Here is a 144,179-nt window from a genome sequence, read left to right on the forward strand (position 1 = left end):
GAAGGCAGTATAGAATAGAGAAGACGATTCTACAACATCTTACTACACTGATAGTGACTGCAATAGAGGGAGTAAGGATTTGATAGTATGGGTGAATGTTGAAACCACTGTGTTGTTTATGTAAAACCATCATAAAATTGTGCATCAATGATCATTTAATTAAAAAGTTAAAAATAAAATGAATTATCCTCAAAAACAAGTAATAAAATTACAAAATATGGTGGTTACTATATGCCAAGTGCTTGGCTGGTTACTTTTACATACACGTCTCATTTAATCCTTACACAATTCCTGTCCCCATTTTCGCTTGTGAGGATGCTCAAGCTTGGAGTGCATAAATACTATGAGAGGTGCCTATTTAGCTAGCCTGAGGTCAGGAGCAGGGCTCTCACCGCTCCTGAGGTCCCCATCAGAGACCGCAGAGGAGAGCCTATCCAGCAGTTGTCTCAGGCATTGTCTAGGACCTCAACAAGGCAACAATCCCATTAATGAATAAGAAAGCCTGTTCAGGCTCAAGGATGCTTGCTCATGAGAGGTCTGATCTCAAACTCTGCAAGACTGAATTTTTAGGGCCAACAACATACAATGCAAAATGCCATTTGGATGACTGCCAGGAAAGAATCTGAACTTAAGGTTATCTTCATACCAATGAGGTCAGCCAACAGCTTCCAATCTTGTTATTCTGCTAAGGTTTACAAATATCTCTGCTTTTCAAATTTATTGAAGTACATTTTACAAGCTATGAAATGCATGAACTTGACAAATGTAAACCCTTATGTAAGCATCCCATATTCAATATATAGAAAACGTCCATCACCTCAGAAAGATTTTTCATGTCCCTTTTCAGCTAATTCTAACACACACTCATATCCAACATCCCCTCCCCACCATCCTAGGTAGCCATTGTTCTGATTTCTATTACAATAGATTAGTTCATCTGTTCCAGAATTTCATGTGAATAGAATCATACAGTATGTACTATTTTATGTCTGGTGTCATTCATTTAGGGTCATATTCTTGAGATCCATCCATCTTGTATGTACAAGCAGTTTATTTCTTCATATTTCTGAATAGTGTTCCATTGGAATATAACACATATGATTTATTTACCTGCTGATAGACATTTGTGATGTTTCCAGTGGAATTATTATGAATAAAGGTCTTAGGCATATTCTTATAAGTCTTCATGTGAACAAACATATTCACTTCTCTTGAAATTATTGGATCACAAGTATATATTTAACCCCATAAGAAACTTCTAAACAGTTCTACAAAGAGGTATACTATTTGACACTCACCAATAATGTATGAGAGTTCTGGTTATTCCACATCCTCATCAACATCACAACATTAGTCTTATTTTTAACTAAGCATAATGATGTAGAGTGCTATTAAACTGTGATTTTTGCTTTGCATTTTCCTGGTGAAGAACAAAGATGCTATTGGCCATTTGTGTATACCTTCTTTTGTGAAACATTGGTTAAATTCTTTGGTCTGTTTTTTAAATTGGGTTTTCTCCTTATGTAAGAACTCTTTATATATTCTGGACACAAGTCTTTTGACAGGTATGTGTATTAGGAATATTTTCTCCCAGGTTGTGGCTTGCCTTTTTAGTTTCATAGAGGTGTCATTTGAAGAGCAAACAGTTTTTACTTGTGATGAAATCCAACTTGTCCATTTTTGCTTCTATGGTTTCTGCTTTTTGTGTTCCATTAAGCAATCTTTACCTACTTGCAGGTCACAAAGATTTATCTCCTACACTTGATTAGTAAAGTTTTATAATAGGTCTTGAAATCAGGTAGCATAAGTTCTCTTTTTTCCCAAAATGATTTTAGAAATTCTAGATTCTTTGCTTTCCACATATATTGTACAATCACCTCTTCATTTTCTACAAAAGGTCTACTTGGAGTATAACAAGAATTGCATCAAATATGACATCTTAACAATACTCAATCATGAATATATGTCTCTATTTAGGTCTACTTTAATAATTCTCAAAAAACATTTTGTATTTTTGTACATTTTGTACATTTGAAGTGTAGAGGTATTAAAATTCTTCCTAAATTTATCATGCAATATTTTCTATGGTACTCTTGTAAATGGTACTTATTTATTTTCTATTGTTTGTTAGTATTTTTTAATGTTCCTCAGAATATTCTATATAGACAGTCATGATACTTATTTACTTTCCTCTCCCTCAGTATTCATGGTTTTTATTTTTCTTGTCTTATTGCACTGGCTAGGACTTCCAGTACAATACTGAATGGGCATGAGAAGAGCAGATGCCTTGCTTTGTTCCCAATCTTAAGTGGAAAGGAGTCAATATTTCTCCATTAAGTATGGTCTTACTTGTATGTTTCCTAGCTGCCTTTAGTAAAATTAAGGAAGTTTTGGACTATTCCTAGTTTGGTGAGAGTTTTTAATCATGAATGGGGGTTGATATTATCAAATATTTTTTCTTCTTCTATCAACATAATATGTGATTCTTCTCCTTTATTCTGTTAATGTGGTGAATTGCATAAGTGAATTTTCAAATGTTAAACCAATCTTGGATTTCTGAGATAAATTCTACTTGGTCATGATATATTTTCCATTATTGCACATTTTCTGGATTTGTTTAGCTAATATTTTGTTAAGGAACTGTTCTCTGTATGCACGAGGGACATTAGTCTGTCGCAAATTTGGTTTCAAAGTTATGCTAGCTTCATAAATGAATTGAGAAGAATTTCCTCCTCTATTTCCTAAAAGAGTTTGTATAAGCTTGGTATTACTTCTTTCCTAAATATTTGATAACTGTTTCATAGAATTCACCAGGGAACCCATCTGGGTATACACTTACCTTTGTGGGAAGGATTTTTTAGATTACAAAATAGATTTTTTAAAAAATACATACATATATATTTATATGTATGGCCATTTAAACTATTTTTCCTGTGTTAACTTTGGCAAGTTATGTTTTTCAAGAATTTTTCTATTTCATCTCAGTCATTGAATTTATAAACACAAATTTGTTCAAAATATTTACTTATCCTTTTCAAAGCTATAGGATATGAAGTGATATGCCCTCATTTATTTCTCATATTGGTAATCTGGATTTCTATTTAAATTAGTCTAACTAGAGCTTTACCAATTTTATTAATTTTTACAAAGAATCCACTTTCGGCTTTTTAAACTTTCTGTAATGTTTATCTATTCTCTATTTTATTGACTTATATCCCTTATTATTTCTTCCATTTACATTTATTCTGCATTTGTTGGGAACATATTTCGGTCATGTTGGTGCATAGCGTTGTTCAGATAATCTATATACTAACTGTCTATTTCTGCTGTCAATGAGAAGGCATGTTAGAAATGCCCAATTGTGATTATTGACTTATTTCTCTTTTTAGTTTTATCAGTTTTTGTTTAATGTATTCTAAAGCTTTGTTGCTGGTATACAAACATTTAGAATTGTCTTCCTGATAAGTGTGCCTTTTATCATTGTGAAATGTCCAATTGCTGTGACTGTCTATAGTAATAGTCTTTGTCTTGACATCTACTTGGGTATTGATATAATCATACTCATTTTATGCTTATTGTTTGCATAATAAATCTTTTCCATCCTTTTACTGCTAATCCATCTGTGTCATTATATTGACTATATATCTCCTATAGGCAGCAAATAATACTATTGAGCTATCATTTTGAAAATGAAAGATGTCACATGGAAATCTGAATCTCTGGCTTCTCTTGAGAAATAGATAATCTGGCAATAATAGGCTTGATTTCCACACAGCAATATATGGTTGAGCAGCTGCTGCTCTATAGACTTGGCATGTTCTCTCCAGCTCGCCACTGTTCCCACTTTTTTCTATTATTTCCAGGCCCTAGGACTGAATCGCTATTTTTCAGTGGGCTTTTGTTGTTGTTCTTGTCATAGATATTTCTTTTGCTAAATATCTCCAGTAAAATATAGATAAGAAGCCTGTGCATTTAAAGACAAAAAAGAGATGGCCCATTTTATTCATTATAAATGTCTGGCCCCCATAAGCATTTGAGGTTTCAATTCCTGTTGTAGTAAATACTCAAGTTATGTTTGAAATTATCTAACTTTGAGAGTTAGAATTCACAAAGGAAGGATGATTTTAGCCTGCGCACAGGCATTTTCTTTCACAAATGGCTGTTCTTAATAAATGCATTTAAAAAACAATATCAAGTCTATGCCGGTGTTTGCAGAATGACTATATGCTCACAAATGAAAAGATAACTTTATTCTTTACTGAGATAGCTCCAAAATTAATTTAATTTATTAATTACTCCAACACAGAACACTCCAATCTTCCAGAACAATGTTCTGATTATTAAAACATGTCTCGCTAAGTAAAATGAAATGGCTGAGTCAATAGTTAGATCCCATCTCTAATGTCTTGGCTTTTGAAGGAAATAGGCCAATGAGAGATAAACTTCAGTTTCTGATGTAGCAGTTTTGTGGAGAAAGACCAGTGTTTAAAGCTTCTTATGCTATGATGGACAGAAGCTGGGAGAGATGTTTGAAAAGTGTGTGTTGCTCACTGGGGCTGCCAGCAGCTCCTATTATTTCCCCGCTGTGAGGAGGGATGCGCTAAGACCCCACCTCATTCCTTCTGTTCTCTCCAGGGAAAGGAAGATGGTGGCCTGCACAGCTGGTTCAGGGCCCAGAAGCACACTGAGGAGGTTGACTGCTTTATGTGATAGCTCTAAAATTAATTTGATTTACTAAATGCTCCAACACAGAACACCCCAGTCTTCCAGATCCTGCTGCCCCTGGGAGAGGCCTTGCTGGGTGATGGCGGTTTGGAGGCAGTGGTGGGAGCTGCAGCCCACTCCATTGGAGACCCTCACTGGAGGAGCACCAGAACTGCACAAGATCCATTTTCTGAGTGGAACACAGGGTTGCTTCCCTATTTTCTTCCTTTAGCCTTTAATCTGAGGCTTTTTGAATCCCATCAGCATTCAAACTTCCTAATTCCTTTCTAAAACAGAGGCTGAGCCTGTGGACCTCTTTCCTCCCTAGTTCCTTCCAGCAACAATTTCCAGCCTGAGGAGCAAAAAATGTTCTTTCACCTCTGTCCCTAGATTCTGTTCTCTACATGTGGTGACGTTAGTGCATTTTGCATAAGCTCCCTGGGGTTTTGCTGCTTATCTTCTCTGCTAGTTTGGTCATTCTAGGGGTGCACAGGAAAGGAACTGGGCCAAGCTGGCTTATCAGAGCAGGGAATGTGGCTCCCTCACGGTGAGGTTGCAGGGTGTGTGTGTGAGGGGGTCAGAAGGGGAAAGATGAAGAGATAGTTAATGGAGCTTCAGAACTGGTAATGTGGAAGGTCACCAGCCTGAAGGCTCAGTGATCTAGGCTCAAGTCTTTCCTCTGCACCTAACAGATGTGACACTGGACAAATCACTTAATTACTAGAGGGCTCAGTTTCCTCACCTGTAAAATATGGGAGTGACATTGCGGAAAAATCTATGGTCTCTCATTTATAGGTCTCTCCAAATAGACTATGAGCTGCTTGTAGTAAGGCTATGATTTTTATATCTTCATAGTCATGATGCTCACTGCCGGGTCCAGCACAATATTGTATCAGGTAAGCATGAACTTGGCTGCAAGTAATAGACTCACTATAACAATGGAACACATAGTTTATTTTCTTCTCTACAAGAACACCAGAGCTGTGCAATTGTTGGCTAACATACTCAATGAGGCACTTTTCTTCCCTTCAGTTTTTATTTATTATTTTTTCAGTGAGGTTTTTGGGGACTTATTTTTCCATCTTTCCCCTCCCCCACCCTGTACATGCTGGCTTTTGTTCTCATTCTTGCCAACTAAGTCCCAAGGTAACTCCCATAGTGCTAGGTGTCAAACCCACTTTCAAGGCCAAAGGAAGGAGAAAGAGGTGCCACCAACAATTTCAGTCCCTTTTATAATGAAAGTGAAAGCTTTCTGCAAAAACACATCAGGTCAGAAATTAAAGGGGACACTAACAGATGGAAACTCATCCCATGCTCGTGGCTAGGAAGAATTAATATCGTTAAAATGGCCATCCTGCCCAAAGCAATATACAGATTTGATGCAATCCCTATGAAACTACCAGCAACATTCTTCAATGAACTGGAACAAATAATTCAAAAATTCATATGGAAACACCAAAGACCCCGAATAGCCAAAGCAATCCTGAGAAAGAAGAATAAAGTAGGGGGGATCTCACTCCCCAACTTCAAGCTCTACTATATAGCCATAGTAATCAAGACAATTTGGTACTGGCACAAGAGCAGAGCCACAGACCAATGGAACAGACTAGAGAATCCAGACATTAACCCAGACATATATGGTCAATTAATATTTGATAAAGGAGCCATGGACATACAATGGGGAAATGACAGTCTCTTCAACAGATGGTGCTGGCAAAACTGGACAGCTACATGTAGGAGAATGAAACTGGACCATTGTCTAACCCCATATACAAAAGTAAACTCAAAATGGATCAAAGACCTGAATGTAAGCCATGAAACCATTAAACTCTTGGAAGAAAACATAGGTAAAAACCTCTTAGACATAAACATGAGTGACCTCTTCTTGAACATATCTCCCCGGGCAAGGAAAACAACAGCAAAAATGAGTAAGTGGGACTATATTAAGCTGAAAAGCTTCTGTACAGCAAAAGACACCATCAATAGAACAAGAAGGATCCCTACAGTATGGGAGAATATATTTGAAAATGACACATCCGATAAAGGCTTGACATCCAGAATATATAAGGAGCTCACACGCCTCAACAAACAAAAAACAAATAACCCAATTAAAAAATGGGCAAAGGAACTGAACAGACGGTTCTCCAAAAAAGAAATACAGATGGCCAACAGACACATGAAAAGATGCTCCACATCGCTAATTATCAGAGAAATGCAAATTAAAACTACAATGAGGTATCACCTCACACCAGTAAGGATGGCTGCCATCCAAAAGACAAACAACAACAAATGTTGGCGAGGCTGTGGAGAAAGGGGAACCCTCCTACACTGCTGGTGGGAATGTAAGTTAGTTCAACCATTGTGGAAAGCAGTATGGAGGTACATCAAAATGCTCAAAACAGTCTTACCATTTGACCCAGGAATTGCACTCCTTGGAATTTACCCTAAGAATGCAGCAATCAAGTTTGAGAAAGACCAATGCACCCCTATGTTTATCGCAGCACTATTTACAATAACCAAGAATTGGAAGCAACCTAAATGTCCATCGATAGATGAATGGATAAAGAAGATGTGGTACATATACACAATGGAATACTACTCAGCCATAAGAAAAGGGCAAATCCAATCATTTGCAGCAACATGGATGGAGCTGGAGGGTATTATGCTCAGTGAAACAAGCCAAGCGGAGAAAGAGAAATACCAAATGATTTCACTTATCTGTGGAGTATAAGAACAAAGGAAAAACTGAAGGAACAAAACAGCAGCAGAATCACAGAACTCAAGAATGGACTAACAGGTACCAAAGGGAAAGGGACTGGGGAGGATGGGTGGGTAGGGAGGGATAAGGGGGGGAGAAGTAGAGGGGTATTAAGATTAACATGCATGGGGGGGGTAGGAGAAAAGGGAGGGCTGTACAACACAGAGAAGGCAAGTAGTGATTCTACAACATTTTGCTATGCTGATGGACAGTGACTGTAAAGGGGTTTATAGGGGAGACCTGGTATAGGGGAGAGCCTAGTAAACATAATATTCGTCATGTAAGTGTAGATTAGTGATACCAAAAACAAAGCAAAAAAAAAAAAAAAAGGGCAGTTCCTGTGTGGTAACCTCCAACAAGTTCTACACAAGGGCATAAAGGGCATATAAAAGTGTAGGCAAAGGGTCTGTTTGTGTTTATACAGAGGATCAAAGCCTAATTGGGCTACCCCGAAAATGAACTAAGATACGATATGAAAAAGAACTTCCAACATCTGCACTCTCTGGAAGACTCATGCCAGAAGATGATCATCAAAAAACCCCAACAACGATCCACGCACTGCTACAGCTGTAGATGCACTCATCCCACCAATTCCTGGACTTGCCATGGGAATGAGGAAGGAGATATCTAAGCTGGCCTGTGCATACAGTAAAACAACAAATTTGACTGGATCTATACTGTTGGAACTCAACCAAGAATTTGGAGAAGTGCAAATTGTAGCGCTCCAAAGTCTTACAACTACAGACTATTTACTGTTAAAAGAACATATGGCATGTGAACAGTCCCCAGGAATGGGTTGTTTTAATTTGTCTGATTTCTCTCAGACTGTTCAAGTTCAGTTGGACAATATCCACCATATCATAGATAAGTTTTCACAAATGCCTAAGGTGCCTAACTGGTTTTCTTGGTTTCACTGGAGATGGCTGGTAATTATAGATATGCCTTGGTTATGTAACTATACTCCTATTATGTTAATGTGTGTGTGCAATTTAAGTAGTAGCTTAAAACCTATATATGCTGAAGTTACTCTACAAGAAGATATGTCAAAGAAATAATCAATCTTCCCATGTTTTCTTCCGCCTGCTACCTCTATAGCTTTTCTTCTTCCTTCCTAATTACAACCCTTAAATAGAATTCGTGCCTCATATCAAATTTACCGAGTATCATAATTCTTCCAAGTAGTAAAGATACCTCAAGACAAATGCTGGGCATAGAAGCCACAGGGCATAAATATGCAAAGAAGTAAAAAGCTAACCTTTTCAAACAATAAGGCTTCCCTCTCACTTACCAACTTCACATTTCCCTGTATTGCCCCGGAAGATGACTGGTTAGCCAGAGACGGGTAAGATTCCTCAAGGGAGGAACAACCTAAGACAGGCACAGTCGCAGGGGGGCCATCAGGTGAGAAATTGGGGATCAACAGAGGTGAGGCTTAGAACCTCACCCCCCCTGTTCTGAGAGAAATCTTCTGCATACGTGGATGTTTTATTGCCCTGGTCTAGCTTGGATTAACACATAGTCTACAGGCACACACCTGATCATCTACATTTGCTCTCTTACAACACTAAACTATGTTTTCTTCCTTTATCTCGTATCTACCTACCACTTCAGCATTTTATTAAAAATAATAATAATAAAGAGAGAAATGTAGTATCCACATATAAATCAAGTATAAAAACCAAATTAGTATTCATATTTGAACTGACTGTTTAGAGTTCATAATGCATGAGCAAAACTGAAAGTTTCTGTGATGACTGCCCTTGTACTGTTCACTATGTAACTTATTCATTATGTAAGAATTTGTTCTACATGTAAGAACTTGTTTGTTATGCCTCAGAAGATTGGAGACTGACGAAAATTAGGCTTGGGGTGGATTAATGATTGTGCATTGAGCATTGACTCCCCTATACAGAATTTTATTGTCATTAACAACCATTTGATCAATAAATATGAGAGATGCCCTCACAAAAAAAAAAAAAAAAAAAAAAAAGGACACACTTCCAATGGTAAAATAAATAAGTAACCGGGATGTAATGTATAGCATAAGGAATATAGTCAAGATATTGTAACAGCTTGGTAGGGTGATAGCTGGAACCTAGAATTATGTATATAAATGTTCTACCACTGTGTTGTACACTTGAAACTAATGTAATGTAATACTGTGCGTCAACTACCCTTCAATAAAAAATAATTATTTAAAAAAAAAAACACATCAGGTCATGTCTCAATGGCTATAGCTGGGTTGCATGATCACCACTAGCTGAAAGGGATGCTGGGAAAGCAAGTGTTTAGCTTCCCAGCTTCTATGGTGGGAGGCAGCCAGAAGAGGGGTAAATGAGGCTGTTGGGTTCAATGAATATTTTTAAATAAATATGACTGAAAAGTAAGCTGAAAAATACTTCTCTTTTCCCAAGTTGAATGTACTATGCAATTATTTTGAGGAAATAAGTACTACATAGGATATGCTTTTAAGTTATTCATACTGTTATCTTGGTTTTTTTTTATGGTAAAGCAGGAATGATACAACTTTTCTCTCACAGGTATGGACAGGAAGTGGAACTGGAGACAGGGTCAGAGTCCATGGGGAACTTAACTTGGAAGGATTTTACTCTGGTGTTTTTCTGAGAAAAACTCAACTTCTGGTCAGAAAAGGCATTGTTTTCATGTTCTACCATTGGTCATGCTCCTCATATGGGCAGCCAAGTATAACTAGTTGAGAAGTTCTGACTGACTTTCATTACCTTCTCACTCACACATGCATCTGACATGTGGATGAAAGGATGACATGCTTGCAGTGAAAAAGAAACTTGCCAGAATGTGGCATGGACACAGAATGCAATGTCTCTGCATTCTTCACTGAGGAGCAATGCTATTAACAGGACTGAAAAAGTGCATGTAAATAGATTAAATGTCCCTGGCACACAAGAGCACTTAATAAATATTACATGTTATTATTTGGTTACTATTAATAAGAATGATGCTTCTTTTCCTCCTTCCTACCTTGCTAACAAAGATCTCCTTTTTCCAGATCACCCAGATGTGTCTGGACATCAAGATTGAACTAAGAAGTTCCCTGGTTCCATTTACAGTCCCCAGGGGGTTTCTGGGAGAACCTCAGGCAGGCAAGACACACTTGACGTTTCCTGAGTATGCCTGAAGTATTCTGGTTGGGTAAACTGGCACCACACAGAATGTGGCCTATTAGGGAGACAACTTGAAATCCTAGTTGCTGCTTTAAAATTTTTTCTCCTCATTGCTTTATATCCTGGTGGAATTTAATCCAATCAGGTTTCTGAACACAATGGAAAGGAAATTATTTACAACTGCATAAAAGAAGTACAAAGTTCTCTTTTCTACATAGATAGGACTACTTTGAATGCATCTCCTAATACTGCTGCTTTAAGACACTCTTGATTTTCTATTGTATTATACATTAACAGATGTGAAAAGATGAGAGGTCAATGGTTCAGTGTCTCACTTGCAAGGCAGTTCTGATGTTACAGAGATTAACTGCCAGGTGTAGACTCACCTCTTGAGTCGAACTTTTCTTTCATTTCTCTTTTACGTTGGGAAGTAGTAAAGTGTAATGATTAAAGGGCCAAGCTTAGGAATCAGAGAATCTTGAGGTTAAATCTTGACTTGGCCATTTTCTAGCTCTTCAACCTCGGGCCCTTTACTTATTCATTCTGAACCTCATTTTCTTATCTACAAAGGGAGTAAATTCATACCCATCCTATAAAATTAATGCAAGCATTAAATAAAACACTATATGAGAAAATGTTTTGCAAAGTGATCCATTGCAAGTTCAGAAACCCAACCTAAACAACTTAAGCCAAATGAGAATGTAGTGACTAACACAATGAGAATAGTCAGAGCTTCAGGTATGGCTAGATCCAGCGGCTCGAACTCTGCCACTGGGTCTAGAACTCACTCTACTTTTATTTCACTTTCCTCTCTCCACATTGGCCCTATCCTCAGACAGGTTTCTCCCTCAGTGGGGCAAAGGGGCTTCAGTAATTCCAGTCTTTCTCCTCTAGTTTCAAATCCAGTGGAGAAGAGATGATACCTTTCTTTCAACAGTCCCAGTTAAAGCGTCACAGCATCTCATTGGCTCTGAATGGGTTATCCCAAAACCAATGCAACATTATGATTGGTCCTGAGCCCACCTCTAGAGTGAGGAGTAGAATCAATACCAACTGCATGAACTGGAAATGCAGTGGTTTCCAAGCAGAAAGTTGGGGTGCTGTTGCCAAAGGAAAGGGGAATAGATGTTCCCAAACTTGGTGGCCCATCAGAATGGCCAGCTTTTAAAAATGATTCCAGGAAAGCCTGCTGGCAATTGAGTCACTCATCCTGGAAGTAGGGCCCAGAAGTCTAGATTTTTAGCAAACTTTCCTGCTGCCAGGACTAGTGATGGGGTCTCTGGGGCCCTGTCCAGCCCTCCCCAGCTGCCTCCCCACTCCGCACTGGGTGGCTCTGTTGCCATGGCTATTCCCTCCCTAGAGTGTGAACCCCCAGCAGGCAGGAGCTCACATAGCTTTGGGCACTTGGCATCCAGCACAGATCCTGGCGGGGTGAGAGCACCCACTAAACATTTGTTGAAGGAAGGCCGGAGGACAGACAAGCAGGCGGGCCAGCTGCCTTTTCCCATGTGGGCTTTTCTGGGAAAGAAAAGCTTCTATTTCTGGAAAGAGCTGCTGTGATTGAGAAAAGATCATGGCAGCACAGGAAGAAAATCCTCACCCCCACCCACGGATGGAAAAGGCTCACATCCCCCCAGGCCACACACTCTTTTGAAAGACTCCTCCATAATTTTAATAATGAAGTGACAATGACAGCGATGAGTACTTATGAGTGTGACTCTATGCCAAGACTGGGTAAGCATCATATCCCCATTTTACAGATGATGAAAGGGAGGCACGGGGTGCTGGTCCAGGAGCACACTGGGAGGAAGTGACACAGCTGGCTCTCTGCAGCCGGAGTGTGTAACGGGTTACCCCACCTGCCTCTCGCCTCCCAGAAGTTCTGGAGAAAACATCACGCATGTTTTTGCAAGATGCCCATTTCCATCTCAGTAGCATCCAGCAAAACTAAGTCAATAGCTGAGGAAATCAGGGAAGAGCAAAAGGCCTCTGAAGAAAGAGACCATTGTACACCTCTCCAACAGGCTATTTTCTGTCTATTTTTTATTCCCCTGCTGCGTGCTGAAGGTCACTGGTTATGTCTGCACAAACCAGTGATTTCAGGAGGAGGAATACTTGGCCAGGGAGCCCAGGGCTGGGAGGGGGCAGAGGAGGTGGTGAGGCAATTCAGCAAGGGACACTGGCTGCTTTCCCTCCCCAAACCGGCCCAATGACCTTCTTTCCTTACGGTGACCACTCCCCTGGGCTGGTTTCCCACACGCCCACAGACCGCCCAGCGTAAGGAGTCGGCCTGCAGAAGCATTTCTGCCACCCGTTTGCTGCCGTTCCCCACATTGCGCAGGAAGGAAAGCTCTCTCGGAAGAGCTGGAAAGGTGGGTGCCAAGTTGGAGTTCATTTCATCCTTCGCAGAGCGTGCTTTTATGAAGAGTTTGAAACCAGGGGTGGGGGATCTGGCCTCTTCTTGGAAAAGTATTTGATCACCTTCTTGAGAGAGAAACATGCTTAATGACAGAGCCTGGCTGCTCTGAAGGGGATGCATGGGGAGGCAGGGAGAAAGCTGAGGAAAGTGACGGGGAGGAAGTCCCACAGTTGACCCTAGACCTGCAAAGGCCAGTTGCAGAGGCCTTCAGCGTTAGAACAGAGAACTCTGGAGGCAGGCTGGCTGCCTTTCTGGATGCTGCATGGCTTGGGTGGTGGGAGCTACTAAGGAAAAGCAAGCCCCTGGGAAAGTCACCTGCATAGGGAGGCACAAAGGTGAGGGCCTGACCTCCTTCTAGGACTGAGCCAAGGAATTAGGACACAGGGAAGGTGTCAGGAGGCTGTGGTCTTTCCAGGTTCAGACCCAGGAGGCACTGGCTGGGTGGCTACCTTTGTCCCCTTTCTCGATAAACCTGCCCTCCCCTCCAGACCAGGCCCTCAGCAGGCCCCCCAACCACCTGGTCATTCACAGCTCTAACTCAGGGGGAGGCTATGTGAGAGGGAGAGTCCTTCTGTGGGCTGGCCTCAAGGGACAGAGGTCAGAGGCTTAAAAAACAAGGAGTCAGGGCTTAGGAGTTAGGAGAAAAGCATCTCCTAAAATGTTCATTATTACCCAAGCATTCTTGCAAAAGAAAGCTTCATTGCCATGCCCAAAGCAATCTGGTTTTGCTCTGTGTTTTTAAGGAGGAGCTTTCCAATCAGCATAGCCCTCCTGAGGGGCAGGAGTGCCAGGGGTTGGCCATGGTGATGGGTCGCCCAAGGCAGAGGCCTGGCAGGGATGGTCCCCCACTCCCACGTGGGTTCCCGCACCAGGCCATGTCAGAGGTGGTTCCCTTGATGTCACTTTCTGGGTTCCTTCCAGCCATTTCTCCCTGGTGCCTTTCCTGGCCACCTCCTTCTCCCAAGGCTTCAAAAGCATTTCTTAGCTGACTGTTCCAAAATCTCTATTGGTGGTTTCTCTTTGGTGGCTCAGAGCTGCCATTCACTTAGAACTTTCTACTTATCAGGCTCTGTGCTAAGACCCGGGGATGAGAGCTGTTCAGTGTGATGTCCTGGGCTTGAAGCAGACCTTTCAAACCTTGCTCTCAGCTACTCACTGAATGTGTGACCTTTACCTCTCTGTGCCTGTTTCCCACACTTTAGAATGGGGAGAACAATAAAACCTGCCCCATAGAGTTCTTGTGAGATTTCCATGAATTAGCACATGCAAAGTGCTTTGAACAGTGCCTGCATGTGTGTTCAATCAATGTTAGCAACTCTGTCCATTGTAAGCCTCACAGTAAGCCTCTAAGTAATTATTATTGTTATCTCTATGCGCAGATCAGAAAACTGAGGCTCAGAAAAGAGGTGGAGCCTGATTAGAGTTTGTAGCCCAGCATTTTCTCTGCTGCTGTGCAAAAAAATAACAAAACAGTTACAGCTAACCCTCAGAGGGTTAGTGGCAGAGTCAGGCTTCAGGTCCAGACAAGGAGTTTCAGAATCCATTCTTTTAATCACCATACTAGATTGACTTTTTGTAATGGTTATGAAGAGAATAAATACTCAGCCTTGAGTTTATTACTAAAATGGCACCTATTTCGTATTTGGAGACGTCCTTTAAAAGTCCAGTGAACCCTCAAACCAATTCTGTGGAGGCAGCTGCACAGACTGAAAAATGTGAAAATAGCCTGACATATACTGTCTCATCTACTCCTCACCGTGATCTTCAGCGGCATTACTGGCCTTACGTTACAGGTGGCTAAGAGTCAGGAACTTCCCCAGGACGTCACACTTGGTATATGTTGGAATTAGGATTTGAATCTATGTCTGACTCTAAAATTCTGGCTAGGTCCCAGGATCTTTGATGGATAAAGAAAAAAAAAATCATGCTCATTGAATCAGAATTGCTTAAGGTGAGGCCTGGGCACCAGAATCTGATGTCCAGCCAGCACCCAGACCCCTCCCAGCTACACTGACTCCCAAGTGCCTGCTGAACATCCCACCTGAGGACGCACCAGCACCTCGCTCTCACTGGTACCACCATCCACCCACCCAATCTCCCCTGCTGGGAGCTCACCCATCATCAACATCCCTTCTCCCTCCAAGCTGCCAGTGCCCACCCAGATGCCTCCCAAACCCATGCCCTCCTCTACCTTTGCTCCCTCCGCCTTAATAAAGCCTTCATCATTTCTGGACCAGGTCGCTGCAACTGCCTCCTAACTCATCTGCCTCTGCCTGTCTCTGTGTCTCCATCTCTCCCCAGGCTATTCCTATTCCTTCTCTCTTGTCCTCCATTCCAGAAGTCCAGCTCACATCCTTTCTCCTTCTAGATTTAGTGACTAATAACTACCTTATAACCCACTCTCTGCTTAAAAACTTCCACCAGCACCGGTCCCACCCCCTACCCCAACACACACAATATTCACACTCCTTAGTAGAGCAAACCCAGCCCCTCAGTATCTGGCCCAAAGTTCCCTCTTGAGCCTCAACTGCTCCCTGGTGGCACAAGCCATGTTCCAGCCACAGTGAATTTTCTCCTATCCCCAAAACAAACCGTGTCCAAAACATGCCATAATAGTGCCTCCTGCCTGAAATGGGCTTCTGAACTGGCTCAGCTGGAAAACTCTTAGTTGTCTCTCGGGACTCAGCTCAAAGTTAGCTCCTCTGGGAAACTTTCCTGGAGTCCCCCAGGGAGATGGCCACTACTTTCTCTGTCCTTCCCCAGCAAAGGCTCCTCCGTTTTCAGTCACAGGATGGAGTTGCAATGATTTGATGATGTTTGTTCCTCAGTGAACTAATTCAATGAGCAAATATTAAATGTCTCCTACTGCCAGGTGTGGGTGCAGATGCTGGGGGTATTGGCTAATAAGACTTGAGTTTCTGCTTTCAAGTCTGCTGAGCGTGGCAGAGAAGAGGGAACAGGGCACTTCAGAGAGAGGGCACAGCTTGTGCAGAGACCGAGGGCAGGAGCAGCAAGTCTCCTGCGTGCCTGTCGGAGGCTGATTAAAGAGAGCGCTTGGATGAGGGAAGGGGGGGCTCTGGAGGGCTGTGAGAATCCTGCTCATGAGCCCTGGGGCTCCCTCACGCAATGGAGATAGGACGTCCAAGGACCACGGTCACACATATGCCTCAAAAAGATCCCTGTGAGTTTCTTGAGATTGTGTCTCATCCGTGTCTACAACCGCAGCACCTAAAACAACAGTTCTTGGAACACACAGGCGGAAGGAACGAAACACTCTAGGCAAGGGAGCCCCTTGGGGCTTGGGGTTGGCACTGACGACGTTAGAGACCTTAATATTCCATTTTCAATAGACTAAGCCTCACCCCTCCCCACCCCCCGGGGGTGCCCTTAGGTGCCGACCCCCACCATGCTGGCGCTGCTGTGTGCCTACCTGCTGCTGGTGGCCCGCGCCTCGTATGCCTGGACCGGCCCGAACGTGGAAGAGCCCGGCTCCAACATGGCGGAGCAGATCCACGACATGCACGCCAAAGTGACGGAGATCTGGCAGGAGCTGACGCGGCGACGCGCGGCGGGTGAGGGCCCGGACGCCGCGCTCCACGCCGCCTGCTGGGTGCAGCCCTCCGCCTCCCTGGACGACACGCAGCCGCGGGTGTCCGGCCTGGTGCTCTTCCGGCAGCTGGCGCCCGGCGCCAAGCTCGAGGCCTTCTTCGACCTGGAGGGCTTCCCGGCCGAGGTCAACAGCTCCAGCCGCGCCATCCACGTGCACCAGGTCGGGGACCTGAGCCAGGGCTGCGAGTCCACCGGGGCGCACTACAACCCGCTGGGCGTGCCGCATCCGCAGCACCCGGGCGACTTCGGCAACTTCGCTGTGCGCGACGGCCGCCTCTGGAAGTACCGCGCCAACCTCGCCGCCTCGCTCACCGGCCCGCACTCGATCGTGGGCCGCGCCGTGGTGGTCCACGCGGGCGAGGACGACCTGGGCCGCGGCGGCAACCTGGCCAGCGTGGAGAACGGCAACGCGGGCCGCCGGCTGGCCTGCTGCGTGGTGGGTGTGAGCGGGCCGGAGCCCTGGGCGCGCCAGGCGCAGCAGCACGCCGAGCGCAAGAAGCGGCGGCGCGAGAGCGAGTGCAAGGCCGCCTGAGCGCCCCCAGCCGGCGGGGCGCCCTGACACCCTCCACGCACCCCGGCACCAGCCCCCTTTCGACCTTGAGTCTCCCTTTGCTCCCAGAGACACCCTCTATCTTGAGGTCCCACTTCTGCCAAGGCTGAGATCTCCCTGAAAATCTGCTCCACCCTGAGGTCCCAACCATGTGTCCTGAGACATCCCCCGCCATCCACTGGGCAGCCCAGCCCTTCTGACGGGCCCCCCACCTTGACCTCTGAGGACCACCAGAGGTACTGAAATACCCCACCTATCCTGAGGGGCCCCCAGACTTCCTGAGGCCTCTTTCTACTCTGACACTCCCACCCTCACCCCAGAGTCCTGAGATCCATCTATGCCCCCAAGGGCTCAACTCCCCCTACCCCTCTGATTCCTTCCGGGGGCTCAGAAGCCTCTCCTAAGGCTGTCTGGGGTTCCCGGCTCCACACCCACTACCATTTGTGTGCCTGCTAGCAGTTAGGAGCCCCTACCTGGTGTCTGCAGCTGTTTCCCACCACCCCCTACCCTGCAAAGAGCTGCTCCTCTGGGGGCTATTTGGCAATCTTTGTGTTGCACATTAAAAACTCAGTATTTAGTACTGCACTGGGGCCTCTAGTTAACTTTGTTTGAGGCTTATCTCCTGGGCTCAGCTACGAGGTGGAAATTCCAAAGATATATCCCAAATCCCTGCAGAACTTCTCCTTATCCTCCTCTTGCCGACTTTGCTGGCCACAATGTTCAGTCACGAATTTCCATGCCCTTGGATGTGGCTGCCAAGAAGGAGGGCACCCTGATTATGCAGGGAAGTGAGAAAAAAGTACAGCTTCCTGGGCTACATCCCAGAGTCGTGGAATCCAAAGGGAGAGAAGGAAGTCTGTTTGCAACAAGCTTCCCTGTGATTCTGATGCTGGAGCCACTGGCCTGGCAGGAGGTGAGTGTCAGCTCAGCAGGACCGGGGGCTCCTCACATCTGCCTCTGAGCGCAGGCCGAGGACCATTACCCAGAGGGTGGAGACGGGCTCGTGGAGCAGTGTCACTGAGGAAGTTACAGGGAGAGTGGTGCTGTCAGCCTTCGCTGCAACCAGGATAATGCTCTTCTTCACTTTTTGACCCAAAGGTAGTTAGAAGCAGCGCAGTCCAAAGGCAGGCTAATTTTGGTTAAGGTATATTGGGAGTCTCATCTCTCTCTTTAAAATAATAATCTATACATAGACTAGGTTGGTCTCGCATATCTACCTTCATTTACTGAATAAAAGTGCTCATAATTTTCAACCTCCTGGGATAGACCCACTTCCTAGCTGCAGCTTCTCTACTCTGGTTGCTCAGAGGCACCTTCCATTTCTCCCAGACTCTTCAGGCAGTGACTCAAACGAAACCTTAACCAGAAACTCATCTCCAACGGTTATTTTCACCTCTTACGAGGACTAACTTGTTATTTAAAAACCTTTCCTTGAACCCAAAGACAACTGGAGAGAAAGGCTATTGCCTGGTGACTTTTCTCCACCAACTGGTTCTCACTGGTTTGGAATATTAACTCGAACTGTACAGGTCAGCAGCTGAGAGGGAATTAGCAAACTGAGTCTAAATATCCTGACAACAGAGGTGTTTCCCTATACTTAAAATTAAAAGTTGTGAAAATGAGGCAGCAATGCCACAGGAATACACAACGGAGAGGAATAAAATGCAAAATACCCCATCTTCAATTCTGCCGCCCAGATCCTAGGTTAACTGGGGATCATCAAGGGAGGTCTGGACTTAACTTTTTGGAAGGAGACCCGTGCTTCTCATCACTTACCTTCCGTCTTAGTCCGTGTGGGATGCTGTTACAAAATACCACAGACTGCGTAGCTTATAGGCAGCAGAAATTCGTTTCTCAGTCTGGAGACTGGAAGCCCAAGATCATGGCACCAGCACGGTCTGGTGAGAGCCTTCTCTGGGGTTCACAGCCAGTGCCTCTTCCCTGTGTCCTCACATGGTGGATGGGGTGAGGGAGCTCGTTGGAGCCTCTTTTATAGGGCACTGATCCCACCCATGGGGGCTCCACCCTCATGACTGCAGGAATTCCCAAAGGCCCCACCTCCTAGTACCATCACCTTTGAGGGCTAGGCTTTCAATAAATGAGCTTTGGGGGAGACAAACATTCAAACCATAGCACCTTCTGTTCTTAGTTTCTCTTTTCACTACCCTTGGCCCCCCAGACTGAAGAGACACCCTAGCAGACCTACTCCATTTCTGTCTTGTCCATTAATGGGATTGATAAATCATTCTATGAGGCTCAGAGTCAAGAAACAAAGAAAGAAAATAAGAGAAGGGCAAATTACAGTTCACTGTAAGGGCAAAGGAATGCTTCTAGCATAGTGGAAGACAGCTCAGCCCGTTTGGAACTCCAACTGTGCTATACTTGTAAGCTGTGTGACCTGAGCAAGTTACTTCTCCTCTCTGGGCCCGGGTTTTCTCATCTGTAAAATAAGACTATCACAACGGACTGTTGGAGGATTAAGTCAAATGTTATTCATGAGAGGTATATAGCATACCATGAAGACCTAAAGATCTAATAAATGTCTAATGAATAAGAATTAATAATAAGATCAGGAAAATAGCTACTTACTAATGGATTGGACTACTGTGTAAGGTAGTGAGTGTCATGCAACTAGAAAGATTCAAGTAAAGGAGAGGTTGCTACCCCTTAGTTTGCAAGCCGGATTTCTGTATCTATTAAGAGGCTGGCCTGAGATGAGCTCTGTGGTCCCAGCTCTTGGTGGGAGGGGATCTAAGATGAAAGGAAGACTGTGGCCATAAAGACAGGCATCTGGTTCTTGGCATAGAACCTGATGTGTGCCACCAAACCCGCCCATTGGACCCCACTTGGCCCCTGGAGGCTATTTTTACCCCTCTCAACTTAAGGATCTATTTTGTTAATCTCCTTATATTTGCTGTTTTGACTTTTCAGCCAGCTTGCTAATCAGTTTGCCTATTTGACTCACAGGGTTTGCATTTGTCACTGAGACTTAAACACACACTTGTTTTGATTTCTTTTTGTAAAATTAGAATCATTTCATGTAATGACTCTACCTAGACACAGCTGGTAAAGTGAGAATAATGCTCAAGTTTGCTCAGTTTAAACACAATGTAGACAATAATTAGAAATGCTATCTTTAGATGTTTAGGATAAGCTTTTTCTCAGAATTGCAGTGAATTTTTTCTGAGTGGGGCTTTTCAGTGCATACATACACGGAAGTACTAAAAATGTAAAAAAAAAAAGAGCAAATCACTGAGTGGTTTGGTCAACTTGAAAGACTGCAGGAAATAAACCAACTGATTTTAGATCTGGTATCTTTGACTAAATGCATAAAATCTTTACATTCTCCATAATTTTCATGACTACCATATTATCTAATAATTTTAGGTGACAGAATGCAACTGATAAGCATGCTCGAAGCAATGCTCAGCCTATGTTTGGTCTGCAGCAAGGGTGGGGAGGGAGAATGACACAAATAATAAAGATAATGAATCATCTATATCAGGAAAATTACCACACTTTATTTCAGGTAACAAAAAAGATATAGTTATATGATGACCATAAAATCCAATAAATAAGATCTGAAAATGAATGGAAGTTAGTTTTTACTTTAAACTACAAAATAACAGCTGTTTTTTTTGTTTTTTTTTTCTAAAGGCGATTGTTTTAAATTTAATAGGCTATCACTTGGCTAAGATCCCAAAAATGTATTCCTGGGCTCACATTGATTCCAGAGAGTCAAACTTGTCAGTACTATGCAAACTTTCCCTATAGAAAAATTCAGTGAAGAGGTGATAAAAAGTGTAAGACAGCACATCTGTATCTATCATTTTAAATTGCCTTTGTGCTATATCAACATGTTTTGTTTTTGTGAGTAATCGTAATATTGAGAGATGGGTCCTTCTTGTTTTTTCTGCTTCTCATTTCTAATTAGGTTGACTACTGAGCTCTCTATTGCATCTCTCTGATCTTCAAATTTTTCTCTGTTTAGAAAGATGTCTGGAAAAAAGGGCTATATTAAAAGTAGTAAGTTGAAGGGAATCATTTGGCTTTTTGACATGCTAACAGCCATGTGAAGGGAGCTTTAATATTATTGAGAGCAAGATTGTTCCAAATGGTGGCCTCCAGAATGAAAGCAGAGAGCAGAGGGAGAAGACGCTCAAATAGAGACCTTTTCCAAAGAGAAGTAGGGTACCAAGCCATCCACAGGAGTGAAAGAAAAGATTGAGACAGGATAGAGCCCTATTTTTTTGAAGAGCAGAAAACCAAGAGGGACAAAGGCATGCTGCAATTTCAAAGAGACAGGGAAGATAACCCCAGTGAGCGAATATCCGGCCTTTGAAATTCCGTAAGGAGGAGATGGAGCCATTTATGTCACATGGTGAATTGGGGTACAAATGCTGTAGTAGGAATAACACATCCAAAAATTCAGTCCAACACATGAACGACTGCTGCCAGAAACTTGTTTTTAGAACTTCACATCATGATGGTGGTGTGTGTTTGGGAGTGAGGGCACAAAAGAGGAACAATAGTGGGAAAACAAATTTAGCTTACTTAAGATTGTCAACTGGGAGGCGGTTCCAGGAAAGATGGGGCTGAATGCCATCAGGAGCCTCCTAGCTAGAGAGGCTCTGGAATAGCTCTAAGGGGGAGAGGAAGGTGGGCAGAGGAGGCATGGAAAGAGGAGTCAGGGATGAGAAATTCCTGGTTTACTAAAACCAATCCATTTCCACGGGCCTTAATTAAAAGAATGACAAACACTCATATGTAAAAATCCACACCTAAAGGCTCTCAGGTACAGAGCGATCACAAGAAATGCAGTGTGTGCAAACACGCTTTCATTAAGAGACCTGTCAGCTCTGTTTCATTTATTCAGACTGTTCTGCATTCTCCTGGCAACTGAGCTGGAAAAATAATGGAAGGACATACATACTTGAAGAGATAAACAAAGGTGGGAGTGTTCCAGCTTCAAAATAGGACAGATGATAAGCCAGGGAAGAGGAGACATGAGATGGCAATTTTCTTAAAAAACCAACACACAGACAACAACCACTGTCACTCCTTCTAACTTTAAACTCATCAATAACATAATATTGTGCTTTTTAAGGGGAAAAAAATGAAACAGACATGTGGGGTTCAGAGACAATGCTGTCAGTAGCCTGCCCAAATCTATTCCCAATTCTCCTATGCCTCTCAAGATCTGATTTTGTTTTGGTGTTTGCCTTTTTAGAGTCCACATGTCCAGGGACAGGGTCCTTCCCCAGTTTACAGAGTGATCTCGATGAACCTAAACCCATCAGAGTAATTCCATCTCTCATGCCAGGGATTGGCTTAGGCATAAGCATGTGAAAGTTCTGACCAAGGAAACATGATAGGAACTATGTTTCTTGCTCTTACACACACACACACACACACACACACACACACACACACACACACACACACAAAACTTCCTTCTGCCTTTGAATGCAGATGTGAGAACAGGTGACGCCTGGAGCTGTTGCAGCCACCCTGTTAGCTTGAGGGACTAGCTGACACTGAGGCAGGCAGTGGGAAAGAGCAAGAAGAAGGAGACCCAAATCCTTGATGACTTTCTTCAATGAACCCATCATGGAATGCCCTACTTCTGCAGTTCTTGTTATGCGGTATAATTAACTCCCCTATTGTTTAAGTTTCTTAAAGTATGAATCACAGCCGAGAGTACCCTGATGTGGAGTTATCTGGTGGAGTGGGGGACAGAATGTTGCACACTTTCACAATGACGCTCAAAAAGGCAAATGACAACCATCAGAAATTGCTGAAACTCTTGAATGCCTGTAGAACACAAGAACCATGTCGGGTTGGGCCAGCAGAGGTGGGCCAGCATCACATGTGCGTCTGGCGCACTGTCAAGGTTACACATGTGACAGCATCAACTCAGTGGTTCCTTCCCACCTAATAACATAAACCCTCCCACTCCAATTGCATACACAGAGTTTAGGTTATCACTCCCTATGACCTTCCACCCTGAACCCTGACCCTCGGACTCACGGCAGCTTTCCTACCTATGACAGAACATGCTGAAGTTTATTATAAGCCCTGCTCTCCAGAAGGTGATAAATGGGCCTTAAAGATGTGCACCTGGCTGACTGTGTGTCAAAACCAGAGCTTCTGTGGGGAGAGACCTTTCTTTTTATTATTATTATATTAAATCTGGCTGTATTTTCCTTTGGCGGCTCTGGCATCCTATGCACAGTGCTGCACGGCTGCAGACAGTTAAGACCCAGGGCAGCAGGGAAATTATTTCTGTGGCTGCTGGCCTGTGCAGGCTCTGCACCTGCAGAAGCAACTTCCCTGGAGGGGGAGTTGAGGGGCTGAGTGGGGATAGGCTGGGGCACAGAGGGATGAGTAGCACTGGGGCCTGGCAGGCAGGGTGGATGGTATATCCAGTTCCCCGGAAACAATGGTGCACTGACTCTGGCGTGCCCCCTTCCACTAGCGTGGGTGGCCTCTGGTGAGTGGGAAGACAGTAGCTGGAGGTCTATCCAGACAAAAGACTGGGCCCACTTGTCTGCTCTTTGCCCTCCTTCACAGCATACACCCTGACAGAGCTCCTACTCTGCTAGCAAAGTGATGCCAGGAAATGCAACATGGCAGAGAAGTATCAGGGTGGTCTGGCCACCCATGTGGAGCTTTCACACCTGGGATCACAAGCCCTGTATAAACATCTGATTTTTAGGATGAATTTTCAACCTTTATTACCTCTGGAGCCTTTTGTTTTCCTGCAGGAGAGTCTCTCAAAGGAGTGATTCTGGTTCCCAGGGGTGTTTCGCGCTTTGGGATCTGCTCTGCGGCCTCCTGGGGAAATCAACTGAGTTCAGCTCAAAGAAAGGTCTATTGTTTGATGAGCCTAAAATTCTCTGCAGTCCCAGACGCCACCTAGAAACGCTCATTTTCTCCCTGAGGAAATAATCAGATGGGGCTGCCCACTCCTTCCTTTCCCACCCTTGGAGCTTGTACTTGCCTCCAGAGGCCCCCTGACCAGGCTGAAGTTATTTTGTTTTCCTCTCTCTCTCCACTGCAGGGCCATGAGCTCTGTGTCTTATCTTCAAAATCCTGGTACCTGGAGGCACAGAGGAGGCAGCCTTACCATTCTGTTGCAGGATTGAGGGGTTCAAGGTGTCAGGTGAATTGGCCCTAAGGAGCTGTATCTTGCCCCAAGCCTACACGGCCAGAAAACGCTATACGCAGCACCAGCTGGATGGAGAGAGCCAGTATTTCCAGGCTCTGAGTCTCATCTCATCTCAGAAACAAAAAAAATCAAACCCATCAGCGTCCCCTTCCTCCCTTCTTATATTTCCCATCACTCCAGGTCAATTAATCCTCCAGAATTACAGGCTGGAAAACTCAGCTCTAGCAGTCAGCAGACATCTCAGTAGGGGCTGCGGATTTCAACCTGGAAGTCTAACATCCTGAGCCTGCCTAAGCCCCTTTCCACCTGCCAGTCGGTGCCATGACAGACAGAGCTAAGGGCAGGATGCCAAGAACACCTATGCTGGGAGGTGCGCCCAGGCCCTGATGTGGTGAAGTAGAGCAGTGGGCCGTCCGGACCCACTATGCTCAGTTACACCTTCTCGCTGGCTGCCTAACCGCTACAAGGACAGGGACCTGATTAAAAACCCATCCATTTGTAGCTCTAACCATAATTTTGATGGACAACATTAAACGCTAATAGAAAAACAGCTTATCTCTAACAAAACAAATGCTGACAGAAAGACGGATGCTGAAAACCAGCCATATGGCGGACACGATTCCGTGCCCGGCCATGTTCACAGCAGTGCGTCTTCGGCAGGGGGAGATGACACTGAGAAGCTTGAGGACCCACATTTAATAAATCAAACTGTGCTGGCATCATCAGAATATTCACAGTTTGAAACCGGATCTGAGTCTTTTCTCACTTGCAGACTTGGAGGTGTTTTGGGAGAAAGCGACTTTGGTGAGCTGTTGGAAGGCTTAATTCTTTACCGTCCCCACCACCACCACCCAGTGCCTTTGATGTGTCACCATACCCCAAACCTTTCCCCTTCATGTTTTCGTGGCACACCTTGTGCCTCCGCCCTCTGGGGTCTCCTTGCCATCTTCCAGAGTGGAAGCTTTGGCTGCTGGGGGGCTGGCCTCCAGAGAGTCCTGGCCAGCGCCGGGGCACTCGCCCTTGGCGTTCCTCTGGCCCTCCGCAGGGCGCCCTCTTCTGACCCCTTCTGGTTCTGCAGCTGCCTGCTCCTCTGTCAGCTGCACGATTTCCCTTCCGAGCCTGTTTACTACTTCTTCCTCAGAAGGTAACCAGGGTAATGAAGGATGAAAGTGCTTGCGTTGGTTCCCGTGGCTCCGATTTGCTGGGGAGTTGACAGCAGGCCTCCCGACATTCTCCGGCGCTGTCAACGCTTGGGCAACAGCATGACTTTCATCTCCTTCTTGCTTCTGAGCTTCTCCTGAAACAGCGAGAACAGTGTCAAACCTCTGGCGGGGAGCCGGCCCTCTTTCCCCCACTCCCCTCAACATGCGGCCTGCTGCCACAGGCCCTCTGAGATAGAAAATGCTGCTGAAGGGGAACACAGGATCCACATGAAAAAAGAAGGCAGCCACTCTGATAATGACTGTGTCACCAACAGCCGGCAAGGGAGCCCCCGGGCCATATTCATGATCCATCCTCTCCAGGCTCCTGGGTGTCCCCTGCTTCACTCTTAACTGTGGCTCCTTGTGTCCATCATGTATTTAAATTGATAAAGATTTTGCAGGTTCTGTAGCTCAGGGAACACCTGGGTCTTTAGTACTGAGAAGAGGTACTAGCTACTTTCAGGGTGGGACACAGAGGGGACAGGTTTGGAGGGAATTAATTCCCCCACTCCCCATTCTCCATCAGCTCCTTATTCTCTGATGCAGATGCTTCCTTGATTCCAGTAAAACGCTATATGCAAAAGCAGGCTCAATCTCCCTACGCCTCCTAACTGCATTGCTCTCCCTAAACCCCTTCTCTCTATCATAAGTGAGCTTTCTGGGGGCAGATGGGAGAGCTCAAAGCTGTAAATGCTGGGGGCTCATTTTCCCACTCACCTGCTTTGGGATGAGGAGGACCTTTCTGGCCTCCTTTTCTCAGATACAAAATGAGGAGCAGAACTCTCTGATGTCACTTCCAGAGCTAATAAGCCACAGTGGTGCTGCAAGATTGGGAAGCACTTGGGGGGTGAGCTTTTGGCAGCTGGGCACTCGATCCCAGGCTCTGAGGTTCCCAGAAGTTCAGATTTTCTTAGTCCTTAGGCCCAACAGTGATGATTTCAGTCTGGGTGGAGGCCCCCAGGGGTGAGAGACCTAGGGAACACTTCCTGGCACCCCCAGTGGAACCAGAATAGAACCCTGCTGCCATCAGGCTTGCATGAGATATACACAGTTGTGTTTGCAGGCTGAAAACTGGAACTTGGGGCCAGGAGAGGACTGTGGAGGGTTAGAAAGGAAGTTGGCCTGTTCTGACCATGCCTTTCCTGCTTAAAACCTGCTGGAGTCTTGTTCCTTTCAGGATGAATTTCAGTTCTTTTCACTTAGGTCCCTCTCAAGGTTCCACCTGGTCTGCTCCTGCTGCACCCTGCCTCATTTCTTATGGTTCTCTCACAGACATGCATCGCTGGCCATTCTACGGCACCTTTCAGTCTCTGCATGCACCAATTGGTTTCTCCCCTCTCTAAGGTGAACCATCCCAGCTAATGCTTATTAGGTGCTTTTCTGTGCTAGGCTTGGTGCCCAGCATTTTACATGTTTATCTTATTTTAGAATATAAGCAGGGGCCTCCCCTGACTTGTTCACAGTGCTTAGCACATGCTAAGCATTCAAGAATGTTAAATAAAAAAAGTTCCTCACTTCTTTTATGGAAGTATGAAATACATGGGATCACGCAAATTTTTAATCTACAATTCAATGAACTTTCACAGACTGACACACCCGAATAACCATGATGAGAAACAAAATACCACCAACCCCCTACAAACACTTCCCAGTCTAATTTAAGCCTTTCTTCTTAGTCACTTATCTTCTGCGAAGAGTGACCACTCTCTGTACGTCAGAAACCAAAGATGAGTTTTGCCTGGTTTTTCAAATTCATATACTGGAATGGCACAGTATATGCAGGTTGTGTCTGTACTGGACCGTGTCTGTGAGATGATCCAGGTTATTGTGTGTGGAATTAGTTCATGTGTATGGAATGAGTTCATTTGAATGCATCACAATTACCCACAAATATTTAAGTATTGAATGAAAACAGGCAATTCATAGACAAAGAAATACAAATGGAAGGCAAACACATGAAATGATTCATAAGATCGCTCATAATTAAAGAAATCTAAAATCGCAATGAGATGTAATTTTTCATCTATCAGACTGGCAATAATTAAAAGGTTTGCTAAAGCTCAGTGTTGCTAAGGATGTGGAGAAACAGGTATAATCAAATGTTACTGAAGAAAATAAAAATTAGCAAAACTCATTGATAGGGCATTTGGGCAGTATCTATCACAGTCCTAAATGCATTACCCTCTGACCCAGTAATTCCACTACTAGAAATCTACCTATAGATATTAGCCCAAATATTTCAGACATATGTACCTAGATGCTCACTACAATACTGCTTTTAATAGCAGAAACCTGGAAAGAATCTGAGTGCCCATCAGCAGAGGATTCTGTATAAACTTGCCAAGCTATTGTTTTTTTTCTGGAGGTCTACACCAAAAATTGTAGGTTACCTCTGGGTAGCAGGCTGAGGGTCAGAGCAGGAAGTAAGGGTGGAGGAAGGCTTTAAATTTAGTTTTATATCTTTGGGGGCCACTTACATAATATGTATGTCACCTCCAAGATTTTACCACCAGTTATGACCTTGTCTTTTCTCTTCTGCACTAATTTGAAGACCTAGGAGCCTCTGTCCATTGCTCCATTTCCGGACGCTGATTCATCCCTTAGATCCTTCCATCTGCCTTGCACCCTCCTGTCCAGTGAGCTCTCAGTCAGCAGATGCAGTGTTCTGTTCTCAGACCCCTCATCTGTCTCCTCTACAGCATGTCTTTCCATTGGCCGCATCCTTCCTTCAAGCTGTCTCTTCCTTTAGTTTCCAGAACAATTCCTCTGTTTCTCCTCCAGTCTAGTCTGTGAGCATGCTGTATTAGTTTCCTATTGCTGCTGTAACAAATGACCCCAACTTTAGTGGCTCAAAAGAACATACATTTCTTACACTTCTGGAGGTCAGAAGTCCAAAATGGGCTTCACTGGGCCAAAACCAAGACCACACTCCTTTGGAGGCTCTAGGGGAGAATCTGTTCCTTACCCCTTCCAGCTTCTGGTGGCTGCCAGCATCCCTTGGCTTGTGGCTGCATCCTTGCAGTCTCTGCCTTCTCTCCTTCTGCGTGTATCAAATGTCCTTTGCTTCCCTCTTATAAGGTATGTGCTTTTGCATTTTGGGCTCCCCAGGATAAAGCAGGACAATCTCCCTGTCTCTGCACTAATTTGGGTAAACCAATAACATCTGCGAAGTCCCTCTGCCATATAGTCTCCTTGCCATTTATATGTCAAGGAATTAGGGTCTGAAGTCTGTGGGAGCCATTATTCAGCCTACTGTGCACGCCTTCTAGTTTCCTTGGTTCTGCTGCCATCTCCTCCCAGCCCCTCTGAGTGAACCTCACTGATGCCTCATCTGTTTCCCTTCTCTTCATTCATTCTCACTCAGTGGCCATCTCTTGATATTAACTCTTGCTCATAAGCACAACTCCCAAGTCTGTATCTCTGGTTCTGACTCCTTCCTGTCAGGCATACAGACTCAGGTTTCCAGCTGAATCCCCCACATGAATGATGTGGCATTTTCCCATCAGAAACTGCCCCCATAGATGTCCTCCTATCTGCCATGTCAGTACTGCTTCCTGGTACTGTGGGCTGCTGACCTTGAGGCCACATTGCTGCATTTCCTTTTCCTTCCCATCCATCAATTGTCAAGTACTACTTCTGTCCTGGAGTGCTACGAAGAGAATGTTTATGTCCGACTCCACCCCCATCCCCCACCAAATGTATATGGTGAAGCCCTAATCCTCAAGGTGATGGTATTTGGAGGTGGGGTCTCTGGGAGGTGATTAGGCTTAGATAAGGTGCTGAGAGTGGACCCCCATGATGGGATTAATGCCTTTATAAGAAGTGGAAGAGGCCAGAGCTCTTTTGCCCTCTTTCAGCCACGTGAGACACAGCGAGAGGATGGCCATCCGCAAACCAGGGAGACAGCCCTCACCAGACACTGACAGCACCCTGGTCTTGGACTTCCCAGCCTCCAGAACTGAGAGAAATAATTAGTTGCTGTTTAAGCCCCTTAATTTATGATATTTTGTTACAGCAGCCTGAGCTGACGAAGACACACAAATATTTCCTGCCTCTGACAACTCTTCTCCTTTCCCAATGCAGACTTTCCCCAAATACGGCTTGGATTTCTAAAGCCTCTTTGTATAAATCATTTAGGCATATTTCTCCAAGGTTCAGCTGGAGAACAGGTGCTTCAGAAAGCAAGTGGAAGCCACTCCTCATGTTTCAAAAATCCAGACCCTGGCAGGTGAGAGGTATGTAGTGACTGTTTACAAGAATTCTATGAATTTTTGAGGCTTATTTATATAATTTAGAAAGAGTATGTATTTAGAAGAAGAGAAATCTAAGTAGATATAGCCTAAAAAGTTGATATAATCTAAAAAGTTTGAATTAAAACACAGCTTAGAATTTTTGCAACATGGAACAATATTAGATGTGCAATCCATTTTTATTTTAATACATGCATAAATGTATTTATTAATAAGAAAACTATGTGCTTTAGAGTATCTATTTATTTAACTAAAAAACTGTATGTGTTCCTGAGCATTTACCTAACCATGTCTAACTTTTAAAGAGATTTAGAAGTGGCTGAACCCTGGTAAAAATGCTGAGAAACTCTAGAGGAAATGAAGTATTGGTGAGATTAGATGGACCGTAAGACCGAAATGAAGCTATTAGGAGGAAGAAAGGGGGACATAATGAGAGAAGAGAAGAGGGCTGTAGACAGAAGTGGAGGGTGTGAGCACGAACAGCATGGAGTCCCTGGGGAATTCCAGGACTGTGGGTCTAACTCAGCCAGGCACTTGACCTATGTCCCCACATCTCATACCTTGAGTTCTTCTGATACAAGTTTGTTTCTCACATTCAAAGGAAGCCATTTTCTTTCTTTTTAGCCTTTTTGATGTCTATAGGCAAAATCCCAGGGACAGAAGTTCAACCAAGTCTTTAATTTATACTTTTCTAAAGCCTGTATTTCGTCCTGGACAGCTTATGCATTACTCTCCTAAGAACTCGTTGACCTCAGTAAGTATTTCCTGAAAATGAGACCATTATTTGTCCTTACAGGGAAATTCATGAATGTATAAATGAGTGAACAAAGGAAGCCTTAATTTAAAAACAAAATTATTCATATTTGCTCAGCCAGGATAATGGATGTTCGTTCCTGACAGGCTTCTCTGCTCCTAGCCTCCTCCTGCTCTAATCCAACCTACCAGGAGAGGGACCTTCCCTAAAGCTTTGCTACTCAAAGTGGGGTTCATAATGCGGCAGTGGCACTGTCACCTGAGAGTCTGTTAGGCAGGATCTCGGGCCCTACCCCAGCCCTACTGCTTCAGAATCTGCATTTTAACAAGATCCCAGGCAATTTGGGTGCACATTACAGTAAGTAGCACCACAAAATTGAAACACAAATCTGACAATGCCTTTCGCCAGCTATAAAACCTTCAAAGGTTGCCACTGCCTTGGGAACAAAACCGAAGCTCCTAGCCTGACCTTCAAAGCCTTTGATGACACAATATCCATCTACCTTTCTACCTGACACCCTGACTCTTCTCCCTGTATCCCTGCACTCCAGCCACACCAAACCCTTCTGCCATCCCAGCCCTGCCCACTATGGCTTCGGGAAGCTGATTCTTCCATGACTATAACTCCTTTATGTATCTAGATGACCAATTTCAAAAGTCAGCTCTACCTCAACTTCCTCCAGGAAGCCTATTTGATTAAATCTGCCTGGAGGTAATCTCCCCAGTGTCCTAATACCCACCAGGCTGTGTCTAGACCTCCAAGGTACTCTGTACTTAGTGATTTTTACTTTTTTACCCTTAAATTGTTACTGATACAGAGTCAGCTTTTAAAAACCACCTGAAGTATAAAATCTTCCCTGATTAATTTTTTAACTTTGCCAATGTTCTATAGTGGGGACTCAATATACAGCTTTATTAAGTATTTGAATCTGGGGGCATGTACAGAATATTTACTGAATAAATAAATATGTTGGTATATACTTTTAAATACCATACATTAATAAATGAAGGCAGTTCTTGAATTTATGGTATTTGTTCCTAGTTGTATTCAGGTTGCTTCCTTAAAAATTCTCAAAATGGCACTTCCAGAAAAAAAGAGATTTCTAACAGGCACACACACTGAGCTACATCCGAGATGGCTCAGGGAAGCAATCACATAATTTTCATACTAAATGAAAATTTTTATAGTGGTTGTACAGGGAAACACTGAGTCAAAATGAGCAAGTTTCCCACACAGCGTGAGCAGCTTTATTCAAAAGGAGCAAATTATGGACCTTTCTGCAGCTAGATTTTTCACCCATGTGAGATGAATAAACTCCTCCTAGAAATGACTTTTATGAAATTACTTCTTCCAGGATACTTAATAGTATATTCTGGTGCCCCTGAAAAATTAATTAACCTTCCTGGTAACAACCTAACCCCTAAACCATTTGCAGTGTTTGTACTGTGGGTCAGGCTAATCTTCCCTACCTTAATTCACATCTAAGTGAGGGTGGTCTAAGTTACACTGGGGCCTCTTGGTTGCTGGCACTTTGTCTTGTGCCATTTCGTTAGATGACATCCCACTTAAGCCCAAATGTATGAACCTTTTTAAAATGGCAAACCTCTGAGATTACCAGAGAGAACTTTTTAACTTTTGGGGAGTGTTGGGAGGGAAGTAATACTCCTGCCATCATTACAGGTCAAAATACTGCTGCAGTAATGGGATGGACAAAGCTGCAGTTCTATTTTTTAGCCCTATCAGGGATAATTTTTCTGAGAGAGCCTAGAGTTTCAGAGCTTCAGGACCATACAGATATAGGGGGCCAGGCTCTGGGACTGGATTATGGGTCAATTGCAAGATCTACTAATCCTCTGGAACAAAAGTTATCTAAAAAAGTATCCTCAAGTCATCCTCATGAGACAAAGGAAAGTTACTGAAAATGCCACAACTGTTGAGCCATAACTAGGCCCTCTGGCCACTTGCTGTGGGAGCAAAATCTTCCTTTAACTCTGTGATTCTGGAACATTGGCTATTAAGCTGTGGGAGTTTTATTTTTCCTTTGAGGACAGATAAATAGCATTGCCATGTCTATAATAGAAAGCTGTCTGAACTGGCTCAGAACAGGAAAATAGTATTACAAATAATAGTAATTATTCTGTGCTGTTTAAGCAAATAGAATTAATATCATTAATACTTATTAATAATACACATATCAATAATGATGAGGTAATCAACTGATACAACTTTCTGTTGACATAAATAGTGTGCAAAGAAGAAAACATTTTCTCCAAAAGATGAAGAAATAGTAGTTCGTTGTAGGAAATATTGATAATCCCCTAAAAACGTGTTTCCCCTACATCGGCCCAAAGGGGTATATTTGTCTTCTTTTGTTAACTGGTCTCTGATGGGCTTTGTCCTCCCAAGTGTCAGCTGCTTTCAGCTGGAACCAGTCAGAGATGCAGCAGTGATGAGGCCATCCCAGGCACTGACAGTGCTACATAAATGTTTCCTTGTCCCCCCCACACTGGCGAAAGACAGGGCTGGAACAATAAGAGCTAATGATGGAACTCTGAAAGCTATCATTTTGAATCAGGCCATTACTTATGCCACCCTTATGAAAATCAAGTCAGGCTCATGCTCCGTTTCAGTTTCACTCGGCAGCTCAGCGAGCTCAGAGCAAACAAGGGGCTTCAGCTCTCCAAGGGGACGCTGGATGCCAGCATGGAATGACCACCAGCTGAGTCATGTTTCACACTTCACGGCTGGCCATGGTGTGTTACAGGCCAGCCTTCCAAACAGCCACATGCTGCTGTCTAGACAGACCCGGCTTTGCCTTCTGGCCAGTGTGGAATTCACCTGAGTCAGGGGATCTCTAGGAATTCTCCCCTCTTGTGCTTGGGGAACCTCTCTGTTGAATACCAGACCCATCCTGGCTTCTATTCTTACCATTCCATGTACTATTATGAGTAATTTAGACAGGCTTCAAGACACAGCTGTACAGATGCATGGGTGAGGCTTGCTGAGCCCAGCTTAGATTAGCAGCTCTGCCCATCTGACTCAAAGACTCACGATAAATAATATAGAGTTGTTGTTCTAAGTTCTAAGTTTTGGGGTGGTTTGTTACACAGTAGTAGCTAACTGATTCAACTCATCAGTACAGATTGATAAAAGCACAGTTTTTATGTTGGATCATCATAAGGTTAGAAAGGTAGGCTAGGCCAAGCTGCAGAGTCGTGAGTTAAAGTGGAAGACAGTTGGGAGCCATTCAAGACTTCTGAGCAGGGCACCAACATGAAGGAAAGCAGTTCTCCAGAGGCTCTACTCCACAGCAACAAGATGAAGAACAGAATGAAGTACAGAGAGTGGGGGACGGAGGGGTGATGGATGGCTAAAGAAACCAGAATGGAAGCCCTGCCCAGGCAGCAAAGAGCACCCGAACTAAGCCGGAGGCAGTAGGAACGGAGGTGTGGGAAACTCCAAAGACCAGACATGGAGGGAAGGAAAGTTGACTCTAAGGGTAGGTAGGTAGCTGAGAGGGTGACACAAAAGGGAGGAAGAAGGAAGAGTTGGTGATGTCATAGTTGAGAGGTCTATGGAAATTTAGATGGGAAAGTTTGTGCTTTAGGAAACATGGGACTATAACTCTGTAGATAGGACCCAGTAGGAAAAAATATTTCAAGGATATTTTCATAGAGGTGATGGTTGAAGGCATGGCTCTGAGCAAGAAAACACAGAAAGGAAATTAGCAATCAAGGAAAGAACCTTAATACCCATGTGCTAAATATGTTAGTTACCTACTACTGTATAACAAATTATCTCAAAATTTAGCAGCTTAAGACTTAGGAGGCTGGGAGCAATTTATCTGGGTGGTTCTCACTAATGGTCTCTTATAAGGTTGTCATCAAAATGTAAACCAGGGCTGTCATCATCTGAAAGCCTGACTGAGGCTGGAGAACCTGCTTACAAGGTGGTTCACTCATATGGCTGATGGTTGGAGGCCTCAGTTCCAGGTCATATGAACAGCATGTAGGGCTGCTTGAGGGTCCTCATGACATGGTAGCCAGATTCCTCCCAAATGAGTGATCCAACAGAGAGAGCAAGGCAGACTGCACACGTCATTTATGACCTAGCCTCAAAAGTCACATACCAGTACTTCTGTTGTGTTCGGTCAGTCACACAGACCAACCCTGATATGGTGTCACAGAGGACTCCACAAAGGCACGGGCGCCAGGAAGTGGGATCATTTGGGGCCATCTTGGAAGATGGCAAACACACTGAGGGTCAAGGAAGATGAGTAGAACTTAGAAGGATGTGAACGATAATCTAGCTGGGGAAGCAGGACTGCTACATGTGAACAGATCTGGCCTCCTACATGGGCCTTTGATCCCCTCCAAACACACAACCTCTAAAAAGTGTGCCTAGGAGAGAAGTTTTTGTCTTCCATTCAACTGGTTCCCAGAACACTTACCACATACCAGACAATGTGTCAAGGGTTCCCTGAGGATGGCACCATCATCTCACCATTTCACAGGTAAGGAAACTGATGCTGACATTACTAACCCAAGTTCCCACAGCTGATATGACATGGGGCTGGCATATGAGCCCAAGCTGTTCAACTCTGGAGCCCTCACTCTGCCCTTCTGTGCCACCATGCCAAGAGTGCAGGAGCCTGTGTGCTTTGGCCAGAAGCCCCAAACAAGACAAACCCAACAAGAGGAAACACAAGGAATGTGCCACTGAAGCTCCAGGAAGGGGAAGGACTGATGTCCACTGAGCCCTTCCTCTGTGCCAGGCACAGGCCAGACAGAGACAGAGAAATCAAGGCATGCTTACCATCCTTAGGGTCCAGTTTGCTCTCAGTGGGCTGCTCAATGAACTTCAGCAGTGGGGATCTCGACCTCTGTATGGTGGGAAGAGTAGGGTCACTGAACAGTATGGTGTCCTTGCCCCCTGTCATGAAAAAGGGGAAAATGGACATCTTATGTCACGAGTGGAGCTGTGGTTACATTGACCCCCCTCATGATGGACTGGCTATGTGGGTGAACAAGGCACCTTCATCAGTTGTAGGTAGGGGTTGAAGGAAGGGAAATGGCCATCAGGCCCATTCTGTAGTGTGAGGTCCAGGGCCAGAGTCCTGAAAGTCTGCTCAGGACATGGCTGCCCACAAATGCCACCATTAAGGAACAGCCTGTTACGTTGGACAAAAACTGAGTAGCTTTGATCTGGGTAAGACAATAACAATAATAACCACAGCAGAGTGCTTACAATTGTGGCTGTGGAGTTTTTATTTGAAAAGTGAGGAAAAATAACAGCACCCACTTCATTGGGTAATTGTGCTGAAATGAAACTGATTCATGAAAGCACTTAGACATTTTGTCAGCACTCAATAAATGTCATGTGTTGAAATTATTACTTTATAGTGGAGATAGCACTACCATATACACTATATCTGATTCAGTTCAGTTTGGTCATTAAGATTGAATAATAACTCTGTCATAAAGCAGGTAGTATCAGGTTCCCAAAATAATCACAGCTAAACTTTTACTTAGAACATACAGTCCCATACCAGACAAACCCTTTTATTTATCCGCATGGACTCCCTAAGTGGCCAGAGAAAGTTGAAGGCAAAGGAAGAAAGGAAAACCATCACAATGCTATTTTTGAAGTCATGGCAGGTTGTGGAGGTGAGGAGGAGGGAAGGGTGGCCTTGAAACTGAACCTGGTGGACAGACACAGAAGCAGACATGGAACACAGGGACATGGAATGCTGCTGCCCTAGTGGCCAGGAGAGCCCAGTAAGCAGGATTGGATCCCCAACTTCTGTCCAGGAGGCTGTAGGATTCTCTTGGTGGGAACCGTTGGCCAAAAATGAAAACCCCCGGGGCCGTGAGCCCAGACTATGCTCTCCAACCTTAGCTGCCTGACATTGAGCAGGACCTTTTCTAAAGCCAAGTCACTGAGCATTTCTGGTTCTCCGACTAGAGTCTCTAAAGTTGTATGATTTTACAGGGTTTCAAGTTCACCAAAGCACAGAATGGTATAAATGGAAAGACATCCATTCCTTTGGAGAACCAGGTGAACTTTGGCCTGTATCTCTGAGCCCTCAATTTGTTTGTAATAGTGTCTTTCCATTAGGCACATCTTATTAACTTGATTTCCAAGACTACAGCAGAGAGTTTGGCATATGGTAGGTACTTAATAAATAGCTGGTAAATGTCTGAAACAAATGACTGATGCCTTCTTGGGCCAACCGACGTCTTGGTGGGCATGGGTGCTCGCTGCTGCCTCAGGCAGACAGAGTAGGCTGTTAGCAGCCAGCACTCTGGTTTCTGCTCTCTGATGGTCACCCCAGAAGAACAGAAGTATGATAGGAGGAACCCACCTTGAGGTTCTTCACCACTGTTGTCTCATATGGGAAAAACCCAGAAATCTCCAGGGCCACAGTCTGGAGAGGTTTCCCAAAGAGAACTGTTAATCTGTAGCTTGGGATATTAAGAGGCTGCCAGAATAAAGTCAATGTACTCAGGTCACCCATTGTGCTGTAAAGATACCATCTGGAAACACCTTGTGGGATGAATGGTTCCCATGAATGGAGAACACATGCCTCAGGGTGGGCTTCTGTTTCTCTCCACCAAGGCAATAGTTACTGTCCTTAAGTCAGGGGCAGCACCACACTTCTTGACCCATCATGCCCTAGCAGGTAGGTGGGCAGTTCTCCATCCTTAAGGGGACTCGGTTAGAGATACACTCTGCCCCTCTCCCTCTGTGTCCCAACCAGCCTTCCAAGACCCCTCTACCCTGCCGGCTGAAGAATCAGGGTCCTGGGCAGAGCTGGGAGCAGCTGCAGCCACGTGAGCAAGGCAGACTGGGGAGATCTCAGCCTTCCTGACGTGAGGAATTCTCTAGAATGGAATGTCTCCGTGGCCCTCTCTAACATAGGGAGGGTGTCATCTATTTCACAATGGCTCCTTAAAAACGCTGGTGCCAGCAGCATTAATTCTCTTCAAGAATCTGAGCAATAAGCATGTAGAGAAGGGAAATAGAAGCCACTGTTCACCCATGTCCAACTGAGGTGGGGGTTGGGGAGAATATAAATGCCTCCCCAAATTCCTGCCTGGAAAGTTCATTTATAAAATATTTTAAGGATTCAGACCGTCCTTAGAAGGCTCTTAGTTCTATCATTTCTGAGTCCAGATTGCATCCATGTGGACTGAATTGCTCTCTAATCTGATGGTCTGCTGTCTCGTGGTTTCATTTTGGTTCTTGTGCTGGGAGTATGAGGAGTGGGGCAAAGGGGATCCACAGGCTAGAGCTAAACCATAACTCATGTGGAAGGTCAAACAGACCCTTCCCTTCAACTGGTGTCTGCGTGTCTGGAAGCCATCTCAACTCCTTACAACACAACATCTCTTATCCCCTTCTCCAAAACCTAGCAAGGACTTCCAAAATGCACATTTTCCAACTCAGGCTGATGCTTAGCAGGGGGAAGAAAGACTTAAAATGAAAAGCTCCAGGAGCCTGGCTATACTCTTGCCAAAATTTTTTTCTGGATTTCAGTGTTTCCTTTTAAAGCATGAGCACGTCCAGGAAAATGTCCCTCAGAGCCTAGCAAAGGTTCTGGGGAGAATAAACCTGATGGAAAGGGCTGGTGGCGGGGGGAGGTTGTTCCTTCCTGAGGAGCATAGTCAATTGCAATCCCAGCTTCCTTGCTGCAGACCCAGACCTTTTCCACTTCAAAGGGACTGGTTAAACAGTTCTGGATGTGCTTGCTATCCAGATGATTTCTCCTTGCAGGCTGTGACATCTGACACTGTGAAACTTGTCAGCTTCTCAGCAAGATCATAACTTTGCCACAACTCTATCAAACAGCATCAAGAGCTATAGAGTGCTGGCTGAGAGAGTAAGGAGGGAGGGAGAAGAGAGTCAAAGAAAAAAATCAGAGCATGCTCCAAGTCCAACAGTAATTCTGCCCTGTAGTAATGAGGGGTAGGTTCCTTCACCATCATCTAGAAGAAATTATTCACAAGTCCAGAAAAGATTGTTCTGGCTTCTGAATTCCTCTTCTCCAATCCAATTTGCTTTGAGAACAAGTTCCCTGCTCATCTGGCCAACCCCGTTCCTCTCATCTCTGAATTATAGTTCTCCAGTATGGTCGAGCACTGAAATGAAGACCTGAACACCTCCTGAGTTCCAGTACCAGCCTCTGTGGCCTTACGTATCATCTAACTTCCTAAGCCTGTTTCCCTATGTAAAACGAGGGGATCAGACTAGATCATGAAAGGGGAAAATGTTTTCTCTCACATGTCAACTCTGACCAGGAGGTGCTTCCTGGAAAGCCAATGTGGAAAACTGTTCTGAGGGCCACGTGGGAGATCAGCAAGGAAGAGCAAGGTGATTGATTAGCAATGTCTGCCAGTGGCATGGGAAAGGCTGTTGTGTAACATACACAGCAAGCGTCTGCTGTCCTTGAACTTTCTGGTCTCAGCTGTCCTTCCAGATCTGGCACTCGATGACTCTTCATATTATTCCCCCACGCACTACCATCTTTACTGCTCAGTTGCTCTGAATTATGTAGCATTTTGTGCTTTCCTCTCACTGCTTGATGTGTATTCATCTTGCTTCCCTAGTGGAACTAGGGATTTTTGAGGGGCCAAGGGGCATGTCTACAATGCATATAGAATTTTATTCACAAAGTTTATCAAAAAGATAGCAGCATATTGATGAATTAATTTATTAGAGGAGATACTAATCCTTTCAAGATGCTGGTAACTAAGAGAGAACCACAGTTCTCTGAAATCACTGGGACGCGGTCCCCTCCAGCTAGCCAGAACACTATGATTTGACTTCTACTTGGGGAGAGAGAAAGAAGAGGAGGAGGAGGAAAAAAAAATGGAAGAAGAGGAAGAGGAAGAGGAGAGGGGAATAAGGGAGGCAGAAAAGAACATGCTGATCCTTGTTTCACTATTCAGGAGGTTAAATGGAGACCATAACACAATGAGCAGACTAAAGGGACTGATGAGATTTACACTGGAAGAGGCCATTCCCCACACTCTGACCATGGTTTGAAAATAGTCATTAATTTAGGCAAATCTCACTGTATCATCCCTCATCCTTGCACCAGGGCAATGCTATTGCTATTACATAAACTCTTTCAGATCTGCGGAATTGCCACTCTTTTTCCTGTCCTTCCACTTTGTATTTATGTGGAGGCCAGAGGTTAAAACAAGCACGGCCATGGCATAAAATCCATTCAGCTGGGTCCTTCAAAGCTAATTTTACCATTTAACATTTGCTTTATACTAATTGAATTCTCTATTTCAATTGACTGCTCTAATCAGAAAAGAGCAAGGATACATACAGAATGAATTTCTATTTATTTACATGCAGGGGTGATATTAATTCACTGTGAATATTAGCCACAAACACAGATATTTCAAATAGAACATACTCCCAAATCCTACTGAAACATTGTAGCTCAGGCCTTCAGGCAGCAAAAAGAAGGAAAGAAACAATTATTATTGCATAATAGCCATTCCAACGAGACCAACCACCACGGGAGATACGGAATTCTCAGCATTCCTTTCCTATTCAACTTCTATCTTTTTACATAAGTTGTAGAAATAAAACATTGTGCAATTTCACCAAGTCGTTTGAAGAGAAAAAAAATTAGAAACTCCAGTACATGCACAGAAATAGCAATCTGACTGCACAAATAAATGATAACTTTGCCTGTGTTGAAATTCAATGCAGTGAAAGTTAGGCTTTCAAAGAAGATAAGGTTTTAACTGCCTCGAAAGGTTCTTGTGCAAAATGGATCACTCAAATCCCTTAGGATGGCACTCACCACTAATTAGTTCTATTAGGTCTTTTGACATCAAATTCAAGGAATCTTTGCTAAAAATTACAGTTCGTGAAACACTTCCAGGAAACCTAAAGCAGTGGTTCAGATTTACACTAAGAAAATGTATTTTGTTGTCCACGGCCCTGTGGCAACATTTATTTCTCATACATTACCGGGAAGCAACAGATACAATTCAAGGGGGAGAGGAGCCTGGTTTGTGCAGAAAGGTTAAGTAACTAAAAATATATGTACAACGTTGCTTCCAGGGAAAGAGGAGGTGGTGGAAAATGATAAATACAAGTTTCAGGAGTGTGTAAAGAAAAAGGGGAATAGTTGAAGGGCAGGGGTCTCATGAAGGGGATGTTTTACCAAGACAAACGGGATAAATATAGCTAATTAAAGTGAAACACCAGTCTCCTCACACCATGGACAACTGAAAAAAATCTCCAAAGGAAATTTTGACTTTCAAGCTATGTAGAAAATGGGGTGGGGAAGAGAAGAGGCTGTAAAGTGCTTTTCAGTTAGACAATTATCGGCTCCTCTATTCATTTTTAGGACTGATGATTAAATTGAACAAGTCTTCGTAAGTTCTTACATTCATTTTTAGAACTGATGATTAAATTGAGAAAATCTCTGTATATTCTTACATTCATTTTTAGGGGTGGTAATTAAATTGAATAAAGTTTTATAAGATACCTATGGGTAAAGAAATGAAACAGTTTTCTACATTCACAAAAGTTAAAAATTGAACATATACAGACATAACAATAACAATTTCAGAATGTAGGCTCGCAAAACTTCAGAGTTTCACAGATGAGAATTTGCTTATTTATTTAATTTTTATGATTTCCTCCAAAATGATGGTTTTTAAGTTTAAAACACTTGTACATTTCTCAGCAATGATCTTCAAATGAAAGGACACTGAAAAGATAGGACCTTCTTTGTAAATGAGGTGACAGCATCCTTTGTTAAAAAACCAGAAAACAATTTTTATGAAGTTCTGTTTACCTGGAAGACTCCACAAACCAGAAACTTCCAGAGTTCTTAATTTTTTCTCCAGTTCAGCCACGCGATTCCCTAGGATTCTGGAAAAGGGGAGAAAATAACAACCGATTAATGAGCATCTCATTAGCTTTCAGGGCTATTAGCAGGTTCCTTGGAAAATCCACTAGTACCCTAGTAAAAAATGTTTTGAGATTTAAGATATGTGTGAGTGTACATTTGTTGAATATACCTATATATTCAATTATACTCCCACCCACTGACACATATACTCTATTGAAAGCACATATGAAAATATAAAGTAAATGATTTAAAATATACTAAATTCTTGCCATTCAAGTGAGTTCCCTCCCACAAAGGTAGTTCCCCTGGGAAGCTAAATAATTATTCCACCATTGCCCGAATGTCTTACAGGATTTCTATTTGGGAATTGCCCATTGTTAAAGATGACAATTAATTTTGAATTCCCTTACTAATATCACAACCTGATTCTTTGAGGATGATCTGAGTTTTGGAAACAATCAAGTCTAACAAATAAGATGAGTAAACATGCTTGGTAATGAATTTTTTGAGTCAATAAAATAATAAAATTTGCCTTCTTAAACCTAACCTATAGCTGATTGGTGTCCATATCCTTGATAGCTAGCATAATGCCTGGTATATGGTAGGTGTTCAATAAATATAGTTGATTAAATAAATGCTTTCCTTTCTTCATGGCTTGTAGTTATCTATGGAGAGAATTAAAAAACAGGCTTTTCAAAAGAACTGTCAGTAACTGCAGAATAACTAGACTAATTATGTTGCTTTCCAAAATGACCATTCTGACTCGCTGTCACATATAAGTTCTGGAATGTATATTTGAAAATATACTGTTTATTTGGAAGCCAAATTCTGTATGGGAAGACATAGGTAGGCAAATATTTCACCTCCTTCACTCTACACAAAATTAAATACAGTTGGGAAATGATTTCATAGTCATCTAAAACTTCAATCACCTTCCATTGGCCTGGAAATTGAAAAACTAGTCTTTATATTATTTGGAGGACTGCCATTGCTGTGTTAAAATGATGTGGAAATCACTTTCATAACAAAGTTTCAATTTCTTTCAGCAGGAGAAATCAGAATTGTTCTCCTACCTCTCTTTCTATTCCAGAGATAGCTGCACACACCCACATACATGCGGAGACATGAATATGTATATATCTGCACATATATATGGCTTTGGAGTCATCTTTATTTTACCTGAATTGACTTGCAGCACATTAATTAATATTCTCTTTGAGTTCACAGAAAACGTGGTTTTCTTCACTGAGATTCTTAGAGCTTTTCTTTTCTTCTTTTCTTTAAGTCTTAAATTCTGCATAGTGTTTATCAATTACTTTCCATTTTCACTCCATTTGTTGGGTCTATTCTGCTTTCATGTCTCTGACCCTTCAATAAACACCATTCTTCGTAATCTCGTTTTCAATATTTTGCTCAGACCCTCTGATCCAAGCTCCCTTTTCACCAGCTGATGGGTTTGAGATGCAATCACAGCCCTGTTCAAGTTGATGCCTGTGTCTTAACGAGATCAGATCACCTGTACGTGGCTGCCTCTTGGAAACAAAAGATAAGGCTTAACACTTCTGTGTATGCTGAAGGGTGCCCCTCAGGACAACGTTCAAAGGCATGGTAAAGAGATATCTGGTTGTATTTTTTTTTAATGTTCCTGGATAACACAGCCCTCTCTCCCAGAAATGGACCAAGGTGAATTTGCTGGTGTCCCCAACAATCTACTCTGAAAGAGCCTGCCTAATTTTGTCAGTGGTGACTACTTTTTTCTTTGGCCTGACACAGGCATCTGTCACAGGGCTGCAGGTACTAAACTGGACCCAGCAGAAGTCATGGTAGTAGTGATAATTCCATCAACATCAGATACACTGTTGTTAACACAAGCAGCACAACGAATCTTACCCAACTTGCATGATCACATGTGACCTGACAAGAACCCTGCAGTGTATTATTGTGTAACTATATTGAATAACTAAAATTAACTGTATTATTGTATAAATAGAATTGTATTATCTATCCTCCCTTTACATATCTGGACCCAAAGGAACAGAGGGTTTAAGCAACTTGCCCAAGGACACACAGTTCATCTCAAAGCTGTGTCTTTTCCCAACTCCCAGGGCTCTCATCCCCCATACTCAACTTCTGCCATTAGGAAACAGAGGCACGGAAGTTAGTTAATTTGACCAAAACCACATACAGGACTCAGATGGTGATGAGTCTGGATTAGAACCTATGCCTCAGTTTGTCTCCAAAGTGCATGCTCTTAACCAATGACCCATAATGGCACCTAAAAACAAGCATTCCCATGCCTGGAGCAAGTACTTTTGAAAAACCATTTACAATAGAAATACAGTTGCAACCACAGGTGACTTGCAAAATACAATCCAAGATATTTCAAATGACAAAGGTTCCTCGTGGTAAGCTTCACACTGAACAAATGTGGCAGGTGGTTCCCTGGACGTGGTGTGATACAGCCCAGGGACAGGACAGCTCTGTGGGTGTTAGCAGTCTATGGTAATCACAGGTGGAGACGGAGGAACAGGAACAGGGTCTGTTCAATTTAGTTTGACCAATCAACTAACAATTACTGAGACTGTAGAAGATAATGAAGAGAAGCAGACCCTGTCCCTGTATTTAAGGGACTAAAGTCTGGTGGGAAACAGGTAGACAGCCACATATACACAGACATACACACATGGACAGGGCCATTGGCAGGTCTGAATAACAGTTGATCCTTGTTAATCAGTTGTTCTGTACCAGGTGTTCCTCTAAGCACTGTGCAGAGATTATGTCCTTAGTCCCTGCACCGACCAGTGAGGCAGCTCTTACTATGCTTAGTTTGCAGATGAGGGAACTGAGACTCAGAGAGATCAACCAACTTGCCCAGGGTGACACAGCTGCAAAGTGGGGGACCCAGAATCAGCACCTGGGCCTAGAAATACATAAGCCTTTCAATAAAACTGTAGCATGGAAGTGAAGAGTAAAGGAAAGGTGAATCCACTGGGCCTTCTCCGAGGGGGAACTGTCAGGCAGTGGGGAACCAGAGGGCGGAGCACACACTAGCAGAACAGAATACCTGTAGTCCTACTTCGAATGCTCCGCCAAAACAAAGCTACATTATCTTAGTCACAAGCAGCAAGCAGACCAAAGTCACATTCTACTCTTAGACCCCACTCCGTTTGTCATATAATTAGTTACCTTTGCATGCCCTCAAATAAAACATTCATTGACAGTATGAAACTTAAGGCCTTCTAAGTATTAAAAATGGCGCATTAGGTAATTCACATACTGATAGGAAGCAATCTTCAAGATCTATTGTTATGGGGAAAAAAGGCAAGGTGTACAACAGTGAGAAAAACTTTTTTGGGTGAATGCTACCTACTGTTTGTTAAACAAGAGTAAGTACGAAAGAAAAGAATGTCTATATCTACATAAATATATTTGAGTATTTATGTGTGTCTATATGAATGTATTACGTACTTCCTTACATATTGTATCCTTGGGAAGGATATATAAGGACTGAGGAATGATGGTTTTTTTCAGGAAGGAGAATTGGTTGGCTGAGAGAAAGCAGCAGAGAGATACAGTGTTTAATGTTTCAAAATTTGAACCAGGAGATGGTTCAAGATTTTTGGAGAAGAGTTGAAAAAAACTGTAAAGGTACATTAAAATTAAAATAAACCTGGCAATATGAACATGTGTGTTTCCCAAGAGAGGGCAAGAGCCCATGGAACCTGCCACGTGTGTGGCTGGAAGGAGCTGTGGTAGGAACGCATCAGGAAATCAGTCTGTCACGAGGTGTGGCAGAGCAGGCCCACAGCTTGGGGACACTGAGCTTGGCTGGCAGTGGCACGAAGCCTAGGCTTCACTGGGGGCTTGCAATGTGATCAGAACTGTAGCTGGCAAGTGGCTGGTAGGCCTCGGCGGAGGCAGGGCTGGAGTCTGAGGGTGGAGGATGGACAGGAGGGTCTTCTCAAGAAAGAGGTGACGGTCTGGTGGGAAGAAAGCCGAGGGGGCAGGTAGGAGATGGACACTGAAGGCCCACGGTAAGCACTCAGGAAACGTGTGTGGAGTAAATGGATGCATGGAGACCATGTAGCCCAATGACCATTTGGATGTACTAAGGGAACAGGAACAAAGGATTAGAAGAAGATGTAATCATCTGTTTGTCAAATAATCATGACCATGTGCTGTGGGTCCAGCACTGTCCTGTGTACTCAGAGGGAGAAGTGACCGAAACAAACCTTCTGGCCTTGGGACAGCTTTAACCCGAGTGATGTGGAGGTTTGTGGGACCTGGGTATTAAGATGTGTGTGAAGCCCATTAAATATTCTTCAAATCATGCTTTACACAGCTGCATAAAATTCTACCTTATAGCTTTACTATAACCTCAATGATTCTCCCATTTAAAAACATTTGTATTGTTTCCTTTTTTTTTTTTTTTTTTACTTTTAAAAATGAGTCCATAGTGAACAACCTTATGTATATATCCTTGAGGGTCATTCTGGTTTTTTTCCTTTAGGATAAATTCCTAGAGGCAGACCACCTGAGTTTTTGAGGCAGGCCATAAGCATTTGAAAGTGTCTTAAAACATACTAAGGAATGGATGGTCCAGCCCCTAGACCTGTCGAATTTGAGGAGCAGAAAGGATATCGGGGAAACTGTCAACCTGGCAGTTGGAAATAGGGGGTCTTGCTCTTGATGGTGAGGTGGGGACAGGACTTCTGGGAAGAGTCTGTAGAGAACAAGAGGTAAAAGAGAGGGGGAATGAGGTCCCCAGGCCCCAGGAAGAAGAGGAGGAGGGGGTGCAAGGGAGGGGGAAGAAGAGCAGAGGAAGACAGGAATGAGCAGCAGAGGAAGCTGGAGGAATCCAAGAAGATGGGTTTCAACATGGTAATTGGGATGTAGAAAAATCACAGAAGAGACTCAGAAAGGGGGTACGGGGATACTGGTGACCTGCAAAGGATGATTGTTATGAAAAATTTTAGAAGAGGTCTTGGGAAGTAGTAAAGCTGAGAAGGTCTTTCTTTGTGGTGCAAGGCATCACCAGGGGTTTACTGAAATTCAGAATCCTGACATTCCCTCTGGCAAATACCCCTGAATCTTTATTTCAAAGCAAGCACCCCTACCCAAGTAGTTCCAACATAGGTGCCCCCTCAGACACACTTGGAGGGACTGGCTGTTGAAGTTGAGGTGGCCCCCATGTTCACAAAGACTGCAGGTGAGCAGAAGTGACGGGGAGCCACAGGGCTGAGGAAAGGCTCTGGGGATTGAGGAAGATCTGCAAGGTTTCTGGATAAAGGGGCAGAATCCAGCCCAGGGGCAGCAGCTGAGCTGGAAAGAGGAGATCCCAGGAGAGCCAGGCCCCAGGAGAGATGGTGTGGGCAGGCTGGCAGGCCACTGTGTTTCCCAGAAACAAGAGGAAGATGGGGGGCAGGGGGGACACTGGTTTCAGGGGAGCTGGTAGTCTTGGGGCTCATGATGAATAGCCCGTTTTCTCAGAAAGAGAGGAACTGAGGTCACCTGCTGATAAAAAAAGTGAGGGCTTAGAAGCCCTGAGAAGTTTTGAAAGAGTGAGTGCTTTATAGGGGGTCCATGAGGACAAAGGAGGCTCCTGTGGACTGTGAGCTGCAGGGGATTCTGCTGCTTAAAAGAGACCTCAGACCTATTCTGGGGAGATTCCCATTTCTTCTCCCTCCCCTGAGAAGTATCTGTGTTTTAGTATCTGGCTGCTTCATTCCTTCGCTAAGATTTCTTTTAAAAGAAATTTTAAATCTTCTTCTGTCAATAAATCACCCTTGTCATCCCTTTGAGATTGGCCGGACTCCCTCCTCTGCTCTCTGCCTTCCTTTATATATATCGTGGTCTCCTGCCTGATGTTCCCTGCACTCCCGGCTCCTCTTTTTCCTCTTACGTTTTTACAGTACTCTCAATCATTTTCCAGTTCTCCCTGTGCACCGCCTCCCCAGGCCCCAATTCCCTGATCCCTCCCCTTCTTGCTGGAAACGCAGCCTTCCGGAGCCTGTCACTTTCTTCCACACTTTCATTTTGGGTACACATGGTCTTAAAAGCAGGTCCAGCTACATAATTTGCAAGGCCAAGTGCAAAATGAAAGAGCAGGGCTACCTGGTTAAAAAATGATTATGAATTTCAAGAAGACACCACTGGACCATGCACAGGACCCTTCTGAGCCCGGGATCCTGTGCCACTGGCCAGGTCACTCACCCTTGAAGCTGGCCCTGTCTGCAGTGCTTGTTGCTTTAATTCATTGTTTATTCACCATTCTCTGAACACTTTCCAATTTGCTTCTGTCATCTACAAGTGCTACATTAAGTTGCTTGATTTTGCCCAACTTTGTCAATGTTTATGAAAACCAAATAAAACTTTCTGTTTCAGTTGTTTCTTCCCACCATCTCTTTTGCTGATCTGCAGAAGTGCTATGAGATTCCCTTCTCAGCCCACATGCCTGTGGAAGTTGGTGCTTGGGTATTTCTGCCATTCAGAACCCCTCAAAATCATGCTGTAGATTAAAATGGCACTGAGGAGGTACCACCCCTAAAGAGGGCCCGGAGGAGAGGTAGGTACAGTACCTAGGCCATCGTATCAAGATCACCCATGTAATATGCATTACTCAGGGAATGGCTCAGAGTAAGCCTTCAATGAGCAATGACCAGTATTATTTCCTTGCTTTTCTCAGCCGATAACTAAGATACTGTCATAATGCAGACTCACAGTAATAGTTTAATAACTTTTCTTCCAGATTGGAAGGCTCTCACCTTTTCCTCCCGGAGGCCTGTAGTCCCAGCTGGTTACCACCCACCGCTGGCAGCCATTGTCCCACATCTCTGCGGCCCACCCCCCACCTAAAGGTATGGCCACCTACTTGTTGGTCTGCCTCTGGTGCTGGATGACCATGTTTTTCTCATGGATTGTCTCCAACAGGGCCGTTGCCAGAGATTTCAGATCAGAAATGGACTGTGGAGTAGCTGGGAGACTGCAGCCATGATCCTCAGATAATAAGTCCTGAACTAGGTGGGACATAAAATTTACAACTCAGCCTTAAATCCTTCCGGAATGTTGGAATGCAAATCAATGTCAACTCTTCCCCAATAATGAAGCTTGAAGAGGTTCCCAGCTTCTGAATGCTATGTTGTATTGAAGAGTTCACTTCAAGTGTCAAAAGCAAAAGAAAACCAAATTCAGTGTGAAGGTGAGACAGAAAGGAGGATGTTCTCATGGACTACTTTCAACAATTTTAAAAGGATAATAATCTATTGCACGTGTCCGGTATCTTACACTTTCAAAACACTTTCATACAGACTCACTAATTTGATACTTAAAAAAAAACCCACGTGGGCAGTATTATTTATTCCCATTTCATAGACAGGAAAGCAAGTTACTGATGGGTTAAAAACATTTGCTTAAGGTCATCCAGCCATGCAATGACAATGACCCGAGTCCTGAGCAACTTGCTTGGATCACTTTCTCATGGTGGGCTATCTTTGGTGAGTGGCAAAACCAGGCAGGAGATTACTTAAAATACAAAATATATTTTGTGTAGGCATGCTTTTAGAAACAAAGAGATAACACAAAACACAACAACCACTTGTACTCCTACCAGACAGAAAAAAAGAAACAGTATAAAATTTTCACTGTGTCTTTGAACACCATTTTCCTATATGCCTATATGTAGATATATAAACTCATACATTTTTTTCTTCAAAAATGGAGAAAGCTCTTTTTTTCTACTTGACCCTAGTCTCCATCATTAATAGCTCCTAAAACATGAAGTGTAATGGCTAAAATATAATGTAATGGCTCACACAGTCCATGTATAAATATATAACTTACTTAACTACTGCTGAATATTGATAAAGTTTCCTATGTTTTTTATTGTAATGAATATATGAAGAACTTTCTTGAGGCAAAATTTTTCATATGTCTGTAATTATTTCTTGCTGGCTCAGTGGGGATCGATTTAAAGCTTTTCATAATAGGTTGCCAAGTGGTTATATAGAAAGATTGGGCTGGGTTTACTGCTCTGCCACAGCGTTTGAATGTGGCTGGCCTTCCCCATGTCAGGGATAATGTCTTAACGTTCAAAGATATTTGGCTATCAAGAGTATCCAGAGCTAACTTAGACGGGCTACATCACATTTATGTAGAGTATTACAGTTTTCTTCTTAAAAACAATTCTAGGGTGTCCTTGTTTAGTTGAGTGAAAAAAGGGAGTTGCCTGGAAAAGTGCCTTCGTTATCAGGTAGGCTAGAGATTCAGCACTTTTTTTTAAGCCAGCCTAGCTCTAATTAAGACTGCCACCTGATCGTTGCTGGTCTGCACTGCCAACAACTCAAAAGTGGGCCAGTCGAGCTTGTTCAACTTGAGGCTCATGTTTAGAACTGAATTCCCAAATATTAAGTGTCAGAAGTGAGCACTCTGCTATTTATTCCCCTGGACTGTTCCTGGAAGATCATTATTTTTCATCAGAATTGACAAGAAGGTGGAAGAAAATTGCAATCAATAAAAGCTTCTTTGAAAAAGGCATATGTTCCATGATAAAATGATTTCAGCAGCTATGAGACTTTTCTATTCTGCTCATAGAGGCCAGGAAAAGGAGAAACTTGATGGGGTTGGAGAATATACCTGGAAATGCTAAACTGGTGATCAGAGAAGGGAAAACACTCCTGAAAGAAGAGCACAATGCGGGAAATAGATGCAAATGGGGTTCAATCATTAGAGATAATCTCTAATGCTGTGGTTCTCAAAGCAGGGTCCCCATACCATTATCAGCATCATCTAAGAACTTTTTAGAAATGCATATTCTAAATGGGTCCAGCCCAGACCTACTACATCAGAAACTCTGAGAGAGGGCCCAGTGACCTGCATTTTAACAAGCTCCCAAGCAATGCTTATGGAGGCAGAAGTTTGGGAACTGTTCTAAGAATCACCTTAGTTCCCTGTTCACAAAACAAGATATGGACTCACAGCTCTAGCTTTCCATGACCGGGACCATGCGTGGCTCCTCCCAGAGAGCAAACCCTACCTTGCTTTGCAGACAGGACTCCAGTCAGAGCGCTGCTGCTGGATTTACCCTGGCCTTTTGAGTTTTTCCGTCTCTCGAGAGCATTCTAAAGTGGGAGAAAATTAAAACTTCTGTCAGAAAAGCCAATCATGGAAAAGTACCTACGTACAGTAGATGAATCCTCCCATCCAGCACACAAGAACACTTTGAGAACTCCAAATGCTGGTCCAACTTTCAGAATTCTGAATCCTTGCCAAAGAGTTATGATTTTTATGGACTGGGTAAAGAGTTTTTTTTAAAGTTGGTGCCTGGTGAAATGACTGAAATTATATTCTCCTATATATAAAAGACACTCAGTGCATATTTGTTTAATTAAATCAAGTCTCAGCAAGAACTCAGACTAATGTGTGAAGTCACTGTATGAAAGCCTCTTCTGAACAGACATGAGAAGGAGAACATGTTTACTTTCCTGTACAAATGCCAAAGACTGTTAGCGGGATCTGGAAGGATTCTGTGGCTGGACTGAAACAAAAGTCATGATGGAATAGTGACATCTGCCCTGGACACAAGATTAAGGAAATATATGTGTGCCACCTAAGTGTCATTCCTAGGACAGACTCTTACATTAAAATTGGTATTTCCTATATAGTACTATATATATGTACTTCTATGCTTGGCAGAGAGAACTGAATAAATGTTTAATGAATGCATACACACATTTTTAAAACTTACATATTAATTATACAACTTTAAAAGCTGTATTCTTCTTTGGCTGCATGTGTATATATAGACTGGTGTGATCTAAAGTATGGCCCCCAAAGAATGGAAACTAAGAACAGCATGGAGAATTCTGAGAAAAAGCTAACATTAAAGGCCAGGAAAACGAGAAGTTTCTCTCAAGCATCTAGCCTGCTGTAAAGCTTCCCTCTCAGGAAGAGAAATCAATCTATTTTCAAAGCAGAGAAACCCAAGAGATTTTTCTAATTATAACACTTACAACTGACATCTGCAGAAATAGATATTATCAAACTAATGGTGCTGGAATCAGACTAAGTAACAGTGGGGAGAATTTAAACATTCTGTCCTTTCAGTGTGATACGAACATGGTCGTTCAGAGTGTGATTTCCCAATCTTTGTTTCTTTATCACTCAGAAACTATTTTCTTACGGATGATGATGAGACTAATAGCATCTGATGACAGAACATTTTACAGAAAAGCCAGATGAGAAACCTAATTTCTTCAGGACCCGAGGCTGTAAGGCGGCCACCTCCAGGTTCTAGTGGCTCCTGTGTGTCCTGTCCAGATCATAGCAACAGAAGGAGCTCTTGGAAAGGCTGTTTCTGTTGTTTTGGGGGGTTAATTATTAACAGTTACCTCAGAGCTCTTATTGGACTCTACCTGGGAGGGCAGGCAAGCACTAAAATATCTTTGGCACATAGAAGAGAATTAAAATAGAATGACATTTAGATGCACGATAGTGAATCACCACCACCATCATCATGACTTTCTACCTTGTATTTGGCGATGTTAGACTTCAAGAGGTTGACCTCTTCGTGAAGTTGCTTTAATCTCTCTTGAAGGTACCTGGAAAAAAATTATAAGCATTCAGAGGCAAAATAACAAAACATACACTCATGCAGGAGAGGAAAAAAAAAGAAAACCATGTGCCTGAAGACCCATCTTTTACATAAATTCCTTTTTACCAGTGGAAAGGGGAAGTACAAGTGCATTGCTGTTCCCTCTTCTTAAATGGATGCGATCAAGGTCAAATATGCCCAAATGATAGCAACCCCACTTTAGAACAGCCCTCTGCAGAGATCCCCTAAGGGGTAGCAGCACAGTTTTCACATAATTCTCATTAAGATGATTCCACTGGGAAGGGAGGCAGGAAGAGGCGACACCAGACATAACATTAAGTTAGACATATATACACACTGAAGTTTGCCTCGGGGAAAAGAAACAGCTAAGGGAATTTCTCAATTTATTTTCTTATTCTTTCCCCTCTCCTTGATAGCAGTAACAAGCTGCTGTCACTGGCTCCCTACCCTTCCCACCCAATGGGGAGGGTAGTGGGGAAGGGAGAGAGGGGTATGTATCTGGGTGTGGAGGTGTGCAGTATTTCTTTTCTGACTCTACGACTAATATATGATATTAATATCATCGTTGTGGGGTTGTGACTCTCCTTTCACTGTGAGGCAGTTTTCTCAAACATAAATAGGGCTGCAAATAATTCCCAGCCTGCAGGCCCGTGGACAGCCAGCATTCTACCTGTGTAGGCCTGGGTTTCGCCACTTGCCTGTTCTCCATACACAGGGCGTCCACATCAATGATACGGTTCTCGTGCCCACCCAGGATGTGGTTTAGCTCCTGGTTGAGCCTCTCCACTTTGTCCTGGTAGGAAGACCGCTCTTCTTTGACATCCTGAAGCTCATCTACAGAGGCCTGCAGGTCATGCTCCAGAGACTCAATCTGAAACCAAAGGGAGAGCCCTTACTCAAGATGTTCTTCAGTTGTTGGCTTTATGGCCAGAGATGGAGCCTTCTGCTCCGTTGGCTGACTTTTAGAGCTTATTAATACCACCTGCATGCTATAAAGACCATAAGTGCCATGCACCGGAATACAGTAAAAGCTAAAATGAAGGGGATGACTTCCTGACAGACACTTACAATATCTAGTATAGGATGGGGCAGCAGCTTGGAAACGCAGAACTCATTCTGTACCAACTGCAGCATGGCCCTAAAGCCTGAGGCTTGGAGAAGGCAAATCCGGACATGGGGAAGAGCAGCTAGCATCTTACACATATATACTTTTTCAAAATCCACCAGACCCAGAAGTCATCTTCTGCTCTTCAAAACCAATTAGTAAGAGGAGGAAGACGAAGTCCAGGCTCTCATGGCTAGTTCCTAACTAGGACTCAGTACCCATTGAGATTTTGCCTAAAGAGCATCTCTCGGCATTTCAGTGGAAACTTGCAACTTAAGACCAGCTATGTCTGGTGTTGGGTGGGTGGGTAGTGTCTTGTTGTCTTCAGAACAATGGCACCCAGAGTAAGAGAGCAGACCTCCTGCAAGCCAGAAATGCACGCGGCAACTTGGGAACCTCGCATAGTCCTGGGGAAGTACCTGTGTTCTCCTTCCTCCCCTGACTCACAGCCCAAACACGCCACACTCGCTAAGGGACATTCCCCACTCCCAGTGGATGTTAGCAATGACCTGCTCCTTGGCTTTCTCCAGCTGCTGAACCAAGTCTTCACGTTCATGGGCTGCAAAGTGCCGCACGCCGATTTCTTCATCTCCGAGCCTCTGTTTGGCAATTGTCATCCTCAAGAGCTGCATTTGCCAGGAGTAGAAAAAGAAAAAAGAGAGAGAGAGAAATGTGTATGGTAAGATGAACAGATCCAAATAAAAACCCAAGATTACTAGGCAGAAAGTTTTGGGAGAGAAGTTTTTTTTTAAATACTAGGGAAAGGCATAAGACAAAGAAATTTCTTGCCAATATCATGAATTAAAAAAATATGTAATATATAGTATTTTGTACACACATGCACACACAGACATGTACATGCATAAAGAAAGAGCCTGGGCATTTGAAGGTGGATATCCTGCATCCCACAGTTACATTGAGGAAAAAAGCCCTGGGTGTCTTTTAAGTTTAGCAAAGACTGATAAATACACGAACACAATGTTGCGAAGGATCTGCTGAGATGGGAAGTATCCGATACTCTTAACAATTAGGCTATGTTATCAAGAGCCTTAAAAAAGTCCCTACCCAATGATCCAGTAACTATTTCTGACAATCTGGGCTAAGAATAATCTCACACATACACTAGCTTTAGGAAAACAGAAAAAGTAGATTACACTGTCATTTATAGAAAAAGTTAAAAAAAAAAAAACTAGAAACAATGTCTAGCAATAGTGGAATGACTAGCTAACCACAGTCCACAATCAATGAATGGGCTAGTTTGCAGCTCTTTGTGTGATGTGAACTACGTAATACCACAGAACATGCTTATGATGTTGTGTTGACTGGGGAGAAAAGCAGACTCCCTTTCATATGCAGTATGATTGAAATTATGCTAAGAACCCATACACAAAAGAAAAAAATTACCAAATACTCCGAAAACTTAAAATGTGTGTTTAGGCAATGGCAAAACTATGTATGTTCTGCTGTTTTCTTTATTTTAAAATAAGCATACATGACCTTCATAACAGACTTTTATTTGTATGTTTAAAAATCCCCAGGGATAAAAGTCCACAGTCTTCAAAATGTAATTTTCCATAAGTTCCCCAAACTCTGGAGCCAAGCTCCATGCATAGCCCCAAACCTTCTTGTAGAACCATGACAGCAACTATGGGAGAGATGCCAGGAAGGTCCGAGGGTCCCAGAGCATCCCTTCCATGCCGATCACAGTGCCAAGTTTTTTAAAGTTTGGCACTGCTTCCTAAAACTTCTTCTGAAGAGGTTGTCAGCCTGATTCCCCACCTTCCTGTGTGCAGATGGGCTCCATACATAGATGAGATCCTGGGACAGTTTTTGTCACACAGATCTGACCCAGCCAGCTGTGCCTGAGTGGGGCATGCTCTTCCTTGTTTGGGGAAGAATTGTAAGTTCATTGCCAGTAGAGTAAATGGCTTTATTTTCAAGTCTCTAAAGGATTTAGGGTCAGGTGAGAAATAGAAAGTCAAAAGCCAAGGTAAAACATTAAGCAGACTGAAACAACAAATAACAGCAATGAACTTTGAAAGACATACTGATGGAAGAAAAGAGCATTTTCAAATGACATCTATTTTGGATCCTTATTTGAAAACTACTCAATTGAATTAGATGAATATTTGTTGTGTACCTACTATGAGCTAAAGCACCACTGTGATTGGGAAGACGATGTTCTCGGCAGGCAGAATGGCTTGAACAATAGCCTGGCAGGGGATGGACAACACTTAGGTGTACAGATGGCTGTCCTTAAAGGCACCTGATCAAGTCGCTTCTTATTCCTCAAGGATTCTGTAATTGTGAGTTTGCCTACCTGCAAACTTATTTGTAATCTCAAAATCAACATTTTGGTGCTTTCACTTCATGGGCGAATACTAGCAGATAAGCCCAGAGTTGTGAAAAATGTGAATCATCCTACCAGAATGCTCCCAGCTAAGGTAGAACAAGGCAATAGCAATACTCTACTTTCTTGTTTCAGCTCTCCTACTGTAAACAAGTGTCCTTTTTATGGTCTTTTTAGTGTTTTCACATTTTTAAGCTTTTTGGCATGTTGCTGTTTATAATGGCCCCTGCACAGTGCTGAAGTACTGTCTGGTGTTCATAAGGGTGGGCTCCCGTCTGTGACATGCCTGACAGAGAATATATGGGCGTTAGATAAACTTTGCTCAGGAACGAATTACAGTGCTATTAGCCTAGAGTTCAAAGTTACATAAACAACAATATAAATTTTAAAAGGTTCCTGTAAACAGAAACACACAGAAAGCAAAGTTATGTAGTGATCAGTTGACATAAATATTGTGACCAGAGGCTCAGAGGAACCTAATCTTGCATTTCCCCTAGGAGCAATGATTATTTGCTGATCAGTGCTGGCAGTGAATTTAGAGACTTATTTACAGCAAATAATGGGAATCAACTGTATTAGGGCAACATGGGGTTTATGGCAGAACTGGGTAATTCAACTGAAAGTTGATATGTGAAAACAACTTTTATGTCACACAATCTCTTGGCTCAGGACTTGCAGAATCCCAAGTGGTTCTACAGAAACACAGGCAGCTAACCAAATAAACATTTCTCAGATAAAAGGGTCTAAGAACAAGAAGGCTTGTGCCTTCTTTGGCATGAGGCAACAGGAGGCCTGAGACGTGGCTTTGAAAGTAGGGCACTTTTCTTAGTAATGTGAAAAGCCAGACTGACAGCCTGAACTTTAAGTAATAAAACACCACTGTGGTTTTCCATTCACGGTACGCTTCACTGAACAGTTAATTTAGAAACACACAATGATGTTTGCTTAATGTCAATTAATTATTAAACATGTTTATTGAGGTCTGACAGCCATATAAGAGAGTCATCTTTTATATACTAGATGCCTGTTAAGCTTCAATAAATATGTTAACAATCGTTTGGTGTTTAATGTGCATACAATATCGCTTATTAAATCTCAGGGCTGCATTGGTCGAAACACTTATTTTTAAAACTAAGGCCCAAGCTGGTAATAGGTGAATCATCAGTTCATCTGAAACTCAAGTATAATCAGCTGAAGGAGTCCAAGGAGGCCACTGCAATAAGGGTGGCATCATCCAGAGAGTTATCCTGCCTTCCCAGCTGCCCTCGCAGGCCCTGGAGTCTGTCTTTGCTGGGGTTTGTGTCCTGGCTCCAGTCTGCAAGCTGTGCAACCTTGGGCTCATGTCTGAACTTCTCTAAGTTGCAGTATCTTCCACGGTAAAAATACAACAGTAATATATAGCTTCCTTGGATGGTTGCTATGAGCACGAAGTGGGAGAGAGGGTGGAGCTGCCTTAAATGAGCATTTGACTTAGGGGAATTAATAAGGGGGAAAATGAGGAGGAAAGAGAGATGGAAGACAAAATGAGAGAGAAATTGGAATTTTAAAAATTGGATGACTCTGTCCACCTTTGCTTTCAGTGTCCCAGACTGAGTGTGAGCGGGAAGGGGAACCAGTGATACATTTAGGCAAAATCACACTGTTGGTGTTTTATACAGAGTGCCGCTGTTCAGGAGCATAAATGACCACGTACCCTGAACTTTATGGACAACTTAAAGGACCGTCAAAGGGAATTTTGGCTAAACACAAGTTTTTGCCTCTCACTTGCTGACTTCAGGGCCTAACCCTAAAAGAGAATGTGATTTCTTACAATACTTAGCACAGCCCCTGGATTATAAAAATTGCTCAATAAATGTTAGCTGCTATTATGATTACTGTTATGATTATCATCACTTCACCCTCTGCATGAGTTTCCCCATACACACGCCCACTGGGGAAGTCTGATCTTTCTTCTAAGCTGGAGGAGGCAGAGCTCTGGAGCCAACTTTATCTTTAGACTGCAGACAATGATGTTGATTTCCCACCCTGGAAATGGCTATGAAGCAACTGCTTGAAGCCTTTAATTCTCTCAAACAGGGCCATCAAAACTCTAAGGCCAACCTCCCTGTGCCAACCGATGAGGTGGATCATTGCCCTGCAAGGTGCATGTACTGCCACCAAGAGATGCATTCATTTGTTGATTTAGGTGGAAATAAACATTTATGAATGAATTATGGGTGTGAGTCGTCAGCGTATGGATGAGACACAGCTGCAGCTGGGACAGGGCCATGAAACAGTGTGGCAAATGGCTCTTGGGCACCCTTCCCCTACCCTGCTGGTGGAGCCCGAATCCTCCGCCAAGGCCCCGCTCAAACCCTGGTCCCCACAGGGCCCCCCAGTGGGAATGACTTGTTCCTTCCTTGATCTCTTCTGGGGCTTCATCCCTCAGAACCCTCCACATTTTCTCCCTCATCCTATTGCATTTGCCTCAAGCCAGTGGACACTGAGAGCAGCCGGTAGGACCAGCTATTATTCCCTAGGTGTTCTTTGTGCTCAGACCCTGCTCTGCTGATCCTAGTCATGGGTCCTTGGCAGGTCTTCTAACCTGGTTGGGCCCCCAGGGACATCAATTTCTTTTGAAAATGGGGATCATCTTAGTCCATTCAGGTTGCTGTAACAGACTATCATAGGCCAGGTGGCTTATACACAATAAGCATTTATTTCTCATAGTTCTAGAGGCTGGGAAGTCTAGCAAATTCTGTGTCTGGTGAAGGCCTGCTTCCTGGTTCTTAGATGGCAGTCTCTTTGCCGTGGCCTCACATCGGGGAGAGAGAAGAACTATCTTGGGCTACTTTGTTCGCTGATGCTGTGCCTTTGGGCCCACATCCTTAGTATTCTCATTTTTTGCAATATCGATAGGATCAGAATTTTCCAAATCCTGAAGTTATGGTTCCTTTTTGCTGAAAAATTCCATCTTCAAATCATTTCTCTCTTTCTGCATTTTATAAGCAGTCAGGAGAAACCAACCTGCTCCTTCAAACTCTGCTTAAAACCTCCTTAGCTTAATACCTAGTTTCATGTCTAGGAATTTCTACCTTACATAAAACAATAGAACTTGAACACAGTTTGGCCAAGTTCTTGGCCACTTTATAAGAAGGATGGCCTTTCCCCTAGTTTCCAATAATATGGTCCCCATTTCTATCTAAGATCTCATCAGAATCATCTTTGCTGTTCAAATTTCTACCAATGGTCTGTTCAGCATTACTTAGGCATTCTCTAAGAAGCCTGAGGCCTTCCCTATAGTGCTCCTCTCTTTTTCCTGGGCCCTTATCAGAATTGCCCTATATGGCCTGTTCTCAACAATGTGGACTTTCATAGCAGGCACCTCAAAAGGCACCTATCCTAGTCCATGAGGGCTGCTATAACAGAAGACCATAGAGTGGGTAGCTTATAAACAACAAAAATGTATTGCCTATAGTTTTGAAGGCAAGTAAATCCAAGATCGAGGCACCAGCAGATTTGGCGTCCAGTGAAAGCCTGCTTCGCAGTTCACAGCCAGCCATCTTCTCATATGTCCTCATGTGGCACAAGGGGAAAAATCTCAGTAAGGCTGCTTTTATGAGGGCACTAATCCCATTCATGAGAATTCACCATCATAACTAATCACCTCCCAAAGGCCCCATCTCCAAATACCATCACTTTTGGGGTTAGGTTTCAATGTATGAATTTTGGGAGACACCTTCAATCTTTAGTAAGGATAAAAGTTATCTTGCAGACAGGATAGTTATGTACAGCTGTCCAGGCTGTGCACTGCATAACACCAAGTCTGTGGGTCTCTATCCCTACAGTGTAAAGACGTAATGCAATAATCACTGTTGATGTGACTCTTTGATGAGCTTTGAAAGTGCAACCCCCAGTCATAGTTGGTATGGTTTTGATGCTTGTACAGTGATTCTCTATTTGCCAGGGTTAATGGGAAGATCAGAAGAAAGAATTGTTAACAGGAAGTGGATGCTATTCCTTCCTCACTCCCAGTCCTTGTGCACTGCTACAAATAGGACCCCTCGGGAGAGGTCAGCCTCAAAAGGCATTTATTAAACATTCATCTGGCATGGTGCTGTGCTGGGTGGCTTAATAAACAAGGCTCTGCCTATCTTTTTTTTTCTTTTCCTGTTGGTTTTCTCCACATCCTCTCCAACTGCCCACTGACTTTCGGAAATGTCCTAGAATAAATTAGACACAAAAGCTTAAAAAGGCTCCAAATGGGCAACTCTGTTGTACATAACACAGTCCAAATTCCTAGACCTATATGACAATCCAGTCCTAGCTTTAAACAAAAGGATCTGTCACTTAAGGGAAAACAACAACAACAAGTTTTCATTCTATTCCTCCCAAGGGTCTGGAGATCATACCACACACACTCACTAGTGTGTGTTTTAATGTCTCGCAGCTAATGAGCACCCAGTTTAGGCCAAACAATGTGTAAGAAGCTTTTCTTATACATCATACCTCCAGTGGATTTTCACTGTCCTCAAATAAATGCCAAGGCCCTTAGTCAGCCTTACAAGGTACAACAGAGGTCGTGAACTGCTCCCTGCCTGCCTCCTGACCCCACCACCAACCATTTTCCTTATTCTCTGTTCTCTAGCTACATCAGCTTCCTTTCAGTCTGAAAGATATAAGCTTGGATCTGCCTCTGGGCCTTTGCACATCCTCTGCCCTTGGTCTGTCCAGAACCAGCTTCTTTCGTTTCTTTCAGGTCTCAAATCAAATGTTACCTCCTCTAAGACATCCTCCCTGGACACCATCACTGAAGCCATTCACCTCCAAGTGGCTCACCCTCACACCACCCTGCCCGACTGTCTTCACCCTACTTACAGAAATGACCTCCTCCATCTGCTCATGTCTCCCCACCATCAGCTCCAATAGAGCAGGCTCCTGACCTATCATATGCACTGACTGCCCCAGCACCTGTAACAGGACCTGGCTAACCATCGAGAGTCCCTAAATGCTTCTTAAATGTCAGAATCCTCTCATTTGATGCTCCCCACAACTCCAGGAGGCAGACACTGTCATGACCTCTTTAGAAGAGAGAACCCCCAGAAAGGCTGACACACAGCTGCAGCTAGGTCTCCTCTCCCTGGGGCCCACACTCAGCTCAGCAGGCACAGTGTCCCCTCACCTGACCTTCTAGTCTCAACACTTACAACAAACACAGCGCTTCCCATGCCAGGCCCTGCCTTAGGTGCTCACTCACATCAGACCATTTACACCCAACAAGCACACTCAGAGGTACCATTACTGTCCACATTTCCTGATGAGAAACCGGGACACAGAGAGGTGACATAAGCTGCCCACATGACAAACCTTATAAAAGGTAGGGCAGAAGTTCAGTCCTGGCTGCCTAAGGTTCTGGAGTTATTGCTGGGCTGCTTCTCTCCCCAGCTCCACAGCCACAGCCCAGCTGCTCTCAGCCGAGTGTGTTCTGGGTTAACTCTTCATGTTTAATTCTCATAAAAGGCTCTCTGGGCCCCCTGCCATGCCTCCAGCCTCTCAAGCTTGTCTCGGCACCTCATCCCTAGGCCATCTGACCACCTACCACCATGCTTCCTTCAGGTTTCTGTGCAAAAGGAACATGAACACAGGCAGCCTTCCCTGACCATGCAACATAAACAGTGGCCCTGCCCTGCCCTGCCCGGGCTGCCCTCTACAGCACTCTACGTCATTTCTCCACTTAGCACCCTCTCACCTATTATACTGTATTTCATCAACTATAAGCCTCCATCAACTTTGAGACCCACTATTATGCACCTCTAAAAAAGAATAAAAAGTGCTAATCATCACTACCTGAGACCACACTGACTGTATCAGAAATGTTCAAATGTGAAAAACTGTGCATCTCAGAATCGGCAAAATATAATCCACATATTTGTGTATTTGCTTATGTCCTTTTGTCTCTGCTAGAATGGGAGCCCCATGAAGGCAGGGCCTCACTGTTTACTGCCCTGTCCCTAGGCCATGTGGTCGGATCCTCAGTAAAAAGGCATTGAAATATACCACCCAGCACAAGGCAAGTGCCACTGTTATCTCCAGAGCATACATGAGAGCAACTGACGCACACAGAAGCAGAGCAACTGGCCCGAGATCACACAGCTAGAAGCCCCTGAATTACTTCCAGACAGTTCAGTACACATTGCTCTCAGTGCCACAATCTTTATAGCACCCCATCAAACAGTTCTAAAGCTGCTTCAGCTTGTCAGTTTATTGTAAGTTGGATATGTTATATTATAAAATAAGTCTTGGGCAGAGGTATCTTTCAGAATCAGTTCTCTACTTAGAAGTGTAATTATGGCTCATGGTCTATGGGATGAATATCCAAAACCATGCTGTGTCGGTCTCATGGGCCACCCAAGCTATGAGCTCATGTAAGACAGGACAGACTCACATATGGTCTCTGACACCAAATGTGTCTAATTTATTTGATAGTAAAACATTAGGGAATACTGAACTAATCGGGCCTCTTGCTCAACTCGCTGAGCATTGTCTACAGTTCACAATTAAGATCCCAGTTAGAGCAAGATATGATGGGCTAGAGTGGTAAAGGGCACTTATCACTCATTGTAATTCTTTGTAGTTAATTTCTATAATGTCCCAAGGTGATGGCTTTTCATTAGAGTGCCCTCTTCATTTGGGTTTCCTACAGGCTAGGATTTCTCTGTGCTTCTTTGAAGCATAAAGAGGAATACTTAATAAAGAGCTCTCTGATCCTCACCCAGGACCATTAAAAACATCCACAGCTGAGCACTCTTTTTTTAAAGAAAGTATTTTTTCTTTCTTTGTACTTTAATTAGTCTCCTGCATGCTCATTGGTCTGCCTTTATTGGCTCGTGGCTTGACTTAATTGATTTGCTCATCAAATCATCCAAAAGTCCTATAGTCAATACAGGTATGTTCACAGAAGGACTCTATCGCTTTATGGTGCCAACACCAGATACAACAGAGGTATTTAGAGACTTTCAGCTGCTATAACTTAAAGCTCATTATTAAGGGCAAAACCTGTGTTCAGCTACATTTACATTGGCCAGGGGGGCCCGGGAAATGGGAAGGTATGACACCGGTAGGAGCAGTTGTCCACCTGAACATCCTCGCCTTTGAGTACCTCACATTGCATTATCGTCCTATAAAAATAGTCATGAGACTATTTTCTTACTGTCTGTCTCCCCAGTTGGAATATAAGCTCTATGAGAAAGGGCACCTTTCTTATTCCTTGATGTAGCCACAGCTCCTAGAGCATTATTCAGCATATAATAAGGCCCAAATAATGTGTTGAGGAATAAATGATGAAACCTGACAACAATTCTATAAGTAACATTACTCCCATTTTACAAATGAGGCAACTGAGGCCTGGAGGGACTATTAACTTGCTCAAAGCCACAAACACAATAACTGGCAGAGCTAGCTATAAACCTGGGTCTAACATTTTCCAGAGATGGACCTCTTAGGTGACATTGCTCTACACCAGCTGGCGGTGGCAGGCTGAAGCTCTTTTCTGGAGTGCTAATCTTTCCAACTCCTAGTTCAGCGACTCCACTTTGGTAGCCTGATATTTGTCATGACATCAGTAATTACACCACCAAAATGAGCAAAGTGCTACCATCCAGGCTTCCTCTTTTGGAGAGCTGGTCTACCAGCACACCGCTGGCTATCTGTGATTCAAATGTGCTCTGCTGGGTTCACTCACTCTTACTCATCCTTAATTTCCAGAGGCCTCCTTCTTCCTCCTGGTCTTTCCCTGGACCCACTCTTTCCTTGCTGCCCAGAAGAAGAAGCAGGCAGATGTCTGGGGCAGGAAGGGGTGCTGCCATCCTCTCAGTGGGCTGCTTTTCAGACCGGAGGCCCCAGCATTGTCTGCGTCTTTCCACTTCATTGGTCCTTATTCCTCACCGAGTGCCATGGCGAGAGCCCTGGGCAATCCCCCATCCATGATAAGCTTTTCCCAGGGTGATACGTAGAGGAGAAAGTCTTCACTTCTCCCACATGCCTCCTCTTTCCTCGTTAACCTCTCAGGTCTATAATTATCAAGGAAGGGAAGGGAGTAGAACAGGTTTTCCATCTCACACCTTTCATCTGGTTTGAAATGGGGGTTTGTGTCTGCCCAGGAGCCCTGAGAACTTCTTGGCAGGTGGTGTTACATCACAGGACCCCCACACTCCATCACAGAAACCCCAGCCACCAAACCCCACGGAGGCACTAAGCTGCTTGTAAGTCAGCATGGCAACAAATCTTTCAAGAGGCGGTTTGAAAATGCTTTATGGCATGTAGGGTTACCAGGCTCTAGCTGAACAAATGGAAAAATTAGTCTACCTTAAAATATCCAAGGCAAGTCATTTCCTATCACCTTGTTTCTTACATGTACTTAACATCTAGAATCTGGGCTTCCCAAAATGTGGCCAAGGGTCATCAGTTAAAATGGCAGCTCGGAGATAAAAATCCTCCACTTTAATAGGCACTCGTAAAATGATGCCACTGGCCCTTCTGTTTGGAAAGGGAGCAATTAGGAGCTTAACAACAATTATTAAGTATTCTTGAATTTAATGGGCTTGAGCCAGCCCCTTACCCCATGTGCACCAGGGCTCAGCAGCAGACTCTGTTCTCCTGACGGGGCCTCCCCAGGGCGTCACACCTTGAGTTTGGTTTGGTTCCTTTCTGGGATGGAGCCTCTTGCTCTTCTACTGCTTTCCTGTCCCCATATTTATAAACTACTCTTCATCCCAGGAAGAGAGCTCATGATGATGGCCAGAGTGCAGTCAGCCCATTTGTTTTCTTATATTCTTTTTCCTTACTTTCTTGAACCTGTTTGCTCTTCTTTTCATTCCTTTTGTTCATGCATTTTATTCATTCGCTCATTCATGTATCCATGTCATTGCTTCAATAAATATTTATTAAATAATATCTATGTATCAGGAACTAAGAATGTTGATTCCTAGGGATTAAGCAGTATACCCGCCAGGAATTCAGCCTGCAAAGATCTCACCCTTGGCGGGGAGAGTGCCACACAGGTGTAAGCAGAGGAGAAAAAGCAGAGCACTGTGGGTGTGCATAGAATCTGCTCCTAAGAGTTGGACAAGGCTACATTTGACCCATGACCTGCAAGATGAGCAGTAGTTTGTAGGGGCACTCCAGACAAAACAGACAGCAGGTGCAAAGGCCCTGAGGCACAGGGCAATATAGCTCAGCAAAGGGGCTGAGATTAGTGCTGCAGAGCTGAAAGGTGAGGTCACTACTGGCAAGAGATGTGACTGGAGAATCAGGAGAGGCCAGATAATGGAGGGCCTAGAACACCATGGCTGGGAGATGGGATTGGATTTGGAAGGCAAGGATGGAACAGCAAGTGGCATGATAAATAAAAAAATAAATGAAGGATTAACCCGTTCTCCACTGCAAAGTCATAGCCACCTTTGAACAGGGGCCTCTGAGTTTCTCAAGATGTCTGGTATCATTACGGAATGAGTAATCTGGCCTTAATGTTGATGACTGGGGGTGGGGGTAAGGCGGAGGATGACCGTGACTCATAGGGCCCTGAAAATAAACCAGCCCTATAACTTTAGATGCAGATGAGAATAAACGGAATCTGGGGCTTTATGCAGTCGATTTTTTTTTTAGGGGAAGAGGCTGGATACTGAGATATGGGGTCTGTGGAACATTTTAACATCTTCCCTACACATTTTGGCAGGTAAATTACTTAACAGACCATGAATATGAGTCACTAAATTTCAAACCTTGGGTGAGAAAACCAAGTTTGATAAATGTGTCCAGCTACTAGAATAAAGACCCAGAGTACAAGCAAATCATCAAGTTCAGACTGTGCCAATGCAAAAGGAGCCCCAGGCCTGTGCTTAGTGTTTTACAAACACACACACACAAAGTATATATACACACACTGACATTCTTATACAGCATATTCACATACACACACACTCACACACATGCCCTCCCTTTCTTTCCTTAAAATATCAGTTGCAAACATCAATTCCTAAATTATCTCATGCCTAAAAGGTGATAAAATTAGCAGTGACCAAAAGATGAAGCAGAAATATATTTAGGAAATTTGGGGTAGAGAGGTAGTTCATTAAAAAAAAAAGAAATCAGTCAATTGAGAAGAACGATAAATCCAAAAGTCACATCTTCAAAATGTTTCAGTATTCTGTGGGTTTACAATGTCTCAAAAATTCCTGTAGTATTTTTATGAGTTGAAAGGAAACCACTGCACATGTTTCATTGTATTCTCTAGAAAACCTTGTCCTGCTGTTATCACTTGAGGAAGTGACTAAGAAGATCTGGCTTCTAATTAGTGACCAAACTCCTAGGTTATAGAACTTAAATCCTTTTAATGATGCTTAAAACCATACCAGAGGTTAACTTGTCCAGTGTTATTTAGAACCCTGCTTAGGCATTCTCTCCCAACCCCTATTTCATGACTGGGAACAGTAAAGCTTAATTTTTCAATATATATTAATCCAAGAGGTCAAAAAAAATGTTTTTAAGGAATTAAGTGGAGAAAAGGCCCCGTAAGGAAGGCTTCCTAAATATGCCCTCAGATCCAGCTTCTCAAGTCAGTAGGCACAAAATCCTCTCTGACCTTTTGCTATGGAAGAGTTCATTGGATAACCCACACCTTTCCATGCATTTTTTAAAGAGCCAGCATCTTTCAAAATGGTGCCTTTCAATAGCCAACAACTCCCAGAAACAATGAAACTCACCACCATTTGTCAAGGAATTTGGTAACGTTTAAAAAGGCATTTCCCAAGAAAGCACCACCTCCCTGCCATGCAGTTTTCTGTAGTCTAACTCCAGTGGCCATCTCTGCTGTGAAAGCTGCCTTTGGCTTCTATCTTGGCAAAACAGGAAATTATTTGGGGGGACAGAATTAAACTTTGATAGTTTTTCTTTCTTTTCTCTATCGTACTTTTGTTCATAGCTTCAGCTGGGAGAGAGCACACACATTTAGTTTGGAGTTTATGAGTTCATATTTTATAATTAACGTTGCCAACAGGGGAGTTTGATTAATACCAAGCAGTGGATTTTGAGCAATGTTCCATACAAATTGCCAAATTTAGCAATAAAATAAATTGGTTATGTGAACATAATTAGTAGGATGACTACTTAAAATTCAAAACTGAATGTGAATAATTTCAAATCATCTGAGCCACAAATCCATTATTTGTATAGAGGGGAAGAGTATAGCATTTGGGTTTTATTTTGCCCTCAACCACAATGTTATTCACCACCAAGTCGAACATAATGAAACTTCTACAATGGGTTGTGACAATATTTTAGAGCAATCCAGAAATACATACAAACCCATGTGTGCGCATGCACAAAAGGGAATATAATAACAATAAGAAATGCTAAAGTGTGGATTTTCACTGCAAATGTAAAAACTGTAACAAAATTTTCAGCAAATGCTGGATTACATTGTTCTGATGTGCTGTATAGAAATCCCCAGCACACAATTGTGCAGGAGAGCTTTTTCCCTTTAAATATTCACTGTACCTTATTGTCACCCTGGACTTCTCCAAGCCTTTGCTGAAGTTCTTTAATTTCTTCTCCCAGATGTTTATTTCGGTCCTGAGAATCTCTCAATAATTGTGCAAGATTAGCCTGGAAATATCAAGACATTGTGAAATACGATCAGAAACAAAGGAGTGGATAAATGTGGGGCTTTATCAGGCTAACTGAGGCTGGTGTCCAAGCCCAGCTGAACAGCACAAAGCCCATTAGAGTAAAAGCATATATGAACGCAGCAAGTGTGCGAATTATGGCACAACAGCTGCATGCAGGGAAGTGTATTGGCTGTGAACCTCAGTTGGGGGATGTTCTTTGTTTCCAGAATGGTTCACAGAAGAGTAATGTAGGAGTCAGTCACATTCAACTTAAAAATATATATATTTTGAGGCTTCTCACTAACAATCTTGCAAGTAGACATGGAATTCAATTCTAAAATGTGGGCCAACAATATAGGAAATGCCTTCTTTTCCTTGTTTAGATAGGTTTTTTTTTGTCTTCAGATGTATCTTGCTTAATGAGCTTTCCTTTGATACCTCAATGCCCAGAATTTTGATCACAAAATAAGGCAGCCAGAGATGAGACAAGTGATACATGGTTTCAGAAATTAGGATCCAGAGGTAGCTCAACAGTCTCCAGGGCTGGTTTTCTCACCTCCTTACTCCCTGTTCATGTTCCCATAGTACCAAACAGCGAGGAGGATCACCTGCCAGGCCTGTCTTCATGTCGTCATCCCTTCCTTGAGATTTGCCTCCTGCTCAGACCCAGATCCCCCCAGCCCCTGTGGGTGGCTCCTCATCACCCAGCCTCCCCGTCTCAATCCAGCTCCATCTCACACCGTCACTGGCCCTGCTTCTGGAGCATGTGAGCGCCTCCAACTACGCTTCCACCCCTTGTTCAAGGTCCCCGAACCTGGGATTGCTGACTCTCCCCAACTACGTACATGCCTTCCTCTACTCCAGCCTTAAGCATACTGCTCTGACTGCATTCTCTCTCTCCAGAATACCTCTTGGCTCCCTCCCTCACGTTTTTCAGGCCTTTATTCAAAGGCCACCATCCCAACGGGGCCACTGCATTACCTGATCTAGTATTACAACCTGCCCACCCCCACCCTAAACTCTCAAGCCCTTTCCCCTACACTATTTTTTTTCCACAGCACTAGCCCTTTCTTAACATACCATGCAATTTACTTCATTGTTTATTGCTTACTATTTATTTCCCATGTCCCTCTCTATTAAAATAGAAGTTCCACGAAGGGAGACTGGAACTTTGTTCTCTCTGCTGATCTCCCCAAACACTCAGTAGATGTTCTGTAAATACTTTTTAAATGAGAAATACTACACTGGGCCTGGAGGTTGTGGCCTCAGCCAAGGCACCTGGAATAAAAACAATATGGACCAACACGGAAACCAGTGACTGGCATGAAGTCTTGCATTAAAAAATCCTACTCATCCATGCTTGCTGGATTTAACCAAGTCCTGAGTTCTTCTCACTTACTTGTGAACATTAGTCAATAATGCCATCTAATCTTCAACTCTCTATTGGCAGAGTTCATATCTTAAAATAGCTACATTCTAATTTCCCCAGATTTCCATTCCCTCAGGTAAAAATTTGGTAAAAGATGAGGAAAATTCCCATTTTAGAGTAAGAAAGCAATGAAACAAGAGATATTGTCACTAACTGCTTTTGGAAATTTTTCCCAGTGGAATTAGATAGTTGTAGCCCAATGCTGCCACTTATTGGGCTGGTTCTTGAACCTCCTGAATTTCCCCATCTGTAAATGAGGCTGACCATACATACTTAATATGGTGGTTTGATGTTTCAGCTGAATAATGAACAGAGGACACCTACCACAGTGCCTGGCATACAGTAGGTGCTGGTTAAAGGCTGGTCACCTCCCTCTCAGTGGCTCCAATTCGACACTCAGTAAACAGTTGGGCCGATGTGACCGAATGCCTCCTTGGACACAGCTGGCTCCTTTGTGACCCTGCCCCTTCACTGTTCCTTATTCATCCACTCATTTACATAAGAAACATGTTTTTGAGCACCTACCACGTGCCAGACACTGTTTTAGACTCCAGAGACATACAGCAGTGAACACTACAGACAAAACCCCTGGCCCTTGTAAACTTACATTTTAATAGATGGCATTACATTAATTACATTACAGTAAAATAATGACCCAGTAGTTGAATGATGAGTGCTATGGAGAAAAACTAAGCAGGCAAAGGGAATAGAGTGTGCCAGGGGAAAGTGACACAGAAGAACTCACTGAGAAGGCCACATTTAAACCAGGACTTAAAAAGGGACAGAGAATGGGTGTGAGGCTTGTGGATCCACCAGGGGGAAGTTCCACGTTAGGGAAAACGCAACTGGCTCCTGCTCCCTGCCCCCCATCCACTCAGAAGACTTCCATCTTGGAGAGCAGCTCAAGGCCACAAGGGCAGGCTGACCCCACAGACTGCAGCGAAGTAGAGGGGTGATTCCCTTCTTGATTTTCCTGTCCTGGTCCCTCCCCTCCATCCCATTGCTCTCCTGCATTAGCACAAGGTATCGCCAGTGGGTGGCCTCTGCTTTTCCTCCAAAGAACTCCAGAACACTTCCCAGACATCAGCTCAGCAAGCATAATCCCTGCCCAACAGATGCAGGGACAGGCCCCCCAGGCCGGGGTGACGGGCTCAGAGGGGGGTGAGGGGTGCAGGAGCAGCCACCGCCTACACACCATCAGCATCTGTAGGAGACATAGCAAGATTCACCTTCACGGGACCTGCCTTTTCTTAAACGGTGGAAGAGATGCTTGGAAAAAAAAATGCTTGTAGGAGTAACAGTGAAAATTTAACAAAAGAAAAAAAAACAACCCTGGAGTGCCCCTAACCTTCCCATTTTAAGTCAGTAATGGCTTGAGCCCCTCAGGTGGGTGGTGTAACTGCAGTAGCTAGAGAAGTGCAACCCCATCTATCAGTGATGAAAGGCCATTCTCCACCTCCACCCTGTCAGCGCCCAGGACATTTGCAAAATATAATAAAAATCAATTACTAGGAAAATGAATTTAAGAAGACATCAAAATAAAACTCTAAGTCTGTTAGATTGCACAGACATAAAATCATGCTGTCAAATTGCTATAAAAGTTTTGGAACAACCTTCTCAATTTCTGTACTCCTCTTGTCATGGACCTGCGCTGATCTTTGGGACTCACTTTGAATAGCACTGAGCTCAGCACTGCTCCCAGGTATCTGGATATTGGCACAGGGCAGGCACCAGGTATATACATCAAGGTTTCCAGTAATATATGAAGCAGAGGACAAGGCTGCTTCCAGAAACTGATTTAGAGACCCAGCGATGTGATCACCAAATAGTATTTACTCTGAAGCCTGACTGAAAAGAAATCTACCAAAATAAAGTGAGGCATTTCTACAGCACCTGCAAAACAATGGTCAATTAGATTCATGTCACCTCCAAACGGTTCACAGCAAATCTACCCAGGCTTTGAAATGGACCTTTGGGATAGGGTGGGGTGGGGGAGGCACCCCACTTAAAAGCAGGTGAACTGTAATTTTCTTTTATATTTCACAAGCTGGATTACTTGTCAACACACAATTCTTTTCTATTCAGTCCTTCCACCTCCTCACCTCCAAAACAATCACTCTGAAAACTAGAAAATGACTATTCTGATATGGTACCTAATTCCTTGACATACACCTTAAAGAACAAAAAAAAAGAGAGAAAGAAAGAAAAGTAGTATATTTCAAAGCACTCAAAATAGAGGAGAAAAGTTCACACAATTCTTTCAACCAAAAATAACACCCATGACTCACATACATTCACTATAACAATCCATCAAGCTAACACACGGCTCCTGCTTATAATTTATCAGCTATGCAGAGCATTTTGTCTTCGTGTTATTGAGAAGGACTCTGTGACCATCAGTTTAGAATAGCAGCACTGTGTAAAGGAAATGTCAGGGAAAAAGTGGCAGACCGTCTAACACTGGGAAGGATTTCACAGGGAAGGAAAACAAGACCAAGAGATTATTTCCTCTAAATCTCTGGGGTAGGGGGTAGCATAAATAGCAAAATATGAAAAGGTTTAAAAAGAAGCCTCTTTTAAATATTCAGATCTAGCCAGGGCTGCTGTTAAAGGTTGACATTTTTAGCTCTGATAATAGCAGAATGCTGAATACAGTGGAATATATTGTAGAATCTTATATTTAAGCTACTCTTTCAAGCTAGGAGTTTATCTATAAAAATTTGTGATGGGGAAGGGAGGGAGGAGAGATGTGATGAAAATATAGCAAGGACACCGAGACGGAAAGCATATCACTTTCTCCATTCCGACACACCTCGCTTTGTCAGGGAACACCGCAACCCCCAATCACACTGATGCCCGCAGAAGTGTTCCGCCAAGCCAGGGCTTGGTGTGGGAACTACGATGCTCACGGAAATTCTCTCTACACAGAGATGAAGGCCACAAGCCCTGACAGCTGTTGTGAAGGCAGAGACTGGAGAGCTGAGGGAGCAGTATGGACGTTGGTCCAACCTGTCCACCTTTTTGCAGAAATTCTCACTGAGGCCAATGAGTCACGTGGGCAAAGGGGGCTGTTCCTCTACCTTTGTTCAAGTCCTACTGCTTCCTAAACTCTAGCTCTTGCTTCTACCACGGTGTTTCATTTCCCCTACAAATGCCACAAAATACGTCAGAATAGTTTACACTACAGAGACATTTTTTAAACTTATAAGAAATGATGGGAGATTTAAAAAAAAAAGGATATGTCACATTTGACACTGACAATCACTGTTAAGGACTCCTTTCAAGATTAAGTAATCAACACTGTTCATGAGCAAGGAATTTCAGGATACTAGTTGCAAGAAACAGCCCTAAGTCTTTTAAATGGGGAGCAAAGGATCCACGATATACTACTTCTCTCCCTGAAATGAAATGAAAGCATGGATATGAGGGGATCATATATGCCACTCCAAAATATGTCCCTTTGTCACCAGATTATTTTGAGCTGAAGGCAATTGAGAACCAGCAGAGAGAGCATTCTCTTCCCTTCCCTTTTCTGCCTAAAAGTAGGGCATAAATTGCCATTTGTGAAGGTGTCCCATCCTCTGCCGTACCATGAAGAAGAGTGGAATAAGCAAGTAAGGAACAACCTTACTGAAATAACTCCTATCTTCATTAGCTTCCCCATATATTTTCAAGTCACTTTCCCACAATTTACCTTCACTTGAACCCCAAAACCCCTTTCTTTTGTTAAAATGGCACCAAAGACTAGAAGGCTAACCACTGCTTTGAGTCTCACTTATTTTCTGTGAAGTCCTGAGCATGTAAAATATTTGTATTTTTTTGTATGCTTTTTTCTCCTGTTAATCTGTCTTTTGCCAGTTAAAGTTGCAGGCCCCCATTCACTGAACAGAAGAAGTTAGAGGAGAAGTTTTCCTTCTCTGAAAGATAAAAACAAAAGGAAAGTGATGAAAAGTTTAAGATGAAATAAAGTGAACCTCTTCACCTTGTGCTAGCCCAGACACTGGGAAAATCAGTACGAGGGGCAGGCTACATGTTTTTACCTAAGTCTAAATAGTTGAGACCAGTGACCAGGAGGCGAAAGGGGTAACATTCTAGGAACAATCCCTCCAGTCATCCTGAATCTTTGTAATTTACTAGATACACATCAATGCAGTAACCTAGCCATGGAAAAGTTACTGTCCATCATCAGGTGAACCTGAGGGACACCAGAGAGAGTTCTGTAACTCACTCCTCAACATATCAAAACAGGAATTCAAAACTGGGAAGGAAAAGAAACAAGAGAGAGACAGGGAGTCACATAAAGGCTTAACCAAGACACTTCCTCAAAAAGAGTAAGGAAAAGAGAGCGAGCACAATAGAGACTGAGACAAGATTTAGAAGACGCTGCTAACCACATGTTAAAAATACTCTGGATCTCTTAAACCCACACCTTCAATAGGGGAAAGTTCTAGATCAAGCAAGAATATGTAAAACAAACGAAAAAGTGTTGGGTGAACCATCAAGTGTGCCTGATGCATGTGATTGACAGCAAATTTAATCGCAATTCTACCCTGCTGCTTTGGTCTCCGCAACTCCTGTGTTGATGGTAATAGAGTGAACTTGCTTTGCTGAGAAAGAGCCCCCTAGTCATTTCAGCTGCCAAAGTGATGACCTCTGCTACTGCGACCGCTTGCTTATGGACAAAAAACAACCACCAGGAGCTTATTTTCCACACAAATTTTTTGGCTCCTGTGAGGATCCCTCAGCAGCCTACTCCCACTTCATAATCTCAAAACACACACTTGCAACTGAATGCATTTCCAGGCCCACAGGCAAACACTCTTCAATAGGTTTAGGAGGTTGCTATTTAAATAACTGTTTGCTTAATCTTGGCTATTATGACTCTGCATCTGCCACTTAGTGGCTCCTTTAATAGCTCCAAGTTCTTCAGGCTCTTTGAGCCTAAATTTCCTCATCTGTAAATTGGGGGGTGCTCTCACCTGCTTTACAAAATCATTGCAAGGATTCAAACGGCTCCTATACCGTGATGCACTAGTGTTCAGAATACAGTTCCTGCTGTTAAGATTTGGGAGGGCTCCCACAGGCTGGACCCTGGATGGCTTCGGAGTTTCCTTCGTGTAACAGTGAAGTACTATTCAAAGAGTTGGGAAACAAACATCTCAAAGCACTCCAGATCTCTGAAGGAAGTTTTAGGTTCTGAGCATCAAACCAGGATGCATACAAAGCTGCTCTGATTCGCAGTCACGGGGAGACTGTAATAAGATCCACCAGGAAAATTTTTCTACTGAAGTAAAAGCCTCCTACCATCCCACAAAGGGCCACTCTGTGTCCTGATTTCTCCAGGGTTGTCATCCTGGCACATGTCACCACCTAAATAAGCCATCACTTTTTAAGGGAAGAAAACAAAGGCTCCCCCCTGGACCACAAGGAACAACTCCTCTGATATGTCTGCTTAGAAATGAGAACAGGAAAAGACAAAGATGTGTTTGACTGTCCATTCAAGGAGGAATTCGAAAGGGGAACATGGGCTGCTGCCATGACCCCAAAGAATCCCATCTTATAAGAAGATTAACCCAAGATAATTTAAATTCCCCTTTCTCTCCTTTGGAGGAACTGCTCATTTAGCAGAAGAAAATATTTAAAGGGTCATTTGAGAGCTTTTGGTGATCGCTAGCTGCAAGTGCAAAGAGGTGCTCTGTGTACAGTTCTGCCTGGAGTATCAAGAAGAAATTTTCATTTCAATATCCCACGAGAAGCTATTAGTGCAATCACTGCTGTCACGACTTCTTCCCAGCTTCTTTAACGGATGATTTGCCATTGGCAATTGAGTTGTTTTAAAAAGGATTGTAAGTTCTAAAAGAAAGCCTCAACCGACTGTATTTCTAGAACAAACATGAAAGTTCTGGTCTGTCCTCTGAGCAGGAGACAAAAATGCAAGAAAATATTATAGCCAGATACAGGTTGCCACAGGAAAGAACACTGGCTTCACAGCGACAGTTTCTAGCTCCCAGCTCAGTTTCTGGTTCTCCACCGCTCCTAAGCAGAGGGCTTCAAATAAAGCACCTCATCTCTGGCTTCCAAAGGAGGACTATGATTCCTCCTCATGCAGTCAGTCAAGAGTCGATTATGGAACAAAAAAACCTGAACTAGAGCACTGAACTACAAGTTAGCAGATCTGAATTTGCTTTCCACTCTATTAACTTGTGTGATCTTGGACAAGTCACAGGAGAAACAGTAAACAGCCGACATCCACTGAGTGCTCCCCAAGTACAAGGCAATGAACATTAGAGCATTATCATACCAATCCTTGTGAGAACTTTATGAATCCATCTCATTATTACCTTCATTTTGGAGGGGAGGAAATTGAGTCTCAGAAAGGTTACATAACTTGCCCAAGATCACCCAGCCAAGTGAAAGGGCTAAATCTGAATCCATACAATTGGATGCCAGAACGTTTTTTGTCATCTACTGCCACTCCGACACTGCCTTGTGACTTTATGAATGACCTAACTTGCAGGTGTGACCTCAGAAGATAGTGGGGAGGTTACATACATACATGTGTACATGATCTCCGGAAGGCACAAATCACTAAAAAGTCTGAGAGTAGGGTATTGTTTCTGCCTATATTTAAGAAAAATCCTCAATACATTTATAGTCAGCCCAAGCTGCTATAAAAAAGACACTACAAACTGGGCAGCTTATAAACAAGACAAAGTATTTCTCATAGTTCTAAAGGCTGGAAATCCAAAATCAGGGTAAGGGCCCTTTTCCAGGTTGTAGCTTTCTCTTTCTAACCTCACATGGTAGAGAGCAGAGCAGAGGAAGCAAGCTCTCTGTGGTTCCCAGAAGGGCACTAATCCCATTCATGAGCTCCACCTCATGACCTCGTCAACCCCTAACTAACTCCCAGAGGCTCCACCTACTAATAGTACCACACTGGGGAGGAGAGTTTCACCATGTGAATTTTGGGGGACACAAACATTCAGTCCATAATAGGGTGATCTTAACAATCTCTCCCCCAAATCGAGAACTGAACAGAGGAAAAGTCCAGTGAAGAGAGATCATAGAAATTCCTCCTTTCAAATCAAGAAACAAAAGCCACAGCTTCAAGGCCGATGGGCAACAAGATGCTCAATGCAGTCTCCTTTTCCAATATGTGGATCTTTTGGCCTCCACGTCCCATCTGTTAACCTGGCAGCTGGTTCTTGTTTCGGCACCTTCTGCTTACACAGGTGCATTTGCCTTGCGGCTGGGGGGGTAAACACATCACCCACAGTTTTGCCTTTGGGATAAACATGTAACACAGGTGACACTGGGTCAGGCTGCATGCTTCTAACTCCTTCCTGCTGATGAAAAGTTACGAAAAATACTTGTGGCTCTTGCTTCCAATACTGGCACAAGAATGGCAAAGCTGAATGCTTCGGACTAAATGCAAACTTTCATTGTAGCCAATGCCTAAAATGTAATGGTGTATTTTCTTCCTACACTGACCTAATGAAGAGGGTGTCTTACCTTCTTTTGCTCAAAAATCAATCACCTGCTTTTGTAAATAAAATTTTTAAAAATACATTTTAAAGAGTTAAGATTCTCTATTTTTCCAAGTGCTGAAACTATGTCTCCCCACTATTTATCAAGAAGACATTACTTCCATTACTAAGCCAGAATTCTCTCCCTTGCTTTGGGCTATATTTTTCTCTCCATAGCACTGATTATACCATTTAACATCCTATATATTATAGTTATTATGTTTATTGTCTGCTCATAGCATCCCTGCTAGACTGAAGGTGACTATGTTATTTATCATCCAAATCAAGATACTTTGGTGAGTGAAAAGCATGAATACAAATTATGCCAGAACAAGAACTGTAAATAGAGACAGTCCCAGGAAACCAGAGGTATGGTCACCCTAACTACACTGCAAGCTCTATAAGCTCAGGATTTGGGTCTGGCTTTTTCAATGTAGGCTGTATCCCTATTGCCTAAATCAGCACAAGACTCCCATAACATGCTCAATAAATACTCTGAATCACTGTGGCTCCAAGCATGAACTCTGAGTAGACTGCAAGGGTTCAGACTCTAGCTCCATCACCAATTAATTACATCATTTCCCTTGGGTGATTTCCTTGACAGCCACGTGCCTCCATCTCATTTGTCAGATGGCAATATAGTAATAGACCTGACCACGTGGTTGTGTGAGAACTAACTGAGATCATCTACAGTGCAAGGCTGGGCACAAGGTCCGGCACACCACAACAGGGAGCACTCAAAACCATGGGCTGTCATCATCATCATTTGTCATTCTGAGTCTGTCTTGAGAAGGCATGTGGAACAAATAGTCATGACCCTGTCTACCCAGCACCCTTTCAACATGACAATAGTAGAAGCTGCTTTGTATTTATAGGATGCCTGGCTGACCCTGAAATGGGCCTTTGGTGTGAGCCTGGCCTAGGGAAGCTGAGGGCACCTGAGTCCTGGCAGTAGCTGATCCTGAGACCCGGCTACATTTCTGCCTCTTATGGTAGCTATTCAAACACAGTGCTTCTGAGCCAGGAAGCTCCTCTTTGGCCCAAGCTACTTTAAGCTGCCAAGTGCAACCAAAAGGGTCCCGACAGGGGCAGTGGTGGGGAGAATCAACACGCTGGTATGAAATTGATCCTTTTAAAAGGGGATGGTGATGAGGAGTAGAGGAAAATAAAAATTTATTGTGGCTCACTCTGTGCGTGGCACTGGGCTGAAGACTCTACTTGCATTACCTCATTTGTTCCTTATAACCACACTATGTGATAGACCATATAGTTATCCTCATTTCACAGGTGAGAGAGCTGAGACTCAGACACCCAGAGGAACCTTCCCAAGCCCACACAGTTAGTTTGGTGGTTGTCAATGCTGGCTCCCTCACAGTCCTTCCATCCTAGGTGACTAATCTAAGCCAGTTAATGTACAGTACTTTCCTGGTGACAATATACCAGGAATGGGAGTGTGTCCTACGCTAGGGTGAAAGAAAGGACTTTTATTCCATGGCTGGGTTTTCTGCCTCTCCTACTTAGGGGAACCAGCCTTAGAAGAAAGCTGATGCTAAATCCAAGAGGAAGCTGATGTTAAAATTGGCACAGTGGTAGAGCTGTCAGATAAAATATAGGATGCCCAGTTCAGTTTGAACTTCAAGTGAACAATGAATCATGCTTTAGCATAAGTAACCCCAAATATTGCATGAGGCCTATTTTTATACCAAAAAAGTATTAACTGTCTATCTGAAATTCAAATTGAGCTGGGCATCCTGTATTTGTATCTGCATTTGCTAAGAGTGGCCAAGTGGAGAGAATGAGGACATGACGGCCGTGCAGCATCTGAAGCCCACACGAGCTCTAAACCTCAGGGTCGCATCTGTAAGGTCAATTACTTCACTGCTTATGGAAGGGTTAGAACTTCTGTCACTGGCTCCCCAGTGTAACCTGTACCAGGAAGCAAGTCGGTGGTTCCGACCCAGGCAGGAAGGGTGCAGAGCCCAGGCTCTTACCACCATCTAAACTGTAAAGGGACAGAAACTGAACGCCATATTAAAAGCTACATAGCCAGTGTTTAGGACATTGAACTTGATTTCTTAGAGCTGTAAGAATGCAGCTTGACAGACTTTCTGGAATTCATCAGATTCTCCTCAGTCAATGTAAATTTTTTATTATACAGTCATGGAATGTGAATTCACTTACACTGTAAAACTCCTTCATGAATACTAACAAACCCTAAAATCACAGCAAAGATCGACTGATCATAGCCATCAAAAGCCCCAAGACAAAAAAGCATCTAACAATTCTAAATTAAGTATCCCAGTTTTTAGACATTAATGATAAATTTCCATATAATTTTTTTAGAAAAAAATCAGTTAGTGCCATAGAAAAATTTGATTTTAGATCAAAGCTGAAGCATTGCAAAAATAATAAAAATAGGAAGGGTGTTATGGGAGTGAGCAGAATTGAATGAATTAATGAGTAATCAAAGGACTGAATTGCTATTTAAAAGTAAATATCCTGTGTGTGTGTGCTGTATGTGTGCATGTGCTTTGAGCATACCATTTACTCAACATCAAAAATCTCAAGGTAACGAACCTAAGGAGATTATATGTTATGCCAGGTGTATGATCAATGAACAGAAACCAGAGGTTGTTAGCCATTACAGGTATGAAAACACCAGTCAGTTCCTATGTCCTCCTTAGCATCTACCAGTTTTCAAGTCCCGCGCCAGTGCAGTCTTCCCCGTAACATGGAACATGTAACATTAACATCATCATTACGCAAGCTGCCTTCAAGTCCACAAATGGCTATAATTCAGGGCATGTCAGTATAGAACAATTCTGAAGTTCATCAAAGTTCTAACAAAAATAACTTTGGTTGGGGGGGAAAGAAATATATATATATATATATATGGAGAGAGAGAGAGAGAGAGCACAGGTGGATTAAAATAAATTTGCTTTAAAAAATCCCTGGATATGATGTTATGAAAATGTTAACTGTCTCTAAATATATATATATATATATATATTATTTTAAATTTAACAAAACTCCAATCAAAAATGCCAAGTTTTGTTTGTTTGTTTTCTTTGTTTTGGTGAGATCAGAGGAGGATGTGATAAAATGTTGTAAGTTTTACCTGGAAAAAGTAACAAATAAGAAATATGTGAATAAAAAGAGCCAAAGGAAGGAAATGAGTCCAAACAGATGTTAAAAGTCTTATAAAGCAAAGCCAGTGAGAATGTGGTCCAACACACAATTACACAGGAAGCTCAATGGGACAGAACAGAAAGTGCAGACACAGATCCACATATATATAAGGATTTGTTCAATGACAGAAGTGGGCATCCAAAATTTATGAGAAAGAGAATGGAGTCATCAATAAACAGCATTGGCTATCATTTAGGAAGAAAGAAAATGGCTTGTGAGTTTTGCTGGTAAGATGGCTTTTAAAAGCCTTAAGTAGTAGAAGCTAAACAGCGAAACAGGATCCATCCATGGAACAGTAAGCCGAAGTGCTGGAGCCACGATCCCACAGCACAGGGGGTCCCAGCAGGACCTCCGATAAGAGAGGGAAGCAGTGAGCCGGGGTGCCTTTTCCACCCTGTGGGCCTCCCCTGGGTCTCCTTCACCCCACCCCTAACACCTCTCTGCAGTGAGTATTTCTCCACCACCCACTCATCTCAGCAATTCCAGAGAATTAAAGTAAATTCTCTATGCATTCCAGGATCCCCTGAGCCCCCCAGTCATTGTAAGGCACCCATAGGAACAATCTGAGAGTGATCAAAGGTCACAAATAAGCCTTACCTGTTTCCTCTTCTCAGGGGGAAGTGACGGGTCTCCATCCTAAAAAGAAAGAAAGGTTACATTTTACTTAAAAAAAAAAAATGTGCTTGGATTCCAGGAATCGAACTCAACTATGAACTAAATTCAGACCCTCCCCACTCCTGCCCCTGCAACCAATGATGAGATGAACCAAACTGAAATATTCTCTTTAAAAAATTAACTATAAACTGAACCAGAGTTATTTTGGGAAAACCTTTAGGGAACAAGTTCCAAACTGGACAAAACCTATATATTTTTCTAAGACTACGTGAACCAAATAAATAATTTTAATGGATTTATCAAAATTATTTTTGAGTATAACTGAAGCTGAAATAAAATACCCTTTGGTTGGAATTGAATTTCTCTTTTAAATAGTTAGACCCAAAGGCAAACACATACACACACACACACACACACACACACACACACTTGAGTTTTTTCTGTGGGAAGAACAATTTGGAGAGCTGGGATAGGATATACTAAAAATAAAAGAAAATTAAATGAGAAAGTCCAGCCCTATCAGAATTTTTGTCTTAAAAAGATTTAATTCCTCTCCCTTTTGTGCCATCTGGGAATACAAATATTTCAGGTGACTGAGAAGATGCTCAGTAACAGGTACTCATCTATCTGATGCTCTCCATGTATAAGTCAACACGATTTTAACCTGAGGAACCTTCAGTGATCCTAGCACAGATGGTTAAATGTTAGCAACAGTGTCAGCACTTAAAAAAGAGATTGCATCAGTGAGAACAAAAGAGGAAGGCAAAAATAGCACTACAGGGTTGGTATACTCCATTTTGGTATAATTTGCATCCTTAAAAAATCATGTCATATGAAAACCTAGAGAAAATCTAAATGCCCAGAATAAGGGAAAGGTTAAAAGAAGTATGGAAATATTACTAGGCAACTGTTTTTAAACGTGAATTAAATTCATATATATGGCCTGGAGAGATGTCCAAAATAAAGTACTGAGTGAAAGAGCAAGTTTTAGAACACTTATACAATGCTGTAGAACAGAACTCTCTGCAAGGATGGAAATGTCCTATATCTAACTGTCCAATGTAATAGCTACCATGCAAATATTCTCTATCAACACAATCCAAGGCAGTAACTGTCAGCCACTTATGGTGATTAAGTGCATGAAATATGGTGAGACCGGAAAACTGCATTTTCAATTCTACTTGCTTCTAATTAATTTAAAAGGAAATTCAAATAAGCACAAGCAGTTAGTGGCTTCTGTATTAGACAGTGCAGATTTTTAATATGAAACCTCTTTGCTAAAAACTCCATGTAAGTAAATTAGTAAGAAACAGGCACACAGAAACACGTGTGTATGTGCACATTTCCAAGCTGCCAGAGCAAGCAGTCTGCAAGCACATACGGATCCACCAGCAGGATGGAGGAGGGACCACTTGCACTTCTTAATTTTTCCACTTTGGAACTGTTTACATTCAACCCTGTTTTGAAGAAACAGCATGTTAAAATCCCCTCTTTCTGTTTTAATGAGGAAATGAGAATGTCACAGTGATGCAAAACATACGATGAGCTCTCGGTATTTCTTCTTCAGGGACTGGTGGCGTTCTCGAAGCTGATTGGCCATGAGTTTGTACTGGTCTCTTTCCTGCTGGCATGTGTCCAGCTCCTTGGAAAGGATCAGCAGGGCTTCCTTTTTACTCTCCAGCTTCCTTTTACACACCAGGTACTGCAAAACAAACACATCCCACGGACTGGTCAGAAACGTCAACAGGCCTCCAATTAACACACACTGTGTTTAACACCCCCTGCAGGATTGACTTTGTTTTGTTATGTTGCCTTTTTCATAGTATCTGACCGCAGTCCCCTCATGACAGAACCCAAACCTTGGACATTCCTGAACTTTGGCAAACTAGGACAGATAAAATAGTTTAACTGACAAATAGTAAAACAGCAGAATACTTTTTAACAATTACATAGATAGATAGGTAGCTGGGTCCTAATTTTGTTGTAAAAAGATCTATATATCCAAATAAGATAATGTAAAATTTTATTAAAATTTTGTGGAATGATATACACAGAAAAATATTCAATAAAATTTTTATAAAAATATTATTAACTTTTGACAGTGGAATTACCTGCATGTATTTTTAAAATTTTTATCTTGACTCTTTTCTGTGTTCTCTAAAATAAACCCATATGGCTTCTGTGATGAACAAAATACAAGAAGTGTTATTAAAATAATTTAATTGAACTATAAATCATTCCAATAGATTACACTTTCCCTAACAACCCGGCAGACACATTCTTCCTTGAGAATTTTGGTTCACTAACTCGGCCAAAATACGCACAGCTTCTGTGATTCCAGAGTAGACACCCACTAACAAGAGACCAATTTTGTGAGCCAAGTATTTTAGCCACACTTTGAACTACCCCATAACAGGTGGGTGTACCTAGCTGGAACACTTCCTCAGAGTTATGGGGTGTTTTTGTCCCTCCTTCTCCATATTCCCCCACCGGGAACCACCCTCATCTGACCATTACCCACCACATGGGCCAGGGTGAGTCCGACTGGGACTCTTTCACTTTTATTGGATATATTGCACCGTCTGGTGTTATTCACATATGTGAAATGTGGCACTAAATAAATACCTTTTGAATTTGCCCCGTAAAAGACCAAATTCAGAGCATTCATGAAAACAATTTATAGTTTCATTATACACTCTGACATGAGCACTTTGTCATCGTGGACGCTCACACAAAGCAGGGAGAATCAGACCCCCTGCGCCATTGAGTCAATGCCCTTTTATGGACAAAAAGCATTACTCATATATAGTGCCTGCTTGGAACTGACTTTGTTAAGTTCAATTTCAAATAAATGAAAGGAGAAAAAGAGTTTTGTGCATTAGCACAATTTTTTTTTTCCTTAAAAAAAAAAGTAATTGCTTGGCTTCAAAAACAAAGGGGGAAGAAAAGCCATTCTGAGACGGATTTGAGTTCTAAGAAGGGACACTTCCCCCTTGGATGAATCTTATTCCAGGCAGTAATGAGGTTGGAATCCTGCCTTTAAACGTCCTGGATTTTAAGACTTTGACATCGTCTTCGTGGAGGCGAAACCATTCTGTCGCCACCATGATTTCTCAGGAGTAAAATCCCCAAGCAAATATCAGAGGATAGTGGCTCAGAAACATAAACTGCAATGTCCTAAGGGAGGTATTGAGATTTCACAGGAAAAAAGTACCATTTACACACAATTGAACAGATTTGCCCTCGTGCCTTCAGTTTTTTGCCTGTTACCAGCAGCCTTGGTTGTCGGGAGTCTTAGTATTGGGGACACAGAGGCAGCCACCTTTGTTCCTTCCATTTATCAGATCCAAATCTGAGGCCCCAGAGATACTGAGTGTCTTCCAACTTTGGGAAGAAAAATCCCAGACATGTGGAGACACCGTTAAGGCGCAGTAGGCAGCATCAGCTGTCACACCCAGTCTACTGAAAGGAAACAGGTAAGGGCCACCAGCTCTCGGCAAAGTGGAAATTCAAGTTCCCTGACCTTGAACTGCAATCTGTTAGGATCCAGGAGAAAAGCAGTTTCCCTCCCATGGCATGGTCCAAAAGGGACCTTTGGAAGCTGCGAAGGGCAGTAATAGGACTCCCTTCCCTTTGGTCTAAGATACTTGGCAGAAAACAGGCCAAGTGGCCTGTGCTAAGACCTCAGGGATTTGAGGAGCAGGATGACTGCAGTTCGGCTCCTCTCTGGGTGTGGAAAACAGGATGATCATAACTCCAGCCAAGGGCAAATTAGCAAATGCAAATATAGACAATGAAGCACACCAACCAAAGCTGCTCTTTCTTCTGCTTAGTATGATCTAGAACAGTGAATTTCACGAATTTTATTGCATGTCATTTTTTTTTTTTTAATCAGAAAAACAAACCTTAGGCTTGAGCTTAATTTCTAAAACTACTCAAAGCGGCACTGCCCTGGCCAAGGGTGGGATGCCTGCCCTGCAGTCCCTCAGCTTGGCTTGGCGCCATCCACAAGGGACCCTGGAAAGCATTGCCCTACATCACCCTGGGAGGCTGGTGAAAGTGCAGGTTCCTGGACCCAGCTCAGCCTCAACCAGCAGACATTTTCTTCCTTCAGGATTCTGGTCCACTGAATCGGAGTCACTGGTGGCTGGCTCAGGAATCTGCTTGGTTGATTCTTCCTCCACCTACACTTTGAAAAGACAGGTTCTGGAGGCCTCCAGTTTCATGGTGTCTCAAAAGTTAAAACTGTCAGGAATGTTAGGTAGAAAGATAGACAGAAGCAGCTGGGGAAGGGGAAGATAAAGTTCAAAGAAAAAACTGCCCAAACTCCGCCCAGGTAGGGGTCCCATGTGGAGACAACAAAGGCTTTGCAGAGAGACAACTTCCTTGCCTGCAGGGACCAGGCCAAACCAGTCCCAGCCAGATCCCAACATGGGCACAAGCAGACAGAATTAAGAACTGCCCAAACCACACGTCATCATGGGAAAGGACATGTGTGCTGAGAGGGATGTCTACATAGATGCCCTGTCAATCAAATAACCCCACCTTGTCAGCCAAAGAGGTGCCTTCTAACCAGAAAGCAATATAAAGGTCTCCCGCCTAACGGATCAGCACCTTTGTCTATGTTGACTCTGGTAGTCAAAATAAAATAAAACTTTTCTTATTAAAAAAAATAAAATAAAACTTCTGCTCTGCTTCACTACTGTCTCTCTGCCTTCCAATTCTTTGTTATGGCAGGGACAAGAACTGAAGAGAACAAATACAAGCCAGTAACAGAACCAATTATGATAGTCTGCAGGGACAGAGAGGCCAGTGGCAGCCCACAAGTTCATGGGCAAGTCTCAGAACCATTCCGGGGGTGTCTGTGCCACTTCTGTAGCACAGAGGGGTCCTAAACAAGTATAAGCATGGAAAATATTTTACTCCATCTGGTCAAAAATCCTATATATGCAGCCTTATTAAAATAACAGTAGGAAACTCAAAGAGGTATGTGGGGGGAGGCAGTTGAGGAATTGGATGGAATTTCTCATTCATTCTACAATGGTGAGAGTTCAGTCTCTGTGATGGCAGCTGTTCGAATGTCCCATTTCTTATCCCCTGGAAGCAAACAAAAAAAAAAAACTGGAAGGAAAGAAAAAGGTCCCACAGATCTTCCTTGTTGGCAGCTTGGAACAACCTAGAAAAGACCAAAATAGAAGAGAAAGCTAAATGAGCCAAGTTTCTGTGCTTGGGATGTTTTGGCTCCTACAGGGGGGTGAATGAGCATAGATGATGGAGCAGGTGGGCAGCAGAAATCACCAGGCAGAGCCAGGGTGCCTCCATCCAGATACAGAACTAGCGATGGGCTCGTGAACTGCTGGGACCCTGGGAAAGCCACAGGACACAAGGAACAAAGCAAACACACACTGCCTGGGTTCTCTGGTGCCCTGCAACATGAACTCATGATTTTACCACCACCAGCCAATAGCTTTGGAAGTGAAGGGTGCCAGGAAACACAATGGGGGTGAGCTGCTCCAGTCCAGCAGCTATGACTCCCTTAAGCACCCAGAAATTGCTTCCTCTGCCTTGTGTAGGACAGAACCAGCTCAATGATTTCCAAAGATCATCTACAACAATGGCAATTCCAGAGTCTGCAGAGCCAGAGCTTCAGGACAGCCACCTAATTGGAAAGGGTGCTGAGGCTGAAGCTCTGTTTGCAATAGCAATTTACGATGGAGTGAGACAAGGCTAATTGTCTATGTAATTGTCGTAAGTGCCCCTCTCCAGTATTTCCCATTCTCTTCTCCTTCCAGACACATGGTGAGACTGTCCTTCTTCATTGCTTTAGAGTAAGGCAGAGCCTTGTAACTTTCTTTATCCAATAAAATGGGACTAGAAGGGACATGAGTCACCACCAGGGTAGAAGCACTTAAGGGTCAAGATAAGAATCACCAAGCTCTCTCCTCCCCTACTCAACAATTGTGGAAGCATTTGATGCTATGGAGTGCAGAGCCAACCTAGCAGACAACTGCCCTAGAGTGTAATTTGGGTCTACAGAGAAATTTACATGATTTATTTACAGAAATAAACTTTTGTGGTGTTGAGGCTCAGAGATTTGGGAGAGGTGTTTGTTACTAAGCATAACTTAGCCCATACTGACTGATACAGTCCACATCAGAGAATTTGAGGATAGGGAGACTGGTAGAAATTATATTTTCCCTGCTCTGTGTTTCTGCTGAGGCACCACAATGATAAAGAGGATTAACATAGTCACCATTATTATCACTATTAACAATAAAAAATAGTTTTCTGACAATTGCTTTCCATGTAAGACTGCCTTCATGCCTCACAATAGCACAATGAGGTTACTATGTTATTATCATGTACATTTTCTAAATGAGAAAGTGAAGCTTAAATGAAAGAGTTTATGTAATGTGCCAAGGGATCAGCAAAGCCAGAATTTGAACCCAGATCTTTGTAAGGTCAAGCCTGAGAAACCCCAATTCCTGATAAAGTAAGCATTCTGTGCAAAAATAATCAGAATATTCATGAAGTTGGTTACTATGTGGAGTTGATATGCCCAGCAGAAGCAAGCTAAGAAAGGGAAATTTTGAAGTTGGCCACATTTTAGACCTGGGTAAAAACTTTATCACTTCATCTAACCCCTTCTAAGACTAGTGAGCCTGCTTCTTCTTTTCTCAGATGCAAGGCCTGAAGGAAAAAGGGAAAAAAAAAAAAGAATCCATAAGTATCTTTCATTTTTACCTTGTGTGAGGCAGCCAGGTGGAAGCAATAAGGTTTCCATCCCAATAAGAAATGGGATAAAACTAGAGGACCTCAGAAAAGAACAAGAAGGCCATTTTCTCAAAAGTGGCTTTGAGTTTTCTATAAGCTATAGTTGATCTCCATCATTCATTCAACAAATATTTCCTGGGTACCTTCTACATGTTACACATTGAACCAAACATTGGTCTCCTAAAGGGATAAACGGTCCTGTTGATTTAAAAAATGAAAAACATGATACCTGGAAAACAAATCTTATTTCCACAATCCCCTATGGGTTTCTCTGAAACCCCAGAAGTCTGAAAACTGAAAATGTGTTCATATGCTATTAGTGACCTCAGCTGATGTGAGGGTATTTATGGCCTTTATGCCACTGAGTGTGAATATTCATACATTTGCTGAAGATAAATCAATGTGTTTGATTACTGCCTGCCACTCTGCTGGGGCTGATACATAATATACAGTATGCTTACTGCATTTCCTTTCGGATTCCAAAAACTCTTGCATCTGAAACACAACTGGGGCCCAAGGATTTGGGATAGGGAACCTGACTTTTATTTGACAGTCACCCTTGCAAATCTCCACATAATCTCAATGACATAGCGAATCTTTTTCAAGCAGTAATTGTCCAAAACCTAAGCACTTACTAAATTCCTCACGTAGGTCAGGAAAAACTAAAAGTGTGTTACATGCAGTAAATCTGCAACCTGCCATAATGTTATGTGCCTATTCCCACAGCCTCCTACTATCTTTATTCCTTAGAATTAGCATTGAATGCTGAAACTGGAATAAACCTCATCGATAACGCAAGTGACTTGCCCAATTGCAGAGAAAAAGTTTCCTGGCTGCCAGCATATTTCTTAACAGTGTTTTCCAAATTGTGGGTTACAATACATTAGGCTGGGTAGTGAATTCAATTCAGTTGCAACCCTCATTTCTTAAAAAAAAGAAAAAGAGATACAAAGCAAAGCAGAAACCGTCAGCAGGCATCCCATGCAGTAAGTAATGTTTCATGAGACTTCATTGTAAATCTGTGTGTAAGAATAAACACACATATGTGCATATTTTTACAATTTATTATGGACAGCCATTTTAAAAGTTTGAAAATGAGTATCCTATAATAAGCCACTCTGTGCATTTATTCATTTAACGAATATTTAGTGAAAGGCACCAAGAGAGGCCAAGGTAGAACAGGGAGGGGAGTGGGTTTTGGGCACAGGGAAGAAAAGCCACACTTAAGTGATGACACTTGAAATGACTTTGGTTTCAGAGAATGAGTAGGTATAAAAGGCACCTGAATCAAGACCATTATGTAATGGAAATAATTAGTCAGTTCTTTGGGATTGAGACACAGTTCTGATGAATTAATACCTGCCTCTGCCCACGTCCCTGAGGTCATTGTCAGCTTGACATGAAAGGTGCTACAATTTGGCTTTGTAAACTTTTCCAAAACTGAAGATATTCTTTTTACAGCATTTAAAGCTAACTATGTACTTTCATAGACACTCTCTCATTTGATAGTCAATACTACATGACGAGTGAGAACAAAAACTGTTTTTGCCATTTTATCTTTACAAAGATAGCTGAGACTATCTTTCCCAGAGTCACATAACTGACAGATGTCAGCTCAAACTAGGGCTCAGCTACAGATTTCAGACTCTTTTTTGGTCTTCTATAATGGCACAAAATAAGTTCTTAGAAGTTGCACATTTGACCTCTCTTGGGTCAAACCATATTTTGAACAAGACACTCTTAGGGATAAGTGTGTGACTGAAAGCAATGCTTTTTAATCCACAGTATTTTGAGGCAGCCCTCGTGGGCCTTTTCTACCATATTCCATGCAGGATGGCTGAGGAGCAGAAGCCACCTACAGGTCTTCTCTGTAATCAGCCAACTCCAGTTCGCAGGAGCTCTGGCTAGTGGGGTGATGGATGACCAGCAGTCTACCACACTGGGGTCTTCGCCAGCTGGACCGCAAGCACAGAATACTTGTTTTTCAGAGAGCACTTGCACACAGAGTTGTGCAAGTAGTGACTTACACAAAAATGTCCTCGTCTTTTTACTGACTCTCTTTCCCCTACCCCCACCCCATCAAGGGGATCTCACTCAGTGCAGTGGCACTCACTGTCATCTCGGGGCTGACTTCCCCCAAAATGCTATCACCAGCTCAGACCACTCATCTGCACTTCTACCTGATAACCATCTGAACATCCGAGAGGCATCTTAAACTGAATCGCTGATATCCCCTCGGACCTCCTCCTCCCTCCCAAATCTTCCCTCTTGGTAAACAGCACAAACCATGTTTGGTTTTCCGTGAAAGCCTCAGAGTCATCCTTGCCTCTGCTTCTCTCTTTCCCTGCCCTCCTCTAACTCATGAGCAAATCCTGCAAGTGCTACCTTCACAAGATACATTGAATTTGAATACTTCTCACCCATTTCCACCACTATCACCCTCATTCAAACTACCATTATCTCTTGATTGGACTGTGGCCCTGGCCTCCTGCTTCTAATTCTTACTTCTATCCACAGTCTATTTTCCATGTAGTAATGAAAAAGATGCTTTTAAAATGAAAACAGATAGCAACGTATAATAGCTCAAAATCCCCCATCACCTCCCACCACATTTAAAACAAAATCCAAAGTCCTTCTACTCACTCTTGCTCAATGCTCTCAGTCCTCACTGTTCTTCTTGCTGGTCTTTGACCACATCAAGCTCACTCCAACCACAGGGCCTTTGCACTGCCATTCCCTCTGCTTGGATTGTGTGGCTTGTTCCCTGGCTCCACTCCAATCTCTGTGGTAATGTCTCCTTCTCAGGAAGTCATCCCTGTATGCCACCACCCAGACCCTTAATCCCCTTACACTCTGTTACTTTCCTTCATCACACTCATTACTTGACCTTGAGTTATACAGTTGACTTTTGAATAACACAGTGGTTAGGGGCACCAACCCTCCACACAGTCAAAATTTCTCGTGTAAGTTGTAAATCCCCCAGAATTTAACTACTAATAACATACTGTTGACTAGAAGCCTTACTGATAACATAAACAGTTAATACATATTTTGCATGTCATGTATTATATACTATATTCATACAATAAAGTAAGCTAGAGAAAAGAAATGTTTTTTCAAATTATCACAAATCTCCAAGAAATTTTCCAATATATTTATTGAAAAAATTCACATGTAAGTGGACCTGTGCAGTTCAAAGCTCTATTGTTCAGGGCTCAAATGAATATATAACTTAATAGTGGTTTATTTTGAACATCTCCCTCTCCATGGAAAAAAGGACTTTGCTTTTTCATTCCAGATCCATAGGGCTGAGAACAATGCATGGTACATAGCAGATGCTCTCTCTATATATACAAAACAAATAAGAAAACTTCAGGCATTTTTATACTACTGCTTCAACATACCCGTGACATGTGTGGTATTGACCCCATTATACAAATTCTCAAACTCACAGCCAACTCAGGCATCATGTAAGCCAGGCTCCTCATTCTACAAATGAGAAAACTAGGACTCATATGGTGACTGGCCTAAGGCTGGCTAGTAGGACCCACAGCTAAAAATCTAAGTTGAGGATTCTTCTCTTTCCAAGTTCAGCACTGTCTCCATCCAAGCCAAGATACACATTCATGGCTAGACAGACATAAATCCAATACACTTATGCTGCTTGGTGCTTTTTTTAGTAATAACTCTAATAATAAAATAGATGATAATAAGTAGCCTGATAATCATTCACTACTATTTACTAACTATAGTATGCTAAGTGCCAGAAAGAGATACAAAGCTCCCAGAACACAGGCACAAGGAGCTGGCATGCCTGGGTTCAAATCTTGGCTTTGCCACTATCTATGTTATCAACCTCTTAGCTTCTCTGTGCCTCTGTTTCCCCATCTGCCAAATGGATATAATTTTAGTACCTTCTTAGGGTTGATGTGAGAATTAGAAAAAGTGTTTGTAAAACATTTAAATAGTAAGTGATACATGCATATTAATTGTTGTTATTATTATTTTTATCATGAGGAGAGTGATCACAGCTTGGCATAGAAGGTACTGTATGAGTTAGAGGAAGATGTGAACATTTGAAATGGATCCCGAAGAACATGCAGAGGGATTCGTTCTGTTTGGGGACAGGTGAACCTGTGACATGTAGTAGAGATGGGAAAACAATACTCCTGGCAGGGAAATAGCCACAGCAAAGCACAAAGGTGAGATGCCAGAAGACTATTGTGGGAACAGTGAGTGACGTGCTGGGCTGGCTTCAATGGAAGGGGAATAAAAGCTGTGTAAGATAAAGCTAGAAAGAGAGATAGATGTTGGCCAGGTCAGAAAAGGCCTGGATGTGGTGCTGAGGAGTTCAGATTTTATTCTTCCATCAAGCAGGAGCCCCGAGGGCCTCTGAATAGGGGAGTGACCTTAGCATCCTTTAGGAAGACAGTTTCCCCCTGACATCATGCAGTGTAAATTATGTTAGACTGTGCAGCTTGGGTGACTCAGTTGCCATGCTCACAGGGGGAAGGGAAGGCAGTTGGGGTTCAGGGGCTGCTGTGCAGGTGCTCCTCTGGACCCTGAAGTTTGATCTGATCTGTCAGGTCTAGAAATAACACTTAATGTGGCTACTTTATCACCTTGTCAAACACAATACTGTTAGGAAGGGTGCTCCCCAGGCCACCAGACAAACGCATGGGCTTAGCCTCTGCTGAGGCAGCTGGTATCTGAATCACCTCAGTCACGTGGCCGCCACTATGAAAGGCTGAGCTGGGCAGGGCAACGACAGGAAAATGCCCCACTGCTGGTCTTCCTGGGCACTCGGGTGGGGCCAAGGGATCACACTCCATTCTCCTTATACTTCCATTTTCACTCCAAATGGTGTACTTCTGTGAAAGTGTAATTCTGCTTGTCAAGTTCATGTGCAGTGTAGGGACCGGGGATATCTGCACTCTTCCTTACCCCAGAAATGGAGAGCTTCGGTTTGTTTTCAGGAGAAGGGAAGGAGAAAACAAATCAGTATTTTCTGAATGTCTACTATGTGCTAGGCACTTTTGGGAATAATAATAATGAGAAGACCTTTATTTGATTTTATATGTATATATAGAGAGACATAGACATATATAATAGTAAGTGTAGCAGCCACTATTTAGGGGACATTATTACTTTCCAAATTGTGCTAAATGCTCTACTTGAAACATCATATTTAATCCATGATGGCTGCCCTATGAAATAGGTGATATGATTAGCCCCATTTTAGAGATGAGAACACTGCAGCTCAAAGAGGTCAATTTATCCTTCATCACGAAGGTAATAAGTAGCAGAACCAGACTCTTCTCTGGCATATACTAACTAGGATCCTTTGGTTGTAAGCAACAGTAACTGACACACTAGCATAGAAATGTATTGGAAGGATACTGGCATTCACAAAACTGGCAGGAGGACAAAGAAGTAGACCTAGAAACAGGTAGACTCTGGAGGCAGAACCAGGAACCACCAGGTCTCAGTGTAAACAAGATCTGGTCAGATGCTACCAATCAGGGTAGAACTGAACTCCATTGCCTCTTACGCCTCTCTGCTCAAGGGTATCTCCAAATAGCCTAAAGCACATCGTGTGCCATACTTTCACTTGGGGAGGACAAGACATCCAGGTTGTTTTCCTGCAATCTATCCCCCCAGATTATATCCAGGGGAAATACCCTTCAAATTGGGGTGCACTGAGAAACAGGAATGAATGCTTGGAAGTTTGAAAACAACAGATGCTCACATTAACCTCGGTGGGTCCAGTTTATTGAGCTTATTCCTCAACCTTGCTAAGGTTTCCTTACAGTGGTTCGTGAATAAAGGTTGTAAAAGAAACAGCAGGCATTTAATAACAATCCCTTTTATTTTAATTAACTTCTGACCCTCTATTAGCCATACACAGAAACATATAGAGTGGTGAAGTTTACACAGCTGCAAGGTGGTTCACAACCACCAACTGGAGGGTGGAAAACATCACACACCAACTATACTGGGTAATCAGCAAAACATGAATGGAATTAACTTGGTAAAAATATGCCCAGTTTTTGGCATGCATACTAGATGTCACAAGATATTTTTATTATCCTCTCAAAAATAGATTCCTTTTGAATTACATTTCAATTATATTTTTAAAGCATAACTCATTTGTTGATGTTAATTCATGCTCACATGCAAACACCATGAAGGTAGACTGGCGCTTCTCATCTTAAGATTCCAAACCTACAGTTTTCACTACTGAGTGGCTTTTATCTACTCACTTACTGTTATCTGCAATAAAGTAAATCATAATTGCTACAAGGGACATCATAATAATTAAATGACTATCAGTCATCCTACATTACTATGTGGATGGCTTTACAACCAGATAACTGCTCAGAGAGATGAAGGGAGCTTGGGTGAGGGAGGGATCTCTCTGCCAAGGGACCCTCTTGGTCAAACAATGGCTCATGGTCCTTGGTGATTTTTACTGACAGGCTCAGGCTAGCTCCCATTAGCCACTGAGAGAACACGGCTTGCTAATCGCAAGAGGCTTCTCAGCGTGATGATAAATACTTGTGGCTGAAAGGTTTACATTCAGGAATAACTTAGAAAGTTCTCAGCTGCAGACTCACTCTTTCCTTAGAGGTATTGCCTCCCCTGGTCTTCCTCTACTTTCTAATCTGTTACCGCCTTCTTCCTGCCCTACCCTCCTTTCCCCATCCCTTCCCCATTCAATGAGCAGTTCTGGGTAAACAGTGTTCAACAACCAACAAAACATCTCCAATTTCAAGTAAGCCACTCCCTCCATCCCTGGAACCCCTACTGTGCCTTGCCCAGTGATCTCTGGCCAGGACCAAACATGACAGCCTCCTCTTGTCTCTCCATCTGCCTAGTCTAGGTACCAGTCCTTTTGAAAGACATAGATCAGCTCCTATCATTCATTTTTAAAATAACTCCATTAAGGAAACTGGCAAAAAAGAGCCCTGCAGGATCTGGCTGTAATCCACCCCGGGCTTTTCCTGCCCTCCATATTGCTATCAAGCCCACCTACTGCTGCTCCAGGATGGCTCTCCCTCTCCTCTTTTTCTTATCCTGCCTTGGACCCATCTTACAAGTCCCTGTCTTGGGGGGAGCTGGCTCCTGGTGGCTGTGTGTCACTCTGGGCACACATTGATTAGAGCACCACAGCCACCTGCCCACCTGTCTGCCTCCCCAGAGACTAAGGTCCCGTTGCAGCCAGGATCCAGCTCATTCACTTTTGTATCTCCAGAGCCAAGCACAGCTCCTGACCAAGACTAAGTGCTCAGTAAGCATTTGAGAAATAAATGAATTTCAATTCCCATTCAGCAGAAAAAATATATATATATAATAAATGTATATATTATATTTGTAATATATATTGTTTGTAAAATAGTCATCAATTTACTATTATTAAGCCTAGCTCTCAAAATCCCATTTTGGCATCACATTTAGAAAGTTAAGTTCAGTTGCACAAACTTGATGTGTATGGGGAGGTCACAGGCAAGCACCCACAAACTTATCCAAATGGCATTTGTATGCAACCTTATCCTTATCACTTAAAATGAGCACTTTCCTACATCACATGGACATACAGTCCCTTCACTGCTTTCATTCTTTGAAGTCTTGCAGACCACTCTAGTCAGACAGACAGGACTGTCACTTGGACATAAACATACACTTAACCTTGCCAAGACCAAGTTTGGGCATCTATCGAGTAAAATGCCAGGCTGAACCAACCGCACACTGATGTCCATTTCTCTGGGGTCCTCCAGCCTGCAATCCTGGCCATGTAAGGCTACCATGCTAGAGCCCCTGCAAGAGCCTTTCCTGTCTGCATCTATACCCCAGTCTCCATGTGCACAGACCCCTGAACATTTCCACAGCCCTTTTCTAAATCTGTGTTTATCTCTGTGATTTTTAGAAAACATTTCAGCAATTTCAGGTTGGTAACTTAATGATTTTAATGGCATTCTCTAAAATGACTTTTTTAAAAATGATCTGTCTTTCTCTGAGTCACCATGGCGGTTTCCCTTCCCCAGGATTACTTTTGACAGGCAAACTTTGATTATTTGAGTGCCCCAGGGGATGGGCTGAAATTTAAGTTAAGTGAGATTTCAGGTAATTGGAAGAGCTTATAATGTGAACTACAGTAGCTGGGGGGTATGTGAAATTCACTGACAGTCTTGGTTAACTGAAGTTATGAATAAGGAGGGTTTGCCGGAATATCTATTTCAATCCTTTCACTCTTGTTATTTCTCCTTCCCTCCCTCTCCCCATCTTCTCAGTCTCTGCACTCTCCAATGAGTGTGCCTCTGTTCTTTTCAGGCCTGTGAAGATGAGGAGGAATTGGCTTTCCTTCGACTTAGCCACAAATGCGCTAGGAAACCCCCTCTTGTTTGCTGAAGATAGCATATATTGTTAAAAATCATTGCTTGCCCTTTCCCCAGTGCTAGGCTGATCCGACCTTGCCTCAGGCCAAGATGCTGATGGTGGGGCAGGCAGTTCTGGTGTGTTTCAGAGATCAGATGTTCAGGATAGAACACTAAAATCACCCATGTGTCTGAGGCTCAACCTTTTCCATGCAGATTGCCAGGGGCCTGTGATATACAGGCGATGGTGCCTGTCACCAACACTCACATAGGCACTGACATATTATAACATACAATAGTCACGTGTGGGATGTAATGATAGATTTGCCAGTTACTTTGTTATACGCTAATAATTTCATTCAGTTGCAGAAGATTTTCTTATGGGGTGGGTAGCACTAGAAAGCTCGCAAAGCATGGACAACATTTTAGTCAAACTGTCTTTAAAAGCTGTAAAACTGCTCTGGCTCATCTTCTTGTCTCAAAAAGAAATCATAAAAAGACCCTGTGTGTAAAATTGCAATATTTCCAGAATCTCTCACTTGGCCTTAGTCCATCTCCATATCAATAGGTGATTACAGGGGGAGCGAAGGCATAGCTGGACTGGAGAGGTGGGGCGGGGTCCCTTTTTGCAGCCAGGCCAAGGGCGACATGGGCGAGCACAAGTGGACGACTGCTTGTAAGCGATAAACAGGTTTCTCCCACTTTATTTTTCCCTTTGACTGATTTCGGCTTCAATGGTAATTTGCCCCAGGCTGGGAACATATTTTTCCCCAGAGTTACAGACCCTAAGACCCCTACTACTGCTGAATCACAGGGCCTCTTTCTTTGTGTCCCTATCAGCTCTTACTTCTCATTCTGCCCCCAAACACCATGAGGCACAGGGGACCTGTAGCCATGCTTCCACTTTATAGATGAGGTACTGAGAGGTTTAAGGGATGACATCGGCAGAACCAGAACTGATTCCAGGACTCTACTTTACACAAAAGGGAATTAAGGAGATACAGAGATGAAGGCATCATTAATGGAAGCAACATGGCACCTGGGGGTCAGAGTGAAATCATCTGCGTTTCACTGCCATCACCCACCACTGGCCATGAGGAGCCACTCATCCCCTCTCAACTTCTATGAATGACATGAATAATTATCATCATTTTAGAGCCTACTCAGTACCCAAAGACAATTCAGCATTTCACATACGTAAATTATTAATCCTCACTACAACCCCAAAAGGTAGACATTATTACCTCTTTTTACAGATAAGAAAACTGAGGCTCTAAGACCTTAGAAAAAACCACGCAGCTTTTAAGTGGCAAAGGTGGTATTTAAACCCAGGCATGTTCCATGCCCTTTCTGCCACAGTGCCCTGCAGCCTTCAGAAGTAAAGATTCTATAAGACAATACATGTAAAGAAAAAGAAAAGTGCTCGATAAATTGTAACAGCACCAATCTTAATCATTATCATAATAGTCAAAAGAACTATGTCTGTCCTATTCAAAGAAAGAAAATAATCTCCAGTCCTTTGTCAGCAGGCCTTGTCTTTCTGAGAAATATTCTCCCTGATGGCATGAATAGTTCCATAGGGGGCCAGACTGCTCAAGAGGAAGATTTGGCTCATGATGGAGTATCTGTGGGACGATTCCCTGGCTCCCATCGCTCTGGTACTTGAGTCAGGTGCAGATACTCAAAGGCGAGGAGGTGTTCCATCCCAGGCTGCCCCAAAAGGCAGTCATCTGCAGACTAGAGATCTTGAAATCAGCCATGCAAATCCATCACCATTTTAATTATCCAAGTAAATAGAGCTCTTCCCACCATCTGCCAAGATTTCCAGCAATCGTGTTCATGATGGCTCCCTCTGGTTCGCTCTGGATGAGAACTAAGGAGTCAACATTGAAGAGCCACTTGGGCCCAAATTACCACCTACAGGATGAAGGTCTCCTCGGAGCAAGACTGTGGCTGGGAGCTGTTCTTTCCCTGTCTGTACACCTTGCTCATATTTTTCTGAGCACTGTTAATTTGCTCCCGTACTTCATCTGCATCATTCTTAGTTTCTTTCCACCAACTCCAGGCAGTACTGATTAGTAAGAAATTTTCCTCAACAAGAACTGTCAGTTCAGAACTCAGGCCCACAGCAAAAAGTCCAGTGGAGACTCATTCTGGAACACTGATGAGTGTGCAGTCCTGGTAATTAAATCACAGGAGTTTTCAGAAGACAGACTAAATTATAAACACTGCTAAAGGTGATGACTCTGTCCAGGTCTGTTTCTCTGGCTGGTACCTGTTTAAATGGGTTGATTATGTCAGTGAAAGGCTCACAGGGTGACCTAATTATGGCTTTTAGGAAAGATGGCAAAATGCTCATTGGCTCCACATCATCAATGGACCACAAGCCAAAATTTTATCACTTTCCTGGACAGTCAATTAGCCCAGCACCACCTCTACCTCCATCATCACCATCCATCAGGAAAGCATTTAGGTGGCAATAAGATGGGTTGCTCCAGTTTATTATTCTGCTAGTACAGATACAAGTCCAGACACTAAAAAAAAAATCCTTCGGAGAAGTACACACAGACACCACTGATGAAAGTAATGTCAAGGTTTAGACATTTCTCATTCAGTGAAGAAAATTCAATGATAATCAGGGTCACAACAGATATTGGCATCAAAACAAATGGCTAAAGATAGGACTGGGCTGGCCATTCCAAAAGATGAAACTGCAGAGGCAGAGAGAATGAAAAGGGTATGGAAAGCAGTGCATATCCCAAAGACCCTGAACTTGTTGGTCAGATTCCAATGTCTGCCCTGCCACTTCTAGCTGACTGACCTTGACCAAGTTAATCTATCTCGTGCTGAGCCTAAGTCTCCTTTTCTGTAAAATGGGGACCACAATAGTGCCTACTTCATAGGGTTTGTGAGCAGATGAAAGGCAATCATGAAACAAGGTATCGAGTCCAGTACCTGACATGTGGCTGGCATTTCTTACCATAATCCATAATCATCATCTTCGTGGATATCATCAGGACCAGTTGCTGTCAACATTGTATGGGAAAGGACAAAGATGAACATAGATAAAGCAAGTCCTTGGGAAAGACCTACCACACGTGATGGGCCCAGATCCCAGAAACGACCATGGGTACATCAGATAAAACATCAGTGTTTCATGCTGTGCCTGGCACACAGGTGCTTAATAAGTGGAACCAGTATAAGAACTTTATGACTGTTGCTAATAATAATATTGATGCCGAGCATGGTAGTACCAATTAGAGTAATGGTTGTAGTAACAGTGGTTGTAAAATGATCAAAAGCTAAACCGAGAAAGGGTCAAAGTAAGGAGGGTTTCCAAAGGTGCATGGTTAATGCCTACATGATCAAGACTTAACTTTTCAGCACCAATAGGACAGTGTTTCTGGGAGGTATATGGAATTTTTCTCCTTCTTGTCAGAGTTTTCATGAATGATTCCAGTAATCAAAACAGCTATTTTCCTTTCTCACCAATGTCATCTTAAAATAAGCTCTCTCTAAACCCAGGTGTTTAAATTGTCCAATGAATTCCCCTCCTCTTTTAAAAATGAATTTTGTGCTGGGATGCGAGATACCCTTTCCAAAGTCCCGGGGCCATTCCTGATATGTTCGGCACAACATACGTGTAATCAAACAGCAAGCCAGGAAAGGCACAAGTAGGTCTTGCAAAAAACACAGGAAAATCTTGAAGTCACCAACCTGCATCCTGTTCTAGAGTTAAATAGAACCCCTGATGTCAGCCATCTGAACTTTATAATAGTGGGAAATAATACAACACATATCTCTAAGAAATAGACTCAAAGTCTAACAAATGCATCGTTTGTCCACACTGAAGAATCCGATGCTGCCAGTAAGGTTGGTGCTGATGATGAGTGAGTGAGTGGCATAGAAACTATTCACTACTTGCTGCTGAGGAGGAAACAGAACAAGTTATGAAAACAGCATACAGTGACAGAAGTAAGAATAATGTTCACCTCAGGGGTGTGGTGGCGTGTGTGTTGACTAGGAAAGGGCATAGGGTTCCTCCCTTCTAGAAATGTTCTGAATCTTGATCTAAGTGGCTGCTACACAGGGGCGCGCACATGTAAAAATGCACTGAGCATTCACTGTGTGCATTCACTGCACACGTTAGCCTTGACACAAATGGAAACAGAAAATAGCATATGATATAAACTCATTTTTAGAAATAATGGCATGGAAAAAATGTCAGAAACATTATACACTAAAATGTTAACAGCAGTCAGCTCTGGCCACTAAAATTATAGTTTTTTCTTTTAAGCATATCTGTATTTTCTATAGTTGGAGAGTGCAATGAATTCATACTCCTCTGATTTTTAAAGTTAAATCCATCACAACAAAAGCATTATCATCTCCAGGTAATACCACCAGCTACTCACTTTTCTTCCTCATTCACAGATTCAGGCCATCAAGAGCAAAGCTCCCACAGCTGCCTAAGGAAATTCTCCGTGCGGGGTCGCATATAGGCAGAGGGCAGGTGGTGAATCCTTGGTAGTGGTAGATTCTCTTCCACAGAGCCTCTGATGGGATGGGGCTGGATGTCCTGGGGTGCCTACCTTCAGCCTACCCAGCATAGGATGGGGCTGACTGCCCTCAGCACATGGTCAAATCTGCAGGTCTCCTGATAGCATTTTTGCTCAACTTCTAGCCTATATTGAAGTCTGGGCAGGAATCTGGAACCAGACCCCAAAAGTCTCTTTTTCAGCTCAAGTTCTTGGGTTTAGATCTAGGTCAGCTGATGTGAGGGTGCAGAGGGGTCTAAACCCCAGGCTTCGAGTGGGAAAACATCTGACTTGAAAGGTCTAGCTCCACATGCTCGCATCTTGCCCAGTGACCTTAAAGGGGCACACTCCCCACCACTCATCCTCACTGACCAGGTGGTTATGGGGGTTCGATAAGGGAATGAAGAGGAAGGCGACAACATCCTGTTGACTTTTACACCCCAACTTCTATCAAAGTGCTTGGGACATAGTTAATCTTCTTAAATATCAGTGGAAGTAAAAATAAATGTAAGGAATTATTTTTATTTATTATTTCTCATAATGAGAAGATGACTATAGGGACCAAAGAAATTGCACAATTTCTCTGCATGAGAGTCAACCATGGGCAGCAAATAACCTTGGAGCAAGCTTAAATTCTAGTCCAGGGCATTAAAGACTGGCATATATTCAGACACACTATAATACAGGTCAGAGCCCATTATAGAAAGTAACTCTTTATAACCAAATAATTTCCCACCCGCAGCTTCTGCCTGACTCCTTTCAAGCAATATATCTGATACAATAAAATTCCAGTTTAGAAGAAAGGGAAGGAGAAGAAGGGAGGGTGAGAGGGAGAGCGGAAGGGAAGAACTGACTTCCAGTGAATTCATGAATCCCTTAGAGCTTATTATAAGGAGATGTGACTTACTACCCTTAAAAGATGACAGTCTATATTTTCAAAGTCAGAAGGTCCGTGAGATCAAATGGATATAAGGGGATGTTGGGTAAAGAAACGGAGGAGAATGTTGTTCTGACAAGCAAAAAACAGATGTCCCTACTTTAATTCAGTAGTTTTTCAAGTATTAACTGAGGAAGCAATAGGTTTGTCATCTCTTAGATTAGTTCTCCACACGCAGGACTTTGCGCTGGGCCCAATGGGAAATTCAAACATGAATTCTGCTCTGAGGAACTCCAGGCTCGAGGCGAGGCATGTACACATATAATTCCGATGTCAGGAAGCCAGGGAGACACCCGTCAAAGAGGCGTGGCTAGATGCTAAGGGATGACAGAAAACAAAAGACCTTTCAGCGGGGGGTTAAGGTGGTTGTGACCAAGCCTTGGAAGAGGAATGAGGAGAAGAAAGAGAGTAAGAGCTCCAGGCAAAGGCCACAGCCTGAACAAAGGCCAAGTGCACGGAAACCCAGGCTTCTGGCAGGGACCCCGAGGTGGTTCTGTTTTCCAGGAGCATGGGACATGTGAAGAGGAGAAATGCCAAAGAAGGCTGCCACATGTGGTTTGGATGAAAGTAGGAAAGGCCTTAAGTGACAACAGAGTCTGAGTCAAAGGAGGAGCTCTAGAGGTCTTTGAGCAATTTAGGGTCAGAATCATGCTCCGCTTCCAGGCACTAGACCGTCAGGCAGTAATGGACAGACGGAGAGGCAGGGAGGGATGCAGGAGGCAGAAAGGCTGCCGAGGAGGCACCTGTAAGAACCTAGCGGGCAGGCTACTCTTAGTTCTTTGTGAGCAAGTGCTGGGTCTTCAACACTGACGCCAGCTTCACAACAGGCTTATTCAAAACATCAACAAATGGGGAAAGCAGAGTGCTTAGCACATATCTCTGAAGACCAGAGAAGGGTAGGGGTGGGGAGAGCCCCAGCAATTCGGCAGAAAAACTGGACTGGGGGAGAGCAAGGAGGGTACAAAGTCGGAAAGTGAGTAAGGGGAACGCAGAAGAGGCTGTGCAGATGGAAGCTGCCCCAGAACTGACTGAGAAGCCTGCAAATGTGACAGAAGGCCTGGCAACACTGGAGACTGGGGGGAAAGAAGAAAAGGTTACAGACTGACCCTAACAGCACTCACCAGGCTGGGGCAAATTTAAAAGCAAACAGGAACTAGCTAAAAATAAGGGAGTCCCATCTCTGCCACCTCCAATATTACCTTGATTGCGGGGTTTGCAGACGGCAGAGAAAGCAGACACATCAATCATGCACCCCATCAATATGCATTTTCATGGGCATCATGTTGACAGCCGGGAGCTTACAGGTCACCTGCCTCTGCAGAACTGTCTCTGCAGCCCTGGGAAGGGTTTTCCGAAGGCCCAGGCAAGGATAGGGCTACCACCTCGGCTGTAGAGGGTTAGGGACCTTAAAATACCTTCACATTCATCATCTCACTTTATCCTCATCCTAGGTGAGAGACACAAGGAATACACTGTTATCCTCACTCTATAAACTGCAGAGAAAATGAGGCCTTGAAGAAGTCAGGAGACTTGCCCAAGACTAAGTAGCTACCTAGTGGTAGAACTCAGTGACATGTAATCCATTACAGCCTGAGCCAGGATGCTGGCCAGGACACCAGGAAGCTGGCCAGGACACCAGGCATGGTGAGGACACTCACTCCCAGCTTCACCCCCACCTCTGTGTCTGCCCTTAATAAAGCTATGGGTGGGCAGGCACATCCATGAGTCTTTCCATAAATGAGGATGTGAAATCAAAGTACAGGCCTGGCAAATGGGCCAGAACTAGTCAGTTCTGGGACACTATATCAGTATCCTCACTCACATCCTGCTCCTCTTCAGCCATAGGATGAAGCTCATCATTCTAGAATTCCTGTCTCCTGCCCCAACAGAGGTGGTCACAGTCCCATCCCTCAGGAGCTCACTAACTTGTGCAGGAGTTAAGATCCACACACAGAAGGTCCCTTCCTTCCTCAGGAAGCCTGTCAGTGCTGTAGGAGTCATTTGAATTAAGCTACAGGAGGCAACAAGATGAAGAGATCACTTCAGTCTTGGGTAGACTTGGAGGATTTTAGAAGGGATGTGGGCTTCTGGTTCACCTTGAAAAGACTAGGAAAGGCTGTGGTCAGGAAAAAAGAAGGCCCCCTTGGATGAGGTCAGGGCATGAGAATAAGGTGGAAGCCAGAATGCATGACAGATCAGTTCGGCTGGAGCAGCCAGTTTATGAGGACAGCAATGAGACATAGGTTGGGAAGGTCAAGACCAGAAGGTAGACTGGGTTGGAGAAGATCTGATATCCTGAACATCATTAAGTTGTCCATTACAGTAAAATAGCATGAGATAATGGACACAGAGTTGACCAGAAGAGGTGAGATGAAAATGAGAAAACTTCAAAATAAAAAAATCAACTCACTGTCTGCGTTTCTTGGGGACCAGGTATCCCCTATCACCGGAGCCATTTTAGCTGATGGGCCAGAGAGAGACCCTCCCCTAAGCAAAGCCCTCTTCCACGAAGTACCCAAAGCCCCACTCTGGTTTTACTGATGGAAAAGCAGTGAGTAAGAAATGTCATTCACTCTGGTCATTTTCATTCAGGGACTAGCCAAAGTTCTAATCTTCAGCCAATATATTTTCTTCAACGGGAAAGTCACTAAATTATTATTTTTAACATAATAAGAGTAGAAATTGTCAGTTTTAGAAACACATATGCGAATCTCCCTGCACAGGAGAGAACATGAATCCCATTAGTTAAAAATAGCAGCCGTGCTCACTTTCCCCCACACGCTAATTTTAATAAACTTACTCTGAAATTAGCCTGCCACTATGAAGATCGCTGCTCATGCAAAATGTTCCCAGTAAGCAGGAAGCTTGCCTCACAAGAGTTCAAGTACCCCCCGGGAAACTCAGAACAATGCAGAGTTCTAAACAGAACTCGGCCTCTTCTTACCAGATTTGGACACCAACCCCCAGCCCTCTAACATAACCAGCACCCTGTCTCTCTAACCACCCATCAAGGGTCATCTTGAATTCATTCTATTCCATTTTCCTAATCCAGTTGGCTATGAGATCCTGTAGGGCTCTTCCTTTAAAATCTTTCTCGAAACCACCCTTTTTTCCCTGTTCCCACTGATGATGTATTCCCTTAATACTTCATCATTCTAATAGCCACACATTCATATATTCTACATTTATTGAGTACCTACAAAGGGCAAAGTAGTGTTAAGTGCTAAGGTCACAAATTAATAATATATGGCCCCTACTGTCAAGGAATTCAAGACCTTTTGGGCAGTGGAGGGGCAGATAAGTCAAGGATTAATTGGAAAACCATATGATAAGTGGTATGACTTGGGGGAAACAGGAGTAATTGGGAGTGTTGATGGTGACAGAAAAGACTAGATTACTGGTCTCTCATCTTGTCTTTCCCTTTTCCTAGCAAAATTTGTCTTTATATTCCCACTACCTAGCACAGCGCCTTGCAGGTGACAGAGGCTCAGTGATTACTGAGTTTAGTAGAAACAAATCTATCCCAAGTATTTTCATCAACTTCTATTCCAGCTAAAAAAGCATCCATGCCTCTCTATTGCCAACTGTATTAGAGTGCATCCTTCTTTCTTGCTTTTGAAGTCATTTACCATCTGGTCCACCCTGGCTATTCAACCTTAATATTTGCTCTACCTCAACCCACTAATTTCAGCCTTTATTTGGATCATTTCCTCAAAGTCAGCCACCGGACCAGCACTCATGCCTGCTTCCTATCACAATCACCCTTGCCCTCTTCAACCAGACAGACCCAGTTCAAGTTCCACCCTTCTAAGAAGCTTTTCCCCACTTTTTAAAGTCTCACCTACTGCCTATACATGTGTCTAAAATATATGGTTCACTACTGTGCAGTTTTTTTCATTTAATTTTAATATTATTCATATGAGTAATACTTTGAAATATTTAACTGGTTCCCCATCTTTCCACCTTGTCCCCATTTCTTGTAACCCCTATGCTGTTTCTCTCTGCATTCCCTTAAGAAGCCATTCTGCCTTTGTGTCCTAAGGAAGGGAGCACCCAGCAGCCTTTTCCATTTTGAAAGCCTTTACTTAAAACATTAGGGCATCCAAGAGTCTCCCTGGTAGCAGCTCTTTCCTATGACTCCCCCACCAAAAGGCTAGAAAAAAATCTCCAAAGTTAAGGAAAGGCCAGAATCAGAACACAAGGAAAGAGAACTTGGTTATGAGTGTGTCTCTGAGAATGAAGTCTGAGCTTTGCCTAATCTTCCCCGGGTGGGGACAGTGGAATAAGGACCAGGGGACTGAGGTGGAGGGCTGGCTGGTTGTGATGGAAACCTGATGAGCCGGAGAACTGGAGAATTAAGGAGTAAAGGTCTCTGTAGTGATGGCTATCTTAAATATCCATTTCCCCCCTTTAAAAAATTATTTTATATAAAAAGATTTATAAAAAATACAATTCGTAGAGAGAAAAATTCACCCTTTAGAGGTGTACAGTTCCATTAATTTTAAGTCTTATGCAATCATGTAGTCATCACCACAATCAAGGCATAGAATACATCTATCACTCCAAAAAGTTCCCCCATGCTCCTCTGAGGTCAACGAGTCACCCCACTTCAAGGCTCTGGCAACCTTTGATCTGTTTTCTATCCTTTTAGTTGTGCCTTTAAAGAACTTCATATAAATGGAATCTTAAGTGTAGGTATGTTGGAGGCTCTGACTTCTGTCACTAATGAATGGATTCCACTCCATGGATGTATCACAGTTTATCTGCTCACCAGTTAATGGACATTAGAACCGTTTCCAGTTTTCAGCATTTATAAATAAAAACTGCTATAACCATTCACATACAGGTTTTGCATGGACATGTGTCTTCATTTCTCTTGGGTACATACCTAGAAATAGGGTTGTTGGGTTAGCTTATGTTTGACTTTATGAGAAACTGAAAACTATTTTCAAAAATGGCTGTACCATTTTGTATTTCTCAAGCAATGTATGGGATTTCCTGGTGCTCTGTATCCTTGTCCACATTTGGTTTAACCATTTTTGATATGTTTGTTTTTCCATTCTAATAGGCATGTTGTGGTGTCTTACTATGGTTTTAATTTACATTTCCCCAGTGACTGAGGATGTTGAGTGTCTGTTCATGTGCTTATCGGCTCTTCAAATCTCTTTTTCAAAGCAATGTCTATTTAACCCTTTTTACCATTTCTAAAATTAGGTTGTTTGTTTTTTTATTACTGAGTTGTGAGAGTTCTTTTTGTATTCTGAATATAAGGTAATTGTTCTGCACAAATTTTCTCCTGGTCTGTGGCTTGTCTTCATTTTCTTAACAGTCTTTCAAAGAGCAGGTGTTTTTCATTTTGTTAAAGTCCAATTTATCCTTTCTTTCTTTTATGGTTTGTAGTTTTCATGTCTTATATACACGTCTTACATTTTAACCTCCCAAATTTTGAAAGATCACCTCAGGTGGTGATAAGAACCCTTCCAAATGGAAGATGGGCACATGTAGCTACAGATAACATTCTCCAGCCTCCCCTGCAGCTAGGTGCATCTGACTGCGCTCAGACCAGTGGGGTATGAGCAGAAGTGGCATGTACAATTCTAAAGTCATCCTTATTTAGAGAAAGGCCCCTTGCCCAGGACTTCTCCTCTCTTTCCCCATTCCCATGGACTGGAACAAAAACATGGCAGCAACCCAACTGTGACCATTCAGTTGAGAACCACCCCCAAAGACACAGCAGAGTGACAAGGCGGGAACAACCTGAGTTCTTAAATGACTCATGAAGCAGGGCTGCCCTCCTGGCCTGCACCACCACATGGTGATGTGAAAGAGACCTACCTATCTACCTTATTTAAAATAATATATTTGCAGAGTATGTATCTTCATTCTAATGACTTAGACTTTACCCTAACAAATATGCCCTTCTTTCTTAGGAAGTAAAAGTATAATGCTGAGTTTCCTGGACCCAGCCTTGTGTTGTGTGGTGCAACTATGCATACAGTTGCACAATGGCTTCCCAAAGTTTCCTTCAGCTCAGACATGATTCCAGGGCAGCAGAATATGACCTTGCCCCCACCATGGGCAAGAGAGTGAAATCCCCCATCTTCAGAGTAATGAAGGAGCAATATATCAACTTGTTCTTCATTCACCCCAAGCAGCATGGGTGTGGTACAGCCAAAGGGCCAGAAGAGGCTGAGAGGAGAACAAGGAAGAACACAGCAGTGATCTATAGGCACCAATGACCAGATATGAGAATGAAATGAGGCTGAATTAAAATAGACAAGATGCATGTCCCTGACCCCTCCCCATCACCCCAGCCAAAGGCTGAGAACTACTGAAGCCCCTAGACCTTAAATCCAAGTTCAAGGAAAAGAAGAGTCATGACCCCAATCCAGATTATATTTCCACCACCCTTATGATGAGAATTTGTTATCAAAATCAAGGTGTTAGAGCAAAATAGTTTTCATTTCATGAACACCTGAGTTGGTGTCCTGAGGTTCATCCCCACTGTACTAATATTCAGTAAACACTTACTACTTGCCAAACAGAGGGCTAAGCATTAACAAGCATTGTTTCATTCTATCTCCACACTCATAGCACCTATGAGGTAGATACTTTATTATCCTTCATAAAGATGAGAAAAATGAGGCCCAGAGAAGTTGTGCAGTGCCATGACCCATTCCCCTCCTCCTGGCAAACAGCCCCCACTGCCCCACCCATTCTCAGTCCGCATGACCTGCACAGGGTCCCAGACACAGCTCCAGGCCTAAGATTCAGATAACTACACTTTGGAGATATTTCTTCCAGGGCAGGCAAGCGATTTAAGTGGGTTCAAAGAGAGTGACTCCTGTGGTTTTATGGGATCTAGGGCAGAAAAGTCTCTGTCTTCTCCTCAGGACTTGCACCTGGATGGAAGGCTGAGACTGAAGGAAAATAGCAAGTAGACCCAAGAATGGAAAGAAAGCATCCGTTTGAGAGCTGAATCCAGCTGTGCTCCAAACCACCCCTACCTTGGAATTATTAGTCACATCAACTGTATTGGTTTTTAGGGCTGCTGTAAAAATTCATAAATAGGGTAGCTTGAAACAACAGAACTTAATTCTCTGAAAGTCCTGAAGGCAGAAGTCCAAAATCAAGGTGTCAGCAGGCCATGCTCCCTAAGAAGGCTCTAGGGAAGGATCTTTCCTTGCTTCTTCCTAGCTTCTGGTAGTTGCTAGCAATCTTTGGCATTCCTGGGCTTGCAGCTGCATAACTCCAGTCTCTGCCTCTGTTATAACATGGCCTTCTTTCCTCTGTGATTTCATGTTATCTTCCCTCTGTGCACTTCTGTGTCCAAAGTTTCCTCTCCTTATAAAGATACTGGTCACTGGACTAGAAGCCACTCTAATGACCTCACTATAACTTGGTTACTACTTTCAAATAAGGTCAGACTATTGTATTTTGTGGGGTTAGGACTTGAATATATCTTTTTGGGGACACAATTCAAACCATAACACCAGCCAATAAATTCCCTCTAAGCTGAACCACTTTGGGTTGGGTTTTTTATCATTTTGCATCAAGAAAGTGGTAGAGCCAAGACTTACACCTAGACCTCAGTGAACAACTGAGACCCAAAGTTGCTCCCTTAACCATAAGGCCAGACTATGTGGCTATTCAACCTCTCTCTTCCAAATGTCAGTGGCTCTGCTCTGGAGAGAGGCCCAGGGTTAACTCTCTTTTATCTGCCTCAGCCACTACATACACATGCTCAAGGAATATGAGATTGATTGCTATCTAAGTAATTAACCAAAATCCAAATACTGAACTTGAACTAGGCATGGTTTATTATAGGGCAATAGGCTGTGAGATGACCAGGAGTTTTGTTTTAGAAATAAAAAGTTATTGTCTGTATGGCTGCATTTCAACATTTCCCCGATTTTTAAAGATCACCTCAGGTGGTGATAAGAATATTTCCCCCTCCCCAGACATTTAATTTCCAAAACAGAACACCCGCCATGCTTCTTTCACATGCATGGCCGTGTTTACTTCAGGGCCTGAGAGAAGGCTGTAATTTCAGCTTGTTATACTAAAAATATGAAAATAAAACTAATCTCTGTAGGATCATTTTTAAATGAAAACTGCTTCCTAGAGGCAAGCCAAGGAAGCAAACTGATTGAAAGAGAGCAGAGGGCTCTGGGCAGGACGGGTAATGGAGTGCAGATCCAGGGTGGGGGTAGAAACCGGGAGTTCTGTAGAAATAGATGTGAGCCCAGCAAAAAGCCCATTTAGCCCAGGTGACACGTCTAGTGACATCCTCCCTAGTTCCTTCAGCTGGGTTCCAAATTCACTTTGAAACGCCACTAGCCACTGACCACACTCTTCCTTGAAACCTACTTGGCTGGGATTCTCCAGACCCAATCCATAGCTAACCAGCTTAACTTGAGTCGGCAGGGGAATCACTTGGGCAGCTTGATTTGTGAGAAAGGTAGATCTGGGGGCTACCCACTCCAGGCACTTCCAGGACATGGCTGTATTATTTCCTGGGGGGGCCATAACGAATTCCCACACACTGGTGCCTTACAACACAGAAATTTATCCTCTCAGTTGGGAAGACCACAAGTCCAAAATCTAGGTGTAGGCAGAACTGGTTCCTTATGAAGGCTCTGAGGGAGAACCTGTCCCATACCTCTTTCAGCTTCTGGTGGCTGCCAGCAAACCTTGACATCCCTGCATTGTCACCACACAGCTCCAATTTCTGCCTCCATCTCAACATGGCCTCCATCTCTGTGTGTATCTGTCTTCCCATAGACTTCTCTTTTGTATCTCTGTGTCTCAAATCTATCTGTACTTTCTTTTACAAGGCCACCAGTCACTAGGGCCACCCTAAATCCAGGATGATCTCATCCTGTAATATTTAACTTGATTATCATCTGCAAAGACCCTATTTGCAAACAAAGTCACATTTACAACTTCCAGGGGGTTTAGACTTAGATATATCCATGGTGGGGGTAAGAGAGGGGATAGAGTGTATGTACACAAATCAACCCACTACAGGAGATTTGAGGGACAGACCCAAAAACTTGCCTTTTTCCTCAAAATGCAAAGTGACTGCACTCTGCTCTCCAAATGACTCTGATGCAGGTGATCTGTAGATCAATGCTGAGAAACACTGATTCAGCTGCTGAGGATTCAAGATCAGTAAGACATGGTCTCCTCCTCTGGAGAACCAGCAGTACAGTGGAGGATACAGACAGATGAACCAATGATTAAAATACAAAGTGTGGCCTAGTGACTCCAAACTCTACAGTCAGATGGACCAGGGTTCAAATTCTGCCCCCTCCAGCTGTGAGGGTCTGAGTAAGTTCCTTGGCCTGTCTGAGTGACGGTTTCCTTAAAAAATAAGAAATAATTCCTACCATACACCATTATGAGAATGAGACCATGTAAAAATCTTCATGCAGACAGGGGTGGACCCAAGAAATAGCTATTATATAGATCAGAAGCATGTTACATTGATTTTCACGTCCATGTAGCTGTGGGCCATCCACATCCTAAGCCTTTAATGAATGTCTGTAGAAGCCAAGAAGGCATACTCTGGAGAAATGCAGCTGGAATAAACAAGACAACTCCTGGAAGACCCTTGCTGGGTCTTGACTAATTCTACTTATTCTATTTTTTTGAGCCTCTGTGTACAGAGCTCAGCATGCAGGCACTTGGAACAAAGAGTCAAGTAAAACACACAGCCCAGTGGGGAGACCACTAGGCCTCAATATGGTGTGTGCAGTGCACGGCAGAGGTAAGCCCACCATGGAGTGGCACACTTGAGGGATACCCATGTAATTAAGCACTTCTTTCCATTGGTCTTTCATCCTTGCTTCCCATTTTTAGTATTCTTAGTGTTTGTTGTGTGACTCTCCCAAACTATATCATATGGTCCAGAAGTTCTCTGAGGGCACAAGGGGTTGTCTTTCTTCTTCATCACTGAATCTACGAGCACCGAGCAATGTACCTAAGTCCTAATAGGTATTTGATAAGTATTTGCTGGAGTAGTGAATATTCTATTTCAGAGCCCAGCACTGAACTTTTATAAAGAACCACCACCAGAGGGGGGCGGAAGATGGCGGCGTGAGTAGAGCAGCGGAAATCTCCTCCCAAAACAACATATATCTATGAAAATATAACAAAGACAACCCTTCCTAGAATAAAGACCAGAGGACACAGGACAATATCCAGACCACATCCACACCTGAGAGAACCCAGCGCCTCGCGAAGGGGGTAAGATACAAGCCCCGGCCCCGCGGGAGCCGAGCGCCCCTCCCCCCAGCTCCCGGCGGGAGAAGAGCAGGCAGAGCGGGAGGGAGACGGAGCCCAGGGCTGCCGAACACCCAGCCCCAGCCATCCGGGCCAGAGTGCAGGGCCCTCGATACTGGGAAAACAGGGCAGCAAGAACAGTGAGCAGGCACTGGAGGCTGGGCGACAGAGGACATAAGAAAAGCGCGCGACCATTTTTTTTTTTTTTGCTTTTTTGCTGCTTTGTTTTGGCGAGCGCTGTTTGGAAGTCTTAAAGGGACAGGGACCCCAATATTAGGGAAACAGGGCAGAAAGACCGGTGAGCAGAGGCCTGAGGCTGGCACCGGAGAATAAAGAAAAACGAACGACCACCTTTTTTTTTTTTAATTAAAAATTTTTTTTTTTTTTAATTAAAAAAATTTTTTTTCTTGTTTTTTTTTGTGGTCGTTGTTTTGTTTTGGCGGGTGCTTTTTGGAAGTCTTAAAGGGGCAGGGCGGGCCACTTAATCCAGAGGTAGGGAATCCGGGACCTCTGGGCACCCTAACCCCTGGGCTGCAGGGAGCAGGGAGGCCCCTTACGGAGATAAATAGCCTCCCAGCAGCTCCTGCTCCAACGCGACTCCACCATTTTGGAGTAGCTGCCCGAGCCAGGCCACACCCACAGCAACAGCGGAGATTAACTCCATAGCAGCCGGGCAGGAAGCAGAAACCCTGTCTGCGCGCAGCTGCGCAGCAGAAGCCACTAGAGGCCGCTGTTCTCCCAGGAGAGGAGGGCCACAAACCAACAAGAAAGGAAGTCCTTCCAGCCGTCACTCGTCCCAGCTCTGCAAACTATTCCTATCACCATGAAAAGGCAAAGCTACAGGCAGACAAAGATCACAGAGACAACACCAGAGAAGGAGACAGACCTAACCAGTCTTCCTGACAAAGAATTCAAAATAAGAATCATAAACATTCTGACAGAGATGCAGAGAAATACGCAAGAAAAATGGGATGAAGTCCGGAAAGAGATCACAGATGCCAGAAAGGAGATCGCAGAAATGAAACAAACTCTGGAAGGGTTTATAAGCAGAATGGATAGAATGCAAGAGGCCATTGATGGAATTGAAATCAGAGAACAGGAACGCATGGAAGCTGACATAGAGAGAGACAAAAGGATCTCCAGGAATGAAACAATATTAAGAGAACTGTGTGACCAATCTAAAAGGAGCAATATCCGTATTATAGGGGTCCCAGAAGAAGAAGAGAGAGGCAAAGAGATGGAAAGTATCTTAGAAGAAATAATTGCTGAAAACTTCCCCACACTGGGGGAGGAAGTAATCAAACAGACCACGGAAATACACAGAACCCCCAACAGAAAGGATCCAAGAAGGGCAACACCAAGACACATAATAATTAAAATGGCAAAGATCAAGGACAAGGAAAGAGTGTTAAAGGCAGCTAGAGAGAAAAAGGTCACCTATAAAGGGAAACCCATCAGGCTAACGTCAGATTTCTCAACAGAAACCCTACAGGCCAGAAGAGAATGGCATGATATATTTAATACAATGAAACAGAAGGGCCTTGAACCAAGGATACTGTATCCAGCACGACTATCATTCAAATATGACGGTGGGATTAAACAATTCCCAGACAAACAAAAGCTGAGGGAATTTGCTTTCCACAAACCACCTCTACAGAACATCTTACAGGGACTGCTCTAGATGGGAGCACTCCTAGAAAGAGCACAGCACAAAACACCCAACATATGAAGAATGGAGGAGGAGGAACAAGAAGGGAGAGAAGAAAAGAATCTCCAGACAGTGTATATAACAGCTCAATAAGCGAGCTAAGTTAGGCAGTAAGATACTAAAGAGGCTAACCTTGAACCTTTGGTAACCACGAATTTAAAGCCTGCAATGGCAATAAGTACATATCTTTCAATAGTCACCCTAAATGTTAATGGGTTGAATGCACCAATCAAAAGACACAGAGTAACAGAATGGATAAAAAAGCAAGACCCATCTATATGCTGCTTACAAGAAACTCACCTCAAACCCAAAGACATGTACAGACTAAAAGTCAAGGGATGGAAAAACATATTTCAAGCAAACAACAGTGAGAAGAAAGCAGGGGTTGCAGTACTAATATCAGACAAAATAGACTTCAAAACAAAGAAAGTAACAAGAGATAAAGAAGGACACTACATAATGATAAAGGGCTCAGTCAAACAAGAGGATATAACCATTCTAAATATATATGCACCCAACACAGGAGCACCAGCATATGTGAAACAAATACTAACAGAACTAAAGGGGGATATAGACTGCAATGCATTCATTCTAGGAGACTTCAACACACCACTCACCCCAAAGGATAGATCCACTGGGCAGAAAATAAGTAAGGACACGGAAGCACTGAACAACACAGTAGAGCAGATGGACCTAATAGACATCTATAGAACTCTACATCCAAAAGCAGCGGGATATACATTCTTCTCAAGTGCACATGGAACATTCTCCAGAATAGACCACATACTAGGCCACAAAAAGAGCCTCAGAAAATTCCAAAAGATTGAAATCCTACCAACCAACTTTTCAGACCACAAAGGCATAAAACTAGAAATAAACTGTACAAAGAAAGCAAAGAGGCTCACGAACACATGGAGGCTTAACAACACGCTCCTAAATAATCAATGGATCAATGACCAAATCAAAATGGAGATCCAGCAATATATGGAAACAAATGACAACAACAACACTAAGCCCCAACTTCTGTGGGACACAGCAAAAGCAGTCTTAAGAGGAAAGTATATAGCAATCCAAGCATATTTAAAAAAGGAAGAGCAATCCCAAATGAATGGTCTAATGTCACAATTATCGAAATTGGAAAAAGAAGAACAGATGAGGCCTAAGGTCAGCAGAAGGAGGGACATAATAAAGATCAGAGAAGAAATAAAATTGAGAAGAATAAAACAATAGCAAAAATCAATGAAACCAAGAGCTGGTTCTTCGAGAAAATAAACAAAATAGATAAGCCTCTAGCCAGACTTATTAAGAAGAAAAGAGAGTCAACACAAATCAGCAGTATCAGAAACGAGAAAGGAAAAATCACGACGGACCCCACAGAAATGCAAAGAATTATTGGAGAATACTATGAAAACCTATATGCTAACAAGCTGGGAAACCTAGGAGAAATGGACAACTTCCTAGAAAAATATAACCTTCCAAGATTGACCCAGGAAGAAACAGAAAATCTAAACAGACCAATTACCAGCAATGAAATTGAAGAGGTAATCAAAAAACTACCAAAGAACAAAACCCCCGGGCCAGATGGATTTACCTCGGAATTTTATCAGACATACAGGGAAGACATAATACCCATTCTCCTTAAAGTCTTCCAAAAAATAGAGGAGGAGGGGATACTCCCAAACTCATTCTATGAAGCTAACATCACCCTAATACCAAAACCAGGCAAAGACCCCACCAAAAAAGAAAACTACAGACCAATATCCCTGATGAACGTAGATGCAAAAATACTCAACAAAATATTAGCAAACCGAATTCAAAAATACATCAAAAGGATCATACACCATGACCAAGTGGGATTCATTCCAGGGATGCAAGGATGGTACAACATTCGAAAGTCCATCAACATCATCCACCACATCAACAAAAAGAAAGACAAAAACCACATGATCATCTCCATAGATGCTGAAAAAGCATTTGACAAAGTTCAACATCCATTCATGTTAAAAACTCTCAGCAAAATGGGAATAGAGGGCAAGTACCTCAACATAATAAAGGCCATCTATGATAAACCCACAGCCAACATTATATTGAACAGCGAGAAGCTGAAAGCATTTCCTCTGAGATCGGGAACTAGACAGGGATGCCCACTCTCTCCACTGTTGTTTAACATAGTGCTGGAGGTCCTAGCCACGGCAATCAGACAGAATAAAGAAATACAAGGAATCCAGATTGGTAAAGAAGAAGTTAAACTGTCACTATTTGCAGATGACATGATACTGTACATAAAAAACCCTAAAGACTCCACCCCAAAACTACTAGAACTGATATCGGAATACAGCAAAGTTGCAGGATACAAAATCAACACACAGAAATCTGTGGCTTTCCTATATACTAACAATGAACCAACAGAGAGAGAAATCAGGAAAACAACTCCATTCACAATTGCATCAAAAAAAATAAAATACCTAGGAATAAACCTAACCAAAGAAGTGAAAGACTTATACTCTGAAAACTACAAGTCACTCTTAAGAGAAATTAAAGGGGACACTAACAGATGGAAACTCATCCCATGCTCGTGGGTAGGAAGAATTAATATCGTTAAAATGGCCATCCTGCCCAAAGCAATATACAGATTTGATGCAATCCCTATGAAACTACCAGCAACATTCTTCAATGAACTGGAACAAATAATTCAAAAATTCATATGGAAACACCAAAGACCCCGAATAGCCAAAGCAATCCTGAGAAAGAAGAATAAAGTAGGGGGGATCTCACTCCCCAACTTCAAGCTCTACTATAAAGCCATAGTAATCAAGACAATTTGGTACTGGCACAAGAGCAGAGCCACAGACCAATGGAACAGACTAGAGAATCCAGACATTAACCCAGACATATATGGTCAATTAATATTTGATAAAGGAGCCATGGACATACAATGGCGAAATGACAGTCTCTTCAACAGGTGGTGCTGGCAAAACTGGACAGCTACATGTAGGAGAATGAAACTGGACCATTGTCTAACCCCATATACAAAAGTAAACTCAAAATGGATCAAAGACCTGAATGTAAGCCATGAAACCATTAAACTCCTGGAAGAAAACATAGGCGAAAACCTCTTAGACATAAACATGAGTGACCTCTTCTTGAACATATCTCCCCGGGCAAGGAAAACAACAGCAAAAATGAGTAAGTGGGACTATATTAAGCTGAAAAGCTTCTGTACAGCAAAAGACACCATCAATAGAACAAGAAGGATCCCTACAGTATGGGAGAATATATTTGAAAATGACACATCCGATAAAGGCTTGACGTCCAGAATATATAAGGAGCTCACACGCCTCAACAAACAAAAAACAAATAACCCAATTAAAAAATGGGCAGAGGAACTGAACAGACAGTTCTCCAAAAAAGAAATACAGATGGCCAACAGACACATGAAAAGATGCTCCACATCGCTAATTATCAGAGAAATGCAAATTAAAACTACAATGAGGTATCACCTCACACCAGTAAGGATGGCTGCCATCCAAAAGACAAACAACAACAAATGTTGGCGAGGCTGTGGAGAAAGGGGAACCCTCCTACACTGCTGGTGGGAATGTAAGTTAGTTCAACCATTGTGGAAAGCAGTATGGAGGTACATCAAAATGCTCAAAACAGACTTACCATTTGACCCAGGAATTGCACTCCTAGGAATTTACCCTAAGAATGCAGCAATCAAGTTTGAGAAAGACAGATGCACCCCTATGTTTATTGCAGCACTATTTACAATAGCCAAGAATTGGAAGCAACCTAAATGTCCATCAATAGATGAATGGATAAAGAAGATGTGGTACATATACACAATGGAATACTACTCAGCTATAAGAAAAGGGCAAATCCAATCATTTGCAGCAACATGGATGGAGCTGGAGGGTATTATGCTCAGTGAAACAAGCCAAGCGGAGAAAGAGAAATACCAAATGATTTCACTTATCTGTGGAATATAAGAACAAAGGAAAAACTGAAGGAACAAAACAGCAGCAGAATCACAGAACTCAAGAATGGACTAACAGGTACCAAAGGGAAAGGGACTGGGGAGGATGGGTGGGTAGGGAGGGATAAGGGGGGGAGAAGTAGGGGGGTATTAAGATTAACATGCATGGGGGGGTAGGAGAAAAGGGAGGGCTGTACAACACAGAGAAGGCAAGTAGTGATTCTACAATATTTTGCTATGCTGATGGACAGTGACTGTAAAGGGGTTTATAGGGGAGACCTGGTATAGGGGAGAGCCTAGTAAACATAATATTCGTCATGTAAGTGTAGATTAGTGATAGCAAAAAAAAAAAAAAAAATGGCAGCTCCTGTGTGGTAACCTCCAACGAGTTCTACACAAGGGTATAAAGGGCATATAAAAGTGTAGGCAAAGGGTCTGTTTGTGTTTATACAGAGGATCAAAGCCTAATTTGGCTACCCCAAAAATGAACTAAGATACGATATGAAAAAGAACTTCCAACATCTGCACCCTCTGGAAGACTCATGCCAGAAGATGATCATCAAAAAACCCCAACAAAGATCCACGCACTGCTACAGCTGTTGATGCACTCATCCCACCAGTTCCTGGACTTGCCATGGGAATGAGGAAGGAGATATCTAAGCTGGCCTGTGCATACAGTAAAACAACAAAATTGGACTGGATCTATACTGTTGGAACTCAACCAAGAATTTGGAGAAGTGCAAATTGTAGCGCTCCAAAGTCTTACAACTACAAACTATTTATTGTTAAAAGAACATATGGCATGTGAACAGTCCCCAGGAATGGGTTGTTTTAATTTGTCTGATTTCCCTCAGACTGTTCAAGTTCATTTGGACAATATCCACCATATCATAGATAAGTTTTCACAAATGCCTAAGGTGCCTAACTGGTTTTCTTGGTTTCACTGCAGATGGCTGGTAATTACAGATATGCTTTGGTTATGTAACTATACTCCTATTATGTTAATGTGTGTGCGCAATTTAAGTAGTAGCTTAAAACCTATACATGCTGAAGTTACTCTACAAGAAGATATATCAAAGAAATAATCAATCTTCCCATGTTTTCTTCCGCCTGCTACTTCTATAGCTTTTCTTCTTCCTTCCTAATTACAACCCTTAAATAGAATTCGTGCCTCATATCAAATTTACCGAGTATCATAATTCTTCCAAGTGGTAAAGATACCTCAAGACAAATGCTGGGCATAGAAGCCACAGGGCATAAATATGCAAAGAAGTAAAAAGCTAACTTTTTCAAACAATAAGGCTTCTCTCTCACTTACCAACTTCACATTTCCCTGTATGGCCCTGGAAGATGACTGGTTAGCCAGAGACGGGTAAGATTCCTCAAGGGAGGAACAACCTAAGACAGGCACAGTCGCAGGGGGGCCATCAGGTGAGAAATTGGGGATCAACAGAGGTGAGGCTTAGAACCTCACCCCCCCGTTCTGAGAGAAATCTTCTGCATACGTGGATGTTTTATTGCCCTGGTCTAGCTTGGATTAACACATAGTCTACAGGCACACACCTGATCATCTACATGTGCTCTCTTACAACACTAAACTATGTTTTCTACCTTTATCTTGTATCTACCTACCACTTCAGCATTTTATTAAAAATAATAATAATAAAGAGAGAAATGTGGTATCCACATATAAATCAAGTATAAAAACCAAATGAGTATTCATATTTGAACTGACTGTTTATAGTTCATAATGCATGAGCAAAACCGAAAGTTTCTGTGATGACTGCCCTTGTACTGTTCACTATGTAACTTATTCATTATGTAAGAATTTGTTCTACATGTAAGAACTTGTTTGTTATGCCTGAGAAGATTGGAGACTGACAAAAATTAGGCTTGGGGTGGAATAATGATTGTGCATTGAGCATTGACTCCCCTATACAGAATTTTATTGTCGTTAACAACCATTTGATCAATAAATATGAGAGATGCCCTCACAAAAAAAAAAAAAAAAAAAAAAAAGGACAGACTTCCAATGGTAAAATAAATTAGTAACCGGGATGTAATGTATAGCATAAGGAATATAGTCAAGATATTGTAACAGCCTGGTAGGGTGATAGCTGGAACCTAGAATTATGTATATAAATGTTCTACCACTGTGTTGTACACTTGAAACTCATGTAATGTAATACTGTGTGTCAACTACCCTTCAATAAAAAATAATTATTAAAAAAAAAAAAAAAAAAAAAAAAAAAGAACCACCACCAGCCTCCTTGACTATTGGGTAGGATTCTTGATGAGCCAAGAGAAAAGATCCTCAGAGGATCTGTCCCTTGACATAAAGCCTGATAGTTAGAGGAGATATACTGTACAGTTAGGAGCTTTCAATAGGCCAAGAGTAGACAAAACTAAGCTAGGGGGAAAGCTACAACATCTCTTTCCTCTTTGGAAATACAATGCTTTGCACACACACTGGACTTTAAGTACTGTTATCAGACTGACCTGGGAGCGCAGAAAATGATTAAAGGAGAATGACAGTACAAGGTTTCCCTTCCAACACGCCACAAGCGAAAGAGGGGAGCAAAGCGTTCTGCCCCGCACGTGTGCACAGGAGGAAAGAAAAAGCCCAAGCCAGCCTTGGGCACAGGGAATGGTTCTCAGAAGGGAGAGAATGGACAATTTCCCAGGATGATCAACATGGCTAGGTAACGTGGGTAACTGCCATCCCATATGGTGGTAAGTCAGGCAGGACAAGCAATCTATCTGTGAGCGGCAGATCACCCGCTCATCTCGAGAAACCAGGCAGCGCCTCCCAGGCCAAAAGACTCTCAGGGTGGGCTGGAGAGGGAACAGCAAAGGAGTCCAAAGGCGGACCCCAGGGGAGGTTATGATATACCAGTTTGGGGGGCATGGTGTTCTCTGCTTTCACAAAGCAAGTGACTTCTGCACCTGTGTTTCACTTCTTTGATAAATGGCTCACCACCTTGCACATAGTAGGTCCGCGGTACACACGTGTTGACTGAATTGAGTAAGTGCTTGAAGGCTGCGGAGAACCCCGAAATCCCCACCCAAACCTCAGCTGCAGGTAACTCCACCTGGGCCAGGTGTTACCTCAGGGCCCGGATTTCCCCCTGGCACCACCTTTCCGCTTCAGAACTGGGCATCCAATCGCCTGCCTCCAGAACAGCAGTGGCCGGGAAGGCAGGTGGGGCCTGGCTCCCCCGCCCGGATCCCCGCGCGTCTCGCGGCAATCCTGCCACTCCCTGCCGGAGGGAAGGCCCTCCCCAAAGGCTGGCACCAGCTGGCGTGGAAGAAAGTGGCGCCCGGGTAGACCGGGAAGTGCGGGAGGAACGGCGCACCTGGCGGGGGGGCGCGGGCACAGCGCCTCGGCCTCCGCGCGCGCGTCCCCCGCACGTCCCTGCCGGGCTCGGCGGCCCGGGGCTGGGACTGGGGGCTGGGGGCGCGGGCCCATCCCGCCTGGCCGGCGCCGCGGCCTCACCTCGCTCACCAGCCCCTGCCAGTCGCTCTCGGTCCGGTCGTCGTTCATGGCCTCCTCCTGCGGGCGCGGGCCGGTTTCACGGACGCCGCCCTCCACCTCCGCCTCCGCCTCCCGCCGCGCTGCGGCCGTCGTCGCCGCGCCGCCCGGGCCCCGCGCGGCCCCGAGAGGGCCCGGCGCCTCCGAGCTGCCGCGCCGCCGCCTCCAGCGGCCGCCCGTGCTGTTGACTCAACGTCAGCCTCCGCGGGAGGAAGCGGAGGAGGAGTCGCGGCCGCCGGGCCTCGGCCACAGCCCGCCGGCCGGCCGGCCCGCCCCGCACAGTGCCCGGCCCCGCGGCTAGCGCGGCCCGGGATCAGCCCGCGGTGGCTCCGGACTCGGGGTTGCCGCTCGCCCGGGCGGGAGGAGGGCCCGGCGGGCACCTGTGTGCCGCCCGCGAGAAGCACATCTCCCGACCACTACCTGGGCTCCCTCCTCTGGAGTGTGAGCCCCTCCAGGGCAGGGCGCCGCTCTCTCTGAGGAACGTAAGGACAGAGCCTGGCACAGAGTAGGTGCTCTATAAATATCGGTTGAACGCATGAATGAATGAACCATATGCTATTACACAGTTAACATTCATTTTAAAGCTAATGGTTACTTACATTTATTTGTTAAATTATCAGCCGTCACAAAAAGAAAGCATATTTTAAAACTGTAAATAAAACGATATTGCATTCTAAATAGGATCAAAAACTCTAGGGTGTGAGGTTTAGTGTGTGTCAAGAGGGGTTAAAGATGTATTGGCATCTGAGACTTTCTCCGGAAGAACTGAAAGAGAATTCCAGAGGGCAGGCAACCTTCACACGAGTTAACATTACTCAAGGTAGTTTTCCCCTGTCACCTAAAAACCACCACTAATAGTGGACTTTCCCACTGTGGAGAAGCGTCTATACCTGTGGAGATGAGCAAGTAGCTTAAGAAGAAGTTGTGAACCCATTTTACAGTTGTGGAAGCTTCAGAGCCAACATTTATTTATTATTTTTAGTCCCTGTGTCCTTAACGCTGTGAGATGGATGTTACAGCCATTTATCAGATGAGGAAATAGAGGCCAGAAAAGTGGAGAAACAGAGACTCAACCAGGATTTCTGGCTCCCAGAGGTCCACTTCACCATCTCAGAAACCAGAAAACAAAGTATCACACCTGGGAACTGGAAATACTGGATTTTATTGTTCTTTTTATTTTGTTGGCATGGTAGGCTGTTTGCTAAATGGCATTAGCAATTCCCTGCGTGTGTCCCAGCCATTGTCTGTAACTGATTCTAGGTTCAGCCATGTGACTTGCGTTGGTTAATGCAGGGTTTGCACATGTGCTACTCATGGGGCTTATCCTTGTTTACACTCTCGGGAACCTGGGATCACCACCATAGAAACAAACCCAGAATAGCTTGCTAGATGATAAAGACTCATGGCCAAACAACCAGCCAACTGCCACACATGTGAGTGAGGCCACTGACCCCCAGCTGCCATGGACTGGTACCTGAGATCTGCAGAAGAACTACCCAGCTGAGCCTTGCACCATCTGCTGACCCATGGACCATATGCTAAATAAACTATTGTTTTAAGCCACTAAGGTTTGGAGCAATTTGCTATATGCCAACAGATCACTGATGTAGGTGGTGACACTACCGATGAAGCGCCTGGATGGCCTGAATTCTCCCTGACAGCTCTTAAAAGGCAACAGCCCCTGGCATCATGACCTGTTAGATCTGCATCTAAAGATTCTACAACAAATTCTGGCAGGGCAGGCACTATGAGCAGAAGCCAGTCTACTAGGTAGCACATTTATTCAGTGCCTGGGGTGTACAGATACTGTACTCTTCCTGGGGATGTGCAGTAATACTGCAGGCCTGCAGTGGTCCCTGTCCTGGAGTTTGCAAGCCTTCCCATTGTGGTTTTGCAAACTAATGCTCTGGAGAAGAAGTCAAAGACAGGACAGCTAAGGCTTCTGGTCTTCTGACCGTCCTGGGCTGACTAATGCATTTTCTTTTTATTCCAAGGAGGTAGAAAGAAGCTCATGCCTGAGCTGAACATCTAGGGTTAACTCAGCACCACATACTTGTTCCTAACAGCCTGATCAGTGTCTCATGCTAAGAAACAAGGTACTGTCTGCCAATATATTGCCCTCTGGCAAACCATCTGGTTTCATTCTGACCTGTCAATGAAATAGACTGGAGGAAGAGTGGGCATTACTTGGACCATCTGCCTTCCTCCGCCTCCTGGTCTGCACCTTGCTCTCGGCTGGCGTTCAGGTGGGAAAGCGGCCCTCCCCTCCCAGTTACCATGTTTAGCTGAGGCTCTCTGTTCTGGTACTGCTTTGGGGCCTTCACTGGTATTTCAGGCAGCAGGACGGCTGGCCAGGAAACTGTTGGGAGCTAAGGAATCTTGACACTAGGGGTCATGTATCTTTAAGACAAGTCTCTGTGTGACTATTTCCCCTATTTGCTTTCCTTCCCTGAAGTAAGTCAGCCAGTTATTAAAGTATTTACTAAAAATAAAACTGGGGAGGAAAATCAAAGAGTGGCAAGCCTCTATCCTCCCCAGCATGTGGAGAAACTTCCACCTCAGCTGAAATGGCATCTCCAGTTGCCTGGCTTTTCCTTAGAGGTCTCATGCCCCAAGTGCCAGCTTCAACCTGCTTAGCTTGTGAGATGTGATGAAATCACAAACCAAGGCAATGTAGCTGCAAGCGATTCTTTTTTATCTCTTTTCATTTATGTAGCCTGACATTGAGTAATAATAATAATTAAATGCAGTTTAAGCTTTTAGGCACCTATACCAGAAAGCCTCTAGACACCTCATCAACAGCAGCCCAGGCTGACAAAAACAAAGCTAATTATATTGTGGTTAATTTTTTTCAAAGCAAAACATAAAACTGCTCACCAGCTATCCTTACCTCTGATAAAAGCCATATATTAAATGCCCTAGCTGACAGACCATTTGCACATGATCGGTTTGAAACCAGGTGCCCTGTCTTATATGTGCTACCCTGGCACCAAGTAGTGAAACGCTGGCTTTAGCCTCTATTCTCACACCCCTTTAGCTCCCTCAAAAATCTCTAGGGTCCCAATTTTTCCATATATATTCATAGCCCCAGGGCCGGTTTTATTTATTTATTTATATCCACATACAGTGTTAGAAGAAAGTGCTTAGGTGTTTTTGAGTGATGCTTTTCATTTTCAAAAAGTTTGAGAGGGTTTTAGATGTGGAAACTCCAAAATAGCTTAATCTAAGAAATGCAGCCAAGCCCCTACTGATGAAAACCAAACCAAACAAAAAAAACCTCTGGAGAGACTGAGAAAGAAGGGATGCCTTGAACTTCCTGTTAGAAACCTAGCCTCTCCTGACAGGTTTACTGACATGCAAGGTGACTTTGGCCAAGTCCCAGCAGCTCACGACACACAGGAAAGCCCGACAGTTTTGATACAACCTCGCCAGACGGTATTTCCAGTTCACATTCTGGCTGCCCAAGCAAAAATGTCATAGTTCTCACGAAAGGAGACTAAGCAAATCTCCAGGAGAGATTTTTGGCTCGGCTTTTCCCTGAACTATACAACTGGGGCAATATTCATGCCCACTCCTTTCGCCTGTCACTTTCCTCTTGCCTGAATTAAGAAACCCAGTGTGAAGAGCCTAGGAGGAAAACGATTCATAATGACTGTGGTGTACATAGTGGGAGATACACATATATAATTTTTTTTAAATTAGCTTTATATAAGCCAAGGTCCCCGAATCTTGCTTTTGTCACAGGAGGGCCATTTGGACAGGTCCTGCTAAGGGTCCACCTCCCCTGAACCCCACTGCCCAGCAATTCCTAGATGTCTTTCTTTGTTCTTGATTTTAACCAGGGTCAGGGACTGCAAGTCCCGGTGTTCACTGCAGTCAGGTCTCCTGCAGAGCCCTGAGACCTGAAGTCCCCCGGGCCACCAACTTCAATTCTGTGAAACATAAGCCTCCTCTCTTCCCTCTACCTGGGATACCCCGTAAAGGGCGTCATCCGTCATTTCCCTATCAGGGCCAAAAGCCAGACAACAGGCAGGCAGATGAGATTCTGGTCGGGTTCCTGACTCTCAACATCCTCTGTTAGCCCCCGAGCTACCCGGGCCCTCTCTCCGCCCCACTAAGCGCCTCCCCACCAGCAGCAAACAGTCAGAGCCCTGCTCCTCCCCTAGTCCCGCTGGCTGCCAATCAGCCGGGCAGCAGGGGGTGGAACCAACTTCCACTCCCAGCTGAACCACCCCCAAGGTGCTCAAAATGACTGAGTGGGGCTGATGATGCCCTGGCAGGCCGGGGACCCGCAATTGCCATCCTGAGGGGGCTCAGGCGTGAGCGTGATTGGCTGGGGTTGCGGGTTAGGGGGTGGGGACCAGCCTGCTGCTGGAGGGGTTCCGAGAAGGGGGACCGAGATGTCAGGAGAAAGGACGAAGCGCTGGAGGAAGTGAGGAAGGCAAAGAGACAGGGGCTGATGCAGGGTCTGCAGCTCTTGAGGAGAGGCCCGGAAATCCAGAACCGCGGGAGAGGAGCAGAAAACCTTGGGCGCCTGGTGGGTGCGGAGAAATCCAACCCTGGCTGGTGCGGGGAGAGCCCCGCGGCCCGAGGAAGGAGTTAAATAGAAAAGTAACAGGCAAAGTTACTCAGCTCTCAGATTATTCAAATTTGTTGTACTTATTGATAATGTATTTCATTTCTTCTGCGTGGGGGGGATATGATTCAGCACAAATTTGATGTAAATTTATGGAAATGGAAATGCAGAGAAGCTGCAGGCTCGAGCCACTGGCGGGTTGACTGAGTGGCCCTCCGCGAGACAGAGGTTATGTCTCTCTGGACCTGGGGAGCTGAAAATAGAAACGTTAGACTTGGGGGCCACTGGCCTCTCCTACAGGCCAATAGAGGGACTGACCCTGTCGCTCTGCAAGGACTATTTTTAAAAAAAGGTCTGATGCCTGTCTAAAATAGGATCACCTACATTGTCCTCCTGTCTGATTTTTGTCTTAGGATGGGGGACAGTTTTTACCCAATAGAGATTGGCAGCCTTCTTTCAATGAAAAGGTAGAAAAAAAGAAGAGAATCAACATTATGTAGCACCTACTGTGTGCCCAGAATTCCCTATTGAAGTAACAGAAATGATTTCCTTCTGCACTATGGGAGAATAATGGAACTTCAGAGAGGAAAAAAAAAAAAACAAAGAAAACAATTTGATAGAGAGGGGTGAAGAGGTGACATTCCATATAAATGGCCAGAGCTAGTAAAATATTTATTGTCTATTAGGCTGTCCTTCAAACACTGAATGCTGATCTTTATCTTCCCCTCTCATCCCAGGTCATGGCATTTATGTGATAATGTGCTTCTCCCAGTTGGCAGCTTCTCCAACCTGGCCATGACCAAGCCAACAAAGAAAACCTTCACAGTTTGAAACTAGTTTCTCTGAGCCAGGCCTTATGCAGCAGTTTGCAGATGCAGTGAAACAGGAGATTGAGGACACCAAGGTACAAAGCCAGATCCAAAGTGTTACTGCCCCTTCATTCCCATTAGAGACAAATACTACCTTTACTGGTTCTTGGTTTTCATCAAAGCTTCAGTTCCTTTCAATGGCCAAACAATTCTGGGGCCTTGAGCTGCTATGGCTGACTTGGTCTGGAAACAAACAAAGAGGTGTTTGCCTATGGTTTGTGAGTGTATTTGAGCAAATGTTTGAAAGGATAGCAGTGACCTGCTCATTTTTATTGCATCCACAGGTCAGAAATTGTCAGCTCTGTGTGACACGGATGATAGTGCTTTGACCTCATTCAGTCACCCAAGGGCAAATTTCTCTTTGTTCTCTAAGAGAAACATAACATGGCAACTACACATGATTTCTAACGAGAGACTGTCAACAAGGGTACTTATGTGCTTATCATGTCCCTGATATTCCACTGAATAGCTTACCTTTGGGAATGCATATATGCCCCTTATACTCCCATATGTGACACAATAGTTGCCATTTACTAACTCCATTTGTTCTCATGGGACAGGAAAAGTAATTTTAAGATGCTATAAGAAAGTCTCCTTTAACATACAGATTCACTTATTCAATCAATGAATGTTTCCTGAGCTTGTCTTCTGTGCTGAGCTAGGCCATGGGGATGGCAACCAGGCTGAGACCTGGTTCTCTGTCCTTGAGGTTTCTTAGGCTAGTAGATGAATCTCCCAATCTACTCATCAACAAGATGAGTCTGCTTATTAGGGACAGAGCTGTAGCAAGAAACCAAAACTTCCCGTTCCTGGTCCCTGGCTCCTTTACAATGCCTTGAAGTTGAGAGTATTTGCAGTTCATGTAGGGTGGAATTCTGGTTATCTATTGCTATGAAACGAACCAACCAAAACCTAGTGGCTTAAACACCTATGTATTTTTTTCTCTTCGGTTTTATGTGTGGAATGGGCTCAGTTGGGTAGTTATCATGTAGAGTCTTCCAGGTAGAGTTCAGTAGGAGGCTGGGGCTGTAGTTTTCTGAAGTCTCAACTGGATTTGAAGTCCAAGATGGCTCACTAACATGGCTGTCAGTCCATGCTGGCTGTCAGCTGGGAGCTCAGTGAATGCTGGCAACTGGAACACCTACTCATTTCTCTCCATGCTGAGCTTCCCACCAAATGGCAGCCAGGTCCCAGAGGCAGCTTCCCTAAAGCTAATGTTTCAAGGGAAAGGAGGTGTGTCTTAGTCCATTCAGGCTGCTATAATAAAACACCATAACTGGGTAGCTTGAAAATAGCAGAAATTTATTTCTCACAATTATAAAGGCTAGAAGTCCAAGATCATAATGCAGACAGATTTGGTATCTGGCAAGGGCCCAGTTCTTAGATGACCATCTTTTTGCTATGATCTAACACGTTGAAAGGGCAAGCTAGCTCTCTGGTACCTTTTATAAGGATATTAATCTCAATCCTTAGGGCAAAGCATTCATGACCTAATCACCTCCCAATGGCCCCACCTCTTAATATCATGATCTCGGTGTTGGAATTTCAACATATGAATTTTGAGGGGGCACAAACATTTAGATCATAACCAAGTGGAATTTGCCAGTCCTCTTAAAGGCTAGCCCTGGAACTGGCATAGACACACTTCCACCATAACCTCTTGGTCAAAATAGTCCCAAGTGAGGCCAGGTGCAAGAGGGCAGAAGAATAGACTCTACCTCCAGGTGGGAATGGGGTAGAGTCATGTGCATACAGAGAGGGAAGCATTTGATGGCCACCTTCTTTGGAAACAACCATAGCAACAACTCTGATTTTTATCACAAATGATCCTTTGGTGCTATCTGGAAAAAGCATACTGGGCAAGTGCTAACCAAGCCTGACATTTTTATCTTAATGGAAACAAAGTCAATTGAATTCAGGTCTCAATACAGGTTTGTTTTGGTTTGGTTTGGTTTTTTTCTTATTTATTTTAGAATCTACCATTTCAGGGATCCCTTAAACCAAACCATGGCATAAGAGAGTCACTTAAGAAATACTCAAATGAGGAATGTATGCAGTCATCTTGTGTGGAAAGGAAGGTAGAACAAACGTTAGACCCTGAACCATTGAAATACTCAACTCCCTTCATTATGGAAACTATGGAAGTATATAGAGAATAAAAATGAACTGCTTGAGTGCAGGGATTATATCATAGTCATCTCTGCATCCCCAGTGCCCAGGTCTACTAGGTTCCCAATTAGTGTTTAACTGTTCCCAAGGCGACCCCCTTATTTCCATCAGGAGTGGCTTGCATTGGTGCTACTCAGCGACATTTTCCCGTCCACCATGTAATCTCTATCTTTCTACTCTGCCAATCCATGTCAATATCTAGTTGCAGGCTCTGAGATGAGGTGCTTTTTTTTACTGATTTTCATTCTTTAGTATGCTACTTCAATGTCCTTAAGCATGCTGCTCTTTCTGCTATCACTGCCAAGCACACGAGGTCAGCTCTCATCCCTTCAGCAGTTCAGAGAACCCTGCAGCTCGAGATCCTGGGGCTGCTGCTCATGCAGTGTGAATCCCTTCTCAGTCTCAAGGAAATACTGCAAAGGCCTGTCTCAGGAAGTCTGCAGGAAGCTTTGCCATTGGAACTTTTCTTCCCTGGGAGCACTAGCTACATTCTCTGCAGGTGAGCTGGTGGTCTGGTTTTCCTGTGCATTCCTTTGAAACAGACAGTAACCTTGGTCTCAGATGCAGTGTCCTCGGACTTGGAAACTCATTGGACCAAAAATGTCTACAACTTATTTTTCCCCTGAGATTTTCTTTTTTTTTATTGATTTTCCATTTTTAGCTCAAGATTGATCACCAGCAAAATACCAATTTACATACAGATTCTGCTAAACTCAGCATCCTATATACTTGGGACTTTTTCATCCATAAACCAATTTTTTAAAAAGAGAGACTCTATTACCAGAAATGTCCCTGATGACACTCAAGATGGCCTGTAGGGAGCACTCAGGAGGCCCACGGCCTGGCGGGGCGAGCTCAGCTGATCTGTGAGCACGTCTTCTATGCAGAGCTAGGCCATGGGGATGGAGCCAAGGTCGCAGGTTGATGCCTAGATGGACAGGTTCATATTTTGCTTACTTCTAGAGCCAAAGCCTAAACTGCAAACTATGGTCAGCTTTCTTACAAGTTAGTTCAATAAAACTCAACAAATACTCTCTGAGCATCTGCTACATGTCAGGCACCATTTAGGTACTGAGAATAGAGCCTAAAACAAGAAGGACAGGGTCTTGGTCCCATGATGGCTGCAGTGTGGTGATGAAGCAGACACCAAGCAGTTGCGCAAATGATGACTTAATTAGCACAGTGAGAAGTGTTAGGAAGAAAAACACGAGGATGCTATGAGAGCATGTAATAGGGGATCCATGTTAAGTGTTATTTAAAGCAAGACCTGAAGATGTGTCAAAGGTGGCTAGGCCGGAGGATGGGCTGAGGAGGCACACACAGGCAGAGAGAACCGTGTGAGATCCAGAGAATTTTGCAAAGGCTCGCTTAACCTAAGCACAGAGAAGAGGGACGGGAGTGACAGGATAGCAGGCTGGAGGGAGCACCAGAGGAAACTGGGATTTACTGTACAATTACTGGGATCCTTTGAAGAGGATATGAGGAGTAAAGCTAAGCTTCAGTAACAGAGACACAAATAGACAGCAACTTGAATATGAATTTAATTTCTCCTTCACATGGCAGGCTGGCAGGGCAAAAAGGGCACAGTGGGAATAGCTGGTCTCTGGCCTGTCTGCATCCTTAGCTGGAAATATTTAGAGGTTGGGCGTGCCTTCTTGACCAGGAATTTACATCATCAGCAGGCCTCTTCAATCACATGTCTGGCACCGGGGCTGGGAGAACTCAAAGGCTAGGATTTTTGACTGGAGCAACTATATGTGGTTACTCCATGCTGCTTAGCTTCCTCACAGCATGGCAGCCTCAGGGTAGTACAGCTTCTTAGGTGACAGCACAGCTTCTTAGGTAGGGTTCTCGAGAGCAAGTCAGAAGTTGCCTTGGCTTTATGACCTGCTCCGGAAGTCATCTGTGGTCACTTCTGCCACATTCCATTGGTCCAGGGAAGTCACAAGTTCATTTGGATTCTAAAAGAGGGAACATAGATTCCCCCTCCTGATGGAGAGTGCCAAGGTCCCATTGTAAAGGAGTATGTGGGATGTGAGATTTTTGAGGGCCATGTTTGGAAAATACAACCTGCCACATCCAGGAAGGTCATCACTGATGAAACAGAGCTGAAACTCAGTTGTTTTTATGCCCAGACCCCTGTTCTTTCGCTATACCACGATCAGGAGTCAATAGCATCATTTGCATGAATGAAGGATCATATGTTATTAAAAAGAAAAGTAGAAACATAAGGCAAGAAGACAAATTCACTCTCAATTGAATATTCTATTACAAACACAGCATAAATATATGTTGTACATTGCTCTCACAGAGCAAACAGTTGCATTTATCTGTGTCCAAAAACATGGAAAAATTCCAAACTGTGAGCAAAGGGAAGAAGCTCAAGAAAACTATTCAAACTTCCATTAAGTGTAAAGCTTTATAAAAATAGTTGGAAGGTTGATTAAAACAGGTGCTGAAACCTTCTCTTAGCCTGAAGTGTTCCACTTACAAACAACTCCTTTCCCATATAACGATGTCATTCTCTAGTTACTACTTCTATATTTGGCTGTAGTCAAATGTCTATTAAATTTCTTTATGTTAATCTGATCCACCAACTCAGGCATGCTCTCTCTGTGTCTCCTCTCACTACACACACACACACACACACATACACACACACCATACACACACTCACACACATGCACACACAAACTCTTGTACTCCCCAGGAGTCCTTTAGAGTTCATTAGATTCTCCACCAGAAGGGTATATTTTCTATAGCTACCTGTGCACATCCAAACACTCAATTTTACTCTAAGTCAATTCTTTCCTTTTGCCCCATGAAGAAAGATACAGTGTGGGAGAAGGATGGGGCCCAAGAACCTCTATAAAACTGCTCACTCCTTTCCCCTTCCCCGCAATCACCTTCTATCGCTGATCTGGGAATCTGAAAACATCAGGAAATGCATTGTTCCCTACGATTTAGCATTAGCAAGAGAGCTCTTTCAAAGTGTTCTATTACATCTTTATGTCTTTGCACATAAACTAGGTCTTCTCTAAAAACTCATTTGAAATTTGATTTGCAGTGGAAATCCCTAGAGTTGTGCTAAGGATTTTCAGAGACAGAGAAGGGAAACGCCACTCAGTGTTTACTGTATCCTAAGCAACATGCTAGGTGCTTTCTAGAGATATGCACGCTGGATGGTTTGGCATACAAGAGGTCAGGATTAGTACTGTATGTACATGGGGTGGATGCCCAGAAGGCAGAGGTGGTAAAGAAGAAGGTGTAGAGCAAAATCAGGGGAAGTGGGTACAAGCTGGTTTTAATGGACACCTAGGAATTCCAACAGAGCAGATGATACATGTAAAGGAAGAAGGCTCAGCATTCACCTCCTGTATTTCTACTTTCTTAATAAACTCTGACTCCTTAATCACGGCCAGGGTGCAAATCTGACCATTACTGGGGGATCCAAGGCTCTCATCTTGACTCCCACTGGCCTTATTCTTGCTTTCTCCACTCTGAGCACCCTGGCCAGGTACCCTCGAGCCCACAGCCTTTGCAATTATTGGGCTTTCCACTCTGAAAGCTCCTGCAAAGTGTAAGAGAATGAACTGCTGTTGTTTTCAGCCACCAAGTTTGTGGCACTTTACTGTGACAGCCTTAGCAGACTAATACAGATAGATCATCGTCTTCCCCACATAGAGCTCTTTTCCTGCCATTCCCTAAAGTCTCTGGAGCTGAAATGAGTCCAGAACGTAAGGAAAGCAGAGAACAAGAGGAGCCAATTGCACCCCACATAACAGGCTCTTCAGCACACATATTTTTAGATGACATTTGTGGACAATGGAAATGATTTTGAATTATTGCTAACCTTCATCTGCAAGGTGGCTACAGTGTCGTGCACTTAGCTGGTCTGCCTGCCCAATTTAAATGAAGAATAAGCGCCCATATTAGCATAGTACTCCAGCTCTTATCCATTGGTGCTTTTTTGACAAGCTGGGGGTGGAGAAAACCAGTCTCAGCACCAATGGTTTTCAGTCCCGTGGTCTGGTGGAGCTGTTTGGTCCCATTTGAACTAGCCTAAATGTGCTGCTTTGTGCATTTGTGTTCTCCAAACTGATTATCAAGTGGCCCTGCTCTGCTGAGATTCCCAAAAACCGTCCATAACCTGCACTTTGTCTCATGGGGGCTCCCAGGGAGTGGAAATGGGCCCGTGGCAGCTCATGAATGATGATCTCAAGGATTCTTTTCAGAATGAGACAAAGATTTCTGGGGAGATGAGGAAATTGTACAAAGTCTCTTCTTCTTCCTAATCATCAGCACCACCACCACCATCATTTCCATAATCATCTTTGTAATTATTTGAAGTGGAAAGGGAGCAGAGTACCTGCTTAATGAAAAAGAGATGGGGGAAAAAATAGAAACTGTGGAGACAGGCGACTGAAGGGGCTCTCAGAACTGCACATCATCACATGTGATCAGTGAGGGTTTCAGGGCACTGGACCCCAACAAACTTTTCCAGCTGAAACTTGCTCTGTCCTCTTCTTACACCCTTCACTCCAGTCAAATTGAATCTCTGAGTCCCAATCATGAAGCCTCCCTGATCACCTACCTCTGTTACTGAGTCCAAGCTCATTCCATTTGCTGCATGACAAGCCTATACATCGAAAGACAAGGTGCTGGGGCAAGAAAGTGACTTTACTGGGAAAGCCAGCTGACTAAGAAGAGTCGTGTCCTAAAGCACCATCTCAACTCAGGGTTGATTTCAGACGGTTTCTATGCTTGAAATCATAGGAGAAGGGGGAATAGGAGGAGGAGGAGGCCAGGAGGAGACTAAACAGAATGCAGACGTCTGGGTGCCAGCCAGGGTCCGGGGAGAGCTGAGAAACTCTGTGTCTTTAGGTAGGTGACTCTTGCTGATTCAGGTCTCATCACAATGTTCCTATAAGTCTTAGGGCAATTATTATTTTCATACATATTTTTCCAGCTCCTCAGGGGAGGCAAGCTCTGGATAAGGGGTTATTTGCAAAAAATCTCAAACTGTAAACAAAATTCCTAGTGATGATTAACAAGTTGACATCCAGGGCTGCAGGACTGAACTGAAGCCCTTTTCCATTTTTTTTTCTCTTGGCCCAAAGGTTAAAGCAGGAGGGAACAAATACAGTATGGAGGCAGAGATGCCAAGCTTCTTCTATCAGTTACACCATTGTGCCTCTGGTTATGCTCTGCCACACCCCAGTGCCATCACAGAATCCCATCCATCCCCTCTCTTCTGAATTTCCCAGAAGCCTTATCTAAACCTCTCTTGGAGCTTTTATCATTTTCTACCTTATATTACATATATATGTATGTATGCATGTATATATATATATATATTCTTTTTCCTTCTACTAGATTATGAACTCCTCCAGAGAGACTTTCTATCGTTTTTCTCTACATCCCCCTAGTCCTAGCCACCAAGCATGTGATCTGAACTAAGTGTTCAAAAAATGTCAAATAAAAGAATGAAAAAACCAGAAGTTTCATTTATTAACTTATTCTTTTAACAGACACATCAAAAGGAAAGGTGTTTTGGGGGATAATACCAGGTGTGGCACAGCCAGCTATCATTGTCCCCAAGATATCTTTTCTCTTCTTCCTGGATACACAGGTAAATGACATGCCTGCCTATTTTGCAATTAGAGGAGACATTACAACTGAATTGGCCCATATGCACATGCACAACCACACCTACACATATATATCAATATCCATATTTATATAAAATAGTAGTCACTTACTACATGTCAGACATGCTCCTGTTTACATTCATTAACTCATTTAAATCCCTATAATAACCCTATGGGGTAGCTACTTTTATTGTCTTCAACTTACAGGTAAAGAAATTGAGGCACAGAAATGATAACAGGATTTCTAATTTCTAATTAGTAATTTTCTAATCATGAATTACTAGTAGTACTATAATGAATTAAGTATAATTATAATTATTATAATTATTTTCTAATCTATTAATTAATTTCTAATCCAGTATTCTAACAAAATTCTAACACAGCATTTTTACTTCCCCATTGTATGATCTGAATTATTCCACTACATTATGGCTTGCCTTTTTAATTTCATTATTAGAAGAGAATCAGTTATAAAATTGATTCATTTCAATTTTTCCCATTATGCCAAATACAGGTTTAGGCATATAAGAGATTTTCTGAAAGGTATTGCATGCAACGAGTACCTTTTCTAATCTTCTACGATTTGATTGATCTCTTGGTAATTCTATTTTCTGCATTCCCAGACTGCTCCGAGGCATCAGGAAGCATTTCAGGGATGCAATTGTTTCTCCTTAAAAAGCTACAGGTCTTTAAAAAGATAGAAGGGGATCTTTGGGGACATCTAGGGGACAGCAAGACAGAGGCAGCAGAGGTTAAGGCAAGACACTCAGGAAAGACACAAGCCACTTTATATTGTGTTTGATTTTGTGCTTAAAAGACTTAAATTGCAGGAGGGAGGTGTGGCTTCTAAGTCTATTTGGTCTTCAATTGAGTACCCAAACTCCATAAATATATCCAGGCCTCCAGGGAGGACTTTCCTTTGCTTAAATGTGGATTCCTGGTAAGCTGTAATCCCCCTCCCACTGGCCATGAGCCTTCTACTAGACTAAATTTAGAAAAATTAAATTACAGCCTAGCAATGTGGCTCCCAAAATGAAATGTATAGGGCAGAATACATGAAAACATCAGAGAAAATGTACATCAGAGGGAAGTGTCAGAGACCTGTTGGTCAATCTCACATGTCTACAGTCAGAAAGGCAAAGGTCCTGTTCATTTAGAAAGAAATGGGATTGTGGGAACCAATTTAGCCCCATCAGAGCAGCGATCTGGGAGAGAAGCCTCGTTCTAATTATGATTCTGTGTTCCAAGCAGGCATGAAAGAAATCACAGCAAACCCATTTCAAAGAAAGGCATTCCTAATGTGGCAGTGTCCAATGTCTTATGCATGCAGAGGGCCAATGAGTCAGGGAGGAAAAATACTAGAAAATGATCTTCTTCGATGACTAACAAAGAGGGGGCTGTTCTCATGCTGTCCTGATGGAAAAATTTGTGGGATCTCAGGAACTAATGAGGAACTATCAGCCCCTGCTTGCATGTTTTATCCTAAAAGTGGGGACTTGTATGTATTTAAATGGGAGGGACTGGGCGGCACAAGAAGTCTATCCTGAGAAGATAGGGGACTAAGTGGCACTTTGTCATTAACCTACCCACAGGATGCTCTGCACTATTCAGTGAATGGTAATAATGCCCAAGTCATCTTAAAATGCACTGCAGATCTTGATCCAAAGTATTTTCTGGATTAAAAAAAAAAAGCCTGATGTTTTCCTAATAACCTGATGGAGATCTCCATCTTAAAAAGCAAATGTAATTGAACGCTTGGATTCAAAGGAAAATGTTTCTGTGAAGATGGATATGATTTTTGTTGAAAAGTAAGGCTTCTGTATCAGGCTTCTTGGTATCTGAGTTTAATGTAAATAATAGTATTTATATATTATATAAATCACAAATTATATAATATATAATTTATATAATTATATATTATTTATATTTCATATAAATATATAAATTATAGAATATATAAGTAATAATATTTATTCAACAAATATTTACTGAGTCCTGAAATAGGCCAGGGATTGTTCCAAGCACTGGAAATGCTATGGTAAACAAGATAAATTCCTTCTTCTCATAGAATTTATATTCTAGGGGAAGAGACAGATAATAAACAGTAGACAGATAAACTAATAATTGTGTAATTTCCTACTGAGATAATTGCTATGAAGAAAAGTAACAGCATCTTATTCTGTTCAGGATACTATAACAAAATATCATAGAAATATGGTATAATGAAATACTATAGACTAGGTGGCTTATAAACACAGAAATTTGTTTCTCACAGGTCTGAAGGCTGGTAAGTCCAAGATCAATGTGTCAACAAAAGGCTTCAATATATCCATTTAGGGAAGACACAAACATTTAGTCACAAATACAGAGTTAGGAATTAAAAAGCATTTCAGTTATCTGTTGCCTTATAACAAACTATCCCCAAATTTAGTGGTTTCAAACAATGACATTATTTTTCATGATTCTTTGGGTCAGAAAGTTGGGGAGGGCTCAACTGGCTGTTTTTCTGCTCCACACAGATCAGCTGGGGTCAATCACTTGGCCACATTCAGTTGATCGTGGACTAGACACTGAAAGGTCCAAGAACTCATTCATATGTTTGGTGCCCCAGTGCACACATGTCCTCTTTCTCTCTCTCTATGGTCTCATCATTCTTCTTTACTGCATGGCAGCTGGCTTTTTCAGAGAAAACCCAAGTGGAAGCTTCCAGGCCTCTCAGAGGCTGGTTGTGGAACTGGCATACTATCACTTCTCCTGCATTCTATGGGTCACAGCAGGTCACAAGACCAGACTAGACTCAAAGGTGAGGAAACTGACTCCACCTCCTGAGGGGCAGAATTAATGGCAGCCAACAATGGAAACTGTCTACAACAGAAAGTGGGGGAAACGGGCTATGTTAGATATGATGATCTTAGGAAATGACATTTGAACAAAGACCTGGAAGAAGAGAGTGGCTGAACCATAACAAAAAGGGTGGGGGGGGTTGGAGACAGTATCTGTGTGCACCCTGGACAGAGGGAACCATGAGGACAAAGGCCTTCAGATGGAATGCACTTACTGTGTCTGGGGATTAAGAAAAAGGTTAAAGAGGTCAAAGATGCTGGGAATGTGGCTAGAGAAGAATGAGCAATAAATAGGCAGCTGTTGGAGGCAGAGATGCAGTCAGTTTAGCAGGGCTCTTCAAGGTCATGGTTAGGTCTTTGTATTTTATAACAAATGTGGTGAGAAACTCTTATAGAAGGGTAATGTGAAATGGCATACATATCAGAAGGATCACACTGGCTGCTGTGTGAAGCAATGGATTAGAGGAAAGAAGGGGTTTAGGTGGAAGGAGGGAGACCCACTGGGAGACTCCTTCAGTCATCCAGGTGAGAGATGATGGTGGCTTAGAGCAGAGTAGAAGAAATGGACATGCAAGGATTTGTCAGATTCTGTATCTATTTTGAAATTAGACCCAGCAAGTCTTGTTGCTAGCTTGGATACAGAGGTGAGGAAGAGCAAGAGTGAGGCTGATTTTAAGACTCGTGGGTGGGCCAACTATGTCAGAGTTTGCTAGCCATTTGCTAGAGTTGAAAAGACACGAGAGCAGCAGGATTGGGTGTAGGGATAGTAAAAAGAGTTATATTTTAGATATTTGAAGTTCAGGGTGACTCTGGATATCAAAATAGAGATTATAGTTAAGCAGTTGGATATATGAGTCAGTCTAGAGTTCAGGAGAGAGCAGGACTTGAAGATAGAAATTTGGGAGTCATCAATGTATAGCTGTGTTTAGAACCATGGAACTAAATGAGACCTGGGACTCACTTTTTAGAGTCTGGGAAGATGAAAAACCTGCAAAAGAGACAGAAAAGAGTTGACCAGCAAAGAAGAAACGCAATCAAGTGACATCCTAGAGGCCAAGGAAAGAGGATGTTTCACAAATTAGGCAGTGGCCACCTAAGTTGCTGATGTTGGTCAAGTGTGATGAAGACCAAGGTTTGCTCTTTGGTTTTGGCCAGGGCAGAAGTCTTGGGCAACCTTAACAAGTGCAAGTTCAATAGAGTAGTTGGGAAAGAAGGACTGATGAGAAAAATAAAGGCAGCTAAGATAGACAACTCTCGGCAAAACGTTTCCTTAAAAGGGCAGGAGAGAAATGGATCAGTTGGTGGGTATGGATTAGGGAGATTTTTTAGCTGATTTTTTAAGATAGGCAATATGGGGGTATGTTTTTACACTGATAAGGATGTACATTGTTGATGGGGAGAAATTTAGATTGAAGGGAAGGAAGAAGACATGTGCAGGAACAAAGTCCTTGAGCAGCTAAGAGGGCATGGGATCCAGTGCCCAAAAGGAAGGGTTGGCCTGGAACAGAAAGAAGAGTAGGCAGATGCAGACGCAAATGACTTGGTCAGTATGGCGGCTGACATATGAGAAAGTTCTCTAGTCATTTTGGTTTCTCAGTGAAAGGGGAAAGAAGGTCATCACCTAAGGATTAAGTACAGATATTAGAGATATATGGAAAGAGGAGGGTTCTTTAAAAATAGAGTAGAAGAATTATTGATTAGGGAATGAGATAGGATTCTGGGCCCACATGAGGAATGTGGTCATAAATTCATAAATTGAAAGCAAAGCATGGTTGTGTGTTTTTCTCTAGCCATTTGTACCTGCCAATGTGCATGCATGGAGTAAGTGTAAAAATGAGTTTATCCCTAGGTTTGATTTTTGTCAAGTAAAAGGGAAGGAATAAGATGAATTTTTTTCCAAAAATGTTTGAGGAGTTAAAAAATTTATTTAACATAACTCCTATGTACTAGATACCATTCTAAGTACTTTATAAATATTAACCCACTTAATCTTTATTACAACCTTATGAGAAAAGTATCACTATTTCCCCCCTTTTTATAGGAGATGAACTGACACACAGAGGATTAAGTAACTTGCTTAAGGACACACTTCTACTAAGTGACAGAGCCAGGACTTGAACTTGCAGTCTGCCCCTGAGCCTATACTGCTAACCACTGCAATGCTTCTCCAGAAGATTTGTACAGAAGAGGTGCAGTAGAGCTGGACAAGGAGGGAAGTAGGGACAGAGGGCAGGTAATGGACGGCAAAGAGTTTGTGTGTTCAATGGAACTGAAGGTTTTGGTTAGAGTTAGAATAATAGAAGGAATGAGCTGGAAAGATAGGAGGATGTAATCACAGAGTGGGCTGCTTCTTGAAATTGATTTGGCAGTGAGGGGCACTTATACTGATCATGTCAGGGTCTGGAAATAGTTCCAGGAATGGGTAGCTGAGATGGCATAAGAAAAAAGGCAATTGGAAGATAGGCACTGAGAAGCCAGAGTGTTGGGTGAGTGTCTATGTAGGTACTGAAGCCTCTCAGAACACTGACAAGTGGTGGTGGAGAGCAAATACAATGAGCCAAGCTAGCTCAGGTCTTCACTGAATCAGGAGGTTTGATTGGAAGCTGTAGGTAAGAACAATAGGATAGTAGTTGGTATCTCTATATATTCTATCAATGAACTGAAAGATTTGCAGGAGAAGGAAGCAGGGATAAGATAGGAAGCAATGGCCTAGAAGAAGGAATGAGGAGTATGCCCTGTGCTTCCAGGAGAAAGCCAGTGATGGCTGAACAGAGCTTCAGTGAAACCACATTCTCAGGGACAGGCAGGCTTAATAAGAAAAGAGGCCAAGGATAGTGGGACTTTGCTGCTGATTAAACATGAGTTTTAGAGGCATGTTGGAAGAACCTGGGGTTTGGGAAGGGTTTGCAGCTTGAGTCTCTTGGGAAATACCCAGAGCTGTGTGGGAATCAGATCGGTGAGAAATGGCCTGGAAGACGGCACTCTTTTGTGGCAGCTGAGGTAATGAGATTGGTCCTGATGGTCTCCCAGGGGAGGAAGGTAATCAGCTCTAATTACAGACTTGTTGGGCCTCTTCTCTGAGAGAAGTTCTGGTGTGGGGTGGGCAGTGCCCATGGCAGAGGACTGCTGAGTCTCATCAGCGACACAGGTGGGCCTCTTTTAAGCCCCATTATCGGTGGTGCCAAGGCCAAGGAGAGGAGCCTTACTAAGGCCAAAAGAAACAGTCCTGGGCTACATTCAGCAGAGATGACTCCACTGGAAGGATTTCAGGAGACCCACAGATGCGACAAAAATCTAGAGAATCTGGCTGGGAAATGGGCAGAAATAAATAGAACTCTGGATGGCTGTGGTATCAGTTTTACAGCAGGAATGGTCTAATGAACAAACTGGTTGTGATAAATGTTCTCCAAGAATTTATTTGTGTAGAGAGACACTCACTCTAGACTCAAAGTCCCGGAAGAGATACCTGTTGATCAGATTTAGATCATTGATTCTGTTAGTCAGTATATAGCTGAAGCTACGCTCCAATAACACATTAAAAACCCGTATCTCAGTAACTTAACCAATAAGACTTATTTCTTGCTCAGTTTTGGTAGGTAACCAGGAGGCTCTGTCCTGCAGGGTTACTCAGAGATTCAAGCTAATACAGATTGTTCTACCTCAATATATGGCTGCAGAGCTCACTGCAGAAGAGGAAGAGAAAAGCTGGAGAGTCACACACTGGCTCTTAAATTCTCTGGCCTGGAAGTGACACGTATCACCTCTGCTCATACCCATTGGCCAGAATTGGTCATGTGACTGTAAGGGTCTAACTGTAAAGGGACAGAAACTTTTAGGGAAGCACTTGCCAGTGAGTGAGCAGTAAATGTCCCTGCCACAGTCTGCTCTGGAGCAGTCAGAGCAAGGTTAGCACTACATCCAAGTTCTTCAGACACCAAATTCACACTCTTTCCTAAATACTATACTGGTCCTTAAGGGTTATATCTATGCAGAGGAGGGAGTACATAGGGGATATTTAATATTTCTGTATGTGTCTCCTTATTCCTCTCCAAAAATACTTAGCATGGTATTGGAGCATAGAGAATATGTTTGAAATTTCTTCTTGGCTGATGGATTGATTAATACGAAGCATAAAAACTTTAGTCATGGTGATAGAACCATAGCTCATCTGGACCAAGATCTCCAAATAGCATAAATTCAATTCAGCCAGCCCTGAGAATGAGTCTGTACCATGCATCAATTACTGGCATTAAAGAGAAATGACAGAGAACCCTAACTAGGAGGAATCTTAAGAGTTTAGAAATCTTAAAAGAGAATATTATTTATTTTTTCTTTGGCTATTAAGAAAAGCCTTAATTCCTCTGGAGGAAAGAAACAACATTAAGGACTAAAAATATAGTTTTAAGAAATTAACTCTATTGCAAAGGTAGAAGGAACATCATTTGACTCTAATTAACAAATTCTGAGAACTTTTACGTGATGCCTTTAGTTTTCTGCTATACATGATTTGAGTGGATGGTGATAATGACGACTATGGTGATGTTTATTTTTGGTAAGTACAAATACATAGTGGTTTACAGCCATTGGCAAAGTCATCAGAGTTCAAGTGCAGGTCCGCCTTTGCTTCAAAGTCCAACCCCACCTTCCTACTACCTTGTGACCCCACTGCCACATTCCCTCTCCCTCCTATCTCCTTAAAATGATAACTTTCTATATGTCTCCTGTGAGGACTGAATGCTGAAATTGGGAAGTGCATCTGTGGCTCCTTCTAAGACACTGAACCTCACACTTTAGAGGGCTTCAAATCCCTCAGAGGTCTTGTTTAAACACAGATTGCTGGACTCTTATTTCCAAAGTTCATGATTCAATAGGTCTAGGGTAGGACCTAAGAATTTGCATTTCTGAGAATTTGCACTTACTAGACGTACTGAACTGAATAATTTTCCCCTTCCCAATATTCATGTCTACCCAGAACCCCAAAAAGTAACCTTATTTGGAAGTAGGGTCTTTGCAAATGTAATTAGTTAAGATGAGATCAGGCTGGTAGGTTGGGCCCTAATTCCAGCATGACTGGTGTCCTTACAGAAAGAGGAGAAGAGAGACAGAAACACACAGGGAGAATGCCATGTGATGATGGAAGCAGAATTTAGAGTGATCCATCTACAAGCTACAGAACACCAAGGAGCCAGCAGCCACCAGAAACTAGGAAGAGAGAAGGGAGGCTTCTTCCTTCAAGCTTTCAGAGGGGGCATGGTCTTACTAAAACCTTGGTTTCAGACTTCTAGCCTTCAGAACTATGAGAGAACAAACTTCTATTTTTTTTTTTTTTGAGAGGGCATCTCTCATATTTATTGATCAAATGGTTGTTAACAACAATAAAATTCTGTATAGGGGAGTCAATGCTCAATGCACAATCATTAATCCACCCCAAGCCTAATTTTCGTCAGTCTCCAATCTTCTGAAGCATAATGAACAAGTTCTTACATGAACAAATTCTTACATAGTGAATAAGTTCTTACATGGTGAACAGTACAAGGGCAGTCATCACAGAAACTTTTGGTTTTGATCACTCATTATGAACTATAAACAGGTCAAATATGAATATTCGTTTGATTTTTACACTTGATTTATATGTGAATCCCACATTTCTCCCTTTATTATTATTATTATTATTATTTTTAATAAAATGCTGAAGTGGTAGGTAGATACAAGATAAAGGTAGAAAACATAGTTTAGTGTTGTAAGAGAGCAACTGTAGATGATCAGGTGTGTGCCTGTAGACTATGTGTTAATCCGAGCTAGACGAGGGCAATAAACATCCATGTATGCAGAAGATTTCTCTCAGAACAGGGGGGGTGAGGTTCTAAGCCTCACCTCTGTTGATCCCCAATTTCTCACCAGATGGCCCCCCTGCGACTGTGCCTGTCTTAGGTTGTTCCTCCCTTGAGGAATCTTACCCGTCTCTGGCTAACCAGTCATCTTCTGGGGCCATACAAGGAAATGTAAAGTTGGCAAGTGAGAGAGAAGCCATATTGTTTGAAAAGGTTAGCTTTTTACTTCTTTGCATATTTATGCCCTGTGGCTTCTATGCCCAGCATTTGTCTTGAGGTATCTTCACCACTTGGAAGAATTATGATACTCGGTAAATTTGATATGAGGCACGAATTCTATTTACAAACTTCTATTTTTTAAGTCACCTCAGTTGGTGATAATTTTTTATGGAGCCCTAGGAAACTAACAGACCAAGTGGTGCTGACACTGTTGGTCTGGGGACCACAACCTGAGAATTACTGTTTTAGAAAAAAAGAAAGAAAAAGCCAAGCACTGTTCCATAGGAAGCTAAAGAAGAATTTGGGTGATGGAATATTTTTGAGGAAAGGGGATTTCTAGCCTGGTATTTTTTTCTTTTGGGTCCTATAGTTGACATATGCTATTCCGGGGTTACCCCAAAGCATGCCAATGGAATGGTCCTTTCAGATTTATTTCTGTGCCCTTTTTGCCCCTGACCTCATACAATCAGAGGTAGGTACAGACCCACACTTGTCAATCACACTCTCTTCCTGGACTTTGGATTGTAAGCAAGAAATGTGGACACAAACATGCAGCATTCACTCTTCCCAGCGCTGTGACCAGACATATGAGATAGATGTCATGGTTTGGTTGCCCAGTCCTCCAGACGAATCTTGTCCATTTTAATCCAGTTTTCCAGCCTCCTGGAGATTCTCTAGGTCCCCAGTATTCTCAGTACATCAGCTTGTTGCTTGCAACCAGAGAACCTAAACTAATAAGAGCATCTGTTGTCTACGTATGTGTCCTTGAAGTGGTCTATACTTAGCTGGGTTAAAGAAGGAATGAGGACTTAATATTTTACTTCAGATTTTCTATCATTCAAACACAATAGTGTTTCAATTCAAATATCTTGGGTTTTTTCCCTCTTATTATAAAAATAATACAAGTGTTGCAATAAACAGTTTTGTAAGTTTTAAAAAAATCTTCTTGCTAGACTTTCCATTGATTACAATGGCATTGTAAATCCCATTTTAGAGATAGCAAGAGGATAAAATATTGATTAACTAAAGGACTTTTCCCTGAAGAGGGAACATATGTATTAAAAGGCTGTCTAAAAAGACCACAGTCCTGGCCACTTTATCCCAGGAAGGGTGGGAGTTTCCTCCCCATCACCCTTTGGGCAATTGAATATTAACTCCAACTTCATCATTAGCCTAAAGATTTGCCCTAAAAATATCATTTATGTTAACTCTAGATGCACTCTTAGAATATAAGACTTAGGTTTTTAATATACAATTATTTGAGTGTCTAAGTATTCATATGTACTCCTAGCTTTTCCTCCCCAAATTGTGAATTGTTTCCTCTTTGTGATGCCGTGTGCTTCCTCCACCTAAGCCACTTTGCAATCCTTTTCTTAACTTGTCTAGCTTCCATGGCTTCCTCTCTGACCTGGACATCAGGATCCTGTAAAGCACAATAATATATATTTTTGCAACCATTGGATACATTATGCCAAATTTTACCCCCTATCCACACATTAACGCATTGAAATGATCCCAACCAGGTTTTCACACCTGCTCTTTGCTTAACAAACTTCATTCTCCTGACCCGCACTAAATCACAGGTGTCCAAGTCAACCTGGACTTCCGTTAGCTCACCCCAAGCCCATCTTTTCCTCCTGAGACACCCAAGCCAAGCTTTCCTGACTCTCCCCCAGCAACCTTTCTACAGCCTAAGAAATGTTCAAAATTTGCCACCACCCATTTTGTGTGTTTCATATAAAGATACAAAATGCTACCTTTTAAAAATTAAAAAGTCAGTAAAGTACCTTCCAAGGTTCAATCTGAGTTTAGAAAATTCACAATGAAAAGGAGGGTCTTTTTTTTATTGCTGATAGTTAGTGGCATTGATAGATCATAGCAGAACCATGCACAATATGGCCAAATAATTTCACTGGAGAGGATTTTATATAGCTACAGCTAAAATTCAATGAACTGATTCAGAAGACTCAGTATAAAATAT

At 43.1% G+C, this 144,179-nt stretch overlaps 2 protein-coding genes across 6 annotated transcripts; one reads left to right on the forward strand and one right to left on the reverse strand.

Annotated features, from left to right (window-relative positions):
- The first annotated feature begins 12,848 nt into the window (after positions 1-12,848).
- SOD3 (superoxide dismutase 3) lies at positions 12,849-17,768 on the forward strand. Its single transcript, XM_036921001.2, has 2 exons — positions 12,849-12,977; positions 16,416-17,768. The coding sequence occupies exon 2, from the start codon at positions 16,431-16,433 to the stop codon at positions 17,163-17,165; it is 735 nt and encodes a 244-aa protein (XP_036776896.1). The 5' UTR covers positions 12,849-12,977; positions 16,416-16,430; the 3' UTR covers positions 17,166-17,768.
- A 2,916-nt stretch (positions 17,769-20,684) lies between these two features.
- Positions 20,685-120,908, reverse strand: CCDC149 (coiled-coil domain containing 149). Of its 5 annotated transcripts, none has more exons than XM_036920995.2 (15): positions 120,005-120,908; positions 81,454-81,615; positions 79,896-79,934; positions 67,045-67,152; positions 53,672-53,788; positions 52,756-52,928; positions 51,971-52,043; positions 50,480-50,564; positions 48,320-48,464; positions 41,392-41,468; positions 39,991-40,023; positions 35,376-35,492; positions 25,232-25,651; positions 22,621-24,020; positions 20,685-22,561 (listed from the first exon to the last, which is right to left on the reverse strand). In XM_036920995.2, exons 1-13 carry the CDS (start codon positions 120,050-120,052, stop codon positions 25,248-25,250), a joined length of 1,581 nt encoding a protein of 526 aa, XP_036776890.1. In that variant the 5' UTR covers positions 120,053-120,908; the 3' UTR covers positions 20,685-22,561; positions 22,621-24,020; positions 25,232-25,247. The 5 variants fall into 5 exon arrangements, with proteins under 5 accessions (XP_036776890.1, XP_036776894.1, XP_036776891.1 ...); XM_036920999.2 differs by adding an exon at positions 82,025-82,092 and having other exon boundaries at positions 22,621-25,651; positions 120,005-120,907; XM_036920996.2 differs by adding an exon at positions 99,055-99,213 and having other exon boundaries at positions 22,621-25,651; positions 120,005-120,907.
- Positions 120,909-144,179: the final 23,271 nt, after the last annotated feature.

Source organism: Manis pentadactyla, chromosome 5 (genome assembly GCF_030020395.1).
Source record: "Manis pentadactyla isolate mManPen7 chromosome 5, mManPen7.hap1, whole genome shotgun sequence".
In the NCBI taxonomy this organism is placed as follows: domain Eukaryota; kingdom Metazoa; phylum Chordata; class Mammalia; order Pholidota; family Manidae; genus Manis; species Manis pentadactyla.

What these genes read in the sequence shown, in the direction of transcription:
- SOD3 (XM_036921001.2), top strand. Translation starts at nt 16,431, where the DNA reads ATGCTGGCGCTGCTGTGTGCCTACCTGCTGCTGGTGGCCCGCGCCTCG.
- CCDC149 (XM_036920995.2), bottom strand. Translation starts at nt 120,052, where the DNA reads ATGAACGACGACCGGACCGAGAGCGACTGGCAGGGGCTGGTGAGCGAG. An exon ending in AAGTCCAGGGTGACAATAAG is followed by an intron (nt 53,789 to 67,044) that starts GTACAGTGAATA and finishes TGGCAAATGCAG; the next exon opens with CTCTTGAGGATGACAATTGC. An exon ending in CACCAGAGGCAGACCAACAA is followed by an intron (nt 41,469 to 48,319) that starts GTAGGTGGCCAT and finishes CCCCTTTTCCAG; the next exon opens with AATCCTAGGGAATCGCGTGG.